The sequence below is a fragment of the Medicago truncatula genome, chromosome 1 (assembly GCF_003473485.1).
Source record: "Medicago truncatula cultivar Jemalong A17 chromosome 1, MtrunA17r5.0-ANR, whole genome shotgun sequence".
Taxonomy (NCBI): Eukaryota; Viridiplantae; Streptophyta; class Magnoliopsida; order Fabales; family Fabaceae; genus Medicago; species Medicago truncatula.
Genome location: NC_053042.1, coordinates 31952987 through 32097165, shown reverse-complemented (window position 1 = coordinate 32097165; position 144179 = coordinate 31952987). Strand labels below are relative to the sequence as shown.

General features: G+C 33.7%; 9 protein-coding genes and 2 pseudogenes across 12 annotated transcripts in view; 7 read left to right on the top strand and 4 right to left on the bottom strand.

Moving 5' to 3' along the window:
• LOC11434137 (isocitrate dehydrogenase [NAD] catalytic subunit 5, mitochondrial) overlaps window positions 1-1905 on the top strand; it is a 5649-nt gene extending 3744 nt beyond the window's left edge. The window contains exon 7 of the mRNA XM_003590421.4: window positions 1257-1905. Coding sequence (XP_003590469.1) covers window positions 1257-1448 — 192 coding nt within the window. The 3' untranslated portion in view covers window positions 1449-1905. The remainder of the gene's footprint in view (window positions 1-1256) is intronic.
• A 3014-nt stretch (window positions 1906-4919) lies between these two features.
• Window positions 4920-8171, top strand: LOC11421324 (adenosine kinase 2). The gene is made up of 12 exons (XM_003590419.3): window positions 4920-5135; window positions 5239-5292; window positions 6074-6120; window positions 6227-6258; window positions 6355-6456; window positions 6564-6631; window positions 6800-6876; window positions 6975-7072; window positions 7150-7220; window positions 7300-7366; window positions 7457-7640; window positions 7758-8171. Exons 1-12 carry the CDS (start codon window positions 5053-5055, stop codon window positions 7898-7900), a joined length of 1026 nt encoding a protein of 341 aa, XP_003590467.1. The 5' UTR covers window positions 4920-5052; the 3' UTR covers window positions 7901-8171.
• Window positions 8172-8173: 2 nt separating this feature from the next.
• On the top strand, window positions 8174-13255 carry LOC11433270 (disease resistance protein RPV1-like; annotated as a pseudogene).
• Window positions 13256-45323: 32068 nt separating this feature from the next.
• LOC112419976 (disease resistance-like protein DSC2) lies at window positions 45324-47204 on the top strand. The gene is made up of 2 exons (XM_024778399.2): window positions 45324-46174; window positions 46264-47204. Exons 1-2 carry the CDS (start codon window positions 45806-45808, stop codon window positions 46519-46521), a joined length of 627 nt encoding a protein of 208 aa, XP_024634167.1. The 5' UTR covers window positions 45324-45805; the 3' UTR covers window positions 46522-47204.
• Window positions 47205-47951: 747 nt separating this feature from the next.
• LOC11423116 (disease resistance protein RPV1-like) lies at window positions 47952-52148 on the top strand (annotated as a pseudogene).
• A 4740-nt stretch (window positions 52149-56888) lies between these two features.
• LOC11425052 (indole-3-acetic acid-induced protein ARG7) lies at window positions 56889-57541 on the bottom strand. Its single transcript, XM_003590413.3, has one exon. The coding sequence runs from the start codon at window positions 57536-57538 to the stop codon at window positions 57074-57076; it is 465 nt and encodes a 154-aa protein (XP_003590461.3). The 5' UTR covers window positions 57539-57541; the 3' UTR covers window positions 56889-57073.
• A 12362-nt stretch (window positions 57542-69903) lies between these two features.
• LOC11420792 (uncharacterized) lies at window positions 69904-76220 on the bottom strand. 2 transcript variants are annotated; one of them, XM_013612721.3, is made up of 9 exons: window positions 76068-76220; window positions 74067-74140; window positions 73143-73242; window positions 72632-72684; window positions 72314-72416; window positions 71599-72215; window positions 70674-70898; window positions 70541-70597; window positions 69904-70344 (listed from the first exon to the last, which is right to left on the bottom strand). In XM_013612721.3, the coding sequence occupies exons 2-9, from the start codon at window positions 74115-74117 to the stop codon at window positions 70162-70164; spliced, it is 1389 nt and encodes a 462-aa protein (XP_013468175.1). In that variant the 5' UTR covers window positions 74118-74140; window positions 76068-76220; the 3' UTR covers window positions 69904-70161. The 2 variants fall into 2 exon arrangements, with proteins under 2 accessions (XP_013468175.1, XP_003590460.1); XM_003590412.4 differs by having other exon boundaries at window positions 70674-70901; window positions 76068-76219.
• A 7570-nt stretch (window positions 76221-83790) lies between these two features.
• On the bottom strand, window positions 83791-93210 carry LOC11425051 (putative white-brown complex homolog protein 30). Its single transcript, XM_003590411.3, has 14 exons — window positions 93038-93210; window positions 92322-92395; window positions 91069-91344; window positions 90504-90567; window positions 90280-90426; window positions 90071-90105; window positions 89899-89972; window positions 88570-89462; window positions 87503-87799; window positions 86924-87406; window positions 86069-86217; window positions 84848-85137; window positions 84604-84737; window positions 83791-84237 (listed from the first exon to the last, which is right to left on the bottom strand). Exons 1-14 carry the CDS (start codon window positions 93208-93210, stop codon window positions 84081-84083), a joined length of 3246 nt encoding a protein of 1081 aa, XP_003590459.1. The 3' UTR covers window positions 83791-84080.
• Window positions 93211-98138: 4928 nt separating this feature from the next.
• LOC11430514 (serine/threonine-protein kinase PCRK1) lies at window positions 98139-102651 on the top strand. Of its 3 annotated transcripts, none has more exons than XM_003590410.4 (5): window positions 98139-98314; window positions 99203-99616; window positions 100463-100723; window positions 100890-101012; window positions 101489-102651. In XM_003590410.4, exons 2-5 carry the CDS (start codon window positions 99224-99226, stop codon window positions 101993-101995), a joined length of 1284 nt encoding a protein of 427 aa, XP_003590458.1. In that variant the 5' UTR covers window positions 98139-98314; window positions 99203-99223; the 3' UTR covers window positions 101996-102651. The 3 variants fall into 3 exon arrangements, with proteins under 3 accessions (XP_003590458.1, XP_039683476.1, XP_024634136.1); XM_039827542.1 differs by having other exon boundaries at window positions 98139-98407; window positions 99208-99616; XM_024778368.2 differs by having other exon boundaries at window positions 98140-98407.
• A 5260-nt stretch (window positions 102652-107911) lies between these two features.
• LOC11429553 (OVARIAN TUMOR DOMAIN-containing deubiquitinating enzyme 12) lies at window positions 107912-112980 on the top strand. Its single transcript, XM_013612719.2, has 11 exons — window positions 107912-108164; window positions 108980-109375; window positions 109475-109629; window positions 110619-110692; window positions 110908-110962; window positions 111103-111177; window positions 111279-111352; window positions 111451-111499; window positions 111834-111918; window positions 112243-112299; window positions 112529-112980. The coding sequence occupies exons 2-11, from the start codon at window positions 109045-109047 to the stop codon at window positions 112588-112590; spliced, it is 1017 nt and encodes a 338-aa protein (XP_013468173.2). The 5' UTR covers window positions 107912-108164; window positions 108980-109044; the 3' UTR covers window positions 112591-112980.
• Window positions 112981-133314: 20334 nt separating this feature from the next.
• LOC11430513 (transcription factor TCP11) lies at window positions 133315-134277 on the bottom strand. The gene has a single exon (XM_003590408.4). The coding sequence runs from the start codon at window positions 134172-134174 to the stop codon at window positions 133557-133559; it is 618 nt and encodes a 205-aa protein (XP_003590456.1). The 5' UTR covers window positions 134175-134277; the 3' UTR covers window positions 133315-133556.
• Window positions 134278-144179: the final 9902 nt, after the last annotated feature.

Here is a 144179-nt window from a genome sequence, read left to right as displayed (position 1 = left end):
TACTCAATTATAACGAACAAAATTACAAGAGTTGAAAAAAATGACAAAACCATAGCAGTATTAGTTGGCAATTAGAGACTTACGGTTTTGAATATTAGCTTTGCTATACATTACGAATAAATTAAAATGAAACGAGACATGGAAATGACTGACCATATAGGAAAGATTGTGTAAAAGAGAATACCAATTGAGGGATTTTAAGGTTATCACATATTATTAGCGGAAATTTTGTACATGAATATTTCGTTATATTCAGCTTTTCCCTTTCGATATTGCATATGTGACTAAGGAGTCAACTTTGGTGGATGTGCATCTTTCTCATATATACACTGTTAGATGATATGAAAAATGTCGTTTAGCATCTTCTTTCTCACATATATTCAAGAATACCTTTTTTTTTATAGTATCTTAAATTACCGCTTATAATTATGTTATCATGAATTGTTTTCCTATTTAACTTTGATCAGGGTTCTTGTTTTTGTATAAATAAATGCTGCTTACTCTTGTATCATAACCAGAACTATTCAACCATAATCATAATAGAAAGTTTTATATCTTTCTTTTTTCTCCTCCACTATCTAAAAAAACCATATGAAAGTGGGTATCGTCCGTCTTTCATAACCTAACCTATCGCTTTTCTGTTGTTGAGTTCCCCAAAATCTAGAAGTATAATATAATACTTCTTTTCCTCGTGTCTGTACTGTACGACAAGCCCAACCCATTCTGTCTCTAAAATTTTCTTTATTAATAGTATTTTTAGGTCTAACGCACCGTGAAAATCTCTGTGTGGTTCCTTTCAACCACAACCACAATGTAACATCTTTGTTTTCCACTTTCTTCCACTGTGTTGTCCCTCTTTTCTCATTTAGTCATTTTTTTTCTTTTTTGGGTGCTACCAGACACGTGCCATGTTTCATCTTAAGTTTCCAAAACTTGCAGCCTTGTCTTTCTTCTGCGTATTTAGAATCATTCATTTTCTGGCCAAGTCAGCCTCCATCAGCAGCCGGTGGAAACTCCAATGGTTTTTTCAACTAGACCACCACCATCAGAACTGCGTTCTTTGTTCCACCAGTCCCTTAAAGCTAAGGATAATCAGGATTAATATGTTCCCTTGTGTTTTTTTTTCTGCATCTGTTTTCTCACTTGCACGCAGCAACATCCATGCAACTCTGCACAGATTGGTTCCTTACTTCCTTATCTTGTAGTATCTCTTAAAGTCAATGTTGTTTAACCAATTTTTCTGTGTATTTATGCAGAATTTGGCAAATCCAACAGCTTTGCTGCTGAGCTCTGTCTCAATGTTGCGCCATTTGGATCTCCATGACAAAGCGGATCGGATTCAAAATGCCATTCTTAACACAATTGCTGAAGGGAAGTACCGAACTGCTGATCTTGGTGGCAGTTCAAAGACAACTGAATTTACAAAAGCAATTATTGATCATCTTTGATTTTTTGCTTCGGAGTCGGCAAGAAATTGTTAATTATGATTTTGTTTCAGTCAATTTCTTTTTATTTCCCCAAGTTTTTTGGAGGAGTGGGATTTCCTCAGCTTAATGGGTAAAGCATCTACATATGCGACATTACAACCAAAGGCAAGGAATGGACAAAAATTCAAGTATTTGATGTCCCCTGCTGTCTAATGACAACCCTTGCTAGTCCATTTTAGTATTCATTGTCAATAATATAGCTAAATAAAGCACCTTATGATGTTTAATTCCTTTCTGATCATTACCTTTTTTTAAAAAATTGTGATTATCACCTTTTTTTAATTGTGCAAGTTGTTTGCTTGCTCTAATTTTGCAAAATTCTTATTTGTAATAATAGCAACTTGTTTATGTTCCTGAGAGACGAAGTTGTTGAGTAATTGCCATTAATCCAATCATGTCATGGTTGGGTTTTGTACTACTATATTCGTGTTTGAAATGCTTTCGGTCAATGGATTACTGGCTCTTCAAAGTGGTGAAAAACATTTTTGCCGAAACAAAAATCCAACTCAAATCTCTCTAGTCAATAGTGATAATAGTGGCTACTACTATAGAAAATCTAATTTCGATGCCGTTTTGAGTAGCAGTTGTAGAGCCATCATTAGTGCTTTTGTGAAACTCTTGCAAAATTTAAATTTTTTAGAATAGTTGTTTGATACTGCTATTTAGTTGTCTGATTTGTGTTTGACGAGAAAACTCAAGGATTTTACTAACACTGTATGGGTATAAAGGTGGCATTTACAATGCACAAATTGTTTGATGAATGAATAATAGCCATTGATATATTATTAATTTAAAGGAACGGCCCAGATTTCATGATGGCAACCTTCTCTTAACTTATTGGTGTTAAACATATCACAATAAATTTGATCTCACAAAGAATATTTTATGTACATAATTCCACCCCTACATACCATTGAAAATTCCTATTTTATCCTCTTACCATTTGATTTCATCTGCAGTCTACACTCAATTCTGTTTTTTCATCACCATCTTTTGACAACAACCTCTCATATCCTTTTCCTGTCTTTCTCTTCCAGATCTAGCTTTAATTTAATTTTGAATTTTGAGTTTTAAATTATATTCTTTTTCCTATGCCCTGTTTAAATTTTAACAAAATCAAAATAATTGTTCTACTTCCACACATTCAACAGAAGAGGAGCATTTTGAAGAGAGAGACCACCACTCACTTATGACCCATAAATCTATAGCTTTGAAAGAGGTGGAAGAATAATCTGTCAATGTTGAAGAGAGTGAATAAAGAAAAGATGTGAGTTGTTTGATTTGTTTGTAGAGATGACATTGCAAAAGGACTTATCGGTTCAGATTTGAAAAAGAAATAAATTATTCAACCTTCAAAAGTGGGAAATGGAATAAAATCGAACACATTTATTCATTGATGATGATCTTTTTAGAGTTAATGGACAAAACGATTTTGCTGGTGAAATGAATGCATATCTGAAAATATGAAGAAAATAGAGGCATACAGATTGTTTTTCATATACTCAATGAAATTTGACAAGCTATTTAGCAACATTAATTCTTCTTTCATCTGAATAACTTTTCGTTGTGGAAAAAGAAAGCAGCTCCAGTATAGTATGAACCAAGTGGTTGAAATTTTTTTCTAACTTTTCTCTTGCTCGAAGTTACTATGAAAATATGACTCTTATGTATCAGTTCTAACTTTTAAGTATAGGATAAATGCTGTAACAGCAACGCCTTATATCATCCTTTGCTGTGTTTGTATTTTGATTTATGTGTCAATTAGAAGGCCAAGACCCAAACACACAAGTCCTGGATCATTGGAAACAACCCTTCATGATAAGCTATTTTTTGTTATTTAATTGTTTTTCTCCATATGCCAATATTCAAACAAATTCTAAGATTGCGGGGGTTAAAAGCTATTGTGATTTGTAAGTATTAGCTGAAATTTGTGGATTGTGGTAGGTATTTTTCATTAACTGAGGGTTTGTGGTAGGTGTTGTCACAAGTGCTAATGTAATCAATTTTTCTCCCTTTGAATTTCTTTTTCCCAAATAAAAAATAAACACAAACATGTTATTTTCTTATTTTCGGTATTGTTGGAGTTTAGGCAAGTGTTTAAAATAAATAAACAATTGCATAAAAGAGTGATCGTTGATTTTAGTAAGAGGGTTTGTCGTGGAGCTGTGGTATGCCATACACTCTCCACGTTCTAGCCAATGGACCCTACTGGGTTGGTGGATGGAGGGAGACCAGTGACCATTGGTGAGGGTGGCGGACCCAAAATGACAATAATAATAATAATAAATAATAAAAATTAACAACTGACAAAATATCCTCTTCAAAAAAACAATAGACAAAATAGTATCATTTTAAGAAGAGCTTTTTCTAAAAAAATAATATCCAATGAATTTAATTTACTCTTTTATGATTTACACATAAAAATTCATTGTGTCACATTGTTCTACTTTTGTAAAAGTATTTTGGATTGAATGCCAACATGATCCCTCAATTTTATAGTATGTTATATTGTTTAGAAATGACGACATTATGAGACTAAGTTTTGTATCCTCATCTCGCACTATATGTAAAATATTCATACCTAATATTCTTTGTTGGGGTTGAAATTTTACAATAAAATTCATAAACAGACATCTTAGTTATAAAAAATACTAATAAAATAAAGTTGAAGTTGGGATTAAATTGGATATCTGAAATGAGATATCGATGCATGCAACTATAATTTTTTTTTTGTTGTACAAATGCAACTATAAATATTATTAATTATTAGATATAACTTAAATCCATTAAAAATATTATCTCTGTTAAAGTATATTTTTTAATCCATAATTTCACACCAATCAATGATTGAATTTTGAATCAAATAGTTAAAAGATTGAAACATCTATCCCTTGTCTCGCAACAAATTAGTGTCTATTTTTCATTCCTTCCCTAAAAAATAAACAGTCATAAACTAACTAAATTAACTTCAATTTTTTCTTTCAAAATCTGATTAATAAATAAAGGTTCTTGTTAACTAATGTTTCGGGTATTCTTTAAGCATTCAAAAAGAAAAAATTATTTTATAAAAAAGTTAAATATTTCAATTTTTAATGCATTCATTACATAAATTTTTAAAATATGGTACTTTTTAAGAGTCTTAAAAAATGTTCCAAGGACACTTGTCAACATTTCCCATAAATAAATAATGTGTTTGTAACTTTTTTAAACTTGAAGTTTGATTTGTAAAATAATTTGAAGAATTATTATTTTATTTTTTTGAGGGATTTTGAAGAATTAATTGTGAAGTAGTAGTAGTAAAAAGTTGGAATTATTATGAAAGGAATGAAAATAACTTTACCAACCGACAAAATGCATGCCAAACCAATCAAAAAAATAAAAGCACTTTTATTTAATTATGATCATCATATAATAAAAAGCCATATGTAAGAAGCAGGGTAGATCTAAATCACATTCACTAGTGACTTTATTTAAACCACCTACTTCACTCTCTCATTTCATCATTCATTCACATTCAACATCTCTTCTCTCGCCTCTCTCTGTTTTTTCGCATCCATAATCAGTAATGGCTTTGGAAGGTGTTCTTCTCGGTATGGGTAATCCCCTTCTCGACATCTCTGCTGTCGTCGATGAAGATTTCTTGAAAAAGTACGTTTCTTCTTTCTTACATCTTTTTTGTTTTTGTTGATTTGAATAATAAAAGGTGAAATGAATCAGATCTCATAGTTTTGGTTTTGAATTTGATTTACAGGTTTGATATCCAGTTGAACAATGCCATTCTCGCTGAAGATAAGCACAAATCTATGTAAGATTTCCGACTTTACGTTTTTTTTTTTTTTTTTTTTTTTTTTTCTCATTTCAGATTCATTTTCGGATCAGTATCATATTAACCATTAACGTTTTCTGGTAGAATGTTATGTGGGATAATCTTGAGTTTAACTTATTTATTTTCGAGAAATCATGTTTGAACATGTTTTTGTTTTTTGTGTATTTTGAAATACGCGTAAAATATACAAGATAGAAAGTAGCAGAGTCAAAGATTAATATATTATGTTGTGCTAGAATGCTATTTACGATAATATAATCTCGAGTTTACCTTATTTGTTTTGGTCTCTGTTGTACCGACACTTGTTGCACCAACACTTTGCGTTTTCGGTGTCCGACACTGATCTGACACCAACATGACACTGACACTTGTTATTACATTGAATTATGTCATTTTTCAAAATTTTATTGGTGTCCACGCGTCAGTGTCGTCATGTCTGGTGTCCATGTCCATGCTTCATTTTGGTTGTCTGAGCTGTCAGGTAACATGCTAATTTTATTTGATTTTGTGCTAGAATGTATTTTAGTATAATCTTGAGTTTAACTTATTTACTTTGGTTGTTTGAGTCTTTTGAGAGTTTGGTAAACATCCTAATTAAGGTTTTGATGTGATGTAATAATTGGTTGGAGATTTTTCCATCTCAGTTTTGGAAAGATTTTTAGCTGTTTTTATCGGCTATATTCTTTTTGTTTTAGTAATTAGAAATTTTATGAAAAGATAAGATGTTTTATGAGTTCATATGATCCTATGATTGTTTCAGGTATGATGAAATGGCTGCTAAATATAATGTGGAGTACATTGCTGGAGGTAATTACACTAGATCTGAATTGTTGTGTTTTAATTTATAGATTATTGTGTTTCCGGGAAGGAAAGTAACATTTTTTTTTTATGTTTATGATTTTTCTTTTTTCAGGAGCTACTCAGAATTCAATCAGGGTTGCTCAGGTATGTGCAGTGTGTAATTTCTTTTATATTAGTTGGAGCTGAATCTTGAGTAGCTGTTGTAAAAATAGCTTATCATTTTGATTTTGCTTCTTACAGTGGATGCTTCAAGTTCCCGGGGCCACTAGTTACATTGGTTGCATCGGAAAGGACAAGTTTGGTGAGGAGATGACCAAGAACTCTAAACAAGCTGGTGTTAATGTAAGTTTAATCTTGTAATTTTGTCTTCTTGTTTCTTTTTCGATCTGCGACACTGTACCAGACCATTGAATCCAGTTCTGAAATTAACTTATTCATTTAACAACTAGGTTCACTATTATGAAGATGAGAATACACCTACAGGAACTTGTGCTGTTTGTGTGGTTGGTGGTGAAAGGTAAGAGGATCAAGCTTTCCTTGACTTTTTTCTTATTCGAAGTATTAATGGGAAAAAATAATAAAATTTTGCAATGTCTTAAAATAGTGTACATCTTCAGCTTAATATATATATTTTTATTGCAAAATCGTTGTTTTAAGCCTTCTTTTCGATTGCATCTGATTGTAGGTCACTTATTGCCAACTTATCAGCTGCAAATTGCTACAAGGTCGACCATTTGAAGCAACCCGAAAATTGGGCATTAGGTACCTTGTTGATCTGTTCAGTATCTATTTTTATCTCCATTAAATGTGAATCATCAAGATGACTAACATTTGGTATTGTGCATTTTTTATATAAATAGTTGAGAAGGCCAAATATTTCTATATTGCTGGCTTTTTCCTTACTGTATCCCCTGAATCCATTCAATTAGTTGCCGAGCATGCAGCAGCAAATAACAAGGTTAGATATGATTAAAACTCTGCCTTCCCTTTCTACTGGAAGTATTTGATACTCAAGTATTTTACTCCCTTGTGAAGGTCTTCATGATGAACCTTTCTGCACCATTTATCTGCGAGTTCTTCAAGGATCCACAGGAGAAAGCTCTGCCGTAAGAATCCTAAACTGTTAAATTGAAATAAATTATTTTTTTCTTATTGATCTTTAAGGATTTGCATTCTGGGATTCAGGTATATGGACTATGTTTTTGGAAATGAGACTGAAGCAAGAACATTTTCCAAAGTTCATGGCTGGGAGGTAAATCGTTACTTTGCAGATCTGTACCCTTGCGGTTTTGCTTTTACATTTCATTTAGTAACTCATCTTGGTTCTTTTCCTGTTGACCAGACTGAAAATGTCGAGGAGATAGCTTTAAAGATATCCCAGTTGCCAAAGGCATCAGAGGCACGCAAAAGGATTACTGTTATCACACAGGGTGCTGATCCCGTATGTGTTGCTCAAGATGGGAAAGTGACATTGTACCCTGTTATACTATTACCTAAAGAGAAATTAGTTGATACCAATGGAGCAGGTATTGCCCTTTTGCTTTTTGTAGTTGTGCTGATGAGTAGAAAAAAATCCCATTCAAGGTCAATTTGTAATTGATGTTACGTGCTAGTCGTAATATTCTTTTCTTCTGTTTTTGTAGGAGATGCCTTTGTTGGAGGATTTCTTTCACAATTGGTTCAGGAGAAGCCTATTGAAGAATGTGTTAGAGCTGGGTGTTATGCAGCAAATGTTATCATCCAAAGGTCTGGCTGCACTTACCCAGAGAAGCCTGATTTTCATTAAGTGATTCTCCCGATTTGATTACTATTATGAAATTTTGATTATTGAGAACGATTTTAGTCGCATTTCAATAGTTGCACTCTAACTGGTTTGGGATTTTTTTTTAAATCCCTGACTAGGGAGAAGGAGTGAGAAAGTTGCTGAGGGAGACAAAATTCAAATAAGTTTATGTATTTGAAGTCCTATTATCTGGGCATCATATCTTATTTTTGCTGTTTGTTATCACATGTCTTTTTCCTATTTTGGTTAAATGTAGCTAATGTTGCTATGAAAATAGCTATTGTTGCTTTACATGTTTGTCATTTTAATTTCTTTTGGTATCTTTTTTGTTTACATGTTATGACACGTTTGTTTGTGGATATAGTATTTAATACTGTATTCGCAGTTCATAATCGTGCTTACCCACTAAACATATAAATGAGGTTTAAATGAGATTGGTATTGATTGTTTAGTTTATCAATACAATTGTGATTAAACCTCCCCAACCAAAAAAAAAAAAAAGAAACAGAAATTTCCATCTATCAAAACAATGATATGAGATATAAATTGATATTTCACACTTCTTCTAAACACGTTGGTATACAATATGCGATGGAGCAGATACTAGAGTTTTATTTTTTGGTCTAATAATAATAATTGTGGCTGTTTAAGAATGAAGATTACAACAGAATGATATCTAAATATTCTGGGCTGAAACACCACCTACATGATTGAGGCCATAATATTCCAACATAATTCAATTATTTTTCATTTCTTTCAAGAGGAGACATTTTTATAGTACTTAGCCTTTCACTCCAATTATAAGACATAATATGAAGAGGTAATCAAATAGAGGTACTCATGGCTTCGATAGAGCTTCTGTCTGTAAAGCCATCCCCTATTTTATCCTACTGTCCCAGATTTTCTTTTAAGTTCTTTGATTGATAATATGAAGTGAAACATTAGCTTCTTTAACAAAAATTAATAACATTTTCTTATAAGCACTTTGCAAAGTTTGCATATGATATGATAGTGGTGGGAGGAACCAACCTCACTGGCTCCCTACTATTATTATTTATAATTTATGCATCCCTTATTAGTCACTTGTCAACATCTTTGGGACGTAATTAAGGAGCTGATTGAGAGTATAAGACCAATTAGATTTCAAAGCCATTTTAGATGAGCATGGAAGGGGGTATTAAGGAACTGTTCATTCCGAGGAATGAAAGGTGACTCCACTTTTTTTTACCCATTGGCAGACTCTGTAGAAGTTAAAAATTTGGATTGATTTTGAGACAGTCGTTTGATTTAAAGATTAAAATAACACCAGTTTAGTTTGGATTGCTCCACTGAAAATTTGACCCAGTTATTCCGCATTCAGAGTCACGGACTGTATTCTCTGAGGGGTTGATGGAAAATTCTGTTCACTTATTCTGCATTGCAATTATGCTTCTGATATCTGGCTGGCGGTGTTCCAATGGCTAGGTGTTGTCCTTATAACCCCCAATATAACCAGGTCCGGCAGTTGTAAAAGATTAAGGAGAGGTCTGAAGTTGATTTGGAAGGCAAGAAACGACCGTCTATTTAATAGTCGTGTGCTGTTGGCGATATAAGTAGTTGACGAAATAAAAGTGTTGGTGTGGTGTTGGTACTTAGGAAGGATGACAAAAACCCCGTGTCTCTTCTCTTGTACGAGTGGTCTTGGAATCCTGTTAATTGTTTTGCTCAATGATTGCAGAGATTTAGGGCGTCAGCTAGCAGAGGCGTTAATAGCCTATGTAGCAGGTAATTGGGTGTCTGTAGGGCTACTTCTGTCTCAGTTCATTTTTTATCTGGGAATGCCATTCTGTTTCGTGTGAGTGCCCTGTTCTGTTTTGGTAGCAGGATGTTTTTTTGAGTTGGGCGTGTACTTGCTTTTGGGCAATTTGCTATCAGCTATGCTCCAGTTTGTGTGGGCTGTAATCAGGGCACTGTTGTTCTTTACTTTCATTGTAAATTATTTTGCTTTGATACCTCAATCTCCTGGTGCAGTTTTCCTGTATTTTTTGGCACCATTCCGGATACTTCTTGTGTTTGGATTTGGGGTATATCAATATGTCTAAAAAAATATACATCAGTAACTCCCTTTTACTGAATGCTTGGATTTAGGAGAATCTTAACCCATCCATAATGAGGTATGAGATTGGCTATTATTGCAGCTTTAATTCAGTTGGCATAACTGAGTACAACCTTGGTATTGCATCTGTTATTTTGCAGATGTACCCTACAAAATATGGATAGTGGAAATTATGGGTGGTTATGCTTTATTCATGGTTGAAAACAGTAGTAAAACCTTTAGGTATGGAACTGTACCTAAATTTAGTCCTTTTGGAAAACTCTCCATTACAACATGGATAAACAATTCTTTCACAAACATAACAGGTTATATGTTTCTTAATTGGGAAAGCATTGAGTAAGCTCAACAACTGGGAAAGAACAGGTACTTGAAATAATTGAACTTAGATGTCTTAATGCAGAAAATACTGATATTGAATTCTTTACAATATTTTTGGTAAAGTTATTTTCACTCTGTCAAAAAGCTTTAGATTAGAAGTCCATATATTACTGTGATGACATACCTTGGTATTAAAAGAGTAAGTTTAACGTGAATATATCAGAGTTTTTGATGCATTGGTTATTAAGTTGTTTGATTTATGAGGTCTAAAATTCTAAATATCAGAGTTAGTAAAAATTAACAATGATAAACATGACTGAATTAGTAACAAAAGGGGTATTCTTCAAACAAACAAAAAAAAGTAACAAAAGGGGTATAATTATTGGAGATACAAAGATGAAAGATGATATCAAATGCGGTATGTAATGTATGTTTTGAAATGTGTGATAGATAAAAGCGAAATAAATATGATGTTACGTCCCCGGTCCTATTTATAAGAAAATTTTTTTAAAAAATTATTTGGTTCTATTTATAATAAAATGTCACAACTTTAAAGGTATAGTTATTGCTTAAAAGATTTTTTTACCCCTCATTAAGTCTTTATCTTTTTAATATTGGTAGATGTATTTAATGTTTCACAATTTTTTATAAGGGTATATTTGTAAAAATATTCAAAAAATTACAATAATTGATGATTGTATTGGTTTTAATGTTTCTTGGTTTTTCTTATAATAAGGACCGGAGGGAGGAGTATATATTTTGAAGTTGAAATAAAACCATTGATAAAGAAAGTATATTAAACTTCATTATTATTCTGTTTTAAATTTGCTATTCATGTCTTATTTGGAATGAAATATAAATTTGTTATGTTAAGGTAACAACCTACAGTGAAGACTTTGAAGATGAGAAGGAAGTTTCCCATATTGGTCCACACGGAAGATGAGAAGGAAGTTTCAGTCTTGGTAGTAAAAGTGTAGACTTGGTAGCCAAAACTTCAGAAAATAAATGGAACAGATAATATTGCATATCTATGCTAACCTACTCTTGTTTTAACTTATTCATACCCAAACTCTTTTCTCATCCAATTTCTGTCAATTCTCATGGCTATACGATCGCATTCCTCTTCCTCTTCAATTTCCTATGGATTCACATACCAAGTGTTCCTCAGTTTTAGGGGCAGTGACACTCGTGACGGTTTCACTGGCCATCTCTATAAGGCCCTTGACGACAAGGGAATTCACACATTCATTGATGATTGTGATCTTGAGAGAGGAGAAGAAATCACACCGTCATTCATCAAGGCCATTGAAAAATCTTGAATTTTTATTCCTGTGTTATCTATCAACTATGCCTCTTCTTCATTTTGTTTGGACGAACTTGTCCACATCATTCACTGCTACAAGACAAAGGGTCGCCTAGTTTTGCCTGTTTTCTTGGCGTGGATCCTACTGATGTGCGACATCATACAGGGAGTTATGGCAAAGATCTTACTAAGCATGGTGAGAGGTTCCAAAATAACAAGAAAAACATGGAGCGATTGCACCAATGGAAGATAGCTCTAACCCAAGCTGCTAACTTGTCCGGCTACCATTATAGTCCAGGGTACCTTACAATACTTAAATCTTGTTTTTCCTCTTTATATTTTTAATTTATATTCCCCAATAACCTCATCTTAAAGCTTAAATAGAAAATATTTTATTTATTTATGTTTTTAAACAAGTATAAGATATTTATATGTCAAAATAGTTAGAGTTGTATGATGTATTTGTGATCCTGATATTGGTGTATGCACTAACTTACCTTAATGGAGATTAACATATATGAATACAAGTTTATTCAGGAGATAATCAAAGGCACCTCCGACAGGATCAATCGTGTTTTTTTACATGTTGCAAAATATCCTGTTGGATTACAATCTCAAGTACAACAAGTGAAATTGCTTCTCGATAAGGGATATGATGATGAGGTCCACATGGTAGGACTTTATGATACTGGAGGCTTGGGTAAATCAACACTTGCAAAAGCAATTTATAATTTCATTGCTGATCAATTTGAAGGTTTATGTTTTCTAGAAGATGTGAGAGAGAATTCAACTCCATCCAACTTGAAACATCTCCAGGAAGAGCTCTTTTTGAAACAGTTAGATCGGACATTAAGTTAGGAGGTGTTAGTGAGGGAATTACAATCATAAAACAAAGGCTACATAGAAATAAAATTCTTTTGATTCTTGATGATGTCGACAAACTGGAGCAGCTGGAGGCTTTGGCTGGAGGACTCGATTGGTTCGGTCGTGGAAGCAGGGTCATCATTACCACTCGAGACAAACACTTACTAACCTGTCATGGGATAGAAAGTATGCATTCGGTAGAAGGGTTGTATGGGACGGAAGCGCTTGAATTGTTGACGTGGATGGCTTTTAAAAATAACAAAGTTCCTTCAAGTTATGAAGATGTTTTAAATCGTGCAGTTTCATATGCTTCAGGCCTTCCCTTAGTTATAGATGTTAAACTCGGAGAAATGAGGGATATTAAACTCAGAGAGACTAAGGGCCTGTTTGAATCAATTCCCGTTTTCAGTTCTCAAATTTTCATTTATAAATTAGTTTTTAAAAACTATTTTTGAAGAAGAAAATAAAAGAAAAAATGTTTGGCAATCAAATTAGCAAAAACTGTTTTCAGGATTAATGTTATTACGGAAATGCCATTAATGAAAAGAGCTAGTTCTCAGTGTTTTTAGTTTGCAAAGGAAAATCAAACCAAAAAAGAAAAACACCTAAAATCAGTTTCTGTTTTTTAGTTTTGAAAACTGATTTTTTCAAAATTGTTTCCGAAACTGTTATTTCAAAAGTGTTTAATCAAACAAGTTTTTAGTTCTTTAATTTTTAAAAACAACAAAACAGTTTTTAAAAACTAAATCAAACAGGCCCTAAGAAATGAGGGTCAAAACTGTATCCCCCTTCATTCTGATTTCTCATATAAATACAATGTATTTACAAGTTGCCAAGTTGACTTTCAACCCACTAAATTAGCTAAACTGACGTGTATATATTTACAACTAATTATGCTAATTGAAAGGATGATTATTTGACTATTACAAATAAATGTGCAATCTTATAGAATTTGATTTGCCATTAATTCCATTGACATCCCCCCTCAAATTGATGTTGGTAAATCTACAAGCATCAATTTGCCAAGTAGAAAATTGTGCCGCTGACGTGTCAAACTTTTAGTGAAAATGTCAGTTGTTTGAACAGATGTTGAGACATGTGGTAGATTGATGATTCTTCGATCATAGGCTTCTCGAATAGAGTGACAATCAACCTCGATGTGTTTCGTCCGTTCATGGTAAACTGGATTTGCTGCAATCTAAATGGCACTGGTGTTGTCAGCATGCAGCGGAGTCGGTTGATCTTGAGAGAATCCAAGCTCTGTTAGAAGTCCACGCAACCATATTATTTCAGAACAAGCAGCAGACATTGCGCGGTATTCTGCTTCAGTGGATGACTTTGAGACTGAATCTTGTTTCTTACATTTCCATGAAATAGGAGCATTTCCTAGGAACATACACCAACCAGTAGTAGATTTTCTTGTGTCTGGACAGCCAGCCCAATCGGCATTACTATATGCTTGGAGTTTGATTGATGAACCAACAGGAAAAAATAAACCACGCTTTAGGCTGCCAAGGAGGTATCTAATGATTCGTTGCACTGCTGAAAGATGAAAATGTCGTGGAGCTTGCATGAACTTACTAACTGTGTGTACAACAAAAGAAATATCTGGGCGAGTGATAGTTACATAGATGAGACTTCCAACCAGTTTGCGATATTGAGTGGGATCATCAAGGTGGTCACCTTCATCTCTTCTATATTTAACATTAACTTCCATGGGAGTGTCTACAGGGGTTGCATTTGTGAGTCCAGCTAGCTGGACCAAGTCTTGAATATACTTTTGTTGATTTAGAAAAACACCTTCATGATGATAATGCACCTCTAAACCCAAGAAATAAGTGAGACGGCCCAACTCTTTCATATGAAAAGTTGAATGCAACAAGTTTTTGATCCTAGAAATAGCATCTTGATCAGAACTAGTCACAACAATGTCATCCACATAAACAAGAAGCACCACCATGCCTTTAGGAGTTCTTTGTAGGAAAAGAGATGGATCATACCGACTTTGACTGAATTCAAAACCAAGTAGTGTCGATCGAAACTTTTCAAACCATACTCTTGGTGCCTGTTTCAATCCATACAAAGATCGTTTTAGTTTGCAAACAGTATTAGGTGAAGGTGTAGGCATACCATTAGGAAGTTTGATGTAAACTTCCTCCTGAAGGTCACCGTGGAGGAATGCGTTTTTGACATCCATTTGATGTAACGGCCAAGCTTGTGACGCAGCAATAGCAAGAATAGTGCGCACGGTTGTCATCTTGGCAACCGGAGCAAACGTCTCATCATAGTCTAGTCCATATTCTTGCTTATTTCCAAGCACAACTAAACGAGCCTTGTAACGATCTATAGATCCATCCGAGCGCAGCTTTATAGAGAACACAAACTTACTGCCTAAAGGTTTAACAGATGAGGGACATGGTGTTATCGCGATTTTCGGGTGTCAAGTCATAAATTAGGCTTGAACCTTTCGACCGTTGATATCTCTCTTTTTTCTTGGGAAGGGTAAAAGGAGAAAAACCCTTAAAAAGTTTCTAGATTCGGGGGTCGTTTTCGCTACGGGAAGGTGTTAGGCACCCGGAGCGATTATGGTATTCCATAAGAACCGCTCTCCTAAGTTCATTTCTACGCTTCAGTTTTATTGCTTATTTGTAAAAAAGGGAAGGTGTGATTAGTCAAGAATGGGGGGTGAGAAGAAGTAGAATTTGATTTTTATTTCGGCTTGGATGAGTTTTGACTCATTGCCTACGTACCCTTTTAAGGGATCAAAACCGTTCGTAGTTCTTGCTAAAAAAGACTTATTGTTTTTTTTGTTTTAATTGTTTGATTTTAAATTTTGAAAATGATTTTGAAGAAAAGGATTGAGAGGCTTCATGAGCATTAGAGTATGAAAAAGTGGGGGTTTGTTTAGTGATTTTGCAAAAAAGTCTAAATGATTAGATTTATTTGAGAATTTTATTAAGAAAATAAAAGGTGAAAAGTTGTTGGAGTTTTGACTCCATTTTTATGAAAAATATTTGAAGCGAGTTTGTTTGCATATTTTTTGGAAAAAAGTTGGATTTTCTCTAAGTGTTTAAACCTAAGCATTCATCTAACCATGCAATCCTAGCCATACATCTACACATGCAATCCTAGGCATACATCTAGGGTGAGTGTGTGCGTGCCGGTGCACCATAGTGTCCATAGTCCATATTACAAAAATTGCCTAAATACATTCTATGGCCTCTTTGCCAAGCTACAAACCAATGATAACAAATTACATCACCGAATGAATTAAAATTTGCAAAAATAAATGCTAAGCTAAAGAAAGTGGAGGAGATAGTGAAATGCTATGAGTGAAGTCACATAAGGAACAAAATGTTAGTGAAACAAGGAAAAATATAATGGAAATGATGAAAAATGCACCAAATGAATATGCAATAAAAAGGGGTAAAAACATGAGAATTTATCAATCACAATATGTAAAAATGCATCAAGAACATATATGGAATTTTAATGAGCAAAAATTAAAGAACGAAGTAAAGGAAATAAATGCAAAAATAAGCAAATAAATTCTAATACTTAGAGGAAAAATTAAAATGATAGGGAAATATTTTTAGAAAATTTTTTAGAAGCATAAAACACCAAGAAAGTGTAAAAAAGGTATTTAAAACGCAATTAAAAAGCAGTTAAAAAAAAACTCAGCAGGATTTAATCTGGACCGTTGGATGAATCCAGAGGTCCAGATCTAGCCCTCAAGATCACATCACAGCCACTTGATCAAAGATCAAAGGGTCCAGAAAAAGGCACAAAAGATAGTGTAAAATGCAGGAAGCACAGTGACCGTTAGATCAAAGATCTAACGGTTCAAACAGAAGATATACCATATTTCACACAAAAAGTCATGCACAGGATTCAAAATCAAACACACAGCAGCCATCAGATCTTGGAACAATCCAGATCTGATGGTTCACAGAGCGAGGGAACACAACAAGAGCACGCACGCGCGCGCGTGGGATCGGAGGGAGTATAAAAAGGATTTTCTTCACAAAAAAAATCACAAAACCTTTTCTTCTTCTCTCTCTAAGTTAAACTTAGAGAGAGAAGCTCTCCCTTCTCTCTAAAACACGGCGGCCGGAGCTGATGGTGGTGGTGATTCCGGCGCGGCGGCCGGCCGGTTTCCGGCGGCGGCGCCACCGCGCCGGAAAATTCAAACTACTTTTTTTTTTCAAAATTTTTACATCAAAAGTTCCGTCACCACCTCCTCTACACAAATCCGGTGCTAGTTTTAAAAAGGGGTGAGAGATTCGTCGTAGATCTACACTTGAACTTTCCGAATTTTTTCACTCTTTTTGTAAAAAAGCTTACGGATCTAGATATCCTTTTCGCTCTAGAGTCCGAATCCGGCCTCAAAATTTCAAAAATCCGAACGTACAAGCTTAGATCTACAAATCTTGATTCGTAACAAACTTTTCACATGTGTATATGCGCGAAAACGAGGGAAAAAAGTGTTACCGTCGTCGTGAAACGGAGGAAAAATCCGAGCCTCCTCTTCTCTCCGCCGCGCGCGCGCGTTATGCTCCGGTGGTGCCGCTTTTGCTCGAAAATCCGGTACGGATTTGGTGTTGGTGTGATGATTCGCGGTGGTTTTGAATGATTCCGGTTCGGATTTGTTGATTTTGTGATGATTTGAGTTGGTTTTGAGTGAATCCGGTTCGGATTTGTTGATTTTGTGAAGATTTGTTCTTGGTGTTCTTGGAGAATTTTTGGTGATTTTCTGTTTTGGATCTAACTGATTTTGGAGAGAGAAAGAAATTTCTGTTTTTGTGATGTGACTGATTCTTTTTTTTCTTTGGATCTGACACATCTATTTATAGCCTGCCATGTGTATTTGTGGGCCAATGAGAAAATGCCATCTGGACTGAGACTGAAGTGTGCGAAAATTCTGGACAAAAATGCCCCTGGGACCTTTTCTGCAAAAAAAATAATAAAAAAGGACTGGAAAATGAAAGTAAGGACTGAAATGAAATTAAAAACTGTTTGGACAAAAAATGCAATTTTGGGACCTAAATTGAGGGACCAAAATGCAATTAAAAATAAAATTGAATAAAAAACGTAATTTGACCAAACGTAAAGCGAAACAAAAAATAAAATTGACAAAACGGACTAAAACAAATCAATGGCTTAAATGAGGTACTTCAAAGTAACCTCTCTATGCCGAAATTTTGTGTGAAATGACCAAAATGCCCCTAGGGCTAAAAATGACCTAAACATATTCAAATTGACTTGACACTGACTCAGATGCAAGTTTGAAATGAATTTAACAAGGTTTACTGATGAAATGTTAAAAATCAATCTGAAAAGACTCAGAGACAGTCACAAGGATGAAAATGGGTCCCACTGCAGGAAATGACCAAAATACCCTTCTGTACGACTTTTTGCAAATTTTGAAATAAACTGTAGAAAAAGCAATGTAATGATTCAGAGACACTTTTGAATGACTTACAAGACAAGTAAAGACATTTCGAAAGGTTTTATGCAAGAAAAACATAGGTAAAATTGTGATTGAAAATACTGCGAGGCAGAGACAATTTGAACTGTGCAGTTGAAATTTGATAATTGACAAAGTTTGAAATGAAATTGGGCCCAGTATTTTTAGGTCCAAAAACAGGGTATAACAGCTGCCCCTATTTAAGTTTCTTTGTCTGGAGAGTCAAGAGACGGAGTCTTTGGCTTGACAGGACGAAGATACTTAAATATTAGCATTTGCACTGTGTTTGGACGTAAAAATACGCCTACCCATTTTCAAATAATATGCATGCCATGCATCATTTGGATTATGAATGCAAGACCTCATGGGGATTGGAATTAACAAAATATGTCGTATCCATTGCGGGATTGGTAGACATTGACAAAGATAGTGAATAGCAGAGTAACGGGAAACTAGAAACAAGTTGGACAGGTACAAGCTGTTCTTGGATTCAAACTAGCCACTTGACCGGGGATGAAACAAACAGACAACTGCGAGTTGTTCTTATGGATTCGAACTGGTCACTTCACAGGGGATAGAGGTTACTGGACAAACATGAGTTGTTCTTATGGATTCAAACTGGTAACTCACTTGGGGATATTGGAAAGTGCGAGCTGTTCTTATGGATTCGAACTGGTGACCCGACTGGGAAAAAGAGAAAATTGGCAAGTACGAGTTGTTCTTACGGATTCGAACTGGTGACTCGACTGGAAAAAGAGAAAATTGACAAGTACGAGTTGTTCTTATGGATTCGAACTGGTGACTCGACTGAAAACATGTAAAATTGGCAGGTACGAGTTGTTCTTAAGGATTCGAACTGGTTACTCGACTGAAAGCAAGGCAAATAGACAGGTGCGAGCTTGTTCTTGGATGCGAACTGGTTACTCCACCGGAGACAAATACAAAATAGACAGGCGCAAGCTGCTCTTGGATCGAGCTAGCCACTTGAGCGAACAGAAACAGATAGACGGGTACAAGCTGTTCTTGGACTTGAACTAGCCACTTGACCCAAAATCATAGACACATAGACAGGTACGAGCTGTTCTTGGATTCGAACTGGTAACTCGACCGGGGTCATGGAAAAGTAGATAGGTACGAGTTGTTCTTGGATTCGAACTGGTCACTCGACCGAAAGCAAAGGCAAATAAACAGGTGTGAGCTTGTTCTTGGATGCGAACTGGTTACTCCACCGGACAGAAACAGATAGACAGGTACAAGCTGCTCTTGGATTGAGCTAGCCACTTGACCAAACGGAAACATATTGACTGGGGATTGGTTTTTTTTTGACAAAATATAGATTGAGATTGACTTGACGTCGATTTGAATTGAAAGGCAGAAATTGACCGATATTATTGGCTCACAAGGTTTTGACAGAGAACCTGACATGAGTATCGAATTGAGACTGATGTTGACATTGGAAATGCAATATGCACGGATGATATAACAGTTTCATTAAATGCATGGGCACGTAATATGCATGATTATGCATGTATGAATGCTTGTAATGCATGACTGTTGGCATTTTGTAGGCACGACTTCACGGGGAAGACAAGACATCAGAGTATTGGGCACGTAGTGGCTCGTGCTATATTACACATTCTTGGAAATCCTCTTTGGAGATGACGTCGTTGGGAGACGTTTCGGGACCTAGGCTGAGGGCCGGTAGCTATGCAACTTGCTGGGGATAGAATCTTGGGAGACTCTACTGGAAATAATGCCGGATGTACCGTGGATGTCGCATCTGTGGTCAATGCTTTTTGCATGTTATTTTCTCAACTTTCATCATTCATTTTTTGCATCCCATTTTTGCCTGGATCGCCCTTTCGGGTTTTCGACCCACCGGGGAAATAAATTCTTTTCAATGCCCCATTTTTGCCTGAACTGCCCTTTCGGGTTGTCAATCCAGCGGGGTGCTCATTTTTGCCTAAGCCGCCCTTTCGGGTTTTCAACTTAGCGAGCCTATTCAATTTCATGCATTTTCATTTTGTTTTTTCATTCTTGCCATTGACCACAGACTATCCTGGAGGAGAACCTGCTTGTAACATATATTGAAATAGACATCAACATACTCTCGCTCATGCATGTTTCATTTGAATGTACCCTGTTGCTCAGGTTTGCTTTTCAAAATAGACAAAAAGTTTTCAATTTTCAAAAAAAATGTTTGTTTCAAGCATTGTCATTATCAAAATAGAAGGAAAATGTTTTGTATATAGCTTTGAAAGTAGAAGAAAATAGAGTTTTAAACAAAAGCACAGGCTCAATTTGATGTATAAGAGGGGTGGTCAGCCGAAGGCGTGACTCCACGGATTTACAAAGCTTGGAAAATGGTAATTTTATTGGTTGGTGGTACATTGAACACAGTGATCATGACATTTCCTAGAAACTTTGAATTCGCAAGCATTCGCTTTTGATGAAGATGGTCATTAACAGCTGCAGATGCCCCAAGGGGGACGGTGGTTGGCCAGATATAGTTACTTGTCTTTTGTTTCATTTTTGCATGAACCGCCCTTCCGGGTTTTCGGCTCATCGAGACGCTCATTCTTGCCTGAGTTGTGTACAATCTCAGCGAGCTTTTCATATATTTTTTTGTCCCTTATTTTTGCCTGGACCGCCCTTTCGGGTTTTCGATCCACCGGGAAGCGCATTTTTGCCTGGGCCGCCCTTTCGGGTTTTCGACCTACCACGCTGTTCTTTTCATATTTCTAGGCAAAGTATTTCTTGACTATATCGGCATTCACTGGATTTGGAAGTTCTACACCATCCATGTGTGTAAGGATTAAAGCACCACCGGAGAAGGCCTTCTTGACAACATAAGGACCTTCATAGTTAGGCGTCCACTTGCCCCTTGGGTCGGGTTGCTGGCTTATCCTCCTTTTCAATACAAGTTCCCCTACCTTGAATTCTCGAGGATGGACTTTCTTGTCAAAGGCAGTCTTCATTCTTGCTTGATTATGACTGTCCACGAGCCATGACATCCATACGTTTTTCCTCAATCAAATTCAACTGATCATACCGGCTTTGGCACCATTCAGCCTCGGATAACTTTGCTTCCATGATCACACGGAGAGATGGGATCTCCACTTCCAAAGGAAGAACTGCTTCCATACCATATACAAGAGAGAAAGGGGTTGCCCCGGTTGAACTGCGCACAGTAGTACGGTAGCCATGCAGAGCATAGGGTAACATCTCATGCCAGTCCTTGTAAGTGGTTACCATCTTCTGGACAATTCTCTTGATATTCTTGTTGGCGGCCTCAACTGCACCATTCATCTGAGGTCTATAGGGAGAAGAGTTATGATGCTCAATTTTGAATTCTTCACAAAGAGCTTGCACCACATTATTATTCAGGTTGGTACCATTGTCGGTAATAATCTTGCTGGGAACACCATATCGACAGATGATGTTGTTCTTGATGAACTTAGCTACCACTTGCTTGGTCACATTAGTATAAGGTGCTGCTTCAACCCACTTGGTGAAGTAGTCAATTGCCACTAAAATGAAACGATGACCATTTGAAGCCTTCGGTTCAATTCTTCCAATCATGTCGATGCCCCACATTGAGAACGGCCATGGGGATGAAATAACATTGAGGGCGTGCGGAGGCACATGAATCTTATCAGCATAGATTTGACATTTGTGGCACTTTCTGGCGTGCTGGTAGCAATCATGCTCCATGGCCATCCAGTAGTAACCTGCTCGTAACAACTTCCTTGACATAGTATGCCCTGTAGCATGGGTCCCAAAGGTACCGTCATGTACATCATGCATTAACTGCTCTGCTTCGTGTTCATCAACACATCTTAACAATACCATGTCATAGTTTCTCTTGTACAGAATATCTCCATCTAACAGGAATCTACTGGCCAATCTTCTCAGGGTCTTCTTGTCTTGTTTGGAAGCACCCGGCGGATACTCACGGCTTAGCAAGAACTGTTTGATGTCATAGTACCAGGGTTTATAGTCAACCACATTTTCACCAGCCTGATCGATCACATCCCCAATAGCAAACACATGCGAAGGTCTATCAAGGCGTTGCACTTTGATTATTGGCACATCATTCCAATGGTTTACCCGAAACATGGAGGATAGAGTAGCAAGAGCATCAGCCATTTGGTTCTCATCACGAGGAATATGGTGCAGCTCAACCTTTGTAAAATATGTCAGAAGACGTCTCGCATAATCCCGATAAGGAATCAACTTAGCATGGTGGGTCTCCCATTCCCCCTTTATCTGATTAATGACGAGCGCAGAATCTCCACAGATGTCGAGGTGTTTGATTCTCATGTCAATTGCTTCCTCGATCCCAAAGATACATGCTTCGTATTCAGCCATGTTGTTTGTACATTCGAACAGAATTCTGGCGGTAAAAGGAATGTGATGCCCTTGCGGGGATACAATGACTGCCCCAATTCCTTTACCATAAGCATTGACAGCACCATCAAAGACTAAACCCCACTTGCTATTGGGATCTGGGCCTTCATTAATCAACGGTTCTTCGCAGTCTTTGGATTTTAAATACATGATCTCTTCATCGGGGAAGTCGAATTCAATTGGTTGGTAATCATCAAGAGGTTGGTAAGCAAGGTGATCGGCAAGAATGCTACCTTTGATTGCCTTTTGAGTTTTGAACACAATATCGTATTCAGACAAAAGCATCTGCCAGCGTGCAATCTTCCCAGTAACAACAGCTTTCTCAAAGATATACTTTATCGGATCCATTCTGGATATCAACCAAGTTGTATGATTCACCAAATAATGACGCAGGCGTTTGGCAGCCCAAGCTAGAGCACAACAAGTCTTCTCAAGCATTGTATACCGAGTTTCACAATCGGTGAACTTCTTGCTCAGATAGTAGATAGCATGTTCTTTCTTTCCAGTCTCATCTTGTTGACCAAGCACGCATCCCACAGATTCATCAAACACTGACAAATACAAAATCAAAGGCCTTCCTTCCACGGGAGGGACAAGGATAGGTGGTTCCAGCAGGTAATTCTTGATGCTATCAAAAGCTTCCTGGCATTCATCGTTCCATACAATAGGCTGATTCTTGCTCAAGCAGTCGAGTGATCTCATATGGTATATCATCATCCTCTTCATCTTCGGCTTCATACACAGGGAATTCAAAATTTGAAGGAACCGTAGGATTACTGTGTTCAACGGGTTTATTATGGTTCAAACTGCATAGAATGGTTGAATGATTTTAGAAAATGGTTTTTTATGCAGATTTTTTTGAAATTAATAAGAAAATACAGATGTTTTGGTTTTTTTCTGGCATTACCATTATTTCCCAAAAAAAAAAAAAAAAGCACTAAAAAAAAAAAAAAAGTCGTGAAAGAAACGACAATTTTTATTAATAACGGCGATGCCGAAACAAACACGCCCTTCCAGAAATATCACTTTCGCTTCGGGCAGAGCGAGAGGATGGTTATTTTGAAAAACAAAACACTTAAGCAACAAGACACATTATTCGGAAACATGCATGATTGAATGAATGTTGATGGCATCACAATTTCTCGCAATGCCTCCTGGTATAACAAACATAGGCCTAGGACTACATCCAGTCGTCTCTTCAGTAATTGCATTGATAAACTCAGCACTGTAGAAGATTCATGTGGCATTGTACTTGTAAGGAATAGCCTTTGTAGAAGTATAAGGTACTGGTCCGGGCAGCCTTATCACTAGAGGCTCAACATTCTCTTTTGAAGGCACGCTCTTGACGGGCGGATCATGAAAGACTGGCACAATCACACAGACGTCGCTGACAGTCAAATGATTGTTGTTCATCAAGCTCTGGATGTCATTTTGAACAACGCAGCAACCCAAAGGATTACAGAATCATTCTTGGCAATTGGCATGATCATGGTCAAACAGAGAGGCTTGGCATAACTTGATGTGTAGTGGCACCAGAGGAGTTGTAACATTACGGACGTCAAGTCCGGGAGCTTCCTCATATATCTCAATCATGTTCACAGCAGCGTGATTTGGAAGAGGGTTGTCGAGGACATGAGGGACGTTGTTCTCAAAAGTCAACTTTCCTTGGTTAATGAGCTTCTTCACAATGTATTTCAAAGCATAGCATCCTTCGACATCATGACCCAGAGCACCTTGATGGAAATCACATTTGAGGTCAGACCGGAGCCTGGGAGGTAACAGATCAGGTGGAGGCTTCCCCTGTCTGATTGTGCAGTGCCCTCTGAGAAGTAGAGTCGGGAGCAACTCAGCATATAGCATTGGTATCAGAGGAAAGGTAGGTCTAGCTTGTTGCTGCTGTCGTTGTTGGTGAACCGGTGGATGATTGTTCCTGGGCGGCTAGCAGAGCAGTCATGGTATCATTGGCCTTAGCCAATTCTTCCCTCAGAGAAGCTAATTCGGTACGGAGCTGAGCATTTTCCTCTTCCATGGCTGCCGAATTCTTCTTTCTGTAGAGTCTAGTCCGGTGTATTCTGTCAGGTTCGTAGACTTTCCGAGCACGAGCCACCTTTCAAACTGCGGCAGAAGAACCAGGAGGCAGTGAGCACTTGGAAACCTCTTGTGGCTTGATGAATGATGCACATGATGCATGATATGTACAAATGCAAATGCAAAAGTTGTTTTTGGACATCGAAGGATTTTTAGACAAATTAGGAGTTTTGTAAACAATATCTAAACAAGCAAATTCATACCTGTAATGTTTACAAAGTTTTTAATTTGTCCAATCCTTCGATGAATGCATGAGAAAAAAAATTATGCATGAATGCATGTATGCATGATTGTTTTTTTTTTTTTCAATTACAGAGAAAACATGGAGGGTTGAGATTAAAAGTCGAGGAGCCACGGGCGGACACGGTGCCCGGTAAACTAAAGTTTAGGATAATAGTAACCAAGGTTCTAATCAAGTTCCCAAACTGCAACCTCTCTTACGTATATCATGGTAGCACGGGACAACGTCCGTTCCATGTTTATTCGCAAGAAGGTCTAGTTTGAGTGTAGTATCGCGTGACGACTAAAACTCGAGACAACACTCGGTTTAGCCACCGCACTACGTCCTAAAAAGGCCAGGGATGGGTTTGGTAACTACGGTCCATAGCATCGTCGAACAATTGAAAGCAAAGTGCCTAAGCATGACAACATACGCCGACAATATTACTTCCAAAATGCCTCAGCTATGTGAGATTGATCGCATAACCCAATACACGAGGCAACCCTCGGATCGAATTGTCGATTATATCTCTACCTATTCATAAGTTCACTCAGCCCGGGTATAGGACTTTTGATATTCTCACCCCACACGTCAAATGAAAATAAACAAGTATTCACATATGTAAGCAATAAAACAAAGCGTAAATATAAACTAAGGAAAACTAGGCGTGACCCGCTAAAAGTGTCCCCAGTGAAGTCGCCATTTCTGTTATCGCGATTTTCGGGTGTCAAGTCATAAATTAGGCTTGAACCTTTCGACCGTTGATATCTCTCTTTTTTCTTGGGAAGGGTAAAAGGAGAAAAACCCTTAAAAAGTTTCTAGATTCGGGGGTCGTTTTCGCTACGGGAAGGTGTTAGGCACCCGGAGCGATTATGGTATTCCATAAGAACCGCTCTCCTAAGTTCATTTCTACGCTTCAGTTTTATTGCTTATTTGTAAAAAAGGGAAGGTGTGATTAGTCAAGAATGGGGGGTGAGAAGAAGTAGAATTTGATTTTTATTTCGGCTTGGATGAGTTTTGACTCATTGCCTACGTACCCTTTTAAGGGATCAAAACCGTTCGTAGTTCTTGCTAAAAAAGACTTATTGTTTTTTTTGTTTTAATTGTTTGATTTTAAATTTTGAAAATGATTTTGAAGAAAAGGATTGAGAGGCTTCATGAGCATTAGAGTATGAAAAAGTGGGGGTTTGTTTAGTGATTTTGCAAAAAAGTCTAAATGATTAGATTTATTTGAGAATTTTATTAAGAAAATAAAAGGTGAAAAGTTGTTGGAGTTTTGACTCCATTTTTATGAAAAATATTTGAAGCGAGTTTGTTTGCATATTTTTTGGAAAAAAGTTGGATTTTCTCTAAGTGTTTAAACCTAAGCATTCATTTAACCATGCAATCCTAGCCATACATCTACACATGCAATCCTAGGCATACATCTAGGGTGAGTGTGTGCGTGCCGGTGCACCATAGTGTCCATAGTCCATATTACAAAAATTGCCTAAATACATTCTATGGCCTCTTTGCCAAGCTACAAACCAATGATAACAAATTACATCACCGAATGAATTAAAATTTGCAAAAATAAATGCTAAGCTAAAGAAAGTGGAGGAGATAGTGAAATGCTATGAGTGAAGTCACATAAGGAACAAAATGTTAGTGAAACAAGGAAAAATATAATGGAAATGATGAAAAATGCACCAAATGAATATGCAATAAAAAGGGGTAAAAACATGAGAATTTATCAATCACAATATGTAAAAATGCATCAAGAACATATATGGAATTTTAATGAGCAAAAATTAAAGAACGAAGTAAAGGAAATAAATGCAAAAATAAGCAAATAAATTCTAATACTTAGAGGAAAAATTAAAATGATAGGGAAATATTTTTAGAAAATTTTTTAGAAGCATAAAACACCAAGAAAGTGTAAAAAAGGTATTTAAAACGCAATTAAAAAGCAGTTAAAAAAAAACTCAGCAGGATTTAATCTGGACCGTTGGATGAATCCAGAGGTCCAGATCTAGCCCTCAAGATCACATCACAGCCACTTGATCAAAGATCAAAGGGTCCAGAAAAAGGCACAAAAGATAGTGTAAAATGCAGGAAGCACAGTGACCGTTAGATCAAAGATCTAACGGTTCAAACAGAAGATATACCATATTTCACACAAAAAGTCATGCACAGGATTCAAAATCAAACACACAGCAGCCATCAGATCTTGGAACAATCCAGATCTGATGGTTCACAGAGCGAGGGAACACAACAAGAGCACGCACGCGCGCGCGTGGGATCGGAGGGAGTATAAAAAGGATTTTCTTCACAAAAAAATCACAAAACCTTTTCTTCTTCTCTCTCTAAGTTAAACTTAGAGAGAGAAGCTCTCCCTTCTCTCTAAAACACGGCGGCCGGAGCTGATGGTGGTGGTGATTCCGGCGCGGCGGCCGGCCGGTTTCCGGCGGCGGCGCCACCGCGCCGGAAAATTCAAACTACTTTTTTTTTTTCAAAATTTTTACATCAAAAGTTCCGTCACCACCTCCTCTACACAAATCCGGTGCTAGTTTTAAAAAGGGGTGAGAGATTCGTCGTAGATCTACACTTGAACTTTCGGAATTTTTTCACTCTTTTTGTAAAAAAGCTTACGGATCTAGATATCCTTTTCGCTCTAGAGTCCGAATCCGGCCTCAAAATTTCAAAAATCCGAACGTACAAGCTTAGATCTACAAATCTTGATTCGTAACAAACTTTTCACATGTGTATATGCGCGAAAACGAGGGAAAAAAGTGTTACCGTCGTTGTGAAACGGAGGAAAAATCCGAGCCTCCTCTTCTCTCCGCCCCGCGCGCGCGTTATGCTCCGGTGGTGCCGCTTTTGCTCGAAAATCTGGTACGGATTTGGTGTTGGTGTGATGATTCGCGGTGGTTTTGAATGATTCCGGTTCGGATTTGTTGATTTTGTGATGATTTGAGTTGGTTTTGAGTGAATCCGGTTCGGATTTGTTGATTTTGTGAAGATTTGTTCTTGGTGTTCTTGGAGAATTTTTGGTGATTTTCTGTTTTGGATCTAACTGATTTTGGAGAGAGAAAGAAATTTCTGTTTTTGTGATGTGACTGATTCTTTTTTTTCTTTGGATCTGACACATCTATTTATAGCCTGCCATGTGTATTTGTGGGCCAATGAGAAAATGCCATCTGGACTGAGACTGAAGTGTGCGAAAATTCTGGACAAAAATGCCCCTGGGACCTTTTCTGCAAAAAAAATAATAAAAAAGGACTGGAAAATGAAAGTAAGGACTGAAATGAAATTAAAAACTGTTTGGACAAAAAATGCAATTTTGGGACCTCAATTGAGGGACCAAAATGCAATTAAAAATAAAATTGAATAAAAAACGTAATTTGACCAAACGTAAAGCGAAACAAAAAATAAAATTGACAAAACGGACTAAAACGAATCAATGGCTTAAATGAGGTACTTCAAAGTAACCTCTCTATGCCGAAATTTTGTGTGAAATGACCAAAATGCCCCTAGGGCTAAAAATGACCTAAACATATTCAAATTGACTTGACACTGACTCAGATGCAAGTTTGAAATGAATTTAACAAGGTTTACTGATGAAATGTTAAAAATCAATCTGAAAAGACTCAGAGACAGTCACAAGGATGAAAATGGGTCCCACTGCAGGAAATGACCAAAATACCCTTCTGTACGACTTTTTGCAAATTTTGAAATAAACTGTAGAAAAAGCAATGTAATGATTCATAGACACTTTTGAATGACTTACAAGACAAGTAAAGACATTTCGAAAGGTTTTATGCAAGAAAAACATAGGTAAAATTGTGATTGAAAATACTGCGAGGCAGTGACAATTTGAACTGTGCAGTTGAAATTTGATAATTGACAAAGTTTGAAATGAAATTGGGCCCAGTATTTTTAGGTCCAAAAACAGGGTATAACACATGGCACTATATCCCATGTTTGATTTTCTTCTAAGGCAAGAAGTTCAGATTCTATAGCTTTCTGCCAGCATTCATTCTCCATGGCCTGTTTATAAGATGAAGGTATAGGAATAGAAGATAATGTTGTTTTCATGCAATTGATATACCTTTCTGGGGGTTTACTTTCACGTGAGCTGCGTCGTAGAGGAGCTGGTTCTGGTTCTTCTACTGGACCAGCAACCAAGGAATTATCTTGAGGGGGCCCATGAGTGGCAGTACTACGTCTTTTGTAGGTCAAGAGCGGTTTAGAAAGTTGTTGCCTTGAATGAGAGTCAGAAAACAATGGCAAAATAGAAACTGGAGAAGAGACAAGGTCATGATGTGATGCAAAAAAATATTTATTTTCTTGGAATATGACATTTCTAGATACCCGAATCCTACGAAGGTTAGGATCATAACATAGAAAACCCTTTTGATGAGGAGAATATCCAAGAAAAGCACATTCAACAGATTGTGCAGTGAGTTTGGTGCGTTCTTGTGGAGGAAGATGGACATAACACACACAACCGAAGACACGTAGAGTGGAGTAATTTGGTGGGTGACCATATAACCGAGTGAAAGGGGACTCATTACCTATTGACGGAGATGGCATTTTGTTTATAATATGGACAACAGTGGAAAGAGCTTCACACCAAAATCGTGAAGGCACATGAGACTCTAACAAAAGGGTGAGAACAACATCAAGCAAATGACAGTTTTTTCTTTCTGCTACCCCATTTTGTTGTGGAGTTGAGGGGCATGACCTTTGAGATATAATGCCATTAGATTGCAAAAATTCCTGAAATGAGTGTGACATGTACTCCCCCCATTGTCAGAGTGAAATATTTTGATTTTTGATGAAAATTGGGTCTGGACATAAGCATGAAAAAATTTGAATGTAGAAAAGACTTCATCTTTTGATCGCAGAAAATAGACCCATGTGAAACGACTATAATCATCAATAAAAGTTACAAAATATTTGTAATGAGCATGAGATATAATTGGTGTCACACCCCAAACATCACTATGGATTATATCAAAAGGTTGTGTTACATTAGACTGATGTGTTGGAAATGGCAAAATTTTACTTTTACCAAGCTTACAAGGAATGCAATCAAAATGAACAGAATTAAGTGATGGGGTGTGTTTATTTCCAAGAAAATTAGATTTTAGCAACCCATGAAGTACATTTGCGTTTGGATGTCAAAGACGCTTATGCCACACTTAGTAATCAACAATAGCAGAATTACAAGAAATTAAAGGCAAAGAAAGACTTTGAGGCAATGAAAACTGGATTGGGAAAAGACGTCCAACTTTAGGCCCCTTCGCGATTATCTTCCCTGATTGTTGATCCTGCACAAGACAACCAGATTGTGAGAATTGTACTTGACAATCATTCTCGACTAATTGACCAACCGAAATGAGATTACTAGTGAGACCAGGAGAGACAAAAACATTTGTTAGAGATGAAGAAATATCACCGGTGGCTGTGATAGGTAATTGATTTCCATCAGCAGTATGTATCTTGAGATTTCCAAAATATTTTTTGATATTAGAAAGAAATTGGGCATTGCTGGTCATGTGGTTGGAAGCCCCCGAATCAACTTCTGCAGGTATTTTTGTTATAATAATGTATATCACTCTTAGACCTGAAACCACTATGATCCCTAGATGTGGACTCAAGTGCTTTGTTGCCATTCTAACGTTGTCTGTAAAAGGATAATCATAACGTTGGTTGATGGGTACTTGATGAATCATGCTAAGGGGCATGAGTGTCCTAGATGAGATTCGTCCCTCCTCATAAACAAGAGATATATCCTTAGGCCTCTTGATGAAATATGACTATAAAACTGCATGGCCATGCCGAACTAAGTCAATAAGAGATAAGAAACCCTAGCTCTCTGAGACTTCCGATTCCTTGGCTAGCACCGAGTTTTGGAGGAGCACTGTTCGTGTGGACTTGCTAGAGGCTTTGCTGCTTGCTTTGCTGTGATCGTGATTCCGGTTTCCAGATTCCAGCTTTCAGTTTCAGTTTCACACTTCGAGGTAACAATCAAATCACTGATTTATGTGTAATTCGTAATGATCCAAGGAAAGAAAATCGAAATTTTTTGCGCTGCTTATTCTGTAATGTAAATCGATTTTCCTTCAGTGGTATCAAAGCCAATTACGAAACCTTGAATCGGATTGCTTTGTTACTGCTTTATGTTTTAATTTGATTAAACATATTGAACGAACTTAAATAATAAAGAAAATTAAAATTGGCATCGTATCATATTATGTTTTCTGTGCATGGCTTTTCGATTTGATTCAATGTTTCAGAAACCGTTTCTGGTGAAACATCGACGTTTCGATTATACATAACGACAGAAACATGATTGATCGATCATAAAACGCAGTTAATAATAATATCAATCACGTGTATGTGCATGGCTTTTCGATCTGTTTTGATGTTTCAGAAACCGTTTCTGGTGAAACATCAAACCTTTCGATCATACATATCGACAGAAGCATGATCGGTAAATTCTGTATAACAACGGTATATATGATATACTGGATTTGATCATAGTTTAAATAAGTCAGATGATATTTTTCATGTTAATTGATCTGATGTATGGAGCTTCGTAACCGATTCTGTGTACTCTGGTGAAGCATCCTAGACTCGATCATGATACGTGAATAAACAATCAGAGTACTTGTTTAATAAGATCAGATTGTGGTAACAAAATTAGGGTTTGCCGAAACGATTAGGGTAATCAGAAAAGTGTCAAATGTTGATGCGAAATGCGGAACCCCCGGCTAATCTGCATAGGGTGATCATATGTCGAATTTTAATTTAATTTATTTAATTATAAGGAATAATTAATAATAATAAAAGTGTGTCTGTTATTATTATCATATGAATGATTATGGCCTTAGTCCTTTTATTTTATTTCTTATGGATATTAAAATACGGCCTGCGTGTCGTGCCTTTCTCTTATATCTCTATTGTACATTCTCTTCTCATCCACTCCCTCGTATGTAAAACGAGTTTTCTTCATATGTAATGTAATAGAATACAAGGAGGTAATAGGGCTCAAGACGTAAGGATAGTCCTGGAAGTCAAGCTTGGAGAAGCAAGGTCGTTTCTAGGATTAGTTTAGATTCTCTCATTGGCTTGAGAGAGTCATAGCGTTAGGATGGCCATAATCATGTCACTTTTATTTTTTGTATAAATGTTATGCATGTTTTGATTGGAGTGCGAATATATATGATATATAAGCCGTGGTGAGGTGAGATCAAATTTAATAAAAATCCTTCAAATTAAAATATTAAGTTTAAAGCTTTCCAAAAGTTTAACACCCTTCAAGACTAATATCGAATATGTGAGTTTTGCCTCCGTGAAGCGCATATTCTATACTAGTAAGTTGCGGTGCGGTAATCCAATTTACCCAAGTGTTATTCTTTTGGGTCAAACTTAACTAAATTAATTTTAATAAGATTAGAATAAATTTAGAAGCTATAATTGGACGACTTCTATATGATAGAATTGAATAAAGAGTTATTCCGCCAATTGATTTGAAAGTTGTATAGGATACAATTGGAAATGTTCCTACCTAAATCGCTGAGTTTTAAGTACAGCCCCCGTTGACTTAAAACAAGGTGAAATAAGGATTTCAATCCACTAGAAAATCTTCCAACGGGATTTTCCGAGTCAAGTGTTTGAAGGTCATTTGATTTGAGTAAAATAGTGGGAGCATATTTAATTAAAGACCAAATTAAATATATATTTTCATGATACTTATTTTGCACATTTTAAATTGTAGATGGCCAATAACGCTTCCACAAACATTTTGCGATCCCTCATTGAAAAAGAAAAATTGACTGAAACAAATTTTTTAGACTGGTTCCGTAACATGAGGATTGTCCTCACCCACGAAAAAAAGCTGTATGTGTTGGATGGACCCATTCCTGAGACACCACCTGCTGGAGCTTCTGCGGCTCTAAGAAATGCTCATGCCAAGCATCTCAATGATTCCGTAGAAGTTTCATGCATCATGCTGGCTACAATGACTCCCGAGCTGCAAAAACAGCATGAAGGGATGACAGCGTTCGATATGATCGGACATCTAAAGACTCTTTATGAAGAGCAAGCCAGGCATGAGAGGTTTGATGTCTCTAAAGCCCTGTTTTCTACCAAGCTGTCAGAGGGAGGTCCTGTAGGACCTCATGTGCTCAAAATGATTGGGTACTCTGAAAACCTAGCTCGTTTGGGATTTGTCCTTGAACAAGAGCTAGTCGTTGATCTTGTTCTGCAATCGTTGCCTGAAAGTTTCAACGGTTTTGTCCAGAACTTTCTAATGAATGGCATGGACAAAACACTTCCACAGCTTGCAACTATGTTGAGAACTGCTGAGAAAAATATGAAGGGAAAAGGAAAGGTTGCTGCCATTTTAATGGTTAATAATGGCAAGTTCAAAAAGCACTGATGACACTAGGTCATATATCACTTTTGTTATAGTTTTTATGTAATTTTGGTTGAGTTCGGGTGATTTTGCATGAGATAGAAGCTTCAAATGACACATTTGATGTTGGCAAACAAATAAGAAATCGTGCTCCGATTTACAGCATCGTGCTCCGATTTTACAGCAAATTTGAGACATTTTGTCTCGTAAAAAATCGTGCTCCGATGGAACCAAATCGGGCTACGATTTGGCAGACGCTCCAGCCAGGATATGACTTTAATGAAGCCATCGTGCTCCGATTTACAGCATCGGAGTACGATTTTGGCGTATCTGAGAATTTTCCTATAAAAGGGAAGTTGTTTTCTGAGCCAAGGGTTGGAAAATTTGGAGAAAGAAACTGACTTTTGGAGCTGGAGATCTGGAGAGAAGGTGTGAGACCATCGAAACTCATATTCGGTTACCAATTTCATGTAATGAATCCTTCTTTTACATTAGTTATTTGTGCTTTAGTCATGAGTAGCTAGATCCTTTGTGATTAGGTCAAGAGATGATTTTGTTCTAGCTCATGTTTATGTAACCTGCAACTCTTAATCTTTATGAATGTCATTCTAGTTTATTCAGTATAAATTGTTCTTAAAGCTTTTATGATTCTGACCCAATATAATTGATTTTAGAGTATATATGACTACTGACACTAGCGTTTAACTCTGACATATTTATACTGTTCAATCTAACGAACAATCTAGGGATGGGGCGTTGTTAGGTTGTGATACTTGAATTAACGGACTTAAAACCTTTGATGACTATAGGTTCACCTAAGGGATTAGGGAATTATAATCAGAAAAGAGGGCTTAGGATCAAGGGATTGACCTAAGCTATTTTGTTAATTTGTCGTAAACTTTATAGCGTTCGTAAACGTAAGAAACAGGTTGCTAATGAGCGATGAGCAGATGAATCGAATGACCTAGTCATCACTCCATATTATTTCTTAAACCAATTTTTCCTTAACCATTTTATTTTAACTTGCAAATTAAACCAATTGCCTCAGTGCAACCCCCCATTTTACAAACATCCTTAATAATAACGTTACTACCGAGTAGAAGTTGAAACAGTCCCTGTGGAAACGAATCTTATAAATTTTATTACTTCGATATAAGTTAGTACACTTGCTAATTATCTATCAAGTTTTTGGCGCCGCTGCCGGGGACTGTTGAATCATTTCAGCTTGGAAATTTCGTTATTGTTTAGGATTTCTGTCATTTAATTTATTTGTCTATATTTTAAAAAAATTGAAAAAAAATATATTATTTATGCTCTTCATGTTTATCTCATTGTACTTTGCTGCTAAAAAGTTTATCCAAGTTTTGCAGCTATGATAAACAGGTTAGTAGACAGGTTACACCTTTATGACACAGAGGAGATTGTTACGTTGGAGTATGAAAATTATCTGCTTTCTTGGAAGATAAAACAATGGGACAATCAAATCTCAAGATTAAATGCGAGATGTGATCTTCACGAGGCGAATCATCAGGGTACAGATTGTGAAGGGCTGAAAGAGCTTATCAACATCGATTACAATACTCAACTTCAAAATATTTTAGATGATTTCTTGATATTAAATCAAGTTCCATTTGAGAAATTTGAAGTTCAGTGTGGTGATCTTGTTCGGGAAGCGAATGAGTGTGAGAAGCAGCTGGTTGAGATGGAGACTGAGTGTCATGTTGTGGTGGAAGAAAATGCACAAGTGAGGAGTGTTCATCTCTATTTGAAGTCTCAACCAACAGGGTTGAAAGAAACCATTCCTTTGCAAAGGTATATCTATTCTTCTTTATGGAGGGATAACTCAAATGTCAAAAGTTTAGCAGTTGGATCATGGGAGCATCTGCTACTTTGTATGAAGTTCATGGAATTCCTACCAAAGAAGAGGAATAAGAAAGATGACATATTCTTTCTTTCATATCTGCCACCCTAACAATGTTTGAGGCGTTAAGCTTAATGACGTAAAAGAAAGCGCTTGATGGGAGGCAACCCATTATATTTTCTAATTTCATTTATTTGGCTGGTATTTCTTTTCAAAAGTAAAATAAAATATGTGTGTGACTGCTGCTAGTGTTATGAATTATGTATTCCCCCATGTTTTGTAATTGCATCTGCACTTGTTTATTATTAATGAATTTGCTTTGTCTTGAGTTTTACCAGTCAGGTAGCATTTTTTTCATCAATGGTGTATCAAAAGTTCAAGGAGGTAGAGCTTGCATGAGGTTCCGTTGGTGAAGTGTACGATAGTGTGAATGTTTAGGTAACCACAACTTCCATAAACCTCAGCTAGTAAGTTCTAAAGCCAAATCTTTGTTTTACAATTTTCACAAATATGAGTGTTCCATGTTGATACTATTTCTGGGACTTGCAAATTTTCTTTATGTCAATTGGTTACATTGCTTACACACTAAGGCAAAGTGCTTGTACCTTGAGCTTTCGAAGCCTACCTGTTACATTGAATATTTCCATTTTTAAGCCAACTTTGAGCCAATAGGTTAGACCCCGTTGTTTCGGTGACAAACCATATTACAAGCCTATAGACCTTAAGATTATTAACCCAAGTTTTGTTGGAGTTAGGCATTGTTATGTGTTTGCAAAAGTCTAAGTTTGGGGTGAGGGATATAGAGAACATGAGTAAATAGATCACATTATCTCAATTGAAAAAAAAAAAAAAAAAATTCAATCAAGTTGATACAAAAAAAAAAAAAAATCAATCAACTCAAAAAAAAAAGTGTGTGTATACAGTTATGAAATGAATTCAGACAAAGACTTGTTAATTGAGTGATCCAGAACTTCTGATGTGTACTCTAGTTCTCAAATTTGAGCAAATCATTCCAGGTTGTGGTATTCCAGTTGCCGAAGTAAGTAGGAAATGCTTAACTCCAATTTGTTATTTTAAGCCTACTTCCCAAATAATCCCACCTGTAACCTTAGCCCCGTTACACCATGAAAGTCCTTAAAAGTGTGTATTGTGATGTAACTTTGATTGATGTTTAGAAGTTTTTCAAGTTTTGGTAATATAGTGATTAATATGTCGACTTGTGTACCCTTTTATCCATGATATTGCGTGAAGTTGTGGAATGGATGTTCTAGCAAGCAAGTTAGCCCACTAACGCTAACAAGAAGATGAACTTTTGATATTACCATTGTTGAGGTAAATGTTATTTTTCTGTTAATTTTCATTTTAAAGTAAGTTCCTTGAGGACAAGTAACGATGCAAGTTTGGGGTTGTGATGACACTAGGTCATATATCACTTTTGTTATAGTTTTTATGTAATTTTGGTTGAGTTCGGGTGATTTTGCATGAGATAGAAGCTTCAAATGACACATTTGATGTTGGCAAACAAATAAGAAATCGTGCTCCGATTTACAGCATCGTACTCCGATTTTACAGCAAATTTGAGACATTTTGTCCCGTAAAAAATCGTGCTCCGATGGAACCAAATCGGGCTACGATTTGGCAGACGCTCCAGCCAGGATATGACTTTAATGAAGCCATCGTGCTCCGATTTACAGCATCGGAGTACGATTTTGGCGTATCTGAGAATTTTCCTATAAAAGGGAAGTTGTTTTCTGAGCCAAGGGTTGGAAAATTTGGAGAAAGAAACTGACTTTTGGAGCTGGAGATCTGGAGAGAAGGTGTGAGACCATCGAAACTCATATTCGGTTACCAATTTCATGTAATGAATCCTTCTTTTACATTAGTTATTTGTGCTTTAGTCATGAGTAGCTAGATCCTTTGTGATTAGGTCAAGAGATGATTTTGTTCTAGCTCATGTTTATGTAACCTGCAACTCTTAATCTTTATGAATGCCATTCTAGTTTATTCAGTATAAATTGTTCTTAAAGCTTTTATGATTCTGACCCAATATAATTGATTTTAGAGTATATATGACTACTGACACTAGCGTTTAACTCTGACATATTTATACTGTTCAATCTAACGGACAATCTAGGGATGGAGCGTTGTTAGGTTGTGATACTTGAATTAACGGACTTAAAACCTTTGATGACTATAGGTTCACCTAAGGGATTAGGGAATTATAATCAGAAAAGAGGGCTTAGGATCAAGGGATTGACCTAAGCTATTTTGTTAATTTGTCGTAAACTTTATAGCGTTCGTAAACGTAAGAAACAGGTTGCTAATGAGCGATGAGCAGATGAATCGAATGACCTAGTCATCACTCCATATTATTTCTTAAACCAATTTTTCCTTAACCATTTTATTTTAACTTGCAAATTAAACCAATTGCCTCAGTGCAACCCCCCATTTTACAAACATCCTTAATAATAACGTTACTACCGAGTAGAAGTTGAAACAGTCCCTGTGGAAACGAATCTTATAAATTTTATTACTTCGATATAAGTTAGTACACTTGCTAATTATCTATCAACACCATAAGAAGCCTAATAAGTCTAAGGGAAATGGCAAAGGCAAAGCTGTTGCCAAGCCATCAACCAAAGCTTTGAAGCCTACTGGAGGCGTGGGTAAGGATGGCAAGTGCTTCTACTTCAACAACACTGGGCATTGGAAGCGAAACTGTCCAAAGTATCTGGAAGATAAGAAGAATGGAAATGTTCCTACTACTTCTGCAGGTATTTTTTTTATAGAAATTAATATGTCTACTTCTACATCATGGGTATTAGATACTGGATGTGGTTCTCATATTTGTACTGATGTGCAGGGTCTGAGAAAGAGTAGAGCATTGGCAAAAGGCGAGGTCGATCTTAGAGTTGGCAATGGAGCAAAAGTTGCTGCTTTAGCTGTTGGAACTTATGTATTGACCTTACCTAGTGGTCTTTTACTTAATTTAGAAAACTGCTATTATGTACCTGCCGTTAGCAGGAATATTATTTCAATTTCTTGTTTGGACAAGGCTGGATTTTATTTTACAATAAAGAACAAATGTTGTTCCGTTTATTTGGATAATATTCTTTATGCTAACGCAAATTTGAGTAATGGACTTTATGTCTTAGATCTCGATATGCCTATCTATAACATTAACGCTAAAAGGTTGAAACCTAATGAGTTGAATCCAACTTACCTTTGGCATTGTCGTTTAGGCCATATAAATGAGAATCGCATTTCCAAACTCCATAAAGATGGACTTTTGGATTCTTTTGATTTTGAATCATATGAAACATGTCGATCTTGTTTATTGGGAAAAATGACAAAAGCTTCATTTACCGGTCAAGGTGAAAGGGCTAGTGATCTTTTAGGTCTCATACATACTGATGTGTGTGGACCCCTAAACATAACTGCTAGAGGAGGCTTTCACTACTTCATTAGGTTCACTGATGACTTTAGTAGATTTGGATATGTGTATCTAATGAAACATAAATCTGAATCATTTACTTTATTCAAGTAATTTCAAAATGAAGTAGAAAACCAACTAGGCAAGAAAATCAAAATGCTTCGATCTGATCGAGGTGGAGAGTATTTGAGCTTAGAGTTTGACAATCATCTAAAAGAATGTGGGATATTGTCCCAACTCACACCTCCTGGAACACCACAATGGAACGGTGTTTCTGAAAGGAGAAATCGAACCTTGTTAGACATGGTCCGATCTATGATGAGTCATGCTGAACTTCCAAACTCCTTATGGGGATACACCTTATTAACTGCAGCTTACACACTTAACCGAGTTCCATCTAAAGCGGTAGAAAAGACACCATATGAGATATGGAATGGTCGAACACCCAATGTGGGACATTTTAAGATTTGGGGTTGTGAAGCTTATATAAAACGACTTATGTCTACTAAGCTTGAACAAAAATCTGATAAATGTTTCTTTGTGGGATATCCTAAAGAAACTAGGGGATACTACTTTTACAAACCATCTGAAGGCACAATTGTTGTTGCCAGAAATGGAGTCTTCCTTGAGAAGGATTTTGTCTCCAAAAGAATCAGTGGGAGCAAAGTAGATCTTGAAGAAATTCAAGACCCACAGAGTAATGAAATACCGATAGAGGAACAGGGACAGGATACACAAACTCTTATGACAGAAAATCCTATTCCAATAACACAAGAACCACGTAGGTCTAGCAGGATACGTCAAGAACCCGAGAGATATAGGTATCTCATATCACAGGAGGGTGATGTATTGCTCATGGACCAAGATGAGCCTGTGACTTACACGGAGGCCATTACTGGCCTCGAATCTGAGAAGTGGCTTGAAGCCATGAAATCTGAAATGGATTCCATGTACACAAATCAAGTTTGGAACTTGATTGAAGCACCTGAAGGAATTAATCCTATAGGATGCAAGTGGGTTTTCAAAAATAAAATTGACATGGATGGAAAGGTTAGTACCTACAAAGCGCGACTGGTTGCTAAAGGATTCAAACAAATTCATGGTGTAGACTATGATGAAACCTTTTCACCAGTTGCAATGATTAAATCCATTCGGATCTTACTTGCTATCGCAGCATACCATGATTATGAAATTTGGCAAATGGATGTCAAAACTGCTTTCCTTAATGGAAATCTTCTTGAGGATGTGTGCATGACACAACCTGAAGGATTTGGCGATCCTAAAGCAACCAAAAGGGTGTGCAAATTGCAGCGATCAATCTATGGATTGAAGCAAGCTTCTAGAAGTTGGAATCTTCGCTTTGATGAAACTGTACAACAGTATGGATTCATTAAAAATGAAGATGAGCCTTGTGTTTACAAGAAGGTTAGTGGGAGCATAGTTTCATTTCTGATTTTATATGTGGATGACATATTATTAATCGGAAATGACATCCCTACATTACAAGAAATCAAAACTTGGTTAGGGAAATGCTTTTCTATGAAAGACTTAGGTGAAGCCTCCTATATATTAGGAATCAGGATCTATAGAGATAGATCACAAAGATTGCTTGGCTTAAGTCAGGGTACATATATAGACAAAGTCCTGAGACGTTTCAATATGCATGATTCCAAGAAAGGATTCATCCCTATGTCGTCAGGAATAAATCTATCAAAGACTCAATCCCCTTCGACTAATGAAGAAAGGGATCGAACGCGTGATATTCCATATGCTTCAGCAATTGGTTCTATCATGTATGCTATGATATGTACTCGACCAGATGTCTCGTATGCTTTAAGTGCTACGAGCAGATACCAGTCTAATCATGGCAACGATCATTGGATTGCTGTCAAGAATATCCTTAAGTACTTGAGAAGAACTAAGGATACCTTCTTGATCTATGGAGGTCAAGAAGAGCTCTCTGTAATTGGTTACACTGATGCTAGTTTTCAGATCGATCATGATGATTTTAAATCGCAATCTGGATATGTGTTTTGCTTAAATGGCGGTGCTGTGAGCTGGAAAAGTTCAAAGCAAGAAACAGTCGCTGATTCTACAACCGAAGCCGAGTATATTGCTGCATCCAATGCCGCAAAGGAAGCTGTTTGGATTAAGAAATTCATTTCTGATCTTGGAATAGTTCCAAGTATTGTGGATCCCATTGAATTACTATGTGATAACAATGGAGCAATCGCACAAGCCAAAGAACCTAGATCTCACCAGAAATCCAAACACATACAAAGGCATTATCATCTTATTCGAGAGATTATCGAAAGAGGAGATGTTAAAATATGCAAAGTACCAAAATTAGACAATGTTGCTGATCCACTTACTAAAGCTCTTGCCCAGCAGAAGCATGATGGTCATACTAGATCTATGGGTATTAGGTTTATGCCTAATTGGCTCTAGTGCTAGTGGGAGATTGTTGGTGTAAGCCCTAGAGGCCAATAGTTTATGTTAAACCTATCTTATGTATCATGACTTTTATTATTGAATAATATATGGCACTCTTTATTATATTTAGATAATGTTAATAAAGTCCTTAGAATAGATAGTTCGTGTAATAATATATTAAGTGTGACTTAATCATGAGATTACATTATCTTTAAGAACGCTATTATTAAATGTATCTGTAGTCAAAGCTTTAATATGAATAAAGGATAATAATAAAGCGTCGAGACAATTATGTATGTAGACTGATGACCGCATCTCATGGGTCATAGATATGAGATATCAAGTCTATACATAGATATAAATATTAGGAGTAATATTTATATTGGATTGATCCACCGTGAGAATACTACATAGTAAGTTATGAAATTGTCATAAGATATTCTCACAATGATAATAATGTATATCGCTCTTAGACCTGAAACCACTATGATCCCTAAATGTGGACTCAAGTGCTTTGTTGCCATTCTAACGTTGTCTGTAAAAGGATAATCATAACGTTGGTTGATGGGTACTTGATGAATCATGCTAAGGGGCATGAGTGTCCTAGATGGGATTTGTCCCTCCTCATAAACAGGAGATATATCTTTAGGCCTCTTGATGAAATATGACTGTAAAACTGCATGGCCATGCCGAACGAAGTCAATATGAGATATTGAACTTATTCGTTATTCAGTATATTTCGGAATCAAGAAATATAATTATTGATCTATACAAGGGTGACAATACCTATGCCTTGAGATCAATAAAAGGTATCGAGACAAAGGAGTAATTATACACATGAATATTATCATGAAAGGTTTCGTCAGATCACTTGACATTCTTGTCACTTGGGTAGCAATGATGTGTTGCTAGATACCGCTCATTGTTTATAATATTAAATATCAGATTTAATATTATTGCCAACGTGACCAGAACCTATAGGGTCACACACAAAGAACAGTCAAAAGAGAAATATATAAGTACGACTTATATAACGGGTGTATTTAGTAAATAAAGCTAATTAGTTAGCAAAATTACTAAACTCGTTGTTGGGCTTAGTGAAGTCCAATAGTGGCTTCTGACTTGCATAGCACACAAGGAGTTCTATAAATAGAACCCTAGTGCTGAAGTTTGACGTTGCGCGCTTTGAAGAAACCCTAGCTCTCTGAGACTTCCGATTCCTTGGCTAGCACCGAGTTTTGGAGGAGCACTGTTCGTGTGGACTTGCTAGAGGCTTTGCTGCTTGCTGCTTGCTTTGCTGTGATCGTGATTTCGGTTTCCAGATTCCAGCTTTCAATTTCAGTTTCACACTTCGAGGTAACAATCGAATCACTGATTCATGTGTAATTCGTAATGATCCAAGGAAAGAAAATCGAAATTTTTTCCGCTGCTTATTCTGTAATGTAAATCGATTTTCCTTCAAGTACCAGGAGGAAGAGGATTTACCTGAGATTCCTAGAGTAGAGAAGGCATAAATGATCATTTGTTGAACCATTTCAGGGGTGACTGTTGAACTACTAGGAGCATTCTGCTGAACTGGTGCTGGATTGATCGAGTTGCTAGGAATAGATGAATCAACCGAGGTTGTAAAGGCTGTATCATTTCTCCTTGGTGGCCTTATTGGACATTCCTTGAGAATATGTTTGTCTTGTTTGCAGTAATTGCAGACTTTGTTTGGACAGTTTGAAGCATAATGTCCCAATTTCTTGCAACAGAAACATTGAACAGCACTCATGTCATGACTTCTTGTCTTTCCTCGTGCCACATAAGCCACTGGAACAGAAGACACTTTTTGATCTTCAATGATGGACTGTGTCAGCAGACGTTGTTCTTCACGTAATAGATCATTGAAACATGCATCCAATGATGGTACAGGGTTTCTATGCATGAGATTGGACGAATACCTTCAAATTCAGATCTCAATTTCATAAGAAATTGATCTCGCTTGGTAGTTTCATGAACAGATTGTACAGAACTTAGACCTTCAGAAGTCAAGTCTGCATAAACTATCTCAGTATATTCAGCCCAAAGATTCATGAATTGAGAGTAAAATTCAGAGATGGAGAGACTATCCTGTTTAAACAAAGCTATGTCGTGTTCAAGCTGGAATCTTCGAGCGGCGTTGTTCTGATTGTAGACTTTCTTCAAGTAATTCCACATTGTGGCTGCTGTTTTGTAAGGTCAGAGATTCAGGACAATGTTTGGATCAACAGAGCCTAGGATCCAGGACATGACTTGAGCATCTTTGACTACCCATTTGGCATGTGCAACCTTATCTTTCTCTTTGTCAGGAAATGGGGTGCTGCCATCAACATGACCCCACAAATCTTTTCCTGTGACAAATATCTCGAAATGGAATGGCCAAGTTAAGTAGTTTTTGCCATTAAGGCGAACCACCAAGATTTCATGTTTTTCGGTAGACATGTGACTATGGAAATAGGTATCGAACAAGAGGTTAATCTGGACTGGGAAACGAATAACTGAGACACATAAGTGAAAAGAATAAAAAACAGACTAGGTTCTTGGTTTGTAACCTAGGCTGATACCATGTTAAACTCAGAGAAATGAGGGATATTAAACTCAGAGAGACTAAGAAATGAGGGATATTAAACTCAGAGAGACTAAGAAATGAGGGTCAAAATTGTATCCCCCTTCATTCTGATTTCTCATATAAATACAATGTATTTGCAAGTTGCCAAGTTGACTTTCAACCCACTAAATTAGCTAAACTGACGTGTATATATTTACAGCTAATTATGCTAATTGAAAGGATGATTATTTGACTATTACAAATAAATGTGCAATCTTATAGAATTTGATTTGCCATTAATTCCATTGACAATAGAAATAGTGGGTTCAAACTTATTTGGAAAGAGCATAGAAGAATGGAAGTGTACATTAGATGGATATGAAAAGATTCCTAATAAAAAGATCCATGAGATATTTAAAGTAAGTTACGATGCTTTGGAGGAAGAGGAGCAAAGTGTCTTTCTGGATATAGCTTGTTGCTTCAAGGGGTATAGATTGACAATGGTCGAAGAGATACTTCATGCTCATAATGGCCATTGCATAAAACATCATGTTGGAGTGTTGGTCGAAAAATCTCTCATAGAGATTAAGACTCGATACTTTCATGTCGTTGATGTGACATTACATGACTTGATAGAAGACACAGGTAAAGAAATCGTCCATAAAGAATCGTGTAAGGAACCTGGAGAACGCAGTAGGTTATGGTGTCACAATGATATAGTTCATGTCTACAGAAAAACACGGTAAGATTGATATCTATGAACAATTTGTTATTTTTGCTTTAACAATGACTTGGCTCTTTTTGGACTTATATATGACCATCTCGTTCTAGTTTTTTTCCACTTAATTAGATGTATATTTCTCTGTATATCATTTGTATTGTGGTTTATTCTTTTTCCTTTTTTGTTAAAAGGGAACTGGAAAAATTGAAATGATATGTCTTAATTGTCACTCAATGGAACCCGTAATAGACTGGAATCGAATGGCCTTCAAGAAGATGTCAAATCTTAAAACACTTGGGGTGTTTGTTTCATGGATACAAAACATATTCCCAGGAATTCTTGGATGGGAATTAAGATTCCAGTGTTTGTTACGGTGGAACGAACAATTATTCCCAGGAAATAATTATGCCCGGGAAAGATTTTTCCCCACATTGTCTGGCTTTCTATTCCCAGCAAATAGAGATGGGAAACTTATATTCCCAGGTAATATAAGCAATTATGTGTAAAAGTACTGGCTTGCCCCACTACTTACACACGATTACAATTAATTATTTCCCTATCGTCTTGTTTTTTCCCAAGTAATATTTCCAGTAAATATAATTGTTGTCCCCTTCTCTATCATGTTGTTTTTTCCTCTAAAATCTATCATATAATTTTTTTTCTTACAATATTGGCAATACCTGCATTCTAGATTGCTACAACTTATTGTCATTGTTTCTTATAATAAAATAATGATTGGATTTCATAGATTATATATTGTATAATAATTTCACACATGCAGTATAACAAAAGCTCTATTTCTGCATTATTCCAATCTTTAGCCTATTTCACGATTCATAAAATCACAAATAATAATGATAATGATATACTCATGGATTATCTTACTGGACCGAATGAAACAAAATCAAGTTACATCATATGGGTATTTTGGGAATTGTAAATTTTTAAAATAAAAGATTCCTGGGAACTAAAAATACTATCCAAACACTTTTTGTTTAAAAATATTCCTTCGAAAGTTATGCCCGGAAAAGTCATTCCTAGGATTAAATTTTGATACCATGAAACAAACGCCTCCTTATTATAAAAAGTGGTCAATTCTACAAAAGTCCCAAGTATCTTCCAAGTACTTTGAGAGTATTGATATGGGGAAGACATCTTTCGAAGCCTCTATCATCTAGTTTTTTGAACAAGGCAAGTGAAATAAGTTCATTTTCCAATTGTGTATATTTTTGAATTCACCATTAGATTATAGTGTTCTATTTTTATTTTTTTGTTTCTTCTTTGTGTTTATGCAGAAGTTCGAGAATACGAAAGTCTTGACATTGAACTTCTGTAAATATTTAACCAATATACCCAATGTCTCACATCTTCCAAATTTAGAAAAGTTCTCATTTGAAAATTGTGATAATTTAATTACAATTCACAATTCACAATTCTATTGGGTACCTAAATAAACTTGAAGTCTTAAATGCAAAGGGTTGCAGGAAGCTCAAGAATTTTCCCCCCTTACGGTTGACTTCTCTTAAGGAATTGGAACTCAGGGAATGTGAGAGTCTCAAAAAATTTCCAGAATTATTAGGCAAGTTGACAAATATACAAGAGATTAGGTTGAGTGAAACTTCCATAAGAGAATTACCATTTTCATTTCAAAATCTAAGTGAACTTCGTAACTTAACATTATACGAGGGTGGAATACTCAGATTTTCGAGTAACATTTTAATGATGCCTAACTTGTCAAAGATTTATGCTACAGATTGTCGTCTGTTATTGCCAAAACATAAGGATATATTGAGTTCCACAGTGGCTTCAAATGTGGAAGATCTTATTCTTTCAAATAACAACCTCTCAGATGAATGTGTCCGAGCAGTTCTCACATTGTGCGCTAATGTGAAATATCTATACTTATCAGATAACAATATAAAAGTTATTCCGGAGTGTCTTAATGAATGTCACCATCTTAGTTGCCTTAGATTGGAGGATTGCAAGTCTCTTGAGGAAATTAGAGGGTTTCCACCAAACCTAAAACGGTTTTCTGCAATGCGATGTGAATCATTAACTTCCTCATGTAGAAGAATGCTATTGAGTCAGGTTTGTTGTTTTTTCTTGCACTAATATTTGATATATAGGTTTCGTATGTAATCCATCGCGTAATATTATATTTTATGCCAAACTAACAGAAACTACTTGAGGCTGGATGCATTGAGATTTGTTTGCCAACCGGAACTGAGGGGATTCCTGATTGTTTCGAACACCAAAGCTGGGGACATACTGTTTCTTTCTGGTTTCGTAAAGAAATCCCTTCTATAAGTTCTGTTATTCTCTTCTCTGATCCTAAAGTACCTTTTGTATTTGGGGATGATGATGGTGATACTGAACTAAGAGTCAAGTTGTGCGCAATGGCTATGAATATACTCTTTCATGCAATTGGTGGATGAGTTCTCACTTTTGTGGGCTGCAATTGGATCATACATCTCTTTGATCTGAAACTGGAAAAAATGATTCAATTCTATAACCAGCATTATGAAAATCTCGGGTGTGAACTGGATGAAGCACTTTTAAAAAATGAATGGATTCAAGTAGAGCTTCAGTTGCTCGAGAATGATCCGAATTTCCATTTTTGTGAGGAACATACACAAACTGGAACCGGCGTGTTGAAGAAGAAAAGAAGTTCTGATCGGAGAATGTCAGATTCACCAATCCTTATAGAAAGAGAAAATTAGATGAATATCTATCACAATTCCACACTCTGTTGAAAAAGCAAAGAACAATGGACTTGGAAGTTTCTGAGACAGAACTTGTGCATGAGCAGCAACACCATGCACAAATGGCTTCTATTGTTCCATTGTATTTCTTTCTTTGTTTGCTTGTTTTCTATTTTGTTTTTCATATTGGACCACACGGAAGATAGATGAATAAGAAAGTTTCCCATATTGGACCACACGGAAGATGAGAAGGAAGTTTCCATATTGGACCACACGGAAGATGAGAAGGAAGTTTCCATATTGGTCCACACGGAAGATGAGAAGGAAGTTTCAGTCTTGGTAGTAAAAGTGTAGACTTGGTAGCCAAAACTTCAGAAAATAAATGGAAGAGAGAATATTGCATATCCATGCTAGCCTACTCATGTTAACTAACTAACTAACTAGTTTAAAATGGAAATATCAGAACTTGTTGATATATGCATACTGTCTTTAATTAGATGTTTTAATAGCATAGCTTGCATTTATTTTTATTTTCAGTTCATGTTATTTAACACTGATTAAGTAACAGATGAAAAATTACATGCAGCAGAAGAATAAAAGCAGTTGTAAAATAAAATTTGTAAAAAGTCTTGGAGAGTGTTTTATTGTTTCTAGACACACACTGCATATTTAAACGGTATCTGAGTTTTAAGGAGTATTTCACTCTTCTCGGGTGCTTGTGCTCTCTCCTCAGGACCAACATCCACACTCATGTGCTCTCTGCTCAGGACCAACATCCACACTCAATGTCAATGGCATACAGTGTCAAAATATGGTATCGAAAATCGTGTGTTCAAATAATACAACTAGAAGTCTTATACCGTAACATTAACCAAAACTAGTATTATAAATAAATGTGTTATAAACAAAAAGAATAGTAGTTCCGGTGCTTATTACACTATTCTTTGGTTTTTCGCTTTTTTTTTTGTCAAGTAACCTAGTGGCTAGAAATTTACCTCTTAACGTGAAAATAGTGGGGAATCCTGGGTTTGAACCCTTACATATTGCAATGTCCCTGCCAACTCAACTAGTTTTTTACTTGTTTTTTTATTTATGTAAGTTTTGTCCAAAAGTTGAACAGCAATCAAATTAAAGAAATTAGCAAGATGTGATTGGTCCGCACGGCTATAGGAAGTGCCAAGGTAGTTTCATGGACCATTTTTGTCATAAGTTTTCTCCTTGTTTTAAGGTACATATTAAAGACTCCACAGATCACAATAACTTATTCATACTCACTCTTTTCTCATCCAATTTTTGTCAATTCTCATGGCTATGCAATCACATTCCTCTTCAATTTCCTATGGATTCACATACCAAGTGTTCCTCAGCTTCAGGGGCAGTGACACTCGTGACGGTTTCACTGGCCATCTCTACAAGGCCCTTTATGACAAGGGAATCCACACATTCATTGATGATTGTAATCTTGAGAGAGGAGAAAAAAATCACACCGTCACTTTTAAAGGCCATTGAAGAATCTAGAATTTTTATTCCTGTATTTTCTACCAACTATGCCTCTTCTTCATTTTGTTTGGACGAACTTGTGCACATCATTCACTGCTACAAGACAAAGGGTCGCCTAGTTTTGCCTGTTTTCTTTGGCGTGGATCCTACTGATGTGCGATATCATACAGGGAGTTATGGTGAAGAGCTTGCTAAGCATGGAGAGAGGTTCCAAAATAACAAGAAAAACATGGAGCGATTGCACCAATGGAAGATAGCTCTAACCCAAGCTGCTAACTTGTCCGGCTACCATTATAGTCCAGGGTACCCTACTATACTTAAATCTTGTTTTGCCTCTTGCCTCTTTATATTTTCTTTCTTTAATTTCTATTAACCAATAACCTCATCTTAAAGCTTAAATAGAAAACATTTTTTATTTATTTATGTTTTTAAACAAGTATAAGGTATTTATATGTCAAAATAGTCAGAGTTGTATAATGTATTTATGATTCTGATATTGGTGTGTGCACTAACTTATCTTATTGGAGATTAATAGATATGAATACAAGTTTATTCAGAAGATAATCAAAGACATATCCGACAGGATCAATCGTGTTTTCTTACATGTTGCCAAATATCCTGTTGGATTACAGGACCAAGTACAACAAGTGAATTTGCTTCTCGATAAGGGATATGATGATGAGGTCCACATGGTAGGACTTTATGGTATTGGAGGCTTGGGTAAATCAACACTTGCAAAAGCAATTTATAATTTCATTGCTGATCAATTTGAAGGTTTATGTTTTCTAGAAGATGTGAGAGAGATTTCAACTCCATATAATTTGAAACATCTCCAAGAAAAGCTCCTTTTGAAAACAGTTGGATTGGACATTAAGTTAGGAGGTGTTAGTGAGGGAATTGCAATCATAAAACAAAGGCTATGCAGAAAGAAGATTCTTTTGATTCTTGATGATGTCGACAAACTGGAGCAGCTAGAGGCTTTGGCTGGAGGACTTGATTGGTTCGGTCGTGGAAGCAAAGTCATCATTACCACTCGAGAGAAACACTTACTAACCTGTCATGGGATAGAAAGTACGCATGCGGTAAAAGGGTTGTATGTAACAAAAGCACTTGAATTGTTGAGGTGGATGGCTTTTAAACATAACAAAGTTCCTTCAAGTTATGATGATGTTTTAAACCGGGCAGTTTCATATGCTTCAGGCCTTCCCTTAGTTATAGAAATAGTGGGTTCCAACTTATTTGGAAAGAGCATAGAAGAATGGAAGGGTACATTAGATGGATATGAAAAGATTCCAAATAAAAAGATCCAAGAGATATTTAAACTAAGCTATGATGCTTTGGAGGAAGATGAGCAAAGTGTCTTTCTCGATATAGCTTGCTGCTTCAAAGGGTATAGATTGACAGAGGTTGAAAAGATACTTCATGCTCATTATGGCCATTGCATAAAGCATCATGTTGGAGTGTTGGTTGAAAAATCTCTCATTGAGATTAATACTCAATATGTGACATTACATGACTTGATAGAGGATACGGGTAAAGAAATCGTCCGGAAAGAATCACGTAAAGAGCCTGGAGAACGCAACAGGTTATGGTGTCACAATGATATAGTTCATGTTCTACAGAAAAACACGGTAAGATTGATATCTATGAACAATTTGTTATTTTAGCTTTAATCATGACTTCACTCTTTTTGGACTTATATATGACCATCTCATGCTAGTTTTTTCCACTTAATTACACATATATTTCTCTATATATTATTTGTATTGTGATTTATTCTTCTTTTTTATTTATTTTTTTGTTAAAAGGGAACTGGTAACATTGAAATGATATATTGGAATTATCCCTCTATGGAACCCATAATAGACTGGAATCGAAAAGCCTTCAAGAAGATGTCAAATCTTAAAACACTTATTATAAAAAATGGTCAATTCTCCAAAAGTCCCAAGTATCTTCCAAGTACTTTGAGAGTATTGATATGGGAAGGATATAATGCGAAGTCTCTATCATCTAGTTTTTTGAACAAGGCAAGTGAAATAAGTTCATTTTCAAATTGTGTATATTTATGAATTCACTATTAGATTATTGTGTTTTATTTTGAATATTTTGTTTCTTCTTTGTGTTTATGCAGAAGTTCGAGAATATGAAAGTCTTGACTTTGAACTTTTGTGAATATTTAACCCATATACCCGATGTCTCACATCTTCCAAATTTAGAAAAGTTCTCATTTGCATATTGTGATAATTTAATTACAATTCACAATTCGATTGGGTACCTAAATAAACTTGAAGTCTTAGATGCAGAAGGTTGCAGCAAGCTCGAGAGTTTTCCCCCCTTACAGTTGACCTGTCTTAAGGAATTGAAACTCAGTGAATGTGAGAGTCTCAAGAGTTTTCCAGAATTATTAGGCAAGATGACAAATATAGAAGAGATTTGGTTGCGTGGAACTTCCATAAGAGAATTACCATTTTCATTTCAAAATCTCAGTGAACTTCGTGACTTAGCATTATCCAAGAGTGGAATACTCAGATTTTCAAGTAACATTTTCATGATGCCTACCTTGTCAAAGATTTATGCTAGAGGTTGTCGTCTATTATTGCCAAAACATAAGGATATATTGAGTTCCACAGTGGCTTCAAATGTGGAACATCTTATTCTTGAAAATAACAACCTCTCAGATGAATGTATTCGAGTAGTTCTCACATTGTGTGCTAATGTGACATGTCTACGCTTATCAGAAAAAAATATGAAAATTCTTCCCGAGTGTCTTAGTGAATGTCACCTTCTAAAGGTCCTTAGATTGGATGACTGCAAGTCTCTTGAGGAAATTAGAGGGATTCCACCAAACCTAAAATGGTTTTCTGCAATGCGATGTGAATCATTAACTTCCTCATGTAGAAGAATGCTATTGAGCCAGGTTTGTTGTTTTTTCTTGCACTAGTATTTGATATACAGGTTTCATATATAATCCATCGCGTAATATTATATTTTATGCCAAACTAACAGAAACTACTTGAGGCTGGATGCATTGAGATTTGTTTGCCAACCGGAACTGAGGGGATTCCTGATTGGTTCCAACACCAAAACTGGGAACATACTGTTTCTTTCTGGTTTCGTAAAGAAATCCCTTCTATAAAATCTGTTATTCTCTTCTCTGATCCTAAACTATCTGATGATGATGATGATGATGATGATTCTGATGATGATAATGATGATACTGAACTAAGAGTCAAGTTGTGCGTCAATGGCTATGAATATACTCTTTCAGGCGATTGGTGGATGAGTTCTCACTTTAAGCTGCAATCGGATCATACATATCTCTTTGATCTGAAACTGGAAAAAATGATTCAATTCTATAACCAGCATTATGAAAATCTCATGTGTGAACTGGACGAAGCACTTTTAAAATATGAATGGATTCAAGTAGAGCTTCAGTTGATTGAGAAGGGTCCGCATTTCAATTTTTGTGAGGAACATACACAAATGGGAATCGGCATGTTGAAGAAGAAAAGAAGCACGGAGGAGAATGTCAGATTCACCGATCCTTATAGAAAGAGAAAATTAGATTAATATCTCAATACTTCATTATCACAATTCCACACTCTGCTGAAAAAGCAAAGATCAATGAAGTTTCTGAGACAGAATCTGTGCATGAGCAGCAACACCATGCACAAATGGCTTCTTTTGTTCCATTGTATTTCTTTCTTTGTTTGCTTGTTTTCTCTTCTGTTTTTCTGTTTTGGAGAATTCCTTATCTTCTTTTGTTTCTCTAATTTTTTTAACTCCATCTTAGTATTTAAATGTACATCAATTGGATTATACTTTTTTTCTTAATGGATAAATCTACCCTTAGCTCCTCAGTTATTTTAAATTTGAATGCACATCATAATTTAAGGAACTTAAATGCTAATTACAAATTTTTGTCCATACTTTTTCTAAATAAATTTTTACTAGGAAGTATAGTCTTAAGTTAAAATTTTAATATCATGGCACTTAATACATTACAAACTTAATAAAATCAACACATACATGCATAATATACTAAAAAGCACACATTATAAAGTAATAAGAATCAATTATGTTTGTCAAAAAAACAATCAATTATGTTTGAACCATATAAAATAGTAAAAATCAATAAATAGATGTCATATTAAATTTGTCAAAAAAAAAAATGTATTATTTAAAATAATAAAAGTTAACATCAAATCCCACACTAAAAATAAAACAACAAAACATTAAAATTTATATATGTAGTTTAGTTCGGTTTTAAAATAAATAATCTCGAGTTAAATTACATCGACAACTAATAAAAATTCAGATTTTGACAGTTCATATAAACAATTAGAAAATAAACCTAAAGGAGTGAGATTATTCTCATTAGATGTTCGAATCAAACATTGTCTTTATAGACAAATGTTAGTTATTAGTTTTTTGGTTACATGAGAAAAGGAAGAGACAAAAAAACAAGGAAAACATAACCTACCTAAAAGGTTACACCAAAGATCCTTTAATTATCCGCAAGAATAGCCGATGAAAGATAAGAGATAGGTTATTATGTAACAACCATAAGTTCTACGCCATTTGCTCTAAACTTAGATACAATATCTCCAAATTTTTATTTTATTTTTAAGGAAGAATATCTCCACATTTGTTCTCTTCATGAAGAATATGATGCAAGAGTAGAGGGGTAAATGTAGCAATAAAGATCAAAATAAACCTCCTCCTTAAACTCTTCACTGTCTCAACCCTTAATCATCTGCCACTTTTGGAACCAGTGTCAAAAAAAATTCACACGGTCTTTTATACATCTAGGTTATTGCATTTGATGTTATTATGTTAAGGAAACATGTACATCTAGGTTTTGCTACTACGCTAGATTTTTATTTTTTTTTCAAGTGTATTTTGGGGTGTATTTTTTCACACGTATTTAGACAATATTTACAAGGATATAAATTTCCAAAATGTTTTAGTGTAGAAATAAAATTTAGGGTTAAATAAGTTTTTGATCCTTATAAAGCCCCGTTTGTATTAAGCTTATTTTGAGCTTATGAAAAATAGTTTATGAAAATAAATAAGCTTTTATATTAATTCAGAAGTTTTCTTACTAACGAAAATTTTATCTTTATAAGTTATTTTTTCATAAACTACCTTAAGAAGCTCATGAATAATAAATAAAAGCTAATTTATTTGCATAAGCTGATTTGCATAAATTCAAAATAAGCTGAATCTAAAAGGGGCCCTAAATGTCTTAAATTTTGCTTTTAGTCTCTCTAAAAAATTCAGCAAGTTTTGATCCCTCAATTATTTTTTTCTTCACAACTTTTGGTCTCTAATTCAGTAATAAAAAAATAACTTATGTATATTCTTAAAAATTTTGAATTATTTTTTACAGTCATATTTACTACATTCTATGAATGTCTTTTGCAAAAGTTTAAATATTTTTAGTAAGGGATAAAATAAATATGAATCTTTAAGTTTTTAGTGCTTAATAAATCATATTTAATTCATACTTCGTTAAAAAAAATGGAAAAATTGTTATAAATATTTTATACATCTATGTAAAAATTCATTCAAAAATTTGAAGGATACACATGAATTTACTTAAATGTAGAGACTATAAGTTGTCATAGAAAATTTTAGGGGAGCAAAACTTGCTTAAAATTTTTAGAGGAGTTAAAAACAAAATTTGAGATATTTATAAAGGTCAAAATTTTATTAAGTGTCAATAGTTTTTGAAAATTGTTGTTTTCACTTCAGATTTTGCTTGAAACACATAGAAATTATACATTTAACCCCAACGATAGCTAACCACCATTCAATTTTCAATTTTCTTCATTTTCTTTGTTTTTGAATAGCAGTTAGCTACCGTTATATTAAATGTGTGATTTTCATATATTTTCAAGTAAAATATGAAGTGGGAACAACAACTTTCATAGTTTTTTTTCCTTAAATTCCCATGGATTGTATATTGGGCTATACATGGGCCAGGTTAAACCCAACCCGAGTATAGCCCAAATATTCTTTCAAGTTGGGTATGAGGTTGAGAAAAACTTACTTTATACACCTATTAGTTGCTAGAAATGCTAATTTTTCAATTTATGCTATTTATCTATTATCACCATCAGTTTAACTTTTCCATCACATGACATTTCCTATTCGCAATTTATTTTTCGGGAAACTATAAAAATCTTTTCCAATTCATCTATGAAACTCATCTATGATTTCTGAAAAATAAAATTGGTCCGGTATGCAATTTTTTTTTTTTAGTTCTATCTTTTACTCCCTCCGTCCCAAATTGTAAGACGTTTTTGTCATTTCACACGTATTAAGAAATGTAATTAATATTGCGTGGGGAAAAGAAATTATGAGTTGTTTTACAAAATTATCCCTAATAAATGGTATGGAAAAGATAAATGAAATAATTGAAAGAAGAGAGAGTAATTAATAGTTAAGGATATAATAGGAAAAGTAACATAAATATTTCATTGGTATTGTAAAGCGACATATAATTTGGAACAAATTTTTTTCCAAAACGACATACAATTTAGGACGGAGGGAGTACTTTCATTTAAAAAAATATTGAAAGAAGGAATAAAAGAAAAACAAATTAACAAACTATTGAAATCTTTCAATTATATTACAAACTGTGAAGTTGCTGGAAGATATTTTTTTGACAATAAATTGTTGGAAGATATGTTACTTGATCGCTCAAATGATGTAGACAACTTAAGGATTTTAATGAATCGTCAAGAAAAAACATACATATATATGTATTTCATGTTTTCAAGGATTTTGGTGCTAACTAAAAGAAACCGCTTAGCAAAAAAAAAACATATTTTTTTCCTAAAATATAAGTAAAAAAGACAAACTTTTATCTTTTCAAGATTTCTTTTGTTTATTCACATAAAATTAAATGCAAATTACATTCAATTTTCTCTCTCTTTCATTTTTTCCATAATCAATAGCCAATGAAAATTGTTTTTACATCTTCCCATAAAATTCATTTTAAAAAAAACACAAAAAACTATACTCCACATTCTTATTTCTTAGTTTTCTTAATAAATGTGACTTTTTTTTTTCTTCTTATAATCTAGGACGGAGGGAGTATACCGTTGGATTGCACCAGTTTTGACTAAATTCCTTATCCGATTAAATCAATTTTTACTGGTTTATGTTAGGTCAGAAGCATAAAATCTTTGGTCGGACCGAAATAACTTAATTGGGTAATGACAAGTAGGTTTGTTCGAGTCATAAGATGTAAAATATTTTTAAAATTCAAAATATATATGCATGTAATTAAGTGACATTTTATTTATCGAAAAATTCAACATTTACGATAAATAAGTCTGGATCAACACATAATAATCTTACGCTATATTAACTAAAAAATAATTCTGGGTCAATAAATTTTTTGTAAAATTAATTCAAAAATTAAATTAAACAAATGGATGAGAAGCACTTATCCAACAACCAAATAAAAGTTCACAATTTTCTTTCAACATACTGGGTTCACAAAATTTAAACTTTAAATCCATTACCTGAACCAATCACTTTATGGTGTGTTTGTTTAAGATTTTTTTAGAAAAATATCTAATTTTTTATAAAAAAAAATAAATAAATCGCTTTTGTTATTTTTAAGTGTTTGTTTAGGATTTTTAGAAAAATCATTTTATCAAAAAACCTATTTTGACTCTAAAATTAAAAGTTGTTAGTATTAGCTTTTTTCAAAAGCAATAAGGTAACACATGAATAAGTTAAAAAAAATAAAATTAAAAATTACTTTTTTCAGTTGTTAACGAACACAAATAACTTTAAATTTTTATTTTAAATCTCTAAAAAAATCTTTAGATTTTTCCAACGCATAATATATTTTCTTTTAAAAGCTAAAACAAACACACTCTAATCCGAATTAATTGCTTTGAGTTGGTTGAGTCATCAAGTTCATTAGATTGACATGTATGTATTAGGAAAAATCCAAGTTCTACATTAGATGGATAAGACTCTTGATAAGAGTTTATAAAGAGTAGCCATTTCTCACCTTATGAATCTATTTTGTAAGGATGAGTTAAATCTCAAATTTCAACATAGTATTAGAGCTTGTCAAATTCAAGGGTCGTCTATCTATCCACGTGTCAAGCCCAAAAAAAATGTTGGACGTGAGGGGGTGTGGCCCTATCTATCCACGCGCCAAGCCCAAAAAGAATGTTGAACGTGAAAGATGTGTATTAAAAAAAACTCAAGTCATTCTTGATAAGAATTTATAAAGAGAATCACCCAGTTTTATAAAAATGAGTTTTTTTTTTTTTTTAAGGAAAAAATGAGTTAAATGTATCTATAAAAATTACTTGAAAGGATTGTCTTATGTGGGTCACTACCGGAAGAAAACAAATCCACATTTCGAATGTGGCATACCAATTACTAGTCATTAATTCCCTCAAAAAAAAAAAAAATTACTAGTCATAAATGCACTAGCAATTGGGTAGTGCAAGTTTAGTTACTTCGGAAAACTAGCTTATTTTTGCTCAATCTAGATACAAACACTACTAAATCTTTGTACACATAAGACCAACAAAAAGAAATTAATAGAATCATCTCTCTTCTTGAATTGATGATGGATTACATCCCTTACATCTCAATCAATCTACTTACAACATATTTTAATTAATATTACGGCTACATTACATATATATATTATCATCACTCATCGACACAGTTAGCTATAAAAGTTCAATAATTTCAACATCACAAAAAATACTGATTAATGTCTCATCAACAAAGTAATTTGTTAGAGACACAAACACATCCTTTGATTCTGTGGGGAACTAGCACATCGTAGGACACTTAGGAAAAGATGTTCATGACAAGGAATACATAGTTTTGAATCAGCCATGAAATCATACTCTTCTTGAGCTTGATCCAACAAGGCTTTGAAGAGTGGATGATGAAGCAATGCAATTTTGATCACATATCTTTTGTGATTCTCTCCTACATATACAACCATGTGACCTTTTGGTACATCACTTGGTATGGAGCAACTTTCATGCAGAGAAGACCATAAACCTCTTTCACAACAATCTTCACAAGTAGCACAAGTTTTTACTATACTTCCCATTTTCTTGCATTTGTTAACACATCCTTTCAAAAATCTTGACTTCATAGTGCCTAGAGTATAGGATGTAATGAGAGGGAGAGAGAAGTGTAGTGATGAGTACTTGGATGGAAAGTGATAAGGTTTATATAATGGTGGCATGGGGAAGAACCAATTGTGTGGATCAAGCATTAAATGGTTGAATGATTGGTAGCCTATGCTATTGCTAATTATGGGTATCAACATATGTAAACATATTGTAATATTATTCAATTGCGTTAATATTAGGTTGAACCGAGTGGAACTAAAGTGTCATAAAAAATAAAAATAAATCTTGGATTTAAATCATGAAGATGTGGAAAACATGATTCGGAGGATTTTACTAATCGTGATCAATCCCTTATTTGAGCTTAGTTATTGATTAAGCTGATAGATATTTCTCACTTATATTTTTTTATTAAAAAATTAGGTTGAAGGAGACACGTCTCTACCTAAAAACAAAGAGAACTACTAACTTCATTGAATATTCAATTAAATTTATGTGTAACGATATTTACTACGTTTTGTAATCGAATACTTTCCAAATATAACATGGTGGATGGATCATACTATTATGGTTATAAAATAAATATATTATTGTAGTTTTTCGGTTATTTATAGTTGCTGACCTTGTTTGTAAGCTATGTAGTTTTTAGAGCATGGCACTGATGTTTGATACGAAACTGTACGAACATGTAAGGCAATGATTCAAAGATACATAAAATAAAAAATGTATATATAACTGATTTATTAATTAACAATTTGACTCCTAGGAAGTATTACTACTTTGTAAGGGCTCTGTCCTTGTATGCAATATTGTTGAAATTTTGAAGTTCTCAACTTTGAAGACCCCACAACTTTAGGGAGAAAAAGATAAGATATGAAAGAGGGATGGGATAAGTTTCTTGGGCAAAGTGCAAAACCCACTTATTTCAAATATAACATGGAGGATGGATCAAATACATATCATATAATTAAGCACTTTCTTCATATTTTAGAGAAGAGAAGGTTGCAGATATACTCTTCTTTTTTCTTCTTTTGAGTCGTAATTGTTGACTTATTTTGTATTGTTAAGTGTTTTAATCGTAGGTGAGACAATTAACATAGTGCTAGAAAGTGGATGATGATGCATATGTGAACCTAATTCTTAGGTATACAATCCAGTTTGCAAATTGCAGTTATGATTATTTATCCAAAGTAGACCTAAAGAAAATGTTTTGACGTCAAATTTGTGTTATGAGGTATTGTATGTTTTGGACTTTATGCGAACCCTTATGACTTGGTTATATGTAGAAAATGTCTTGTTGAGTTAAGGAGTGTTGATGTTATTTATATATTACATCTAGCCTCTATTCAAGTAATGTAAAACATTCTAGTATACGAGAACAATTATATTGCAAACTTTAACATTGTAGTGGAATATACACAAATGATGACAAATCACAAACTCGACCAAATTGCAATTGTTGTGTTATTCTAAGCTTTCAGATACCTCTAAAACATTTATATTGTTGTCGCAATTAGAATTGCAGACCGCAATTTAGAATCATTTATGTGGTATTTTTTGTTAATGGATTTGATTTGAAGTCAGCAAAGGAAGTGGAGATGAAGTTACATCACATAGTTATTAATAATTTGATATCGTTTTTGGATAGTTGTGGGGATGAAATAATTAGTTTTATCTGCCACCTTTTATATATGCCGTTATCCTTGTCAATTTTATTAGCTTTTTCTAAGCACTTATTGAGATTTGAATTTAATAGTCCCTTTTGGATTGGTGTTAGCACACTACTTTAAGTTAAAACATATGTTTTCTAAAGAAGGGCTGAATAGGGTACAATTCGTACAAAATGTTACATGTAAAGTCTCTTTTGGTATTTTCTATATCCTTGCTTTATTTAGCTTGCAGGAAATGGGCTATGCCTTGCAAAAGGGTTAAGGGATGGAAGAAAATACTATTGGTTTCGGAGTGGAGAATAGAAGTCACAGTTCTTTACTTACCACTCTAAACTTTGACCACACTATCTTTGAATATTGATTCCCTCCCTATGTTTTCTCTTAATGGATCTATGGAAGTTTTAACCATAATACGTTGTATTTAATTGACTTACATTCAACATGGTCACATAAATATTTGTCAATGTCACAATTGGGATTGCACACTGTCAAAAATTTAACAGTGGTGTAGTTAACACATTGATAGTCATTGAATCGAGATTAGCCGATTATATTTCAAATTCGGTAATTTTAGAGTTAATAAAAAAACAAAATGTGTATGTTATATGCACTGTCCGTTCTTAATTCATCGGACAACCATGTGTTGATTGTGTGAATACATGGAATTGTGATTAAAGACAATCCAAATTCTTAAATATTACATACACAACATTATAAACAAGAAGAAACCACATAGACAAATGTTTAGTATAATTGAGGTATTCAACCACAATCACACCTACAACATTAAGTCTTTGGAGGTCTTTGCAACCGCAATCCAGCATTGCGGTTAGAGGTGGGTAAAAAAAATCAAAAAACTGAACTGAACCGAACAAAAAAAAAACTAAACAGTTATTAACAATTCTAAAACTGAACTAAAACAGTTCGGTTCGGTTCAAAACAGTTCAGTTCGATTCAGTTGGGTAACTAAAATTCGATTTCGTTTAGTTATATATTGTTTTTTCAATGGTGCCTATAATAACAGTTCAGTTTGGAACAATTCGGCTCAGTCCAAAATACAAACAATTCGGTTCGGTTCGGTTTTCATCCCGAACCGAATCATATCCACCCCTAATTGTGGTTGCATCATTCACATTTGTCTATAACATTAAGGAGGACAAGGCAACCGTAACTTAAAACACTGATTTTGTACCCTTGTTATAGATAAGTATTTTTTTTGTATAACTAAGAAATTAAAATGTGAGATCAAAATTAACTTGATTCTATTTGAAGGATTGAGCATTTATATTGAAATAGATAAGTGAAGACAATGTTTGAGGTTGTGCTTGCTAGTCTGGTCATCTTATAAGAGACAGCACATTGGTTCATCTCCCTTTGAGACAAATGTAGATTGTGCTTAGTTGGTTTGAAGTTGAAAGGTTCAGTTTTGCGCGTTCAGTTTTACACATGCATATGAATGATTGTAACACTTACATTCCAGAAAAGATGAGACACGTGAATCTAAAAAGCACCTCAATGGATCTTATGAAAATTACTTACTATATGTACTTGCAAATTGCAATGCCATTTATTTCATGTTATATAACAAAAGTACATTACAACCAATGTACTTCCACATTCTATCCTCATGTTGCCATTTTTATCAAATCAAAAGAATCTAGTCTTCTAGTCATTGTCACGATTCATAGGCAGAGGGACAAGTCTAAATAGTTGAAATGGATTGAACCTTATTTTTTATAATTAAATACGTGGAAGTATATGTCTACACAAAAAATATATGATGGGTGTGGCTCAAGTTGTTAAGGAGTTTGTAGGGGAGGATCAATGTTTGATATGTGCATAACTAGACATAGGCAACGGGGCGGTCGGGTCGGGTTTTAGCATACCCACCCCCGTTTCACTGTACTCATCCCCGCCCCCGCCTCCAAACTCGTCGGGAATACAAAAATCACACCCAAACCTGCCCCCAGCGGGGACGGGTTTCCCAGCCCCGCCCCAACCCCCACCCGCAAAGCTATAGTAAAAAAAAAACATTCTTTAAATATATACTTGCTATATAAGAAGGGTATAAGAGTAATATGATTATCAAATATAAAGGTGAAAAAGTAATTTAAAATAAACGGGGCGGGGGCGGGTTTGACCATCCCCCGGCCCCGTACTAAAGAAACGGGTTTTCCCACACCCAGATAAATCGGTTTTTCCCTGTTAAATACAGGGCGGAGACAACCGGGTCTGGGCGAAGGCGGGTTCAAATATCATGCCTATGCATAACACATTTTTAGGGAGGAGTGAATAGCTTTAAGATGTAACTTACGCATCCAAATAGAGGTTAGTTTTAAAGCCAATCCAAATGATCGAAGCTCATGAAATACTCTATTAGAGTGCCAAAAATCTTAATTACAATGATTTTCTACCCAAATAAATCCAATTCAATCCATCCATTATGTCACCTCTAATCGTATAATCTATGTTTGAATGTTTATGTAAAACTTTTTTAATGTTGAGTGCATATATATAGTAATTTTTCATAAAGTTTCCAAAGTTACCAATTTCATTCATATTTTGTCCAAATTTTGAGGGGACACAATCACATTCTAAGTAGTGCTTCACGGACTAAATTTTTCATTATAAATTATAAAAAGTAAAATATGAGAATGATGCAAAATGGGGCATGTTATAGCCTTACAGATAAGGTACATGATAGATGAGTGTGTGAGTGAGGAATCAAGCAAAGGCATGCTGCACATGAGGTTTGGGCCATGAGACTCACGGGTGGGTGTAGATATTATGTCTCAATTACTCTTTAGAAGAGGCAGAACCAAAGGAAAATGGTTGGTGATACTTCAAGAAATTATTCATATCATTTTTTAACAAGGAAATTATTCATATCATGAATCATAGTTCAACTTATTCATCTGGTTCAATTATGAGTGAAGTAGATAACAAATAAATAGTAAGAACTGGTTCAATATAATCTAGGTCAAACCCTAGGACAAATTCTCTGATTTTGTTTCTTTATAGGTAAATGTTAACAATTAGCCGGTGGTTACGTTAGTTTCCGATGATTGAACTTGTACCTCCTCCTTCGAACTCATTCAAAGTATCTGATTATCAATCCAACCGGTCTGTTCCGATTTATAAAACATTACTTCTTTTTTTATTATTAAGAAACATAGGAGAAGTTATTTGATTTAATTTTTTTAGGGTTTATACAAATTTATTATGTTAGTTTCTGATGATTGAACTCATGACCTCCTCCTTCGAACTCCTTCAAAATATCTAATTACTGACCCAACTGATTGAATCAACCGTTCCGAATTTTTAAAACAACAATCCATTTTTTATTATCAAGAAACAATAATTCATATAATTTTTATTTATTCATTAGTAACTGAATGAATTATTTGATTAGACAGAACTATTCCACGTGCATTTCTGTGTTCTATTGAGCTGTCAATGAGTATTACATTATCATTTTTGTTCCCACTTCTCCCTAACGGTCCCATATTTCATCCCTCAATTAACATCTCTCCATGCTTCCTTCAGGGAAGCAGATTCTCTCGATTCTTTCTTCTTTCAGAAATCAGTTATGCTTAGAATACCGTTCTAATAAGCTTAAATTATAGTTTTGCGTCAGTTGAGATGTGAAAACTCAAAACCTTCTGAATCCAAATCTACTAGGACAGTGTTGATTTTTTTGTTACAACCCACAAAATTCAAATGCATTTTGAGTAGCCACAAAAATTGACGTGTAACATTCACTATTTTATAGTGCATGTACTAATGATGAAATCTAGTGGTGGATTCGACGATGGACTGAGCCAGAAATTTAGCTTAGGAGGGTCGAGTTTAAGAGTATAACTTAGTAAAGAAAAAACAAATTTTTATATGCATAATATATTCAATAAATTTAAGAAATCATATGATATATATAAAATTATAAAAAAATATATATATAAAAAAAAAAGTATGAAAGATGAGTTCTTTAAAGCTTGCTTTAGTTCGACTAAGACTATATAAGATTTTGGCTGAATTGCATTTTCTTCATTTTCTTCTGAAATTTTTATGGGATTCTTGTTGTTGAAGGTTGATGGATATGATATGAAGATGAAGAAAACCTAACGTTTTTGAATTAAAACTAACGGAAATGATCAAAATGTGTAATAGAGAGAAGTTAAGGGACCAAAATAAATCGAATTTTAATTAAGGGATCAAAATAAATTGAATTTTAATTAAGGAACCAAAGCAATACTACCTAAATAGTTAAGGGACCAAAAATGCAATTTAGCCTAAGATTTTTGAGTATTATAGAAAGAAAACATGAAACAACAAAATGCAAAGGTAAGATGATGAATTCAAGGTAGAATCACAAGCACGGAATAGTTGGTATGAGAGTGCATAAATAACGAGTCCAACATACCTCCATTTACCATGCCTCCATATACTCATTTCCAATACATAGATAAGTGACATGTGGCAAAAGAAATCAAAGGGTTGAGATTTTAAGAGTTAAAAATGTGTGTCATTTTTCTCCCTGCTGCAAGACCGTTCCTTTTTCTTCCTCTAATCATCCTCTTTGTTTCCTCTTCCATCGCCGGCGCCACCACCCTCTCTGGTGCCACCGTTCTTCGTCGTTATCATACTCTAAATCGTGATTCACAAATCAAGGGCAATATATTCTCTACCAAATGATTCATCTGAAAATGCAGATTAAAAATTCACTATTTAATCTACCCACAAAAACATTTGGGTAGAGAATATATTGTTAGAATAATCATAAAATTGAAGCTAATTAAATCGTGATTCTTAAATCTAGTGGAATTATTCTACAAATATGTTTTTCCAGAGTCCAACTTCATAAAATTGAAGCTTCAAATGAATCAGCTTTAACAAATATATTGGTAGAATAATCATTTGGGTAGATTAAATTCACCCAAATACGTATTTTCATGCTTAATTTTGGGCCAACCTTCAGGCTAGTACACTTGAAGCAATTTTTACAGGACAATTTTATGATTATTAATTTTCAAACAAAAATAAAAAAGGATTTCAAAATCAGCAGAAGAACTCATTATGTTCTTGATGTTTTTCCAAATTTCAAATAAACATAAGCTATGGAGAGAGGAAGAGGAAAAGGGATAGTAGCCATGGAGATGATGAGAGGAAGAAACTAGATGGTTGTTTTATTGTACAACGATGAAGATGATGAGAGTAATAAGATGAATTGGTCACCATTTTAACATTTTAATCTTTAACTCTTGGATTCTTTTTGCCACATGTCATTTATCTATATATCGGAGAGGAGTAAATGATGAAATGGTAAATGGAGGTAAGTTAGACTCATAAATAACACTTCATGCAATAAGTAAAAAACAATTGAGCGAAATTGTAACAAGGAATCATAAATTAATATTCGTTAAAGATTAATATTCTTTTGTAAATTGCAAACAAAACTTTACTTTATTTTTCATTGTTATGCATCTAAATAAAAGTTAGTGTAATCAAGCTTAGAAACTTGAGTGTTCAAGTCTAAATAAATTGAGTGAAAAAAGTTCAATATACAATATCATATAGAGTTCACAGAAAATAAATATAATTGATAGATATTTTAGCAAGTGTACTAAATACTATCGAAGTAGTAAAAATATCGTTCCCACGAGGACTGTGTTAATCTCAATTTAGCAATAAGGTTAATATTTAGGATGTGTAAATTATTTTAGTGTCTGAGGCAGTAGTTTTGGTTTGCATAAAATTAAATAAACAGAATATAAAGATAGTTTTGGAAAGAATAAGAGAGAGATGAGATCAGATCTTTCGAATCATCTATGTTCCCCTAATTGGTATACTGCACCTATTCTTATGAATGATTTTCTAGTTCCACGATAGTTAACAAAACAGTCCTAATCAATCCCTTGAGTTAGGACCCTCTTCTCAAACTACAGCCCCTAATTCCTTAGGTGGTCTAATAATCTTTGAAGGTTTTAAGAACATTAACCTAATATCACTAACAAACGATTATCCATTCCTATACTAACCCTATTTATTAGAACAATTCAATTCTGTCTAAGTAGAAAGCTATGGTCAGTAGTCATTCATTCTCATTAAATCATGTTTATATTTGATCAGGATATAAAAACATTAAGAACAATTGAATTAAATAAAAACTAGATTGTCATTCACAATAAATAGAGTTTCACAGCAACATGGTTCAATTAGGGTTACAAAGAATCATCTCAGACCTAATCTCTAAGAGATTTAGCTACTCATAATTGAGTTTACAAATAGCATAATCAATAGTGGAATCAAAACATACACGAACCGCTAGAAGGTTGAAGAAATCGCCCTCCTAGCCGTCTTTAGGTCTCAAAATCGCACTTTGCTCTCTCCAAATCGTAACCCTTGTCTTTGGAATAGACTTCAGCTTAAATAGGCATAGAATTTCGCCTAAAATCGTGACACGATTCTCCTTGAATCACAAATCACTGAATTAGGGTTTCCTCAGATCGTGCCACGATTATGCCATCGTGACACGATTTCTTCAATGTCGAAGCATGATTTTGATCTTCTAAAATCGTGTCACGTTTTTACCAAATCGTGACATGATTCTCTTCTTTGTATTTTCTTCAATTTTCTACTCTTTTGCTGCATAAGTTGACTTGTGAACTCCAATTTGTGATCAAACTACATATAAAAAGACTCTAAAAATAGCGAATGACGGACTGTCATCAATAATGATAAAAAAATATAATAGCATATTAATATGAAAACAAAATTATAAAAATCTTCGGAGATTGTGGTCTATGTTGGTCCCCTTCTAGCTCCATCCATGTGACCATGGTTGGGATGATCAAAGAAAATATCTTAGAAACTAAGTCTTATTATTGATAACTTGAGAAGATATAGATTGTGCATTAAATATGAAAGATAAATATAAGGTGTACAAAGAATATTCGACATGAGGAATGTTAGGAACACTCTCTTTTAAGTACTTTCTCTAATACTCACTTTTTTATTGGATGAAATCATTCTAGGATCTACACTTTGAAATGGAACCCACATAAAATGGTGGAACATGCATTGATTTCACCCAATAAAAAAGTGAGTGCTAGAGAAAGTGCTCAAAAGATAATGTTGATAGATTCCTCTTCGACATAAATCATTGATCATTATGCACGGTTAAACAGCATGTGTTGTCATAGCACACTTTTGTGTTATCCAAATTTTTGAATTAAAGTTACGTAGTATTTTTTTAGAGTGCTGCAATGCATTTACATTGTGTTTTCTCATTCGACAATACTTTATATTCTTTTAAGAGATAATGTGAAAGGGTTAATTATTTAACCATTATGACAACGGTTGCATAGGTACGGGTACGATACGGATACAAAAATACACTAATTTAAAAAAGAAAAATGTTAGCAACGTAACATTCTATTTTTAACCACAATCTAACACATTCTCTTATTAGATGAAACGTGTGTAAAATCCGTACTTTAGAAATATGTCTTGCTTAAAGTGGTAACACTCATGAGTTTCATCCAATGAGAGTAATTAGGGTGAGTGTTGAAAAAAATATGTTGCTAGCTCTATTCTTTAAAAAATAGTAAGGTAGATTAAGGTAAATAAAAAAACATAAGTTTTGTCGTATAACATATTAAAGAGTTAAGTTATTCAATTTACAACAAAAATACCACAATAACATATTAAAAACTATCCCTAAAAAAAACATATTAAAAACTAAAAACTTGTGTTTGATTACAACAACTAAGAAACTCAAATACATATAATATTATATCAATCTATGATAAAGCAACAAATTTTACTTGACAAAAAAAAATAATAAATTTCACTCGCAACAAAATAATGAGAGAGAAAAAAAATTTCAAAGAGTATCGAACATGCCCTGGTACCGGTGTGTACTTAATAAACTACTTCATTGTTTTTTCTTTGTCTCAAATATCCTTCGTGCGTAATTTACAAAAATTAATCTCTCAAATCTTGTGAAATTAAAATAAATGGAGTTTTAACATTGATGTATGTTCAAATCTGAATTTGAACTCAGAGATATTTCTTGTTTTACAAGTATCCAAAATTCAACATAATTGAAAAGGTCATGCGGTAGTAGCAGTAAAATGTTGGCAAAATACATTATTTAGTCATTTATGTTATTTACGAATGGAAAATGTTAACAAGAATATTTAAGATATTGTTTAAGCATCTAAAATTAATAACATTTATATTAAAATTTGTCTAATTATGATTTTTACATATACTATTTAACTTATATTTTCAAGACAAAATTTACATTTATAGATTCCTTAAACAATACTTTTAAGTATTTGTCTCTAAGTATTTGTCTTTGTCTCATAGATCTTTAAGTCACATTACGTGTACAGTGCCACCACCATTCTTAAATTAAATCCATAAGTTTTCGTTATGTTAGTGATGTGGCATAAGGTTGATCATTTATCCTACATGTGGTTGTTTTACGTGAAATTGGTTGTGAGATTGTGACTGCAACTAGTACAATAGATGATTTTTTTGTTGACTTCCACTATGCTGGCAAATTTGGGGACGAAAAATAGCACCTATGTTGAAAATATCTTAAAATGGAAGTGTGACACTGACGGATGACCAACCTCGTTCTCCAACCAATGTCAATGACAAGGCATATACTTGTGTATTTTTGTAATGGAACATGTTAAAAAAAAGTAGTAATTGTATAAATGTATGTAACTTAAAAGGATCTCTCAAGATCAAAAATAAGAAAATTGTTGTTCACACTTCTAACAAGGCTGAAACAAACCAGAAAAAAGACGTAAATGTTCATCGGTAGCTAACTGCCGATGAAGTTATATTGGTAAATTACTAGTGTTTCCTAGTACTGAGTGAAGTGTGAACAACATTCTTCCAAAAACAACCTAAAAATACCCATTTGAAGTTGGTTTAACATCTTTGAATGTGCTTCTTTCAAGATTTTATATTTATCTTTGTTGATGTTAATTTCGATGGCCAAGTTCATACCTTTAAATAAGACCCTTCATAAGTGGACAGTGGAATTAGACTTTTCAGATTAATTATAGATCGAGTTTTTAAAATAAAATTAAAAAAAAAACTGCAAGATGTATTTTTTAAAATGTTTGATTTAGTGCTTGAAAAAAGATAAAGTGTCTGGATTAGAAAAACTATTGTTAATGCTGAAAAAAATTAAATAAAATGGGATTAAACGTGTAATTGTTCATGAAAATGATATTGTTCGTTAAGGAATTAGCTTAATAGAAGATTTTAGTATGGTATTTAAAAGCTTAGATCATTATTCTCAATGAGGATTTAAAATTATATTGCAAACATCTTGAAACATATTTACAACATTTTACCTCTTATAATCTTTCCCCTAAAGAAACTTATTATTTTGCTGGTCAATTTCTATTTAAAAACTAAAAGTCGATAGAGAATAATACTAAATATTTTAGTTTTATTGACTTCTTTCAAGCTATTTATTTTTTTGTTACAAACTTCTTTCAAGCTATTTAATCGACTCTAAACATTTTCTTTTGTAGCTGTGAACCATAATTTATGTTTTACAATTAGAGATGAAAGGCATTTATGTGTCCATTTATAACACTCATATTAGAGATGAATTACTCGATGTTTTGAATACGTAATTTCAAACCATTGCTCCTGAATGATAAAACCAACATCGTTTTTTGAGAATAGTTCCTCACGATTTTATGACATGTTAAAATAGTTCCTCTACGCATATTCAACAACTCATTTTTTAGAATAGTTCCTCTCATGTTAAACAAGAGACCACCGTACTAAAAGTAAAGTTTCAGAAACAGTATTTCAATAATTAGTCTCTAATTGTTGAAAAAACAGAGTTAAAAGTGATTTATTTAAGCAAAAAGGTTTTCATCCAATAAACTGAGACTCCAAGCTAGGGATTTTTTTTTAGATGGAATGGGGTGCAGCATGGGAGATTCAACACCCTCACTCCAAGGAAGAGATTGAAGCTAAGAGTTCAATAACTTTTCGCAACCAAGTTTTGGAACCTAGACTTTTAGCTAAACCAACAAGCCTACGAGCAACCTTGTCTTCACACCTTCGAACAAAGACTATACTTGCTGCTTAAGGAAGTTTCTTTACCGACCTCCAAAATTCACTTCGGAAGTATAGTTTCGAAGAAAAAAAACACAATTTTGTTTAACCTCAAAAGTATACCTTCAAATACAAGTGTAGTTTTTCAGAAATATGGTGTGGAAATTGAAACTCTAGCGTAAACTAGGAAACATGTCCAAGCAATCAGAAACATGATCAACATCTGCAAGCATTAACCTTCCTAGAACACGCTTTACAGACACCTTGAAATCAGACTCAATGATTACACTATCAAACTGTTGATCAACTGTACAATGGTGCCATCATCTTATTATAAGGGAAACATTGATCTACTCCGGTCTTGAAGCAGCAAAACAAACAGCACGTGTGGTAGTGAACCACCAATCCTGAACCGGAGGGGCAAGTGCCAAAACAGCCAGCATCATCGTTAATTATGATGCAAGCGCTATTGCCCAAGTTGAATTCCTCAATGAAGGTGGTTTTAAGAGATATTTTGATACTTTTGAGAATCTGGAGGCTTAGTTGCCAAACTTAAGGGATAGATACTGCTACTCCCTTCAGCTAAAATGTAGCAACATGAAGCTCATAGCATTGTTTTGGGAAGAACTTCTACTTCCCAAATCACTTCGGTTATACGCAGTATATTTGAAGGGGTATTTCAAGAACATAAAAATATATAGCCCACTAACACATAAGTACAGCATCATAAATAGGTTAATTCCACCAAGAAAATCACAATACTGAAGGGGTTAGGCATTAAAGATTGCAAACTTCTGCAGGCTAACCAATGATTCCTCAAGTTCACAATTTGAAATTTCTATGCCTCTGTAGATTTACAAGCAGAAATTACTTGATGAAAGAAGAAAATTGTGCAAATGTGATACCAAAATTTCAACAAGATTCTTTTGACTATGGATTCACTGGACTGTTTTACACATGGAGTTTTGCTTCTAAGTACACTTCTTCCTACGTAAATTTCTTTTGCCAAGACTACTAGATGGACCATAGCTTTCACTGGTGAATCTCTTTTTGTTTCGTCGCTTTGGGTATGGGTGAATTTGAGCCAATTCCAGCACTCGGCTAGCCACACTAAAAGGTAAGATCCGCGGGGCAGTCTCATCATTTTGCTCATCCTACAATCACCAAATGATTGTTTACATTAACTTATCCTCAAAATAAATTTGATGCGAAATGGCATATTTACGGACAATAGCTCAGTGAAGTACACCATGTCACATTAAGTAATTAGTACTCCAACTGAAGTTCCTATGATTCGTGAAGTTTTGATTAACAGATTAAAGTTTCAGAAAAGGAAAATAGAAAGCTAACCTCTTTATTGCTGAATTTCTGTGCAGTACAGGCTCTTAAAAGGTTACGCCACTTGTCCTGCATAAATCATATTTAGAAAACACAAATTTGGAAGAAAGGTGACAAATGAAATGTGTGAAGTTCAGTACAGTACCCTGACATCAGTGGGAGTTCGGTAGCCTTCAGAAGAAAACAAAAACTTCTGTATATCAGTCCATCGACCAACTCCATATTGAGATATGCCGTCAATCAACTTTGTCACTTCAGAGACTGTCCACATCCTTTGATTCTTTCTTCGATCTTTTGATCTGCCTCTTTTTGGTGTCAAATGTTCATCCTCAGACTCTTCCGATGAAAAAGGCTCATAGTCATACTCGAGCTTCTATAAAACAACAATTTGTTTTATCAAACAATGGAGAATAATTTAGATTTGCAGACCACTAGACATGAATATTAGGTCCTTACATTGATATGCAGTTATCATATCTAAATTTATAATTCACAACATAAGAACAACTTAATCATGTATAAAACACACATGTATCTGTTTCAAATTGTCCAATTACAAAATCAGTTGTAGACCTTCAGAATTGCAGAATTTATACTTGAATATCATGCTTTAATTATAAAAAAAAATGTATTGCCACAATGAAGATGATAAAAGATACTGCAACAGAAAAACATGTACAATGAAGCCAAGCCCCCGTTCAAGCAGAGAGAGGAGGGAAGCATAACGAAGGAAATTCATGGCAAACATAAAAATTAAAACATACTTCACACATCAATTCATTAGGAGTCATTCAACTAGATTTACAGGTAATACAAGTTGACAAAGAAAATGTATAGATAGATTGCATAATCGTCAAATATTGTTGTCACACAGAAGTATCCGAAACCAGAACATAGAAAACGTAAAACTAAAACATTCACAATTATACAGATACTCTCCATCTGACTACAAAGGGGGGCTTTTTTTTTTTAATGGCAATACAAAAGGGAAGCTATTCAGAAAAGAAAAGAAAAAATCTTAATTTACTAAAGGAAATATACAGATAGACACCCCAAAAAGAAAATAGTACCTCTTTCTTTGGATGCTTCTTGCAGCGTTGCAACTCAGAAAGTGTCACATCACTATTCCCACTACTAGACTCGTCGCTTGGAATATCTTTCAATTCTTTAGTTTTTGTATGGAACTCATTGCTTAATGACACAGTCCGCCGTTTACGTTTTACACCAGTAGTTGATACTTTTTCTTTTGACTTCAAATTTGAAGATTCTTCAATATACCTCTGAGTAGGCTTTCGGAATCTCTTCTCTCTAGGTGGAGCAGATTGACATTGTTCAACAGTAACATTTTCCTTCTTACAAGACAATATACTACCAGCTAAAGGATAACCATTATTCAACTCATGCAGATGCTGTATATCAAGTGAAATGTTGTACATGCAATCTACATTTGATGGTTGACTTGGATTGTTCCTGAAGACACCATGTGTATCATGGATGACTGTCTCATCCAGAGATTTAATTTCGGATTTAGATTGTGTACTATTGGGTGCTTTTGTTGATTCTGATATCCCACCAACAGTGCTACTGCCACTAAATCCTGGAGAATGACTTTCTGAATTTGAATTTTCCAAAGGCGAGTCTTCATAAGCACCATGTTCTAGTATCTCAACCTTTGCCAAATCAAAATCTGTTGATTGGGAAAATAAATTACAATGTGAAAAACAGAAACTAATCATTTTTTCCTATGAAAGCATCATAGTAAAATATAGCATTATGATAGCCTACCCAAGAAATACCCTCCACATGCATTGGAGAAAACATCAGTTCCTTCAAGATCATTGATGTCAACATCATCCAGGAATCCATCTCCAAGGAATCCATCAAGGACCTAACAGTATATATTTTATCAAAGATATATTCTCAACCACACAAAAGGACACAGCAATTTAAACGGATTCAGGGATATATCATGCAATTGACATTAGATTAGGCACAAGGATAGACTCCAGCCACAAGTAATAAATTTAATGCAGATTTAACTGAAAAATACAGGAACTACTAGTTTCAATATCACCCCCACAGTAACCGAGTTTAGACAAGTACCTCTAGTTCCAAATCATCTTTGTCATTCAAAGCGGTATGAGAAGTTAAAGTGCCTGATTAACGTAAGCACACTAGTGTGAGATATAACATACATGCAAACAGGAAATAACTGCCAAAGCATGAAAGCAAATATTATATAATAAAATACCAACACATCTTTATCCACCTTAAATATATTAAGTTATCTAACCAAACATTATATTTTAAAGGTAAAGAAAATGTTTGATTTCTTTGAAGATGCAACATTAGTTCTGAACTCCTAGCTATCTCCATCAACAATACTCAGGCTCTCATAAATCTTGCTTTCTCCATTTTTCACCTCAGCATTTTATTTCACTTATTCCATTTTTCATCAACAAGATACAGGCAAAATAAAATAAATTAACACAAATGGTCAAACTAAACTTCATTTACTAATAAATACACTTGAGTGACAAAATCAAAAAGAACAACTTTTAGGCATTTGAGAGTTCAGAATTATCAATACTTATTCTCATTAAATACAATATACCATCCAATGAAACATGATCATTTCTAGGTTCTTCAAGCAAATGCTCAACTTCCATTTCATCATCTTGAAGGGAGGGCACATATGATTCATCAAGCTGAACCTAGGAAAATTTGAAAGAAATCTCATAAATATTATGCTTTAACCGATACCATATGGGCACTTGCAGTTTATTTAAATAGTAAAGGATATACAATGACATAAATCTACACAAGTGTGCACGCATTAACAACTTTAAAATACTTTTGTCAAAATATGAAGCTTGTGATGATCTAGTATATTGAAGATCAAGGCCAAACACTTAAATATGTTACGGCATCAAATCATCCATGTAATCAATCCCACCTAGTGGAAAAGGCTTGGTAGTAGTTGTTGTGGAGATTTATTTCCAAGTTCCTAATCAGCTCTTTTACATCATATATATGGATCCTAGAATATAATGGAGATATTTAAATTGAATAAAATTCCCTACATGACTAATATACCGTACATATCTCAACAATCTCCCATTAGACACATTTTCCAACAATCAGCTCTGACAAACTGAGTAAGTTCTCACAGAATATAACAATGGTCATAATCTTTAGCCTAAACTAGCATATTAATGTTTAGCATATTAATGTTTTACAATAATGAAATTTCTATAGCATACTCAAGCATGTAAAAATTGGAACAGTCATCGAAACACAGGGACCACTGTGATGAATTATTTCCATCCATGAAATGAATTACAATAGTTGCAACTTGCAAATCCCTCTTAATTCCAAAATAGTTGATATTTTTCATAATCAGATACAGTTATGAGATAGATACTCATATATGAACAGACATACTTGCTTAAATGTGGCAAATTATGGATGAATGGGACATAATATGATAGATTATTTGATAAATGAGCTTAGAGGTGTGACAATAAAAAATCCTTACTCTTTGGCATTTCATATTGGAACACTTGCGCAAATATTCTTCCCGATCCATCGCATATTCTCTTGAATATTATCCTGCAATTTTAATGTGCATTAGTTTACTCTTTTTTCTTGTGCATACCCACACATAAAATAAATGTTTATGAAGACAAGAAGAGAAGCATGCTATATCATTAACATATATGTGTGCATAACTAAAATTGCAAAATCTCACTCATGTGTGAAAGATATACACATTACACGGGTATCCAAATTGTAGGACGGAAACTTGGAAATAATAAGCAGTCACAGTAAAACTGTTTGTGCAAACTTGGATGAAAAGCAAAAAAAAATGAAAAATTATTTTATGCAATCATACAAGAGTATTTGGAAGAATGTAACTTCTGACTAGCTAATCTGTATATCTCTGAGACAATAATGTGTGTATACTAATATCAAATTTTTGTATTTTTTTATTGCCAAGCATGCCTAAGGTAAGACCTGATTACATGGGATTAAACGTCATTCCCTAGTCCCTACTAATCCAAGAATAGCCTTTTCTATACTGAGGACCCGCCTCTGTAACTACATTTCAACCATACTAGATCATGAGGACCGCTGCTCATGCATGATGATGATTGATGCACCACCATTCCATCTACACAAACAAATCTAATGATCCTATGAGTGGCATCAAAGCATTCATCCAATTCACCTTAAGCCCCCTAGCTTATTTGAGCATCGATACATCTTGCAGGGACCCCAACTGTTCTCAATCACTCCCAGCCTCTATTGCCAGCGCAGGACATCTTCAACATTAATCATTGGAAGTGAGGTCATACATATATTTTGGAATCTCGGCTCAGATCAGTATTCCTACTGCAAATCTAGTCCATAAGCAATACCATAAAATGATTTTTCGAACCAAGAACCCATTATATTAGATGTTAGAACCAAAATAAAAGCTCGTCTAATTGCTTCTATAATACTCAATTTTCATATCTCTGATTGATTACCTGCGTGTTTTTTGTCAATGTTTCCTATTCACACGCATAAAACTCAATGGAAACCAAACACATTTTTTCCTCTGCATTGTCCAAATGCAGAGTTAATGCTACGAAAAAAGATGAAAAAAGAGAGAAATGAGAACTATTGGACGACATACAGAGCCAGCCCATCATTTTGCACATCCTTGACAGAAAAACCCTAAGGCCGAACAGCATACGTTGGCCACAAAAAAGTACAATTGACATGTTTATTATTCCTTCGGGACTCAATAAATATTCCTTCCTTCCTCGACACAAATATTGTTAGTATCATTTGTGTCCTCAAAACTGCAATGCTACGGTTAAAGTTATCAAATGGTAAATTAATCACCAAAATTGAAGACCGTCAATCAATTTAGTCGATGTCATCTCAAAAGAAGTTAGAAACATTGACGTGGCACATTGATTAGGGCACAATAAGGTAAAACATGTTACCAGAAATTCGTCTAACAGTCTAATTAATCTCTATTTTGCAATCCAGATTCATCGGAACTAATTAAACCGATCGACAAAATAGACTGTTTTTACTTTTAGGGACTACATTTCATCAATTTGACATACCAAATATACAACTTGAAAAACCTAAATGAAATTAACTTTATTTTTTTTATTTTTTTTTGCTTCAAACACAACACACTCAATCACACTAACAATAACTAACGATCAAAATCATCTCTGGTTGTATTAAATCACATCAATAATTACAAACATAATCCAGATTAAAACTAAAACACAACCGACATTAAAAAAAAAAAAAAAAAAATTGGCAGCATTATGCGAAGAGGAACTTAATAAACAAGTAAAAAAAGCATCGAAACATGGATTAAAACAAAAACAGTGAAATAGGTTGTTACAGTGTGGTACTAAGAAAGTGCATGCAGAGTGATTACGATAACAGAAACGAAGAACGATGATAAGAAAAAACGTAAAAGAAATGGATCGATGTGAAAAGAAAAAAGTGAAGATCGAGATCTAACCAGAAAGAAGAGAAGGCGAAGAGAAACTAGGTTTTCACCACAGGCCACAGTGAGTGCCGAAATGAAAATGAAGAGAGAGAAATGAATAATGTTCGAAACCGAAAACAAATAGGTTAAAACCGCCAAAAGGCGACACGAAACGGACTCGTTAATTAACACGCGCTTTATTTATTTATTTCATGGAAAACTAAATTAAAATGTGATTTTAATCGTTTTTTTTTTCATTGTTAATGCAGTAAAAATAATGTTAATTATTGTTGTTGTTATCGGGATTGTGCGCGATTCGAGTCCGCAGAGAAAGGACACGCGTACGCCGCTCACTGGTTTTGTTTTTGGTAGTCACCATCTTACACGCGACGATGACTATATAGTCTTAACGCTGTCAAACGCTCATCCCCACTTGCCTCAACGACGTCGTTACGTTGCGTTTTTCTCGTGTCATCATCATATACACTGTGTTCACTCCACTATCAAGTCACAAGTAGCTTTTCACGAACTTTTTTAAGTGAAATTAAGCAACTAATAAAAGCTTAGCTTCGAATCTCGGACATCTTATTTTTTTTATATTTAAAATATGAGTTTCAACCACCACACTGTTTGATTAAAAAAATGATAAAGGTTAGACCAAAAACAAGTAAAGTAACGTTTTTTTAATAAATTGATGAAATAAAAAGAGTCATTACAAACTCACAGTCACACGCATGAGCTAAGATTCGAATCCCGTCACAACATTCCGCTAAACAATTTCGGCAACTTTGTTAGTTGGGTCGGGCTTTTCTTTTGTCCTAATAGTAGAGTAAGGGTTTTATTTAGATCTTTGAACATTGTCATGTAACATATTTGGGATTTCAATGTGTCGTTGATCTTTTTGTACAGTTTAAACATATCATTGATTTTCTTGTTCTTCTGAAATGACAAAAAAAAATGTTGTCTAGTTTAAACGTGTCATGGATCATTTAGTTTGTAACCTTCAAAGAAACCATTTGCGAAAATAGAAAGTGAATAAGGTAAGGTAATAGAAGATCGGAAGATGAAAATTGGGGGGAGGAGAATAGGGGTAGAACGTGAATCTCCCCCGCTTCTAAAATGAGAAAACATGAAGATGGATCTCTTGTCAAAAGTTTGGAGAAGAGTGGTCTGATGTAGAGATTATTGCGATTTTTTGTTTCTTTCTCATCAACAAAAAAACATGTTATAGTTGTAATGTTGCTTCGAATAGTGTACAAAGTTGTTAATTGAAGAAGAAGAAAAACATTAGAAAGTGTAATATTGTCAGGAAAGTAACCCATGGGGAATGGATTTTTGAATTTTTGATATTATAAATTATAAATATCAATATAACTAAGTAAATATAAATATATTATTTAATTTAATTTTTTTTTAAACAAGCAAAAATGGTATATATATATATGTATATATATAAACCACATAAAGCAACTCCTCTAGCACAAGATGTGCCAAAAGAATTACCTAATGAATAAAGTAGCAGTTACACAACCAACAAACAAACCATTAAGTGATGCTCAAGCATTGAAACGGACATGAACACCACATATCTATGCCAAACTTAAAGGCAACTTTTTTGGATTTCATCCAGGCTAAAGACAAATATTTCACTTTATCTAGCAACCTAGGCATAGGAGGAGTTACAACATTATTGGAAAGCCTATTATTGCGCTCATTCCATAAGATCCACACGCACAATAGCCAAATAAGCTGAAGGAATGACCGCTTTGCTTTGCCACCACCTGCTAGATGCACGAATTGAAGAAAGTGATCGGTTATAACATTAGTGTCGACACCTATAATGCCCAACCAATGATGCACTAGGGGCCAAAACAATGAATAAATATTACAAGATAAAAACAAATGTTGTGTTGTTTCCACTAAGCCGCAATCAGCGGCGCACAAAGAAGCTTCTGAAGAAATAACCTGTCTATAGACCAGGTTGGACTTAGTTGGCAATCTGTCACGAAGCAACCTCTAGGCAAAGATAGAAACCTTCAACGGCACCTGATTATGCCAAATCAAAGATGATGCATGACGCAATAGGAGTATCCTTTGTAGTTAGCAGATGATAGGAACCACGAACTGAGTACCCTTCAGAAGGGTCCAGTAACCAAACCCACCTATCTGAAACATTAGCATACAAATAAACATCAAGCAATAAATTCCTACACTCCTCTAACTCCTCTTCCTCCCACCCCCACAGTCTCCTCCTCCACTTCCATGCCTCCCCCCTGCTCAAAACCAAAAGAAAACAAATTCGCCACTGTAATGAATTTGTTCTCGGAAAGAGCAAACAGCCGAGGATACCTCACTCACAAAGTAGGCGACCCTAACCACTTATCAAACCAAAACAGAGTATCGGAACCATCCCCCAACTTCTTCGACACAGACTCCCCAAACTAGCCTCCACCAACAACACCGCCCCCATCCCTAATCCTCGCCACCTCCCTCCACCAAGAAGAATAACTCCGGCCCCAACCTCCAACCTCCCACCTACTTCGCCATAACGGGCGACTAAAACTCGATACCACAAATCACTACTATCAACAAGCATACTCCAACACCACTTTCCTAACAAAGCCTGATTAAACTCCTTCAACTGTCTCACCCCCAAACCTCCAAACTCCTTATGGAGGCACACATTATGCCACCCTATCCAAGATATTTTCCTATTATCCTCACTCCTACCCCAAAAAAAAATTATTAAACAAAGATTCAAGGGAAGAGATTATACCTTATGAATATACATAGATGTCATATTTCTCCTTGAAACTTCGGTACAGACTAATAAAATTGAAGAAGTTCGAAATAAATTGGGTTTTCAACCAACTTTTGCGCGGTTGATAGAATTGGTCAAAGCGGTAGATTGGCAATTCTTTGGCATCACACTATCTCATATTGTACCATCAATTACTCTACAAACTTCATCAACTGAAAGGTTGTTGTATCATATGGTTCTCACTTGTGGTTTACCAATTTTATGGCTTCTCGAAAAATGAAGAGCTTCTTAGGATCTTCTTAATTCTTATAGATTTATATTTTGACACTTTTGACTCGTGGTGCATTGCAGGAGATTTTAATGACTTACTATCTCAAAACGAAAGGGGGGTGGGGGGGTGCAATCCAACATTACAACCTTATCATTTTGTTCATATAAAATTATGAATTCACCTGGATTAAAAGTCATCATGCTCTAGAACTAGTTGAAGAAAAACTAGATCACAGCCTCACCACTTAATATTGGCTCAATATTTTTCCGAACTATAAGTTGTTGAATGTGGTGGTTGATCGGTCAAACCACTCCTCACTTACATTGAGATTTTATCAATCAAAATTTGTCCATAATGCTCGAGTGTTCGAGTTTGAAAAATAAGATTCTCGAGGAACCCGAATCATAAGGTGTCAAAAGTATGTGCGACAATTAAATGTCTGAACATCTAATCATAGAATTATAATGTTGTTATGAAGATTGTGACAAATATGGTAAGAGAATCAAAACTCGCTTCAAAGTGTGTGCGCGCACACACACATGTGTATTTGTCTCTGTGAAATGGAAAGAAACATGGGCTACCAAATTGAGGCCGCGAGGGAGAGGTTCTAAATAACTCAAAAAAAGTGTTGGGTTACTAAACCAAGAAGATGGCGCTAACTCAAAATTCAAAGTAGTTGTTGCAAAGAAGCAGATTACATTGGGTAGGCGACAATGATATTAACTCAAAATTCTTCCATGTTGTCGCATCAACAGGGAGGAAAATAAATCACGTTTAGATTTTGGTCAATGATGAGGGTGTAACAGTGAACGGCCCTCATGTCAATGATACTAATATATAATGGCTCAACTTGAGAGTTAGGGCCTCATGTCAATGATACTAATATTGTGCTCATCTAAAAAACAAAATTACCACCACTATGTAGTATCTTATTCAAAGTATTGGCCTTATAATCTTCCTCCATAGGTACATTTCTTTGAAACAATATGATTTCTTACTTTCTTTTCTCTAAATTTTACCATGCACAATATTGTGACCATTCTCACTCACACTCACTTCTCTCATTCATTCATGTGCTTCCTTCCATCACTAGTACCATTTATTTTTCTTCTCCCTTTTTGAGTTCCATTTAACTCTTGTTATTCTCACATACAAAAATTATTTTCATGTGATATGCTCCGTGTGTGCGCGCACCTGTGCATGCATGCATGCGTGACATGAAAAAAAAAAAAAAATTGAACAATAAAGGCATACTTAAAAAAGAAGTAAATCATATAAATGCATTGTGCCAGAATCGTCACCTACAACGTGCTATTTACTTGCAGTTGCAATTTTTTTTTTATAATGACCCCCCCCCCCCCCCGGCTAAGATTTTTTATTAGTGTGTAACTCAATTTTTTTTATTAATAATGAAGGATTCCGTTAATCAATATAAAAAAGGGCCACTTGTTAAGTAGTCCAAAAAACAAGTTTTATTTTGAGAATTGTATGTTCAACAACTTGAAACTTTAGAAATTGATTTTTTCCACATAAAATTTATCATTTATCTCCTTTTTTTATTTCTTAACTAATATTGGTAGGATACTTGTTAATATGGCCCAAAAATGGCAAAAACTCAAATTTAATTAATGAGTTTTCTTTTTCAATGACATATGAAAAAAATTAGGCCTATTATAATTTCAATTTTGGCTCAAGCTTGATATAAATTAAATAATCAATATTTTTTTTGGCAAACTAGAGTAATCAATTAGAGTTATATTTTCAATTGCACACAAGCTTATGAAATGCTTTCATGATTATCAAATTCTAATGAGACAATAAGCAATCGACACATTTGACTTGACCGAGTCTCTTAATAATGTAAATATGTGTAAAATGAAGGCAAATTCTATGGTACATCCAATAAATTTGGGTTATCGGTACACCAATTCATTAAATTAATAATAAATTAATTGTTTTTTTGAAGAAAAATAATTATTTTCTATCATTGACAACTATAATAATTAAATTTTATTTACCAAAAGCTTCGACGAAATAAAATTTAATTTTTACTACTCATAACAATGAATATTGATTATTTTTTATAACAAAATATAAATTTTTTAATATGATCCTTATAAACAATGATATGACGTTTTCTAAAATATAAATATTGACAAATAACTTTTTATTTCATAAAAATAATCGTTAATTTATAAGTTTTGTGAAACAAAAATACCGATACACTAAAATTTTTGAGTGTACCGTAGAAGTTCCCATGAATGATTTCATAAATCAATATACACGTGTGTATATTATGCACAAACCTTCTATTATGATTTTTTGATGACATATAGCTTGTCTTGTATAACTTCAAACTTGAAATGTGAACTTCACAATGAAAGATAAATAGTATATATATATATATATATGTGGGGTATTTTAGCAAGTTATAACTAAAAAGTTAATAAATACACTTTAAGGTGTATGTTACTATAACACACCTTCTAAAAAAAACAAGTGGATGTGTTCTAGCAAATCCTATAGGCACCCACTTATTTTTAAGAAGGAGTATTTTAGTAAATGAATAACTAAAAAGTGGTTAAATACACCCTAAGGTGTAGCTTTGCTAAAACACTCCCACATAAAAATTAGTGGGTGTGTTCTAGCAAACTCATATATATATATATATATAATGTTAAAAAAATATACATATACATAATATATTATGTACAAATCAATCTATTATAATAATTTAATTTCATTTAGAAAATCTTACATTAGTCGCAAACTTCAATTATATACACACACACGCGTGTTTATAAATTATTAAGAAATGTATGATATCGTGTCAAAAAAAAGAAATGTATGATATTTGGATTTAATTTCATTTAACTCTTATAACTCTTCTATGATATTCATTTGGAGTGGTTATTGCCAATGTTATTGTCTCAATCAAGGGAAGTGTGAATTACATTATACTGATAGAAGCGTTACTTGTACAATTGTGGAACTTCACCATGATTGAGAGTAAATATTTGTAAAAAAGAACGTTTACATAGATTTTATAAAGAGTGTTTACACGTTCTTTTTATTGATGATGAAAAGTGGAATCTCACCATGATTGAGAGTTTATTGATACCACCAAATTCGTCCCTGCGATCTTAAAGTGTGTTTTTTTTTTTTTTTTTTTTTTTTTTATATTGATACCACCAAATTCAGCAACTTAATATGATAATTTGAAGGAATTGTTATTGTTTTGTATTACTATATAAATAATAAATTAGGGAAAATGAAATATACTCATATACGGGCTGACCTGATAGGCTTGATATTTTTTTTTTTTGTTTTTTTTATAAGCTTAAGCCTAACTCATTTAAATTAATAGGTTTTTTAAAAAGCTCATGTTTGAACTTTTTATTAAACGAGTTAGGTCGGGCCGAGCTTTCAGCAGGTCGGGCCATAGGCCCCTGACGAGCAGTCTGTCCTATTCCCACCCCTAATGAACCTAGAGAGAAGGTGGAGTTTCTCTCACTAAAAAACTAGGGTCGACCTTGAAAATGGAGTTGAAGAGATAAATTTTTTGGATTTTAGGTTAGAGTTGACTCAGCCTCCATTTGACTCATATCCATGACAAGTCTCTCAGCAACTTCTTATTGAGTTTGAAGTGAACAATTTTTGATTTTTTTTTTTTGGGATTGATTGATACCGTTGATGATGAAGATGAAGAAAAGTAAAATAAATTAGGTGTTTGTGGTTGACTATTAGATTCAACACATAACTACAAGATCCAATGGTTTCTTTTTTGAAAGAAAAAAATGGTTAAAATTAAAAAATTAATGAGGTATTTGGCGGACCACCGACAATGTAGATCTACCTTAAATGTTAGGGGTTATAAATAGATGGAGATGACCGAATTGATTGACGAGAGCATAATCGAGAGCAAAACGGCAGAAATATTAGTTATGAGACCAAATAAACCTAAAAAATTAGTTAAAAGAGTAATGTTTGTTTTAAAATTAGACCAAATGAACCTAGAAAATTAGTTAAATGTGACCAAATGAACCTAGACATAGAGAGAATAATGTGTGGTATTTATAAGACCAAAACGAACCTAGAAAATTAGTTAAGAGATGATCATAGTGAATGATTTTTTAGCTTTAAAAATACCATTCACTTGTAATTTAAAATAAGTTAAATGTGATGAGCTTAACTTTTTGGTTGTTGCTAATAATGAAAGGAATCATTACATATGATGATATATTTAATAAATACCATGAAGGATACTTTAAGCAATGTATGTTATTCTTTTATTTTGTAAGATACGAATTCAATAAAATTAAATGAACTTAACTACTCCTCCGTTTAATTGTTGTATTTGAGTTGTATGTGGTTCTTAAGAAAATTATTTGTTGGTTGTTTTTATTTTTGATAGAGTAGTTAGTTGGGTTGATTTTAATGGTAAAATTAATATTATTTACTTGAGTATCTTTATTAATCGTAGTTAAGAAGAATGAAATCAATAAACAAAGATATATTAGTGGCAAAGAAATAAACGTATTTCGGTATTTGTATTCTAAAGTCAATCAATTTTTTTCTTTGATATCAAAATCAATCATTTTGAATCAAAGAAAAAATGCAAAAGTGATAATTATTATGAGAGAGTAACATAATTAAGTTCGTTTGTAAAGAAGTCCAGAGTGAGTATATAATATATGAATAACAGAGTTAATGGAATGATTTAAATGAAGTGCTCTATAATGTATCCTTTGCTGCTATACATTTTTTACAAACTAACTCTTGTTTGTTCAGGTGAACTATAGGGTAAGAACATAGCAAATTTTACTTACACAGAGATAGGCATTAGTATTAGGAAGAAAAAAAGTTCTTAACCTAAAAACAACCTATAATTACAAGTAACAGCTAATCCCAAATACTGAATCTAGCATCATGTATTCTGGTGGAAAATTGGAAACTATCCCTAGCTGATAACACACATGTGAATGACATCTTCAACATTCATATCCTACCTAAATCACTTCTTTTGGGTGATCATGAGACAGATGAAGGCCACAATACGAGCAACTATACCGTAAAAAATGAGGACAGCTAGACAAATAGGCCAATCATTGACATTATAACCGCTATTCATCAGTGAACTACAACGAGTTATCAGCCATACGCCGGTGTACCTGAAGAAAAAAATATTAGATTGAAATAGTATTATATAGCTAGATTAGTAAAATGCAATTATATCCTAACATGAGCAATGTATTTTCAAGTTTATATTTACATTTTATAACAGTTGTAAGATATTGTCTTTTCCTAAGTTGGGTATATTATTACCCAAAAATATGTTAAGCAAGGTCCAAAAGTAGTAGTGAGGGGTTGAGGGCAATGCATGAATTATACATATCAACAGAAAAAGCATTGATGCTATGATCCCACACCTGAACTTGGTTTTTCACATCTAATCATGATTCATGAGGTTTCATTAATTTAGTAACCTTGTCATTGGTTAAACTGAGGGGAATAAGAAGTCACTAATTAAAACATACCTTTCAGCATTTGCAATAATAAAGGCCTCCAAAGCCCATTTTGGGTAACACATTTTAATTAGGATCTTCATAAAGGTAGTATCTCTTGTTTGGTTTGCAATGAGAGTCATAACAACAGGGAGAAGCACTGACCACTACAAGTGTTGAAAAAACAATACACAAGAAGAAAAGAAAAACGACGTAAGTGCAGTTATTATCAGTAATTATGTGTAAGAAAATGTGTATAAACTGATACGATCCATACCAGCTGAGCAGGAGCAGGCTCAAAATAAATTGCTAATGCGTATGCCATGCCAGTCACACAGTATACAAGGCATACCAAAACCGCATAATTACTTTCGAAGCTTGACCTTGGATTGCTAAAAAAGTAGAACATGGATAAATAAATGAGAGGTTTGACGATTGTACTGAAAAGATCAATTGTATCTTTGGCCAAAAAATGAGCTAGACTGCTGATCCCTGATGCACTCTCCCTCCAGTATTGTAATTTATCCATAGAAAATGATCTCAGAGCTGCAATCTTGCAAAGTAGAGCTGCATATATGTAATATTTATGAGGGAAGAAATGTACAGAATGCTTTTCAGCAATACAAAAATCAATCAATTGTTTTTCTTCTTTCTAACAAGTATTTTAGAATTTTGATTGGCTCTAACTCAACTCCATAAAACCGTTTTTTTTTAACTCGGTATCCGGCCTAAGGAAATAAGATGGATCCAAATATGGTTTATGATAGAACATTATGGCGTAATTTGATCCATGTAGCCGACCCCACTTAGTGGGATAAGACTTGGTTGTTGTTGTTGTTGGTATCCGGCCCAAGGACCGACTAATCCGGGGGACCAATCCCACCATCTCCATAAAACTGATTTATAAGGAGGGATGTCTCTGATAAGTATCTAACCACTTGGGAAACCCTTCCTGAAAAGCTATCTATCAAGGAGGAAGAACCAAGTCACTTAATGCTCCACTGAACATCCCATACTACCCATAAAGCACCGACAGTTACACAAACACCGGACACGATACTAACAATGACACACACACACACACACTAGTAACAATTTAAGAAAATAAAAGTGACTGAATGTGAATCACATGAGTTAGCATCTTGTCGGTGTTGGACACTGTCGCATATCAGAGACACCTTCGATCTAAAGTGTCGGTGCTACAGAGCATACCACTCTGTGGGACCTGGGCACCCCTTAATAGTTAATACCCAAGTCCCTACCATAATTTTGAAAATCGACTTGTAAGGTGAGGGATGTCTTCACCTTATAAACGTTTTTCTCTGGCCATATCATTTTTTTGACGGGAAACTATGACAAAAGTTGAATAATGTAAAAACCACATAACCTTTTACAAGAATCTAAAATTAGATGTTCAATTAACCAAAGACACAAAAGAGTGGTTCAGTTTTAGTTGCTCAATAAGGAGACTAATTCAACAGGGAGCTTTCAAACTTACATACAGCAATGACAGTATATGTATATCCAAGAGATCCAAATGTTTCATCGTTTACTTTAGTAAGAGTTCCCAGGATAGCACCAGCAACTAATAAAAGGAGATAGTCAACTGCTTGTGCTTTTGCTTCTCGCAGCTGCTGCTTACCAACCCTGAAAGGAACGGACCAAGTTGATAAATAATCAATGTCCTTCACACAGTAAATCATTCGTGCCAAGTTAAAATACAAACAACTCAATTTGTTCAAAAAAGGCTATGAAGTTTAACAATCATTAATCAACTATCCAAAAATTTGAGCCATTGAGATGAAGATACATAAGATTTTTTACAGTATATTTCTAAAATGGCCTCATGCAAAAGTAAATTAGGCCTGAAACATGGACACTGACTGTATAGGTCTACCTACCTGAATTGGAATCCAATTTGTTATTAAGAATTGAACTCTATAGACCGCTTGGTCATAAAGGCTCTTATACCATATTTAAGACCAAAATATTCTAACAACCATCTCATGAAATAACAATCCAAAAAGCTTAAGCTATAAAAATGATTTTATATCATATTTAACACGGACAAAGACTAGACTAACTTAAATCTCATGTTTCATGATGAAAACTCTACACTATATCTTTTACTTGTTTATATGAGATGAAATACATAAGTGATACTTCAGATTTATTTCTCATCAAAACTCAGCTTTCTTTAAATGACAATAACAGTAATTAGTAGTTGTTAGTAATTATTTCTTATAGGAACCAAAAGCTGAGAAGCCTGGTTACTAGAAACTAGAAATCGAGCCTCGATAATTAATTGGCTGCAAGGGCAATTGTATCAATATTAAATCATAGAATTTCATACCGCCCAAGGTAGTATCTATACTGCCGACCTACACCAGGAGTTATTCGGCCAGATAAGTCCTTAGTCGATAAGAAGGTTGCCTCTATACGATCTTTATGCAACTGCACATTACTTTTCATATCCTCCCAAAACTCATCGGCAAATGATTGATCAGCAGCATCATCAGCACCCTTTATTTCATGATTTACAGTTGAGGAAGACGAAGCAGAAATTTCATTAGCATAATGAAGCATATCTGGTGGTACTGGGTAACCATTATGAATCATCCATCTGACAGGTAGTTGTTGATAAGTCACACCTTCATTTGGTTTCACTAAACCTTCCAGAATGTCAATAAAATGGTCTGGAGGATTCACGCGATCAGGAACAGGGATACCAATGCCGGCAAAGTATTCTTCTACTTTTTTTACAGGTCCGTGATATGCAGTAAGGCCACCTTTTGCTAGAAATATTATATCATCAAACATTCTGAACAAAGTATAGCTGTATCACAACAAAATAAAAAGTCAGATTTTAACTTTATGTTAGAATGTTTGAAGAACATTTTTATTCTATGCTTAATTACTCTGGTGACATTACCTTGGTTGATGAAGTACCATGCAAACATTTACCCCTTCAGCAGCTTCACGACGAAGTGCTTTCAGCAGTAAAGAGGAAGATGCACTGTCCAGACCAGTTGTAGGCTCATCTAAGATTAACAATGAAGGCTCCATAACCATCTCCAACCCTACATTTACACGTTTTCGTTGTCCACCAGATATGCCTCGCCTCTCTACTGTCCCAACAAGGGAATCTCTTATTGCCTGGAGTCCCAAGGTTTCAATTACTCTTTCAACAATCAGAACCTTATCTGGTTTTGGCATGTCATCAGATAGTCTCCAGTAATAAGAAGCAGACATTTAAATGAAATAAAAATTAGAAAAGGGTAAAAACTCAATAGAATCAACAGAAAAATACAAAGACTTCGTTAAAATACATGGATTAGTTTTGAGATTTATTTTTGCTTCATGATTAATTTCTTGTTTAATTGGAATTAGTAGAATTGTATTAGTTTGGTATTCAATAGTCCAGTCTCTTCAAAAACATATATAACATATTTGCTTTGTGAAATTACTAGACCATACTTAGACTAAGCTATCTCAGTACCCCAAAACTAATGGATTTTATCAACGTCTTCCGTATGAAACTAATGAGAGGGTTGTTGTGAAAAATTAAGGTTCCAAGATAATATAGGACATTTTTCTTAAGACAAGATTCCAAATCCTAAATAAATAGGAAAACAAATCATGATAATAACTAAGTAATATGGAAACACTATCTTAAGAGATACTCTAAAATAAGAAACTAATCATATGAGATAATTCAAGATAATATAGGACATTTTTCTTATATTTAACAGATACCAAACATAGTTGTACATGAAAATATTGATACAAACAAATAAAGAGAAGCAAGTAACAGAAGCACATGGAAAGAAGCAACTTTTTTATTGAGTGAATAAAAAAGTGTAGGGGAGAGTGATCTCCAACGAGGGTTTCCCCTTATACAAAGGATTACTCCTTTCATGAACATTAAAACAAATTACATGCATTTTAAGCATTGAAAATAAAAATGTACAAATTGAGTTCTGCATGGAAAGTGGGTACCTGCATCTTGCACTGAAACGAAGATTTTCCTCCACCGTCAAGTTCCCATGCACAATATCATCTTGTGGCACATATCCAACAATTTTCTGATAACAGTGAATGGATTCAGGTCTTCCATTGACAAAAATTGAGCCTGTCATAGTGCATCCTCTTATTTTCCCTGCCAGGGCAGAAAGAAATGTAGTTTTGCCAGCTCCCGAGGGACCCATCACAGCTGAAACTCGACCGGGCATGATTTTACCTGTCACACACCTCAGTATATGTTTTCTTTTCCCTTTCAAAGTAAGGGTTACATCTTTGAAAGCTACCTCGATCTCAGGCCTCGATTTAATATCCTCCTCAACTTCAGAAGCCATTGAAATCACTCCTGAGAAGGTCAAGTTATTGTTTTTCTCTTGTTGAGCTTTCTCCTTCTCAATCTGACCATAAGCATATCTTAAAATTTGACTTTGCGTATGTAAATTTTTTCCCTTTGGCATTTGCTTTTTAATATTTTTGTCCCCAATCTTTAGATTGAATCCTTCATTACTATTAGGGTCGTCAAAGGAATCCAACATTTTAGTAAGGTTGCTAGGTTCCTTTGTTTGGCCTTTTATAGCTGCAGATGCCAGTGCTGGAGGAGGTGGCAAACCTGAATTGCTCATAGCAGGATTAGCTTGCTCCCCTTGCTTTACTGATTTTTTGCGAGAAAAAGTGCGTGATAGCTGGTGCGTTAATCCCAACTTATGCTTTTTAGCAGCATCTTTTGCCAACTTCCACCTTTCTCGAGCTTGTACAGTTTCTCTCACCTGTCTTGCTGCAGCTTCTCTTGATTTAGCTTTCCTTCTTTCTCGTGTAGCTAGAACTTGATCAGAACAGTTATAAATGAAGATCAGGACAGTACTCAATCCAACCTACAAAGGGAAATTAATGATGCTAAATATTATAAACTAGAAATAGAGAGAAGAAATGCTTGGCAAAAATTTCAAAGTATTTCACGCCCTTTCATAACATATGCATATATAAGAAAAGCAAGTAAACTTTGGGTCATTTTTCTGCCGATCTCCTACTATGTTTTTTCATACTACGGGAAAAGACACCAGAGTTTGGACAAAGATGAGAAAGGAACAAAAGAATTAATAATCTGTTTGTAAGACAAAGCATAAAATCTATGTATCAAGAATAATCGTTCAAAAACCAAATTGCAATAAAAAGCCCGATATAGCGTAAAATGAAAAAGTAAAGTTGGATGGAAGTTTTCCATATTGCCTAAAGAATGAAGAAAAACTAAAGAGAAAAAGAACCAAAGCAAGCATGATTTCATCCAATGCCATGTCGTATTCTACTTACAATAAGCAGAGCACCATAAGCATGCATATTTTGGGTTGTTGTGTTTGGATTACATTGGCTGAAACTGGAGCATACTGCAAAAAATGAACAATACAACCTAAGCTTCTGAATAATAACCTCCAGAGTGTATAAATGAGACTTACTATATACGTAACAACAAAAAAAGACTTACGATTCTGATGAGTAGAACCCATCCTGCAGTAATATCTGAAATTGGAAAGGCATAATGAGTAAGAATGTTGAGCAATCAGAATGAGTTTGGTTGTGATAGACATGAAAAGTAGCATTGCGTAATAATGGAGTTTTGGAGAACATTATCTGGTGACAAGAATTTTAGACAATTTAGACTGTAGCAAAAGGAGGAATGAGACAAATCAATACCCACGATCGCAAGAAACTTTACGTGTTGTAGTTGGGCAGTATGATCCAGGAGAACAGAAAATATCACTATTGTTCAGCACACCAGTCCAAATATCAGCACTACCACAATCATGATCTGTTTCTCCCGAAGGTATCTGGTAACTATATCTGCAATTTCATTTTTACGTTTTAGGGATGAAACTTGGACAACAATGGATATAAATTAACATGAAGATGGAGCTTACGGTTCACATAGTCCAGTCTGTTTGTTCAGTTTTGCAAGTGGACAATAAGAACCTAGGGGGCAAGCTTCATTCAGAGGAAAATGAGAAAGGTTAAAAATGTAATGCTTGAGCAGCGAATTCTCATCCACAAAAGATAATTTAGATATTAAATGAAATAAAAGTTACTTTCTGTAGAATATGGAATTTAACATGATGACTAACAAAAGAAAAACAGAAGGGAAAAAATGCAAGTCTGTTTATGCAATATATAGACAAACAACCAGCTTGATTAACAAGGTATATGTTTATCTTGATATATGCAATTATCTCAGGCATTCACATCTCATATTTAGGACAGAATGAAGGATCTATGCCTATTTTCTAAGGTTGTTACATGTATATTATGTGCTGAAGCTTGAATAAAAAGATAATTAATTGATCAGAAGACCGAAATAATGGAAGAGATCACATATGGAAGGAGTATATGATAGTGCATGCATCAACAATAACAAAACCCAATAATTAGCATAAACTCAACCATAATTCCTAATTAAAAGTAATATTTCAAGAGGTATCATATACTTACGTATCATACAAGTCAATCCTTGAGGACAGAAAAAACCCTCGCAACAAGGTTTACAGTTTTTGGTTCTCTTTGGAATTTCCTTTATGTCCTTTTTTAGATCAATATCCTTGCCTGCACTACAAGCCCATCCAGGTTCACAACCGGAAACCCATGAGGTCAAATTGCAATTCTTGTTAGGTTTTACATAATTTTCAGATGATGCTCCTCCCTGTGCCACGAAACCATGGAAGTAGTACCTTATTTCAGCTGCAGTACATATTCGATCCCGGAAATCTCCTATCGATCAAATCACATAGTATTTAGGAACTGGCATAAAATGAATCACAGAAATTTGCGTCAAGCTGAACATTATACAAGATATATAAGAACAATGCAAGACTCAACTATTCCATAGATTTCCTCAGCCAACAAGTTTTCAATGCCTCAATTACCCTAAAAGTGCAACTTTGGCACCATACAGAGAGTAAAAAAAAAAAAAAAAATACTATCAAGAAAATCTGCTAAAGTTGAGTGGTTCAATGACATAATTTCATGCAACACATATCTATGAGAATTCTGGCTTCTTTGTATCATAAGGAGAACGGTAAATGCGAAAAACAACCAATATATTAAATTCTATACACTATTGAGCTGTAATCCCAATGGAGAAACGTCCAATTTTTTCACTTACCTATCATATTCCAAGGTCCAAAGACAGCCTACTAGCATGTAAATTCTACACACTATTGTTTATCTATCAATAGTCATTATCTTTGTGCAAAAGATACTAATACTGTATTTGAATTTTGGCTACTGTTCTTGTAAAAAAATGTTTAATTTCAAAATAAGATATGGAGGACTAATGGGTTTTAATGCGAGGGGGTGCTATACATACAATTATCTATGAGCTTTTGCCTAACAACAACTTAGAATTTTCTGTAAGTTTGAGTTTAACTTTGTGAAATACTAAGGTTATGTTTGATTCCACTTCTAGAGGAGCCAAAATTGACTCTGGTAGTGTAGAATTGATTCTGACATATTTGGTTGTTTTCGAGTAGAATTGATTTTGTCTTCGTAATTGATTCTACTTGAAGCTAGAATTTGTAGCTTTTGATTCTATAATTAATTTTTACACACAAATTTCAAGTTCAGCTCACTTTTACATGAATATATCCAAACACAAATAATTTACATTCAATTCACTCTTAGTCATAATCAATTCTTGTCAGTGCAAAACCAAACATATGCTAAAATATCAATATGAAAGCTCGTACCTTTTTTCTTAACACAAGAATCAACGAAATCCAACTTTCCTGTAAAATCAAAAGCTTCCTCCCAATCTTTTTTCCTGAAAGATAGTAAAAAAGTATGATCAACAAAAAAAATGGACACTTCAAAATCATTGTTGCATACTACATATGTCATAAACGTTGTGATATTGTGTCTACAATAAGTGATACTAAGTTATGTAGCACCGACACTTTAAATTGTTGACATGTTTGCACACCGACACGACAATGACACACGTAGTTACATTCATCCACTTCCGCTATTGTGAGTATCAATGTCATGTCTGGTGTTTGTGTTTGTACTTGATAGATGCTAACATGCATTCAAAGGTGCACATGTTAAGCTTAGGCCCGGTCTGGTAAACTAGCATATGCATGAGACTTATCATATAAGTGCGTATGTATAAGTTATTATCATAATCTATCCTAAAGAGCTTATGAAAATAAGCTGAAAAAATATGGATATGTGATAAGTTGTTTTCATAAACTAACTCATTTGGATTGACACAATGGTTTTTGTTGGGACCTTGAAATGCTCCCCTCAAGGTTCGATTATCCCCCCAATCTATGTGGGCTAAGTTCATAACTTTGTTTTTAAATGGGTCCCGCAGGTGGACGGTGGGATTGGACACCTATTAATATGTCCTTAGTCCGGATGAGTTTTTTAAAAAAATTATTTAAATAAGTGAATGTAGACATACGGATCCTTAATGCAGAAACTTAAACTGGATTTAATATCCTGATTCAAAAAAACAGCGATACTCTTAAGTTCCTTGTAGATTTCATCGGTGAAAAAGGAAGGGGCGGAATGAATCTTTGGCAACAGAGATAAAGAGAGTAAAAAGAGAACAATGCAGGAAACACAGTTCCTCATTTTTCATAATTTTTGGATTAATCGTTTGAAGAAGAAAAGCATGCCATGAAGATGATGAAAAATTGGTGAGAAAGGTTTGTGGAAAATGTGGAAGGAGGAGGAATGGCTTGGTTGGTTTTTGGATGAAGAAATGGCGGAGAGAAATGGTTGCCTAGATTCATGGATTTGCATTCTTTCTTTTTCTTTGCTTGCTTGCTTCTCAACCTTCGAGCTATGTAAGTTACTGATGGTTTCAAGGGACACTTGGCCTGCGTTTCAAAACAAAAACGCATATATTTTTTTTTTTGGCAAAATTACTCTAAAATCCTTTTTTTTTTTCTTACAAAAACAAACAACGATATTCATTTGTTCACATTGATGATAAAATATATTGATATAGTACAAATTCAAAGTGACCAAAATGAAAAGGATAATATACGAATAAACGCACAACATTCATGTTAATAATAGCAAAAAACAACAAAGTCCTCAGAATACTCATGTATTTGAATCTGCAACGTTGACAACACAAAAGTCATTGATTGAATATGCACTTGATCACAACTAATCTTTTGACATGAATCAAATAAACATTGCGCTAAGACAAGGAAATAGAAAAACACACCACATAAAGACGGAAAATTAAAACAAACAAAATAAAGCAAACAAAAGAAGACGAAAAATATGTGGAAATTATTTATTAAACTGAAATATAAAGAAAAATAATTTGGACGGTTGATTTCAAATCAAAATTGATCATAAATCACATCTCTTTAGTAGATCAAGAAGAAAAAAAGTGGTGACAATTAGAGGATTAGGAAGGAGAATAGATTTTTTATTTTTTTATTTACTTGTTATACTTGAATCCTTTATTTTATTTTATTTTATTTTCCAGTCCTTTATTTTGTAAAAACATGCATAATAAACCCCTTTTCTCAAAAAAAATATCTTAAAAAAAATATCTTAAAATGTTTGTCAATAAAAATAAAATACCTAGAATATTGATGAACACATTCATCATTTTCGTCACCATCTTTATATCTTCACTTAAACAAAAAATATAATAAAATACATGCTCACTTCCATCTTTCTCTAAACTCAAAACCCTTAAATTCTCAATAAATCCTAAAAAAAAAAAAAAGGGTAAAATTAGCTCAACCTCTTAATAATGAATGGGGAGCTTTGACCCAACGGTTATTGTTATTGTTAAATTAGTCTCTTAGAAGTGAAAAGTAATTGACGACCAAGAACCTTCCATGACAGAAGTTTTGTATCTCAAGATTGTCCTTTTCCATGTCTATATGCACAATCACGATCAATCTAAGTCATCTTAACAAGTAAAGAACAACAAAGAGATGTTAAAACTACATAGGTGGCCCTATGAAACATAATAATCAAATGTGAAAAGAGACAAGACTGAGGTTTTTTGACAACAAAAGAAACATTAAATCGACAAAAGAAGATCTTAGGCCCAAATTTTTTAAGGTTTATTGAGAATTGGGGTCGGTTTTTGAATTTAGAAGAAGATGTAGGTTAACCTAGCATTGAGATTCGTGCTATTTGAAAGTTTGTTAGTTTTCGTCCTTATATCAAATGTTTAATCTAAAATATGATAAGAAATATTTCAAATAAAGTTTTTAAGAAGATTTTCTTACAATCTTATAGATGTTGATCTTTTTCCATCATCTGATCACATACAACATCATCTAAAACATATTTCATCATCAATTTTTTAGTTTAGAAATATGATGAAAGAACTAAAGTTGTCGGATTTTAAAATAAGAGGATCAAATCTAGAAAATGGTGAACATAGACGAACCGAAATTACAATTAAGTCATTTTTTCCTTATATACAATTTTAATTTTGCAATATTTCTTATATACAATTTTAATTTTGCAACTTTAGTTTAAGTAATTCTCGTGAGCTTAACTAAGTTGGTTGGTAGGTACATTGCATAATATATGCAAGGGTTCCGGTTTGAACCCAGGACATGTCACTTATTCACCTTAAACAAGTGATTTTGTTTTGTGCAATAAATAAATAAATAAGAGGGCTGTCTAGGATTAGAACCTCAACCCAAACATGTATTATGTGATGCCCCTACCAACTAAGTTAAGCTCACGAAGATAAATGTAAAATATTTGAATTATATCAACTATTATATCTTTTTTCATTTATGAGGTTTTTTAGGACACTGCTGGATTAACTTGATACCTAGTATCAACTTGTTCACGTATGTAAACATAAATTACAATAGATGAGTTATTCAGTGGAGCTGCTTATGAGGAGCACCAAGAATACTCTAAAATGACTAAGGTGAAGATACAATGTTTAGGCTAGAATGAATGGACCCCCTTTTTATGCCTTTCTAAGTGTCTTCTTTTATATGCATCACTTCCTTGACCTAATGGGCCTCTCTGTGAATGTTCAGGCCCATTAACCCTCTGAGATTCACATAGCTCGTCCGTACAGGTACTATATCGCGTGAAGCTGATCACTTTTCCTTTGCATTGCTCGTCCCTACAAGGCGCGTGGATTTAGGGTATGCAACTTACATCATTTATCCATGCAAAACATGTGACACGTTATGAGATACCTCCAAGAGGAGGACCATTCTGTTACTTGGACAATAGCTTGAGAACGAGCTAGTCACATGAAGGTCGAGCTCATGTGACCTGAATGATCAAGTCGAGTTAAGCATGTTGAAGGTGAAGCTCAAGTGACATGAACAATCAAGCCGATCTAGGCATGCTGCACGGTGGAATTGAGCTTGACATGTTGAATTGTAGAGCTGAACTAGGCATGACCTGAATGGTCAAGATGAGCTAGTCATACCGAAGGATGAAGCTGAGCTAGGCATGACTGAATGGTCAAGCTGAGTTAGGAATGACCTAAATGGTCAAGCTGAGCTAGACATGCTAAAGGATGAAGCTCGTGTGACCTGAACGGTTAAGCTGAACTAGACATATTGAATAGTCAATATACAGTAGAGTCCAAGTGGTATGGTTCTCCATACCAGTCCACAAGTGATATACCAACTCGAGCCCTTCCCTCTAGATAAAAAGTTAACTACTGCATTAACTCATTTTTTTTAAGACACTGATGCATTAACTTGGTACATAGTATGCGTCACAAAGTAATTTATTACGGAACTTGGTGTGAAGGTGTGATTTTTGGAATGTTGGTATCGGTTTCTATCATCATTGACTTGAGATTCCTTCAAAAACAAAATAATAAAATAAAAATCATTGCAACCATTTTGTAGAATTAAGTAGATATCAAGCAACTCTCATCTGCAACTTTTTTGTTTAATTTCAACATGTGCAGAACTTATCAAAGGATCAACAACTTTATATGATCATGTCAACGATCCTATTGGTGTTGCCAATGCCATGTTTAGAAATGGATGTGTTTTGGTGGTATTCTAGTGGTTTAATATTCTGGTTTACGTTGACGGTTTTTTTGTTGTTGTAAGTATCTGTTTTGGGGGAAGGATATATAAGGGGACCATGGTTGTCATATACTTGTAACTTTATTTAATAACAAAAATTGTTTGGCCTTTTTCAAAATAAATTAAATGTCAAAATTTTCCACTATCTAATTGGTCAATGGATTTGGAGGTAAAGGCCGCGAAAGTTCATATTACTTTTCTTCCCTTTGATACAAAGTACTCATTTCCCTTCCAAGCTTCCTCCTACTTTCCATTTTCCTATTATATCCACTTGTCTTTAATAGTAAGATCCACTTAATAGACAAATAATAAAAATAAATATAAATGCACAAAGTTTAATTTTTACTTCTATGTTTTTGCATTTTTGTTGAATTAACATGGATTATGTTAATATTACATTTGAGTATATGGATTGACATCTGAGGATCGGATCGTTTAACCTGTATGTGACACATATGAGCTTTGAACTAATTATTTTCTTATTCATGGTGCATTTAAATCTAGGTATATGTAATTGAACTTTCTAGTTAGTGGATTACGCGGTTTAAATATGAAGAATCACGATTGTGTGTGATCCATGTCACTTGCATTTTTAAACATTAACTACACTTTGTTCACTATAATTAGATAATTACAATCAGATTCTTATAACACCGTATTTTTAGTTTTCTTAATTTAAAAAGTGATTTTATTTATTTATTAATTTATTTGTTATGGTTCGCGGATCAGCCTATTCAGTTGTAAATCAATGCGAAACATACTCATATCAATATATCACAATTAATTATTTTTTACGGATAGGACAACTCAAATCTTTTAACATGCAAGTTTATTTAAATCAGACTAAATTAGACGAAACAGTCCACTACCATTTCTAGTTAATATAAATATTTTTAAACTTTTATCAATAAAATGATTGCACTTCGTGAAAACCTAATTTTCAAATGAAAGTTATTTATTATCGAACTTTATTTGCTATTAGGTCGAACTTTAAATTATCCTATTCTTTCTTTAAAAAAATAACACAAACAAAAACTTTACTCAAATGTGGTGGCAATGTCGGTTGCAAACTTCCAATAAAAGTTTCAAACAATTTTACATTACCTAAACCTCACTTCAATCATTTTCATAGAAATAGAATAGAACAAAAAAGAAAACAACTACTACACCAGTAACATCGTAGTGTCAAATGTCAATAAAAAATAAAAAAGACATAATGTTATTGTGCCACCTAGATGATGTTGGCACTTAAGAACACAAGAACGACAAAATCATAAAACTGGCTGTGTCTGTTTTATTCGACTCGGTCTTTCCAAAATCCAAAGACACTTTCATACTACACCACCCACTTTCCATTTTCTTTTAGAACAATAATAACCGTATTTTAAAGAATGTGTCGCAAATTCTAATTCAACTGATAAAAATATCAAAATTATTAGATCAGATGTATTGATCAGAGTTTCAACTCCGACTTTTAATGGTTATTGTTATTTCGTTTCGTTATAAAATAATATCTTAAGAGAATATGAAATAAATATTTCATTTTCTTCCCTGATTTGGTAGTTGAGCTGACTTGCTCTTGCCGTGTGCTCTCTTCCTGTGTAACGTGGAGTCAGTCTTTCTCCTTTTTCAGGAAATGCCTTCAGACTTCAGTTAAAGCTGAGTCTTCTCTTGTAAGATAAATTCTTATACTTCATCAACAACAACAAAATAAGAGAATTTTTCATTTTTTTGAGCTCAAATAAGTTCAACTATTTTAACTACAGGTAACTTTATTTTATTAACAAACAAGTTTATGAAAGCAATTGATCCCAAAAGGGAAAATATAATGATGTTTTTTCTTTCTTTCTGAATTTAGAGGTACATGCTATTTTAAGTCTTGTTTCCTAAAACATGCCAATTTTGTGATGATTGTTTTTATGAGTTTAAAAATGGATAATTGCTAGATTTAGAGTATGTTTGGTTTTGTCAATGATGTTGTCAAATTTGCATAAGTATGATAGATTTTAGATTTCATCAGGTTAATGAATGTTCTGTTTTGGGGTTATCTTAAATTAGGGTAAAGAGGTTCTTGATCTATTGAAAAACCATTTGAAGTTATTTTTGATTATACAAAAACACCTGCAACAACCAAGCCTTATTGCAATTTTATTATATTTGAAGTTTGATTATATGGTTACTCAATACAAATTGGTTTTTACTCTTTGAATTAGGCCATGTTTGGATAAGTAGCTTAATTAAGCGCTTATATCATAAACACTTACCACCACATAAGTGTATTTGTATAAGCTATTTCTATAACCAAAGATAAAAGAAAATCAAACTGTTTTCATAAGCTATTTTAGAGAGCTTATTGAAATAAGCTGAAAACAACTTATGAACATTTCAATTGTGTGATTATGCTTGTAGATAACCTCAAATACACCAACCCAAGCAGGTCCTGAGTCTAGTGTTTGGGAAAGTCTTGGTCATCTACGAGTCTACGATCATCAATTTAGATGCCATGTTGATTTTCGATGACTTTATGATTCTTAATTTTATTTCAATTGTATGAAATGCAGTGCAGTTGGAGTGAGATTGCAATGAATTGTTTTCCATTCAACATCTACTACGGAGAAAAGAAGGGTGATGCTAAAGGCTTGCAAATGCAATCACTCTCGGGTCTATCAAACAACTCTACTTATGGCGGGAGCGACGTGAGAAGAACTGGTTCTGAATTGAATTCTCTGGATGCTTCCGACAACAGCTCCGACTCCCTTAGGAGGAATGCATTTCCCAATTTATCCCAAAGACCCAGCAACCTGAGAGTATTTACTGTATCAGAACTGAAATCAGCCACCAAAAATTTTGGTCGCTCTGTTATGCTTGGTGAGGGTGGATTCGGTTGTGTCTACAAGGGTTTGATCAAGAGTGTAGATGATCCTGCTAAAAAAATTGAAATTGCAGTTAAACAACTTGGTAAAAGAGGAATTCAGGCAAGGTTTTGCTCTTTATATTTCGTACTGAAAGTTATACGTGTTTATTTGCTTCTGCATTGTTAATAGGCATTAGGTATCTTATTAAAGTATAATATTGAGTATTGACAAAATGGTCTCACGCGGTGTCTAGTTATACGACTCTATTGTGTTTAAGAATCATAAAGGAAGCTATAATAAGCATGTTATAAAGCTTAAGTGCAGGTACTTTCGAGAGAGCCAAAAGTGACTTTGAAGACTTAAAAACTGATTCTAATTTCTAACTTGAAGTTAGGATTTTTAGCTTTTATCTCAAATTATAATTTTCACACTCAAATTTGTCGTTCAATTCACTTCTACGTGAATGTATTTCAGCATAAATCATTTTACCTTAAACACACTTAAGTTTTAATTAAAATCTATTTTCATGACCGTAGAACCAAACACATACTAATCGAAGTGTAACACGGGTTACTTCAAGTTGAGACTTTACCACACTTCAATTTTATATTTTAATTTGCAAACCTTACTCAACCTTCGAAAGACTTTTGTAAAATATGATGGCACAATTGCTACATCAGATAGGAATAACCTTTGAGGACTTTTTCTACTGCATTTCACTCTGTGTGACTGTGTTACTTAGGGTTAATTTAGAATGACTTATTTGAGCTTATCTACTAATATAAGAACTTGTGAGGCTGTTTGAGTTAACTTGTGAAAACAACTTATGACGTGTCCATAAGCCTTTTTTCGCTAATTTTCACAAGCTCTTTAATGATAGGCGGTTATGTAAGCACTTGTGCTATAAGTGCTTAATTAAATTGTTTATCCAAACTAGACTTTAATTTCTTTCCTTTTGGCTTATAGGGGCATAAGGAATGGGTGACTGAAGTGAATGTTCTTGGTATTGTTGAGCATCCCAATCTTGTGAAACTAGTTGGCTATTGTGCTGATGATGATGAAAGAGGAATCCAGCGGCTTTTGGTATATGAATATATGCCCAACAGAAGCTTGGAACACCATTTATCCCCGCGATCAGAAACTCCTCTTCCATGGAGTAGGAGACTGAAAATAGCCCAAGATGCTGCTCGCGGCTTAACATACCTCCACGAGGAAATGGATTTTCAGGTATACGCATAACTTTCCGATTCAAGGATATAAAGGCTGTGTAGAAACTCACCCCCTAAAGGAAGCTAGGAGAAGCTGAATTGAACTTTTTAAAAGTAATTTGTTTGTATATAAAAAGCTGTGCAGCTTGATATTGCTGTACTAATTGTTTGTGGGGGGTATTTAGATAATTTTCAGAGATTTCAAATCTTCAAATATCCTTCTGGACGAGCAGTGGAATGCAAAGCTGTCTGACTTTGGATTAGCAAGATTGGGACCGTCTGATGGGTTAACTCATGTCTCAACAGCGGTAAGGCCATTTTTTTTCATCTCTGATTTCATATATTAATTCACTATTTACATATATGAAGATGTGATAAGCAAGAGAGTAATTTGGTATGAGAATAGGAACCTGAATCTAAGGGTATGTTTGAATGGAGGATTTTGGAAGGGAAAACTTATTTTTCTAAGAATATGATCATTTATCATGTTATTGTTATTCTTTCAACTTTTTAACATATCAAATATATACACAAATATAGACTTAGCCCTTCAAAAAGAATTCATTTACCGTGCCATAAAAGAATACTCAAACAATGTTTCTCTATTTTGTTTCACTGCTGTTATTTTAACATGTCTTATTTAATGGTTAAATTACACTTCTATAGGCAAAGCATACATCATAGTACACCCCTAATACAGTTATCAATCATTTATAGCATCTAGTGAATCAAGTATCAACACACAATTAATGTTCATATGGCTGGTGTATAATGTATTCATCAGGTTGTAGGAACAATGGGGTATGCGGCTCCTGAATATATTCAAACAGGACGTCTCACTTCAAAGATTGATGTATGGAGCTATGGTGTCTTCCTTTATGAACTCATTACCGGCAGGCGTCCTTTAGATCGAAATCGCCCAAAGGGTGAGCAGCAGCTGTTGGAATGGATAAGACCATACCTTTCAGATGTGAAGAAGTTTCAAATAATTTTGGATCCAAGACTTGAGAGGAAACACCTCTTAAAGTCAGCCCAAAAACTTGCTATAGTAGCTAACAGATGCTTGGTTAGAAACCCAAAGAATCGCCCTAAGATGAGTGAAGTATTAGAAATGGTTGATCGGATTGTGGAGTCTTCGGTGAGTACTAATCAACAACCACCCTTGAATAGTGTAGCCTCAGCCGATGATTCTCAGGACACTGAAATAAATAACAAGAAGAGAATCATGGATCCAAAACCAGATTGTAATTGGTTTAGGTTGTGGAGACCAAAACTTTTAAGAACATGCTGATTATTGCAGATTTAAATGGATCAAAGCTATGAAAATTGCATGCAGAGTTTCTTTATGACAAGAATTATCCATCTATAATTACTATCTTTGTAGTACAAACACTTCGTATTGAAGACGTGTCCGGAGTCTGACACTTGTTGGTGTCTGACACTGACATGACGCTGACACATGTGGGGTTACATTCAATCACTTCCATTTTCTCAAATTCTTGCTGGTATTGACGTGTCTGATATTTATGTATGTGTAGATTACCATCCTTGGACATCACAAAGAGCTCATGTTAATGCTATGAAGCCATAAAAAATGTCTGACCTCTTCATCTCCCCTAACAGTGTATAGAAATTGCGTGTGGTTCTCGCAGATGCGTGCTTCCAGCTTGTCAAGCTATTTAATGAAAAATTTAAGGTATGCAATATTCAAGTAGTTGAGGAACAAATTGTGAATATCAAGGTAGCGGTTGGATTTCTGCGATATGCTAGCTAAGTTGATGAGCTTAATGCATCTGGTTGAGTTGTAAATTCTAAATTATTCTATTTACACACATTGCAATTTCAGTCATTACATATAGAGATCCCTAATATTTTGCGAGGTCTTGCATCAAATGTACAAAGATTATCGTGTTTTTAATCAATATATCAAATTTTGTTGATTTTCTATTCATGTTTAGATACATTGAGAACTGGTTAATGAGGAATAAACCTTGTATTGGAGGCAAAACTTTTTTATTCAGCATTTAGTATCTATACTAGTTGTATACAAGACAGTTTTTTGCGCATGCTTGACCATGTTAAGGGCATGTTTGGATTGATTTATTTAAGTTTATCCACTGGGATTCGCACTTGCGAAATTATTTGTGAGAGCTTACGAGAACTGCCACAATAAGTCACATTTTCAAACCAGCAGTTATGTATGCTGGCAACTGGCCATAAATTTTCTAAAATATCATATTTCAGATAATATTATATGAAAGAAAAAAACTGTAAAACTCCACTAACTCAAATTGTCTGTATATTAATCCAACTTGTCAATATTACACAGCTCCCTTGACAATGTGCACATATAACAATAGTCACTTTTGGCATATATGTGTATAATTGTTTTTCAAGATACGTAGGAGACATTAACTCTGACGTTAAGAGCACACACATTTATTTTAATTGCATGAACGGGTGCTTTTTTCTTTTGAATGATTTGAGAGGTTGAAAATATGATAGGATTTTATAATGGAGATGAAGAAAAAGACATTAATATTTGACTATATTGGACATGATAAGGTTAGATCATATATACACTACATTCATAGCACCATGTAATAGAAATGATATAGTAGTATAGTACCATTTTTTTTTTTTAATAAATAGTAGTATAGTACCATATATATGCACTATATACAGTGGTAACATAAATTAATTAAGCTCTGTGTAGAGCATATAGAAAAACATCTGTTGGAATTGATGATGTATATATCAGTTAGCTCAGTTAAATTGGATCTTGTGACTCATTAATTAGAATTAGAAAAAATCTTAAGGTTAACATTAATTCAAATGCTTCTCAAATCACTCCTAAATCCAAATAAGTTGAACTATATAGAGTTCAATTTCAACTCATTTAATTAAAAAAAAATTAATTTTTAACTCATTTGGCTCATGAAACAAGTTCAAAAACTTAATTGTCGAATCGGGTTTCAAACCATGTTCAATTTAGCTCAATTCATCAACAACCCTAATCATATTCAACCAAAATTTCACACAAATAAATAAATAGTATAACAGAGAGAAAAATTTGTTGGTAAACAAAAAAAATCCGTAATAACAAAATAAGAGAGAAAATGGATCGGCCATCACTTGTATTGTTTCTCTTTCTGGTTCATCAATATTCTTCATCAACAACATTGTGAGTTACATTATTCATTCATGAAGTGTTCTATTGCCTCTCCTTTCGCTTCATCTTTGCTCAATTGTGATCTCATCACAATTGAACTTAGCTTATTAGGCTTAGGTTTTTTGTTTGGACAATTATTATTAGACTTAATTTTATTCTTTGAAATGAGTATGAATTCATGAGAAGAAATTGTTCTTTGTCAAATTAAATAGATGTTTTTCTAGGTTAGATACCGATTAAACCTTATTTGAACTTTATATCCCAAAAATTATGACCAAATACGATAAAATAAATATATACTTTTTTTTTTGAATAATAAAATAAATATATATGAACTTAGCTTATTGAACTTTTCTTTCAAAAAATGCCCTCAATTTTCAATACATGTAACAGATAGATAAAAATAAATTTAAATATTAAAAAAAATATAACAAACACGATATGATTACATATATGTCTGATTTTTTTCCTTTATCATTTAAAAAATATAACAAACTAGATTAGTATGTTTATAGATACCTTTTTATTATCTCAATTATACCCCTTAAACAACTTTTTATATAATAGAGATTGTTGTTGGTGTCACTAAAAAAAGTATCCAAATTATTTTTTTGTTATATTTTTGGTGTCATTGAAATAAGTAATCATGATTACTTTGGTTTGTTATAACTTGAAAGCAACAAACATTTATTTTTAGTTTTAATCAAAATCAAAATTTTATAAAAAAAAACACTGCTCGTAATTTCCAAACTTTATCGTAATAAAAAGACGTGCCCGTCTTTTCGCCGATATCTATAATAACAATATGTAAAGAGATACCTCTTTTTGAACTGAATTTTTTATTTCGAATTTGCCATTAATTTAAACTATTTTACCATTATTATAATATTATTCATGTTATTAATTGAAAAAATTAAACCCCATTAAAATACAACAACACTATTACAATAGGAATTTAAATTATTAATTAAAAAAGAGTTAAATCTCATTAAAATATGAACAACAAACAATATATAACGCTATCAAAAGAGCTCATTTTAATCTTATTTATAAAAATTATTTGATATACCCAAGGCCAATTTGATATCTCTATACATAATAGGAATGGTTAAATAATTTTTTCATCATATAAAATGATCAAATTTTGTTTTTCATCCCCTTAAAAAAAAGTGACATTTTTCTGCACGCACAATTTTAGTACATGTTGGTTTTAAAAATTGTCTAATTACCCTTAAACTTTAATTTATTTTTTTTTACAAAAATTTAGAATCTTTTTAACATTGAGATAAAATAAACTAAATATTAATTTTTTTAAATTTTAAAAATTCAAGATAAAAATAATGAAAGTTACAACCTAAAAATTAAATTGAGTTAATCATTTGAAAATACACATTGACTTAAGAACATAACTTATTTTCTTATTTTGAAGACAAAAAACAAAATTTCATAATTTTTTTTTTGGCAATTTTTTTTTATAATTTTATATAATTCAAATAAAAACCTTTCCTATCCAATCAGAAAAACTAAAATCTAAGATCTCAATCAACTGATGTCACTATCAGCTAAAAATCTAAAGTCATAACACCAAATCTATACGTCTCATGCACTCTTACAACTTGCATGACTCATAATATATCTCTTTTTTTGTGGCATGCATGATTCATGATCATTATAATAAGTGTATTTAAGTGACTGTATATATATATATATTAAAAGACTATTATTATTTGGTTGGGTGAATCTGAATCATGTGTCTTTTTCTATATCGGAAACAATTTAATTAACAACAAACTCTTTCCACAAATATTCAAAGTGTGATTTTATTAACATGTTCTAGGATCCAACCACCACGTTAATTAAGTGCTAATTAACTAACTGGTATGGTTTACTTAAGGAAATATTATAAATCAAACTGGTACTCTTGATTTGAGTAATTTATGTGCATGAGAAACTGTTTAAAAAAGTTTATTCTCTCGATTTCAACCTTCACAGTCACATGTGATATCAAGAGTTAACTTATTCACTGACTAATGACAGAAAACGAATATTGTACCCGTTAGTGCAGGCCGCATAATGATATAAAGATTCTCTTTCAAGTAAAAAACATTTTAAATAAACTGTGCAGTGACCTGAAAAATATTACTAACAACATAGTACTATACCCAAATTCATCGTCAAAACTGGAAATACATTTCCCAAAAAATGGTCCATAAATTGACAAATACATTTATTAGGTTTGGCATCAGAGACTATAACCAAATTAATTGAATATGTGCGACATTTTATATGGATCCCACATCAATATTATCGTAAGATAGATTATCTTTTCTATAAAATTTTGATCTCTTCAAGATTAGTCGGTCCACACACAGTGACAAATTTGTTTTTGATATGATTTACATTTCACAAATAAATTAATGCTTAGTAAGTCCTTATTAATCTAAAATCAATTTGTATGCAATTTTTCATGTCTTTTAATGTACCATGTGGCGTAACATTTTAACTTATTTTATAAATTTAAAGATATATGTATTACTAGACATTTTATTCAACTTATTGAAAGGTTATGAGTTCTTTTAAAAATGCATTGGTAAATTTTTTGAGAGAAATATTTGTCATCCTCTATAATCCTACCAAACTCAATACTTAATCTCCACACAAAATATCCTATTCACACTCAAAGAGGTTTGTTTTGGATAAGCCAAATGCAATTTGTCTATTTATGTATTCCTCTTAAATTGCTCAAAAAGAAAAAAGAAAGCACTCCTCTTAATGTCGATTTCGTGTATTTTAAAATTAAGTTAATAAAAAAAAAAAAAAAAAAAAAAAAAAAAAAAGAGGAGTTTGAGTGCCACAAAAAAAGAAGAGGAGTTTTAGACAAAACTGCACCAATCACGGACGTTGCATTTCATGCCTTCTTTCCTCCGCAACCAATCACAACCGTCAAATTACGTAAGCTTCCTTCCCATCACAAAATAAACCACGTGTTTAATATATAATTGAAAACGTAAACGATGAATTTACGAATAAATTTATAATATTTAAATTATATATATATATATTTTTTCTATTTGTTAGGATTTGAATCAATGGATATATTGTTTTTAAATCATTAGCTGAAATCAATTGAATCATCTAATACCATCCTAATTAGGTTGACCTTGAGAGTGTGATTCTTCTTAAGATCTCAAGTTTGATTTTCTCCAATGTCAATTTATGTGGGTTAATTTAAGATTGATGCTAGTCACACAAAAAAAAAAAAAACAAGTTACACATAAATTTATTTAAAATTTTACAATAATACCAAACTTGCCCTCTTCATGTAAATTTTTAAAAACCCATCTTTTATGATCATTCTGAACCCTTACCCCCTTTCATCCATAAATCACCATAGATGTGCAACCAATATCTGAATCAACATCTTTGTTATTGATCTGTACTATATTCATAAAGGTTAGTGAATTTCATGAATTTCATTTTCGATGAGTTTCTATTTGTTTATTGTTTGTTTTGATATGAGATATGCCTGTCAATTTGATTTTAAGTGAGATGTTAGTGTAAATTAAGTTTACGTGTATGTATATAAAAGAGGTTAGTGTAGTTTACGTATGTAGGTTAATGTAAATTCAAGTTTACATATGTTCAATTTAGGTTAGTGTAAATTCAGTTTACTTACATTCAATATAGGTTAATGTAAATTAAGTTTACTTATGTTCAATTTAAGTTAATGTAAATTTAGTTTACATATGTATATAAGAGGTTAGTGTAAATTCAGTTTACTTACGTTCAATCTAGGTTAATGTAAATTAAGTTTACTTATGTTCAATTTAGGTTAATGTAAATTAAGTTAATTTGAAATTTTAATTTTAATTAAAGGGTATATTAGTCATTCTGAAGTGTAACTTGTTTTTTTTTTCTTTCTATGTTTTAATTTAATCTCTTGAAAAGAAAAAAAAAAATCCCAAATAATATTATACATGGTCAAAATATATAGAAATAATACAATAAAATTAAAGTAATTTATAAAATGGCCCTATTAAAATTGAATCATACATATGGGTAGGCAATTAATTTAATTGATGAGTGTTGATGTGATGTGAGGAATTTTTGGGTTAAAGAAATCCAATAGAAAACTGCCGCCCAATACAATACCTCAAAACAATCGCAAAAACTGTATATAAACGCGTCAGACTGCTTTTTTTTCCTTCTTATTTTCTTTCTCATCACAAATATTCAATGCTTCATTTCACGCTTCCCATGTTTAAGCCCTGATTTCATCTTCTTTAAGGTTCTTCTTCTTCTTCTTTTTTTTAATGTTTATTGTATTGGATCATTTGATTTTGTTAATTGTATTCCATGTTTGTTTGATTCAGTTTTTTTTTTGGATCATATTTGGGTTGAAGTGATATTTTTTTTTTTGTTGAATTGGTATGACTTTGTTTTGTAAATTATAAATTGGGTTGATTTGGGTTTCAATTATGGTTCATCTTGTTGGTAGATAGATTCATAGATATGGATATGGATTAGTTTGTGCATGTTGTCTTTTTCATAACATAGATATTATCAGGACTGAAGTTAGTTGATGATAATTAAGGATTATTGTTGTCAATCGCCCATCGCGGAAAATTGTATTTTGTTCAAATTCAGCTGCACCATAGTGGTATAGCTGCAATTCGACAATATTTTATACCAAATAACATATCGCAAAACAACAGTGATTTCATCAAATTCCCCTATGCTATAGTGCTTTAGAGTCGCTATTGATCCAGGTAATAACTGGGCTGGAGATGTTGATTGTGATTTTTCTTTTGGTCATTGATGGAAGTTTTGGTAGGAAGACTTGTTTGAAGTTAGAAATACGCCGCAAACAGTTCTGATGTCAATTTTAGTGAATTATACAGGACGAACAAATACTGTTATTTGCCGTCTCTTTTTTGAGATTTCTATTCTTTGATTAATTTCTGTCCTCACTGATACTCTCTAATTTGACACGCAATATTTGGTTTGATGTATTTCATGTTGTCATATGTTCATGATTTTGTATATCATTGTCTTAATTACAGCCAAAGCTCCAATCTCTAAATGCACAACTTACTTTTGCAGGCGTGGAATCATTTCAAAGAAGACTTTTGGATTCACTGTCAATTTGTCATTGTTAATAATCAAAGATGGCTTTACATGAACATTCAGATGTTGTTCAGTGGGGTATGAATCTTTTTGATGTTGATCCTCGTTATAGTCCTGGATACTATGGTGACATAACTCAACATGATACTGGTGATGTCTACAATGAACACTACTTTCACAGCCATTATGATACATCTGAAAGTAACCAAGTAGAGAATGACGAGATTATTGCGCGAACTCTTCAAGAAGAGTTTTCACAGCTAGAGATTGCTGAACATTCAAGTTATTCACAGGCAGATCAAGAACACTTCCATACTTCTGAGTCTTCATATGATTGGCATAACACACCGATGATGAACTATTGTTCAGGAGGTATCTGGAAATGTGTAAAGCTTCTGAGTTCTTTTGTGTAGTTTAAATTTATCTTTTTGCATAAATTTGGTTAATGCAATCAGAATTTTACATGTGCAGGTCATGATTATGCACATGAAGGAGTTTGTGACACAGAAACTTCTAGTTCATGTTGTAGTCCTAGTGAAGTAGAGGGAGTCTCATCGGAGCTTCTTGACAATTATCCATTTGATGATGACATTGGGAGGCGATTGAATGAGATAACTCCCATTCCTGTAAGTTTAGCTTCTTGGTTTATCTATTGAATCAATAAATATGTACTCGGCTCCTTTTGATTTCTATTTTGTACCAAAAAACTTTTTCACTATGTTCTATTTTTGTTAAGATATAGTGTTGATAATCTTCATTCGAAACTACATTTTCAGCTAATTACATTATTTAATACTTTATAGTAAATCATTAATTTTTTTGTGAATTGTAACTGAATTTTCAAAGCATTTATTCCTGTGGCAAACCAATCTTCATACACACCAATGAAAGAATGCAGCTTCTTGTTTGAATCTTCCACTCTGATAGAGAGTGGTCATTTTAGGAGGGGGTGGAGTGGAAATATAGAAGATACTAAGTGCATGTTTGATATCAGATTCTGTTTTCATCACAAGAATTTCATGTTGTTTTCATTCTATTTCTTGTTTTCAAATATTTGCACAAAAAAAGCGAAAATTGAAAATGCTATTTTCACTTTTTCCTGTGCAAATCATTGAAAACGAGAAAAATGCTGAAGACAAGGTGGCATTTGTTATCAAAAAGAAAACAAAGTTTTTTTTTTCTTTTTCAAATCAAAGAAACCGTAACATTCTTTTATTTTCGTCATTCTTGCACAACGGCTTCTCCAAACACTCAGTTTTAGTATTTCTATGTGTTGTTATATGTTTTTTATGGTGGTTCATTTCTTTCAGTTGGTTAGACCATTAGTTAGTTTGTTAGAAAGGATTAGAAAGAGATATAGATAAGGGAAAATCAGATTAGGAGGATTTATTCAGTACATTTTATAGTTTGTAAATGAAAAAAGAGATCCATCATAAAGTGGAAACCCTTGGGGAAGAGACCTCTGACATTTCTCCTACGTACTACTCTCAATCAATTATTTCAATAAAATCACCTTTTTTTGTCTTTCTATCAATTTGTCTGATATTACAAAATTCATTTCTCTTGTTAAGTTGTATGATCTGCTTAAAAATTTCTATTTTATCCTCTTGTGTAGCACATTCCAAAAATCAATGGAGAAATTCCTTCTATTGATGAAGCAACATCAGATCATGAAAGGCTTCTGGAGAGGTATTAGTCATAAGCATATTGCTCCTTGGTTTAAAGCTACTTAAAATGCTTCCATGATGTATGTGTGTGCACGCACACCCCCATATTATTTAATTTTGGTTCATTCATTGTTTATAAAATTTAGGTTGGTTTAAAGAATTATTTATTTTGTCTAAATTTTCTTTTAAAGACTTGTACTCAATATGCCAAATTAAGCCACTATATTGTTAAAACAGATTACAGTTATATGACTTCGTGGAGCATAAAGTACAAGGTGATGGTAATTGTCAGGTTTGTTGCTTTCAACATCTACTTTTCCAAATTTTTGTTCCTCCACATGTGTAAAGTAAATTTAATCAATTTCATTTCAGATCATATAAGCTTCTATTATTCATTAATTAATAACTATTCTATCTTTTATTTCTCATCAGTTCCGTGCATTATCTGATCAGTTGTATAACACACCTGATCACCACAAGTTTGTGAGACGAAAAGTTGTGAACCAGGTTTGTTGTCTAGCGGGTTATGTCTGAATTTTGATATCTGTGCTGCTTCTTTTTGAACATTATTATCATTGGTTCTGATAATGAAATGTCTTTTTAAACAGCTGAAGTCTCATCCAGATATATATGAAGGATATGTTCCCATGGAATATAATGAATATTTGGATAAGATGTCTAGGTAATATTTTACACTCTTTTCTCATCTATCTACCTATATAAAATATTTCTTACGAGCTAGCCAATAACAGCTTTTTCTTTCATTTTGAATGAAACTAGGAGTGGTGAATGGGGTGATCATGTCACACTTCAAGCCGCGGCAGATTCGGTATGAGTTTTGCGACTTTTACTACTTCTATAAAACTTTTTCTCATGATGTTCCATTATTATTCTATTCATTGTAACACTTCTTTAAAACTTCAATCTCTCTTTAGCAAAACTTTTGTCTAGGTAAGGTTCGTTGCATGGTTTAATGAAGTCTGTTCAATATGTTTCTCCTTTCAATTGTGCCTGAATTATATTATCCTTCTCTAATTTCTGCTGGATTCTTCAAATGATGCAATTGTCAAGTTTGTTATAATATTTGAATTTAGCAATGTAGTATTACGATGTGCCTTTTTACTTGTGACTAATACCAATTATTTTTTTCTTCTCTTCTCCAGTATGGTGTGAGGATATTTGTGATGACTTCTTTTAAGGACACTTGTTGCATTGAAATTCTTCCTAGTTTTGAGAAACCAAAAGGAGGTAAGATTTTCTTAGTAGTAAGGCCTGAAGTGAGGATTTATCATATCTTCAAATTGTTTCTTGAAATCTGAACCGTGAACACAATTGGACATTTTTTATAAATAATAATCGATATGGAAACTGTAGGTTCAGTATCTGCTTCTATTTCATGGATTTCCTTAATTAGGAATCTAGAAACCAATATGGAAATGATTTTTCAATTATCGATATTTTGTATAATAGATTTGTTTGAGTTTTTGGATCATTCATGACTTTTCTATAGTTAGGACTTTTCCTTTATTGTACATCACATAATTATTTGCATAATATGCGTTTTTATTGCAGTGATTTTCATAAGTTTTTGGGCAGAGGTGCATTACAACTCCATCTATCCTCAAGGAGGTATGGTATTTTTACAAAAATTTCATACTTGATTTAAATTTCATACTTGAATCAGTTTTAAACAAGCTTAGCAAAGCAAAGGTTTAAATTATTTGGTTTGAATTTAACACGATTAACAGATCAAGACATCAAATTTCCCTATGTTTGGCCAAATTAAAACTGATTATCTATAACATGAGAAATATAGTGTATAATTTGGTTGACCATGTATGTATTACTGTTGATCCAGATATAACTTCAAGTGAGTCAAGAAAGAAGAAAAGATGGTGGAGCTTTGAGAGCAAGCATTAAGTATGGTTGGCTTAGAGAACACCAATTTTCATTCTGCTCATGGCCTAAACTTTTGGTGCCCCTGCATTTTGGACCATTGGATTCTATATCCAAATTCATCCAAGAGTCAGCCCTCATACAATAAGAATTCTATATCCAAAATTTGACCATGAGTCATTTGATTTTTCTTTTTATTAAATATAAATCTGGGTATGCTTTCCCAGCTGCTAAATCCCAGATCATTTTGGATGTTTTCTGAGAGAAGTCAGTTTATATACATAAAGGGTTAAAGTGTATCAGGTAATCTACATTATTTTAGTGTGCAAGGATATTTTTTTCTTTCATAGATTTAAATATGTTGTAATGATTTTTTTTTTAAACATGTATAAAACAAAGTAGTATTCCAATCAATGCAATGCTGTTTCACATGAAAATCTTTCAATGTTACCAATCACAATAATGAATACCAACTGTAACACAAAATGAGGAGAGAGAAAGAAGAGAGAGAGGGTGTGAGGGATTCTCGAGAGAGGGGGAAAAGGACATCTAAGGGTCACAAATATGAGGGCGGTGGTCAGCGGCCAGAGTCTTCCCGGCATGGCGGCAACCATGTGGATAGAGTATCAACATCTTATTCCCAGAGGAGGTTTCCAACACAGATTCAACATCGGAGGGAGGAGGTGGTGCAGAAGAAGGTGGAAGCTGGGTTGTCTTACAGTGGAGTGGTGTTGGGGGAGAGGCGGCCGGAGAAGGTAGGAGGAGAGAGTCCTGTTTTGCCAGTTTTGGAAATCCTTCCGGCGGAGGATCTCTTGTCAGAGTTAGAATCTTGCTTCGTCGGCCGGTTATTTCAACACTTGGAGGTGGAAGCTTTGCAAACTTGTTTATTCATTGAAGGATGGAGAGGAATCAAGGTGGTGCCATTGGGTGAAAAACTGGTGCTGCTGAAGGGTAACAATATGCAGGATATTGTCAAGGCAAGGGAGGAGAAGCAAGCTTGGTGGAGTGCAACATTTTCAGAAGTGGTACCTTGGTCCCCTAACCTGGTGGCTACGATTAGAAGGGTGTGGATCCAACTTAGAGGTATTCCCCTACATATCTAGAATGAAAATTTCTTCAAGAAATTGGGGGCTCTCTTTGGTGTTTTCATTGACTTTGATGAGGATACAGTGAGCAGGAAAAGACTAGATGTTGCTAACATTCTCATTTCCCCTAGTAAGATGGGGAGAATTGATGAGTGGGTTAAAGTTATGGTCATGGGGGCGGTGTTCCAGGTTTGGGTGGTGGAGGGGGGTGACTGTTTTTGATGAAGGGGAGGAAAGTATGGAGGAGGAGTTAGACCTCAAGGTGGACTTTGAAAAGGCCTATGATTCCGTTGATTGGGTTTTTTTGGAGTATATGATGAGAAGGGTGGGCTTATGTGATAAATGGGTGAGGTGGATGAAGGCTTTGTGTGTTTGGGGGAAATATGTCGATCCTAGTTAATGGGTCTCCCACGGAGGAGATTAGTGTCCAAAGGGGTTTGAAACAAGGAGATCCGTTAGCACCTTTTTTGTTTCTTCTTGTGGCGGAAGGAATTAGTGGTTTGATGAAGAATGCGGTGAATCGTAATTTGTTCCAAGGTTTTGATGTCAAGAGAGGAGGAACGCGTGTCTCTCATCTTCAATATGCCGATGATACTCTTTGTATAGGGATGCCGACGGTTGACAATCTTTGGACTCTTAAAGCTTTATTGCAAGGTTTTGAAATGGCTTCCGGATTGAAAGTTAACTTCCATAAGAGCTCTTTGATAGGTATCAATGTTCCTAGGGACTTCATGGAGGCGGCGTGTAGATTCTTGAATTGTAGAGAGGAGTCTATTCCGTTTATTTACTTGGGACTACCGGTGGGAGCTAATCCTAAAAAGGTAGCCACTTGGGAGCCTATGTTGGATAAGCTTAGAAACCGGCTTAATTCATGAGGAAGCAAATATGTGAGCCTTGGAGGGAGAATTGTTCTTCTAAATTCCGTCTTGAATTCTATTCCTATCTTCTTTTTGTCCTTTTTTAGGATTCCGGCAAAGGTGTTGAGAATGGTAATCCGTATCCAAAGAGAGTTTCTTTGGGGAGGGGTCGGAGGAGCTTGGAAGATTTGTTGGGTTAGTTGGAAGAAGGTTTGTCAACCTAGAAGTATGGGGGGTTTAGGGGTGAGAGATGTTAATTTGGTGAACATTAGTCTTTTGGCTAAGTGGAAGTGGCGTTTTATCCAAGCGGACCTCCCTCTTTGGAAAGTGGTGTTGAGAGAAAAATATGGAGATGAAATTTGGAGAGAGGTGTTGGTGGAAGGAGTTGATGGCTTTGGAGAGAGGTGTTGGTGGTAAGTGGTTTACCGATAGGGTGGTGAAGAAGATTTCAAACGGAAGAGGGACGAGTTTTTGGAAAGATAGGTGGATAGGTGATAAACCGTTAGCGTTAGCCTTTCCTCGGATTTATTCTATCTCTTCCCAAAAAGAGGCCACTGTAGGGGATTTGTGGAATGGGGCGGAAGGTTGGATTCTTAATTGGAGGAGAACCCCGTTCCTTTGGGAGAGTTATCTAATCGCTAATCTGTTGTTAATTGTTAATCGGATTACCTTGGGGGAGGAGGAGGACTAGTGGTGGTGGTTGCCGGAAGAGGGTGGTCGGTTTTCTGTTTGCTCGGCGTATAAAGTGCTTGTGGGTGCAGCACTGTTGTTGGAGGGAGTGCATGAGTCGGAGAATGGGATTTTTGCAAATCTTTGGAAGAGTCCGGCTCCGTCAAAAGCGGTGGCCTTCTCTTGGATGGCGTGATCCTTGACCGAATTCCTACTAGATCCAATCTTGTTGCTCGTAATGTGTTACCTCCCGGGGAGCCTCGAGGCTGTGCATTTTGTGAGCATGGGGATGAAACCGCATCGCATCTTTTCTTACATTGTGAAGTGGTTTCGTTGATTTGGCGAAAGATCATGGATTGGTTAGGCATTAATTTTATTAATCGTCACAATTTGTTTTCTCATTTTGCTTGTTGGAGTGATGTTACAGCCCCCAGGCGCTTTATGAAACCGTTTTGTTTGATTTGGCACACTTCAATTTGGAGGGAACGGAATTCGAGGATTTTTAAGAATCAAACCAAGACTTTTGACGTATTGGTCGATGATGTTAAGGCGTTGTCTTGGTGTTGGGCGTTGAGTAGGTTAAGGATCGCATCTTGTCTCTTTTACGAGTGGTGTTGGAATCCAAGGGAATGTTTAAAAAGAAAAAGATGATGGGTGGTCTGCTGTTTTTTGGAACGGGCAGCTTGACTCAGGTTTTGTTTTTTATAGCAGGCAGGGATGACAGTTTGGATTTGTTCCTTTTAGTTCTGCTGTCTATTTTTGTTCCTTTTGTGTAGGAGTTTTTTAGGCTCTTCAGGTGGTGTGTTGGTTAGTCTCTAGCGCCTGTTAGGAGTTTTTCTTCTACTGCCAGTTTGTTATGGCCTCTCTGTAATTTTGGACTTATGCACTTCTTGTGCAAGGTTTTATATATAATATGCTGTTTCAAAAAAAAAAAATCACAACAATGAATTATGAAAAAGTTTTGATGTTGGTCAATTCTCAGCTTCCAATTTCTCCTTATAGTAAGGTCTCATGGCAGCGCAATATTTGTGATAAGATGCTTCATTAGACACATGAAGAACTCAAAATTGGTTGGTAAGAAGACCAATGTGCATAGAGAGCCGCAAGAAGTGTTATAAAGATTTTCTTGCAATTTTGCCTTCCAACTCCAATTCTCGTATGTTGCATGTGTTGAAGTTGATCCTTGAACAAGTCAAAGATGTGTGTTTTCAGCTGAATATATTGACCAGAATTTAAGGCACTCAAAATGTTGTAATCAAGCAAGATTTGCTCCTCAAAATGTGTTAAAAGATATTAAAATTTTTATTGAAAAGAACTCTTAACTTTCAAAAGGTAGAATATACAATTTCCAAATTTAAGTTTTCTATTTCTTAATTCCTTAGTTTACTAACAACTATAAGTAAATTCCTTTAATGATCTACCCATAGAGATAGAGATGTTCATGGGTTTGGTCGACCAACACCACCCATCTAACCCAACCTGACACAACCAACAAAAGTCAGGTTGGTTTGGGTTTCAATTATGGTTCATCTTGATTTTGTTACAGTTGAACTGAGAGATGCAACAACACTGTGTCTTACACAAACAAGTTATGGGGAATAATATGCTATAGCGCTACCATAACCGCTTCATGACAACATTTTGTACTCAATAGCGTATCACAGAACAATATCGATTTGATCATATTCCTCTACATTGCCTATAACGCTATAGAGACGTTATTAAACAAGACCGGAAGGATCCATGTGATATTACTGGGCTGGAGAAGTTGTTTGTCATTTTCATTTTGATCATTGATGGAAGTTTTGGTGGGACAACTATGGATAGATGTAGGTGTTTGATCTTAAAAATCATTAATGAAGTATATGTTTCATGATTGTTGCTGCTTTTGTTTGTTTAACTCTGCAATCATTCTTACAAAGTTAAATTTTGTATATATTTCTTTTTGTAGTCATTAATTAGTTGAGATCCTGTCAAATTTTATGAACATTTATGAAAACGACTGATATACAACGGGTTTGGTCAGTTGTACCGGAACAGATAGTTATTCTCTACTAGTTAAACTTTAATATGCATGAATATCTTATATTTCAATGGATTTGCTCAAACACATGTTTTTTAATGAAAGTTTAGTGACATTCAAAAAGGAAGATAATGTATATGGTAGATTTTTAACTAGCAAAATCACAAATAGATCTGATGCCATTTTTAGTGAATTATATAAGATGGACAAGCTACATTTCCAATTCTATATATTATTTATAACTGATGCCATTGTTGTTTCGTTCGGAATTTGAACTATGGATTTTCAAAGCATTTATTCCTATGGCTAACCAGTCTTCATACACAGCAGCACACAGTGATGAAGGAAAGCAACTTCTAGATTTGATAACATATTATTGGTTTTATATTTAGCCTAATTCATCCTTACAAAACTATCTTGTAGGGTCCTTAAGAAAAAAAAACTAACATGTAGGGTCATGACCACCCCGACTTACATACTTATGTTTAGGACTTATTTCATCAATGTGAGACTTTTAACCGCCGATAACGATAATTTGATAGTAAATGTTCAGACGGATCTTGTATAACTCAAAAAACTAGTTTCTAATTTCAACTTCATAAAATTGCTTTTATCTATCTTTCATAAGTTGGTATAAGTTGCATTCCATGCACTCAAAATATTAGAATTTTCCCAAATAACTTCTAATATAATTTTTTCGAATAGCTTCCTTTAGTTTCACGATATTCGAATTTGAGTTTAGTCTAACTCATTTCTTACAAAACCATCTTGTAAGGTGAGCAATGACTTTATCTCTATCATACGTTGGATTTTGTGTTTGCCATTGCAAACAAACTCAAATATTCTTTTATTTTCAACTTATATATTTAAATAAATTGCAATTGTTTGGCTTTGTGGAGCATACGGTACAAGGTGATGGTAATTGTCAGGTTTGTTGCTTTCAACATTCAGTTTTTCATTTTTTTTTCTCCCCTCCACATGTGCAGAATAGAGCTTTAATAGTTTCATTTCATTTCATATCATAAATTTCTAAATTCATCAATTAATAATTCTTTTTTCTTTATTCTTTATCTCAAAGTTGTATAAAAGACATGATCACCACGAGTTTGTGAGACGAAAAATTGTGAACCAGGCTGATTTCTAGCTAGTTATATTCAATATTCTTTTACGAATTTTGATATCTGCACTGCTTATTTTTTAGCATTATTCTTGAATTTCGATGAATGAATTTACTTTTTAAACAACAAGTCTCATCAAGATATTTATGAAAAATATGTTCTCATTGAATATAATGAATATTGGGAGAAGATGTCCAAGTAATAAGTTGCACCTAGACATCCATCTGTATTAAACATTTCTTATGAGCTAACTGATCAAACTTTTTCTTTCTTTCATTTCGAATGAAATGGAAGTGGTGAATGAGATGATCATGTCACTCTTCAAGCAAATGCGCAAACTAGTATGAGTTTTGCAACTTTTACAACTATACTCCTTGTTTGAATATGTTCGTTATTATTCTTAAGGTTTTTAATCGGTGGATTGAACTCTTCGGATTAGTTGATTTTTAGATCAGATACTGAGTTAAAAAAAGATTAAGATTAATTAAGTAAATATGATCAAAAGATTGAATTAATTAAGTAGATGTTATCTAAATTTGTTGTATGTGTCATCATCGATTAATTTTCAACGTCCATGGTTTACACCGTTCATAGTTCATATTGTTGTTTTATATTCTATTCCTATTGACATGGCAGACAATACCGCTCTAAATACCTACATGAGCTTTTATTAATTTTGAGATGCCAAAAGAAGGTAAGATTTGTCCCCGTGAGCTTAGCTCAGTTGACATATATGCAAGGGTTGGGGTTCGGATCCCGAACACCCCACTTATTCACCTTTAAAAAAAGGTAAGATTTTGCATATTTCACCTCACTATTTGTTGAATCTTCTTGAACCTTTAATACAATTTGACATCATTTTCTAATGCTTTAACGTAAAAAAGGTTGATGGAGAGAGAAAAGATAAAGAAATATGTAACTCATTTTGTATAATACATTATGATTGAATACAAGTATTTACATTCTTTGCCACACCAACTGAATTAGTTAAAGAAAGATTTATAAGAAAGTTTATATTATGATGGTCACTGATCTTGAAATGCAATGTGATACAACCAAGCTTTTGTTGATGACTTTTTCACGCATCGATGTGTTTAGTTCTTGATTGAAAGCCATTGTGAGTTAAGGAAACTGTTAGAGAGAACTTGAGGACTTTGGTTGTTACTCCGAGTTTTTTTAAAAAAGATTGAAGCCGTATAATTTATGCAGAAACTCTGCATAAGCTTATGAACTTTTTAGAATAGAGTGAAGGAAATAATTCCATTACAAGTGAACCTCATCTATTGAGCCCCATTTTTTTAACACTAATGTTACGTGAACAATCCATTTCAACAAACCACACCGTATGTCTATACGGTTTATTGAGTTTTTTAAATTTTTGTATGCATCTTAGATGTATCCGTACAAAAATGTTAATATAACATTATGAAATGATAGGTTGTCATATATGGATGTCTATTTTGGGTTGTACATATAACATACCTCTTTTTTTAATGATATGTGTAATATATGTATAAATATATCTAATGATTTCAATAATAATAATAATTTATGTTTATGTATACAGTATACCTATGTATAAAAGGATGCACCATTTTGAGTTAACTCTTTTCTTCAATTTGTACCCTTCATTTACAATTTTATATATTTTTTATAATATTATTTAAATTATTAATTAAAAATATGGTTAAATCCATTAAAATATGATCTACTCCACATCAATAAGAACAACATTGAACACTATGAAAAAAAAAATAATCTTATTTATCAAACAAATATGTGATCATAGTATATGCCATAATTGATATATCTTTGGTTAAATATATCTTTTGGTTCTTTATGTTTGACAAAAATATCGGGTTAGTCGTTTTTTAAATTTCAAATGGGTCATTTTAAGTTTTTTTAAGTTTCAAATAGGCATCTTTAAAAGGATAACGATGCATTACATTACAACTTAAAATGACTTATTTAAAACTTAAAGGACTAACCTGGTATTTTTGTCAAACTTAAAGAACCAAAAGAGGTATTTGATTTATATGTTTTTATATACAATAGTTTTATTTGATAAATGTGTCTGTCTATCTACTTGCGTATCTACCATAAGTTTACACAATTGATTTTTTTATTTTTTTATTTTACGCCTATGTAAAGTGTTAATAGAAAGGAAAAGACGAGTACTCATGAGCTTAGTTCAGTTGGTATAAACAATGCATAAAAGTATGAACCCCAGCCACCATAAAAATAAAAATAAAGGAAAAGAGGAAACTAACTAATAGATGAAGATAAATCAGAGACTAAAGAAATAATTAATGTTTATAATGTTTTACATCTAAGCTAAAGTCGTAACTGATGAAATTTATAGTTTCTACAGGAAAAAATGGAACATGACAAAATTTTCTAGGATATATAAATGTAATAAATGACATAATTTAGCATCATTTTATATTTCTAACATATATATATATATATATATATATATATATATATATATATAGACACACACAATGTATACATGAGATGAGATGCATAACTCCAAAAATCGTATTTAATACATGAAGCATAGAGGAGAATAACTTTCTCTAAAAAATAAGTTGGTAATGTCATGTATGTAGTTAGTTGATTGGTGGTGTCTTTGGTAATTCCTGGACTCCAACAATCATATTTATTAGATGATAATTAGAGAAAATCAATTGTGTGTGATTTGATAAATTTATGTTATTTAATACATGATAATTAGACAAAATCAATTGTGTATGATTTATGTAATTATAAAAAAAAAAAAATGAATTTGAACCTTCTTTAAAAAAAAAATAAAAAATTGAACCTATATTATTTATTGCTTGCCATGAATTACTCTAAAAATCATATTTAATACATAACGAACTATGAATATGGATAATGGTTTCTTCTAAGAAATGTATACTTGTGGTGTCCTGCATATAGTTGGTTGGTGGTTTCTTCAAAGACATGTGTGACTCCATCATTCATATTTAACACATGAGAATAAGATCCTTAAACAACTCAATTGTGTATGATAAAATATTCAAAGTTTGATTTTTTTAACTTAATAAATATTAATTGTGTTTATATCTTTTGTTTAATTAAAATTTTTAATACTTTATTTTCTAAATTAAAAATAAAATTCTGAAGTTTAGATTAAACTCAAAATTAAAATCTCGATAAGGAATATTCAAGTTTGATCTCGAATTTGAACAATATTTAACAAATTTTATTTACCTCTCGATTAAATATAGGATTACCATAACTTTTTTTTAAGAATTTGAGGGATAAGATCAAACCTTAAATTTTTTTATCAAATTTTCAAAATTTAAAATATGAGCATCATAATCTACAAAAGAAATTTAAAATCAAATATAAATGTTGTTTAGAAAAAATATAGTGATTAAATAGTTTTTTTTTTAAGGGAAATAAATAGTTTTGTTTTGATTTCTAAAATAAAATACAAAGAATTTTGATTAGAAATATATTATAAATGATTTTGCAACAAATAATGCATAGAGAAAACAATTCTAATTAATATGATTACGAGGACATCATTCTTTTAGTTTGTCCAAGGCACAGAAAAATCTTAGGTGTATTGATAACATTACGACCTTTCTTGTTTTTTTTTTTTTTTTTTTTTTTTTTTTTGTAGAGGAGACCTTTCTTGTGTTGTTCATCATACAGGAAATATAATCTCTCTTTTATTTTCTTTTGATTGGATGGATGGATTTGGGTCAATATTTGACCATAAATCACATTTCTTTTTTCCTTTTATCTACATATATTTTTTTTAACAAGTCAAAATAAAATTATATAACTAAAACAGAGCAGTCCCAAAAGCACAAGGTGTACCTTAGAGACTACTGCAGAAATCAAGAGTTACAACGATTACAAACAGAGGATATATAATCTAAATACGTGATTTTTACATATATCTAGATTTATCATCTTCATGATTTCGTACTCTTGTGCGACATTGTTTGATTTCTCGTAGTGTTGCGGTGTATGTGTGGTTCATATTAAAAGACAAGTTTCAGTCAATTACAAATTCAATCAATTATTTAGGCGTCAAGTCGCATATCCGAAGACATGATTATTCTGATCACTTTGATTTTATCATATTATTTGTAGGCATTTTATTGTTGTATGATCTTTACTTGGATGTTATGAGTTTATTTGCAAATTCATCACTTACATTTTTAACAATGTAGAATATATGAATGTTTTTTATGTACCTTGTCAATTTGATTGAATGAATATTATTTGATTTTTTTGTAAAGAAAAAAAGTTTCCTTGTGTTTAGCCAAATTATGGCTATATTTTTTTAGCAAAAATTATGACTATTTTTGTATAAAATGAAAATCATTATTAAGTCCTATTTTTCTCTCTCCATTTTTGACATTGAATCTCGACTAATTTGAATCTAGTCCATTAGAAAAATTAAATAGAAATAATCATTTTGTGTTCTCGTGAGCTTAATTCAGTTGGTATGGACAATGCATAATAATATGTAAGGTCGAGGGTTCGAACTCCGCCGCCAAAAAAAAAAAAAAGAAAGAAGATATATAAGTAAAACTTTTCCTGACCAAAAAAAAAAAAAAGAAATAATCACTTTGTGACTTGAACCAACAACAATTGGTACCAACACACTATTTGCTCACTTTTTTCTATTATTGAATAAATCAGAAAGCACAAGCAACGTATAGAAAACTTCATTATAGCCAAAAGATCAAAACATTCTATTTGAAAATCAACATAGGCAACATGAAATTTACTTAGTAATTGATAATGTGTTGAAAGGATTCCTTTCAAATGAGATATGATTTTGTTGAAAACTTCTAGCAAACTTTTATCACAGAGCCAATTGGAACTATTTTCCATTTCATTTTCATTGGCATTTATATGTTTGGAATTTTGAGGTTCATTTATTTATTTATTTTCATACAATAATGATAGTTAATTAGCGGTTAATTGCACATGAATAGAAGGTAAGCATGCAACAAATTGTATCGTTAGACCTTTTTAATAACAAAAACAATCCTCGTAAACATAACATTTATGGATCTAAATGGACCTAAGAGACACGACATTGTTTTGTATCATGTGTTGTTATTGTGATCCATATATACCTTCAAGTGACTCAAGAGAGAAGAAAACGTGGTGGAGCTTTGAGACCAAGCATTAATATTGTGGCTGACCAGGAGAGCACCAATTTTCATTGCCTAAACTTTTGGATTCTATGTCCAAATCCATCCAAGAGTCAACCAACAATGAATAAGGATTCTACTACCTCCGTCCCTAATTACAGGACCCTTTTGAAAAAATAACGGGAATTAAGATAGTGCATATTTGTATTAAATATGTTTGTAATTACTATTGTTTTTATAATTTTATCCTTTAAGAGAGATGGTTGGTTTATGTTTTCAACATGTTATTTATTGCTGATTGGAGAAAAAGATGTATAATAAATAGGGACATGTATGTAAAGAAATAATTAATGTAGTTGAAAATAGCAAAGAGGTCTTATAAAAAGGGACAAAAAAAAATTTCAAAAGAATCTTATAATTAAGGACGGAGGTAGTATATCCAAATTTATCTCATTTCTTTGCTGATAAAGGAAATGGTGCTTCCATGAGTATTTTTATTTTCCTTTTTATTAAAAATTTGTATAAACTTTGGGTATGCTGACCCAACTCCTACATCCCAGTGGCATTTTTTATGTTTTCTGATAGAACATAGATTTATACATAAATGCGTAAAGTTTACTTGACAAACAACTCTTGTTCAAACTTTTTTTTTTTGGAACCGAAGGATTAACACCATAAAAATTACATTTACATATTTTATTGTGCAAGGATTTTATTTCTTTCTTTCATAGATTTACACATGTTTTAATGAAATATTGTATTATTACTTTTTTTTAGCATGTATAAAGCATAATAGTACTCCAACCAATGCAACTAGTGTATTTATTCGGCGTTGTCCGGATTAGACATATTCAAGAAGATAAAAAAATTATATATATAATATCTGCAAATAAAATTTAGGCTTAATTGGATATTTGATTCCCTAAATAATTATGAGTTTACATTTTGGTCCCATAAATTGTAAAACTCACATTTTGGTCCCCTTGATTTTGCTCCGTTAGTCAAATTGATTCATCCGTTAATTTTTTAATGTTTAAAATTTTTGATATGATATTAGCTGTTTGATTGCATGTCCATTATACCTATAGTGAGCCGTCGGCACCTAATTTTTCCAGCACTATCATCTTCTCCCTCACTCTTGTTCATCATCAAATATTCATACATTCATCACAATTCACAACAACCCAGAAAAAAGAAGAATTTAAACCCAAAAAATTAATAAAACTTGGAAACAACCAAACATACAAAGAAAATTATTTCTTTAGTTCTTCCTCTCTCTTTCTCATTGTCGCCGGTTCTTTTTTCAAGCAACTCATGGAGAATAAACATTCAAAATTTCTTTTTGATTTTCATCAACAAGAGCTCTAGTTTTTTTTTCATTTGAAACTGAATTTGTAACCAAATAATTAAAAGCATTAACACTTAACACTTCAACTACGATAGCATTTTCATCTTCATTCTATAACCTATTTCCTCCTAAACCCACTTCAATCTTCATCTTCTAAACAAAACCCAGATACCAAAATCCAAAAAAATCTTAACTTTACACAAAAATCAACAAAACCCACAACTTCAAATTAATCACTTCACAATAATAATACCCTCAATCTCAGATCTTAAAAAAAAAAAAATCAATTTTGAGTTCCACAAATTCTCAGAAACTATGAAACCAGAAACAAGATTCATGAAGAAACAAAAGACATTGATTGAGTATGAGTTCATGAATGTGGGTGAGTGTTTGTTATTTTGTTTTATGATTACTGTGAAAAAATTGCGGAATATGGGTTCATGAATTTTCTCCATTGAAGAAATTGCAGAACTTTCTATTTGATGATTACTTTGAAATTGATGTGGGTGGTGGAAGGTGGTTCGCAGGCGGTGGTGGTGATGAAGGATGGGTTTTGTTCAACAATGGAGGATTTTGTTTTGTTGAAGGTTTGAGAGAAAGAAAAGAAAGAAAGAAGTTCACGTGAAGAGAGAGAGAGAGAAAGAAGGGAAACTGAAATCAACTTGGGCACCAATTAGATGTTGGTGATACACACTAAGATATAATAAACCTGCATTACCCAACTGTTCCCTTTTAAAATAAAAAAGATCAAACGGTTAAAGTTAAGAAAATCAATAGGATCTATGGTGGAACACTCTTAAGATTGGTCCACTTAAGACATTTGAGGTTAAAGTTAACATCCAAGGACCTTTTTGACTAACGGAGCAAAATCAAGGGGACCAAAATGTGGATTTTACAATTTATGGGACCAAAATGTAAACACATAATTATTTAAGGGACCAAATGTCTAATTAAGCCTAAAATTTATCACGAATTGGAATATGATGAATATCTTAATAAATACACACAAATATAATCAAATATACCATATTATAAATACTCATAAATTTATAGATGCAAATACAGATAAAATTAATTGAATTTAGTAAAAATATTAACACATATATAATAAAATTAACTTTAAGGAATTTGTGTTATTTCTGTTGAGATATTTCTGTTACATAAAATATCAGAAATTCAATGAAAAAGTTAAGTAAAATATTGGCTTAAATGCTCTTTTGGTCCCTTAAGTATTTAATTGGTATCGCTTTGGTCCCTTAACTAAAAACAAGATTGTTTGAGTACTTTAAGTTTTTTTTTAGTATCGTTTTGGTCGCTTCTGTTAGGTTTCCGTTAGGTTTAATAAAAAAATGTTAAGTGTGGACACATGTCACCTTGTCATTGGCTCTAAGAATTTTTTTTACAAAAAAAAAAAATATATAAAAAACGTTAATAATATTATTTTTACAAAAAAATATATTTTAAGTTTACTGTTTGGAATGAGATGTCACAACCTTTATTCCTATCTTGTTACAGATCATGGTCTTCTCAATATCAGGCACATTACGGCTATATGACACTTCCGATTTTTCCAAGCTTACCGTTTTACCTGAAGCTTTTTGGTAATTGTGGAGAGCACGGTTAATGGATTTTGCTTCCTTTGGATTGGCTCAGGCAAAGAATAGGTTGTCGTCCGCAAAAAGGAGATGGGTAATTTTTGGAGCGCCCCTTGCTACTTGGATTCCATGGAGATTGTTATTTTGAGCCTCTTTGTGCACTAAACCAGATAAGATATTAGCACATAAGATGAAAATGTAGGGGGAAAGAGGGTCCCCTTGCCGAATTCCCCTTTCCGGAACAATACTTTGGCTTGGAAGACCATTGATGAGGAATTGGTATGAAACTATGGTTATACATCCCATGATAGTCTTTGTAATGCTTTGCGGAAAACCTGATGCCCAAAGGACCTCTTGTATGAACTCCCACTCCGTTTTGTCGTAAGCCTTCCCCATATCTAACTTTAAGGCCATCATACCCTTCTTCCCTTTTGTCTTTTTCTTTAACCAGTGGAAACATTCCATAGCAATCAGAGCATTATCTGTTATCAACCGACCTCGAACAAACGCGCTTTGCTCCCCATCAATCACATCCGGAAGGATAGGCTTCACTCTGTTTGCAATGGTCTTCGTCACAATTTTCATTATGACGTTACAGAGACTAATGGGACGGAACTGTTTTGGGGATGTCGGACTTTTGCACTTTGGAATGGGAGCTACAAACGTTTTGTTTATGCTTTCGGGAGATCTGTCATCGTTCAGAATACTGAGAACCATTTTGCAGACATCTTGTCCTACAATATGCCAGTACTTCTGATAAAAAAGAGCCGGTAAACGATTGGGACCTGGAGCTTTCAGAGGGTGCATTTGATCAATAGCCTCTTTCACCTCAACATGACAGAACCTACGCCCACACCAATCAGCTTGTTTAGGGGACAATTTCTTTTGAATATCCTCGCAGGTTTGAGCGATACCTGAAGGATTTGATGTGGCAAATAATTGAGCATAGTAATCAACTATGACTCTTACAATATTCTCTTGGTTGTGCCACCACCTTCCATCATCCCCTCTAATCTTCTTTATTTCATTTGTTTTCCGCCTCTGTCCAACTTTACCATGGAAAAACTTGGTATTCTTATCCCCGTCTTTTAGCCAAGTAGCTCTACTTCTTTGTCTCCATAGGGTTTCTTCCTTCTTTAGAAGTTCAACATACTCTCTTTCAAGATCTTTGTAAGCCTGGATGGAACTTGGAGCTTCATCCCATAGGTTGTCATTTTTCAATTTGTTCTCGGTTGCAATGATCTCTTTTTTGATGACATTTGTTCTGAGCTCTTTAAACTCCTCATTTAGGTACTTCATAGCTGCAAGCTTCTCTTCACAACTTCCCCCTGTTTTGGTCCAGTTCTGTTGAATTAATCTGTCACATTTATCATCTCTAGACCAGACCTCTTCGAAACAGAAAATGTGCCTTTTCTTTTTCCTCTCATTAGCTGAAAATGCTTCTAGACAAACTGCTAAGGTTAAATGGTCTGACCTGAACCTTGCCAAATGATTAACTTTGATAGGAGAGAATTTGTTGATAAAATCCTCCAAAGCCATAGCTCTATCTAAACGACCCTGTATGTTTTCTGAGCCAAACCTTCCATTAGACCAAGTAAACGGGTAGCCATTAAAACCCAAATCAAGCAACCCACATTCTTCTATACTATCTCTGCCAACCTGCATTTGTGTGAAGCTCCTGGGGTTACCACCGCGCCTTTCAGCCAAAGAGATAGTATCATTTATGTCCCCCATACATATCCATCTTTCACGAGCAGAATGCGAGAGATTTTTTAATAACTCCCATGTATCCTTTTTTCTATTATCTTCTGGAAAGCCATACATACCAGTCAAAGTCCACGTTCCCTCCTCTTCTTGGTCTCTGACCTCCCCTTGAATATGATTAAGAGAATAAGAATTAATTGTAAACTCCATATTATCATCCCACCATATATCAATACCACCTGCTCTCTCTCGGCCTTGCCCTCTACAACTGACAGCCAAACCTGAACTAAAACCACATCGAAACTGAAGTGACTGAATCTCCTCCTCATAAAGCTTAGTCTCCATCAGGAAGAGAACCTGGGGATTTTCAAGATTTTTGAGCCTTAACAAGGCCCGAACTGCTCGAGGGTTTCCCAACCCCCGACAGTTCCAACTCAAGATTTTCATTATGAAGGCTGGTGTTTGTCATCCAACACCCCCTCTGGTAAAGTTTGATCAACATTCATGTTGTCTTTTAGCTTCTTGTTTCCACTCCTAATTATGTCATGAGGTGATCCTTCTACTATCATAACATCAACTAATTGTCGCTTCCCCATATTCAAAATATCTCCACGGTGTTCTTTTTTTGACTTCACTTTCCTGTCTTTAACTCTGGACCAGCTCCCTTTTGCTTTGCCTTTTGATTTCTCTTTTGTGACTTTTTTGTTGCAAATTGGTGTTAAGTCACAAGATTCTAGAGACTCAGCAACTTTCTCAATCTCTTTGTTGGTTATGGCTGGGATTAAATTACTTTCCTTTATAGTATGCACATCTGCAGTTGTTTCTTCTGTTGGCTTTTCAACCTCTGCTTCGTCCACTTATTCACCCACTGATTCAACTTTGTTAGAGCTAGTTCCCGTAAACAGGCTTTTAGAACATGAACTTGATCCACTCTCTCTTTTTGGTTCAAAAGAATTTCTCAGAAGGGGGGAGGCCCTCAGCCACGGGCCAAAAAGGAGGTCTTTCTTTTCTATTTCTTCGAAGTCTTCCCCATCATGTCCTTCTGTATCATCACAACCACTCAACTGATGTCCTATTCTCCCACACATAAAGCAAAATGTGGGTAGCCTTTCATATTTGAAGAAGACCATTAAATCTTTACCATTGTACCTAATAATTGTTCCCCTTTTCAGCGGCTTTGTGAGATTAATGGTGACTTTAGTTCTCAAAAAACGACCCAGACGGTGGCTTTCTTTAACATCAGCTTCAACAAATTGACCCATCACATTACCGAGCTTTTTTGCCATGGATTCGAATCTTAACTTAAGGGGTAAATCATAAATCCTTGCCCAAAATGACATTGAATTCATTTCTATTTCAGAAGGTTGTTCAGTACCTGTAACCCTCTTCAATACCAGAATATTTCTATCAAAGCTCCAAGGTCCATTTTTTATCACATTTTCCAGATCACGTTTATTACAAAACCGGAAAAGGTAAAGATTCTTACCAAGTTCTTGTGTTTCAACTGGATTTTTGAGCCTCCAGAATTCCACAATCGTTTGCTTAAAAGCTCTAACATTGTAAGCATTATCAGTCCAAAGCTTCCCTAGCAGAGATCTGCCATATACCTCCTCTTCAATTGGTTCTTCATCTTCCTCTATGACACCCACTATATCATCTGTTGGCATCTCTACATCCTTCCATCTTGCCATCTTGCTGTGAGCTGAACTGTACCCACTAGAAAGGAAAAAATTGGACCACCTGGATGTGTAGGGATCTACACGGAGAGACAAGGAAATAGATCCGAATTGAGGATGGAAATTCAGGAGGTGTTGGAGCGGCCGCTACTTTCCTACAGGAACCCTAAGAGAGCGGAGAGAGAGTTTACTAATGGATGGTTCAGTTTTTCATTGTTCACCGTACACATCTCTTAGCCTCATATGAATATCATTCATTTTTCTAACGAGAAAGTATATTAAAGATAAGTGCAGAGGGGGTGCCAAGCTCAAATATAACTGGAAAATGGGACCAACAAAAAGGGCGATTAAAAGAATCCACCTCTAAGGGCATACGAAGAGAAACAAATTCATGGTCGAACAAAATAGAGACCAAAAATTCAACCTCATCAAATATAAAGTAGATTGAAATGTAAATTTTTAAAAATAAGTACTCACTTCGGTCTTATTATTAAAAAATTAGGTTAACGAAAGTTGATATATCTGACTCAAAATTCAGATCAGATACATCAATTCTTGTTGATTAAAATTTTTCTTATGAGGATCGAGAGAGTAATTAGATAGTCCATTTATATTTTTACACTTCTTCCTATTTTGATGTGGATGAGCTTTGATTGCATCAGTTTTGTATCAATTGCGTTAATTAAGTGAAGTCATCTGAATAAGATGGTAATGGGACAAGACCAGCCTCAATACAAGCAATATCATATACCAACTCTTGGTACTGTTCTTCAACTTCAGTTCGAGATCCTCTAGATATCATGCATGGCCACGGGATAATACTTGGGTGACATTGTGGTTGGTGACATTGGTGACATTACCAACCACAATGTTACAAGTGTACAAAACAAAAAAGAAAATCTTGTTAAAGAAAAAGAAGAAAGCCACTTGTGACATTATGGTTGGCCAATTCACCAACCACAATGTCACCCAAGTGCTACCCCTCTCAAAAGGCTTTATCTTCAAAACATGTCCACAGTTTTGGAGTGTTCTTGTTATTCTCTTGTTCTGAAGGTTGAGGCATTCATTATTTTTAGAATAAATTATACTCTCGTTCCCTCTAAGATGTTTGAATTACACTACCCTCTCCTCTTATGTTAAAATATACAATTCCCTTCCCTCTTACTCAAAAGATATTAGAAAACTTTTCACCCTCTCCCCTAAGAGAAGCTTGAATTACATTCTCCTCCCCTCTTATATTAAAATCTACACTTTACTCCCTCAATATTTTTTATTTCTAATAATCTAGCAAAAATAATAATAATCTAACATACTTCGATAAAAATTGTATTACGGGTCTATTTTAATATAATAAAAAATTGAATACGTATTTTTCGCTATTTTTTATTCACAATTTCATTAACATGTAGTTTTAAACCCTATTATAAAATATGAAACAACCCAAAATAAAATTAAAATATGTAAAAAAATTACTAAAGACAATAAAATAGGGTTATTTAAAAGTTAATTTTATACTCTAAATTATAAAATCAATAGCAAAATATATAAATTTAATTATCATTGACATTCATATTATAAAGAAATGAATTATTTTTTCTTAAATGGTGGTTCAAAATTAAAATATATCATAAAAATATTTATTTATGTTAAATAGATTAAAGTGTAGATCATATTTAATTATTAAGGGATGTGGTTGTTGTTCAAGCATCTTATAAGGGAGGGAAATATAAATTTTACTTTACAAGGAAGGAGAGTGTATATTTTAACATAAAAGACGAAGGGAGTATAATTCAAGCATCTTTGAGGGGAGAAGAGTGTAATTTACCCTTATTTTTACTATTGCTTTCAAAGGGCAATTCATATCTTCGACATTGATCATACTACAGATATACATTTCATTTTCCAACTCTAGAGGTAAAATTGTTCTCTCGCCGCTAAAAGTTGACACCAAAAAATGTGATGAATTTGTCATTTTATGCGCCACATAACTATTTGTCATATTCTATATAAAACCTTTTATAAAAAAGTTTATTGGTTCAATTGGTTAAGTAGCGGTAAGCTTATGGTTATGGGTGAGGATCACGACTTGATCCGTATAAAATACACTATTGAAGAGGAATGGATAGTCTTAAGCAATAAGCCAATAACGTAAGCAGATATTAGTCTCATTGTAAATCTAAATAATCTAAGCTAAAGAGAATACATTGGGAATTCGATAGGTGATAAACATCTTAATTACAATAAATTTCTAACAAAACAATATGAATTCTTCTTTAAAAATATTGTTTCTCTAGCAATCTACCCATAAAAACCAAAGATGTTAATGAGTTATATCGGTCAACACACCACCAATTTGACCCACAAAAATCAAGTGGGTTTGTATACCAATCTCATCGATTCTTTGATGTGTAATCAAACACAAATTACCTAATAACAAATCAATTTGGTTTGTATACCAAGTTCATCAATTCTATGCTGTGTAATCTAACATAAACATAACGTAACAAAAAACCTAGTATTATACTAAGGTCTGTTTGGATTAACTTATTCGAGTTTATCTACCATTATAAGTTTTATAAGACTGTTTAGAAAAACTTCTAAAAACAACTTACGACAATTTTCAAAAACTTTTTTAAGTTCTCTAATATGGCTTTTAAAAAGAACTTTTAGCATATACGAAAAGCAACTTAACTTTATTTTACCCTTTGCTATAGAAATAACTTATGTGAGCTTATAAATATATGTTTATCACGATAAATACTTGGGATTCTAGTCACTTTCTCCTCTCTTATGGTGCATCACATAAATAAAAGGCACATAGATGCCTTTACTACTTTCAGTGTTGCATTGTCTATCTTTCACTATTGCGTTTCTTTCCCTACTCTAGTCACTAGTTTGGATGTTGCCATTGCGGCCTCACCCCATTGTTATTGTGGCCACTCATATATCCATTTGCTGATTTGGTTGTTATTTTCTCCATTATCTTGCTGTCATATACTGCACCGATGAAATCTTTGTGAAATCAGGGCACATTAGTTTGATGATAATTCCAGTTGAATGAACCGATCCACCATTGCTAGTTTGCTACACCATTTATTGTTTTATTTTTTATTTTTTAGAGGATTGCTACACCATTCCTAGCTCCTACATCTATCGTAATTTCGTACGTCACGCATAAGGTGTCAAATAAACTAAATTGGTGAGAGTGATAGTTTAAGGACTAGATTAAATAAATGTTTATGCATAAGATTTCACTCAAGAATGGATATTGGTTTAGCATTCTCAATTTTCTCTTTCGGTCACACTTTTCTGCTGCAGCCAGGATCCAATCACTAATCACCTTACTCAAAAGCCTTATCTTTTTTTTTTTTTTTTATCAAAAACAAAAATCTAATCTAATCACAGTTTCAAAAACAACATTTTAAAAACACTTCAATTAATCACGTCTGCCAAAAGGTAACGTCTCATAACTCAATTGTTTTTAGGCAGAATCATTTATCTTACCAATCATCATAGAACTTAATTCATTAATCGATCAATGCTGGGTGGGTCCAAATCAAAGTACAAATATATAATCATCATACTAATTTCATATTAAGGTTTCTAATCATCATTTACATTAATCTCTTCCGCACTAGTCTTTCCATCAGATAACAAATCACAAAAAACTAATATTATTGTAAAGAAAGAGAGAGAAAAAAAATAAAAATAAAGATAAACCCTAAAATATGAATTCTATTCAGCCTTCTTCCTCCGATAACAATGTCATTGTTCGTTAAGACTTTCTTCGTCTTCTTGCTGATTCTCCTCCCCCGTCGTCGTCGGTTGCAAAAGCAGCGTCGTGAACGGCATATGATGATACCTACTCGCCGTGCCGTAATCCATCCCTGCCGGCTGAGACAGGTCAAGACGGCAGCTCGGCGGCTGCATCGGCAACGCCATACCGAAAATCCCTCCACCGCCGGGACCAACAGTCGTCGCAGGCTGAACATGACAAGAAACCGACGGCAACGAGGAAGACGTAAACGGAGAAGATGTGGAAACCGGTCCGGCGGGGACAGTTCCGGTACCTGTAGCGGCGATGATCGACGGCTCAGCATGACGAAGAAGCCACTCGATTGTTTCACCGTCGGAACGGTGACCTAGCTCACGTGTGAGCTGGAAGATTCTAGCGGCGCAGAGTGGCGGCATACGGACACGGCGGCCACGGCCGTTAACTTTGGTGTGACGGTCTTTGGTGGATCGAGAGGCAGGTCTTCGGACGGTGAGTTTGGTGTTGGGATCGGAAGAGGTGGTGGCGACGGTGGTTGTTACGGCGGTGGAAGGTTTGGTTTCTGATTGGGTTTGAGAGAATGTGTGGATAACTACCTCTGATGAAGACATTGTAGGGTTTGATTTGAAGATTGTGAAATTTTAGGGTTTTTGCTTTGTGAAAGTGATGAGAATCGAATCGAAGAGCGTTGTCGTTCTGTAAGAGAAAGAGAAATGGGTTGGATTGATTTTGATGACCCCACATTATATAGAAGAAGGCCCGGTTAGTGGATTACTAGCGTTCATTTCAGGTTAGTGGGCCTCCTCGTTAGCACAATTTTTTTTTTTGTTTAACGTTGACCAGTGAAAAAACGGGCACTCGGATTTTTCCGTTCTGTGCCAACTATTGAAAATTATGAACGAATTTTTTTTTTTTTATGAAATTTTGATTTTGATTAAAACTAAAAAGAATATAAATGTTAGTTACTTTCAAATTATAAAAAATCAAACTAACCATCGTTATCTATTTCAACGACACCGACAATAATACAATATAACAAAAATAATATAATCTAAATTCTTTTTTAATGACACCAACAACAATTTTATTATAGAAAAAGTTGTTTAAGAGGTATAATCAGTTGGAAAATTTTGTTTATTATATATATAAACCATTATTTACACTTAAATAGAAGACAAGCGGACAACAAGCTCCGCCGCTAGACCTTTTTGGATGGAAAAATCAATCCTCATGAGCACAACATTCATGGACTTAGAGGACATGACATTGCTATGCATGACCTTTTGAACTCTATGTAGAAGGTCAACCGCCTCTGGTGCTAGGAAACCGAAAGTGTCAAAAGCAAATGGTATAAAAACCTGTTGATTGTCAGAACACACTTTCTCATGTTTGGCCACTTTGTTTGACGCGGATTTTAGAGCTGCCTATCCTACGGTAAAAGGTCCGACACCTAATCCCACAAGTAGTGAAACCCCAGTCAAGTCTACACAAGCATGTTTTCCACCTACCCATCTGTACACCATAACATCTGCAGGCCTGAGTGTTGATCTTCTATCTAGTGGGTTAGTCAGGAAGTTCACAGACGCCTCCTTCTTCACTGATATTCTCGCACGTCTAAATATATCAAAAGGTACATCCCTAACAAAGTCATGTATGTACTTAAATCCGGGAAACTCATTACAATGAACGACATGCTCCCTAAAAGTATTCAGTCACACATTACGGCAAACAGGGCACACCACATCATTAGGAAATAATGGAATCATAAGGCGATATCTAAGGATAGTATGATACTCCACTGGTGACATATGTTGACCTAACCAATCAATCGGGATAGCTAGAAGAAAATCTTGAGCATGTTCTGCTTGCAAACATCCAAAAATTGCCTTCTGTCTCGTGGTCATGTCAAACTTAATTTCCATATCCTGACATTTTTACTAAAAAGAGCACTCGCAAAAACATGTTGTGCTTTAGGAGGGATGGTGTCATTGCTAGTAAAACTGCTAACATCAAAATCTAGAATCGTACCACGAAGACCATCCAAAGCATTATCAAAATCCAAGTCCATGCCACATAACCCACTGTCTCTCAAAATTTGATCTTGTATGACCCAAGACTGTGCCTTAGAAGCCACAAAAGTGTACGAGGAAGCCTATAATGTTTAGTACAAACTCAACCCTCCAAACCTAATAGGTAAAGATGCCAACATCCATTGAAGGTCCCCAAAGAAAGGACCTCCACCAACCACAATGTCCTCAACCGCTTCACGCAACTTTTTATCAAACACCATAGCCACCTCCTCCATGTGAATCGGTTGGCACGTCCTTAAGCCAAAGAAAAGATTGGCAATACCCATGCACGATCGAAGTAGAAGAAGCTAACTCTGAGGATTCCGTAACTGAGGAAGAAGATGTATTAATTAGCAGCCCTGTAAGCTCTCTTCATGGCTAACCCCTCAATAAAACCTTTATCTCGTCTAAAAGCCCCTCCGAGCAATTTCACCCATCGTAACTGAGGGTATAATTGGAATGATGAAAAAGTAAGTATAAATATAGTCATCTAGTTTGTTACACTTTTTAAATGATAAAGGAAGACAAGTCCTTTGTGAGCTTAACTCAGTTGGTAAGGACAATGCATAATATATGCAAGGTCTGAGGTTTGAACCCCGGAGGACCGGACATCACCAAAAAAAAAAAAGGAAAAAAAACAAAAAAATATATTTTTTCATATCGTGTTTGTTATTTGTTTTAATATTTAAAAGTTACATGTGTTATTTGTATTGAAAATTGAGGGTATGTTTGAAAAGAAAAAGTCAACCCAAAAGTGCTGAAAGGATATTTTTCTTTGTATATATAGTATAAATGTCAATTTAATTTAATGAAAAAAATTAATTTATTTAACGATTTTATTTTTTACTCTTTGATGCAATGAATTTTGTTTGTACTATTTTAAAATATTTTATTTTTCTTTAATGAAGGTTGACTCAATTGATAAGAAGATAACTTATGTGAACGGTTGTGAGGGCAACTTTCGTTGGTGTATTCAATTGAGATTTCATGGGATTATAAAAGAATTTTTAAAAATAAAAAGGTCTTGAGATATTCAATTAAAACTTTTATAAAATATAAATAAATCTTATGGTGTTCAATCAAAACAATCAAAGCTTTATTGCAGGGAACGAAATTTGGTGGTATTCAAATGAGACTTCGACTAACTTGTAAAATGTCTATACAGATTTTAATGAATTCTTTTAAGGAGTGAATTTTGTGAAACTTTTTAATTAAAAATACACATAACGTACTCATTCAACAATCTCACAAATATTCTTGAGACTTTTTGAGACTTCCATAATTCTTATTTTGTTCTTATCTCATACCACACTCATCCCCTTTTCTTGTTGTTATTATTGATAAACCCTCACTGTATTATTCCTTGTTCAGTACACCATACATTTGAAACTTTTCCTTGTTGCTTCTCATTGTCGAATGTTTTTCTTATACACGTTACATGCTTTTTAGTTATACATCCGTAAATATTACAGATTTTTAAGTTAGACTCCCTCCGATTACTATTATAAGCAAAAATCAACTTTTTAGATTCATTTATTAAATGATGTATTTAGTTTATATTATTGACCAAATACAACATTTAATGAATGAATCTAAAAAGTTAATTTTTGCTTATAATACTGTGATCGGAGGGAGTATGTTTCTTTTAAGTCAATTTTTTCTTCTAATTTATCGTTTTTGTTTTTTTAGGAGATTGTTTTGTTGTTGTCAGTACACCTTACACTCTGTGCAAAGTTTTGTTATTATTTATTAGTAACGAGTTATTATTATAATTATTATTGGTCAATTCTATATTATAAGTTCATAATTTTTTTCATTCACTCTTGTCATTTTGATTTTTTCTTAAGAATCCATGATTCCATGTGATCCTCTCAAATCTTTTTTTTTTTGAGGGAATATGATCCTCTCAAATCTTAAAAATTCCATAAACTCTATTGAAATTTTTGCAAATATGTGTTATAAATCCATTAAAATCTTGTGTTTAAAATCCTGATTGTAAAAAGTCATTTAAAAAAAGTCTTTTAAAATCCTATAAAATCAATATAATTTCACAAAGTCTTTTAAAATCTGTAGAATTTTGTTTGCCAAAATAATCTTTTTAAAATCTCAATTCAATACACCCCCTAAATATTCTTTTGTGGATGTTACTTAAGCACATTTGTTAATGTTCGTTCGGCATGGAGGCATGTTCGAATTTTTTTTTTAAATTTTTTGAATGAAGATATGTTCTCACTATGTTAAACCTTTGAAATTCAATTAAACTAAACTTAACATATGAAATGAATATCTTCTATTGATAAAGACTAATTTTTGTTGAATTAAATGAATTTATTTAAAGAAGTAAAACCTTGAATTCTAGGATTTTATTTTGACCGATTTTTTTAAATTTTAAAAAAGTTAAATGAATTTCAAGTCAAGAAAGCAGAACTCATACATTGTATGTAATTTTCATTTTATTCAATATAATTTAAGTTAGGGGAAGTCCATAAAGACTCTGTGAATATTATTAATATTATAAAAAAGTATTTAAACTAATGACTATTATTATTCAAACTAATTTTATTAAAAGAATATAAAAAGATTGAAATTCTCAAAATGCTAAGTACCATCTAAAAAAAGTGTTTTCACATGTTTTTTTTACTTGTTTTTTTTTTTTTTTTAGCAAAGGCAAAATTAATGCATTTCATTCAAGAACAAAGAGTACAAATTTGAAGGTACACTATAAAAAAGATGGGGGCTAGGATGAGATAAAGAAGCTCTAGCTATACTATGAGCAACCCTATTAACTTGCCTCCTAATATACGACACTTTAAAGTCGGTATTTGTAAACAAGAGACCTCTGCATTGAGAAATAATGTCTCAAACTTCATTGAGGTGAGTGGAGGTAGTGTGAATGGCATCAGCAAGGGTTATACAATCTGTTTCAAAACGGACCGTTTGAAATTTTTACTTGTTATATATATATATATTTTTTTTTTATTTTGTTGATAGAGGTCTAACGTATCAATTTGGATACACTTTTCTATTAAAACCATTTAGAATTTTTTTCTTTTAAAAAAAATTACGAAAACTCTTCCATTATTGGAGAAGGTGGGGGCCTGTTTGGGAATACATGGCATTGGGGTGGGGCTATCTAAAATTTGGTGAGTCAACTGACGAGCTGACATGTTGACCACTCTTGGAAATTGTGGTGTAAAAATTTTCGAAGTTTAAAATTACTAGCACTTGTACTCTTCTTTTTTTTCCAGTGTTGCTGACAAATTTAAAATTAGTCTTCTCTCAATAAAAGTAGAGATTGGTGGTTTTAATCGTTTCATATGACTAAGAAAGATAAATTAAAGAATTTAAAAAGAAAAATTAAGAAATAATTAAATATATAATAAGAAAAATATCATCATTATTGCTTTATTTGTATCGTAAAATGTCTTTTTCAAAACGATTTATACTTCATGAAGTACTCCCTCCGTCCCTTAATAAATGACCTATTTGTAAAAAATATTTGTCCCACAATACTTGACCTTCTCAGATTTCTAAGCAAAATTTGACAGATTTATCCCTTATAAATACTTTTTGTGGTCCCCATGTTAAAGTTTGTAGTGGAACAAAGAAAGTAATCATTACTTAAAAGTGAAAAAGTTTCAAAATAATGACAAGGGCAACTCAGTAAAAAATATCACTCTCTTTCTTTTATCTTTACACTTTTCTTAATTTGTGTGAAATGGTCAAATAAGTCACTTATTAAGGGACGAAGGGAGTATAATTTAGAATGGAGAGATAATAATTTTACCGAATTATCATCATTAAGTATTATTTGAGCAAAGAAATGTTGAATGACTTCTTTAATTCTTTATTTGCTTATTTCTCATTGGTCGACTTGAAGTTTGTGATAATTCGTTTGAATCGTTTCTTTACTCATGTTTGCTAAGTTGGTTTGCAAAACAATTGGAAAAAAAAAAAGAGGAATTTCAGAAGCTGCAATTCTTGTTTATGGTTTGGAAAGATTCTCTTTGTCCATCCATTATTTTGCGACCTGGTTTAACTTTTGGGTCCAGTTCTTGATTTCTGACCCAACTGTTTGGTCTAGTGCAATGATGTTTTGTTTGTCGGTGGTAGTTTGATCAAGGTTGATTATTTAGAATTTTAGATGTTCGTTTGTAAGTTTTGGTTTACATTGGTTTTTCAAGTTTGATTTCATTCAGTTTTGATTGGTTTAGTTTGATATTGATTGTTTGATTTCCTTTGGTTTAAATTGGTTTTGGTAGAGCTATTTCAACCGTTTGTGTCTTTGTGAAACACTTTGTTAAGGTGTTTTTTTTCTGGGTTATTTGATGAATCTAGATACTACTCATAATTTGTTTATGAAGCATCACATTATGTTTTTTTTTGTTTTGTTTGGTGAATCAAGATAATGCTTATAATGTGTACGTGAAGCACCATGCTATGATGTTTCTTTTAAATAATTTAGTGAGCTAAGATAGTGCTCATAAATGGTGGCGTTTAACCTGCACAAGGCATAAAATTGTGCATGATACATAAGATATGCAAAAAGCTGCTGAAAACGAATGTCCACCGTTGATATATTATTATTAAATACAAACGGTCCAGATCTTGTGACTTGTTACCTACATGTGACTTTGTGTTTTGTCTTTATCTCCAATAAAAGTGACCCCACCATTTTAATAGATAGCAATATTTAATTTTTCTGGTTTTAAGGGAAGTATTGGACTTTCATTTGTATTGTTAGCCCATAATGTAGTAGTATTGAGCCCAATTTTGTTTAAATCATTTTAATTGAAATCTCAAAGAATATAAATTTTGTTAGTTAAAAATCTGAAGAATTAATGAAATGATCAATGTAATTAAACGAATTTATTTTTTAGTTGAGTGATAAGCAAACATTTTGTATCATAAAAAAAACGATCGATTTTTTTATACAAAATGTATATGATGTGATTAATGCACGATAAATTACCATTAAAATCTGTTTTGAAGAAAATGTTTTTTTTTTTTTTTTCAAAAATAAAATGATATTCATTCATTCAATTGAGAGATTACATCATTCAACACCGCTAAAAACGTAAAGGATGAATCTGCACAAACTCACAACATCAAAGTTAATAACATATAACGGCATAATGCCTACAAAAATTTATGATAAAATTAAAGTGACCGGAATATTCATGGCCTCCGGATCTGCAATGTTGACGCCCAAATCTTTGATTGAATAATCGATCTTTCAATATGAATCAAATGAACACCGTACGAAGACGGGAAATCAAACAACGCCGCACAAGACGACGAACAACAAACCACCACACTTAGATGATGAAATCACAAAGAAAAAAACCTAGATCTATGTGAAAATCACTTATTTAGATTGAAATAGAGAGAAAAAGATGAAGATGAGTGATTTCAGGTCAATAATTGACCCAAAACCACCTCTCAATGGTGTGAAAATGCTTGCCATAGACTTTATTAGATCTTCATTTTCAAATTCATCATTTTCTATTTTTCACAATTTTATTCATTTTATTAGGGTTGGACTTTATTTGATCCTCATTTTCAAATTCATCATTTTTCTATTTTTCACAATTTCATTCTTTCTACTTGGGCTGGACTTTATTTGATCTTCCTTTTCAAATTCATCATTTTTCTAAATTCTACAATTTTATTCCTTCTACTAGGGTTGGAGTTTATTTGCTCTTCCTTTTCAAATTCATCATTTTTCTAATTTCCACAATTTTGTTAATTCTATTAGGGTTGAACTTTATTTGATCCTCCTTTTCAAATTCATCATTTTTCAAATTTCCACAATTTTGTTCCTTCTACTAGGGTTGGACTTTATTTTCTCTTCCTTTTCAAATTCATCATTTTTCTAATTTCCACAATTTTGTTAATTCTACTAGGGTTAGACTTTATTTGATCTTCCTTTTCAAATTCATCATTTTTTAAATTTCCACAATTTTGTTCCTTCTACTCGAGTTGGACTTTATTTTCCCTTCCTTTTCAAATTCATCATTTTTCTAATTTCCACAATTTTGTTAATTCTACTAGGGTTAGACTTTATTTGATCTTCCTTTTTAAATTCATCATTTTTCAAATTTCCACAATTTTGTTCCTTCTACTAGTGTTGGACTTTATTTCATCTTTCTTTATAAATTCATCATTTTTCTAATTTCCACAATTTTGTTAATTCTACTAGGGTTGGATTTTATTTGATATTCCTTTTCAAATTCATCATTTTTCTAAATTTCACAATTATTTCCCTTCAATTAGGGTTGCACTTTATTTGATGTTCCTTTTCAAATTATCGTCAAAGTAAGTCATGCAAACAATGCATATTAAAAATATGCGAAATGTATTTTAAAACAAGGGGATTATAATTTTCCACAAAAAAAAAACGAGAATATGATATTTTAAAGGGTAATGTTAACTAGCATCCCAAGATACTGGTTAAGGAATTCAAAAGAGGAAGCATTTAATACATTGATTACACAACTTTAAATGCAAATATTGCTCTTTTTGAGTCATTATTTAAGCATTTAATGCAAATATTACTATATTTGACTTCTTAACCGGTGTTTCGGGATATCATGACTCTATTTTAAAATATAGTTTATCCCCAAGTAGAATAATAATATATAAAATCACCAAAAAAGAAAGAATAATAAATCGCAAATATATTCCCTAAAAAAAGAAAAAATTGCAAATATTAAAAATGCATGGTGTAGTGGTGTTATTCAGCGTCCAACTTATGCCCATGTAACCAAAAAAATACCAATATGATCATAATAATATTTGATATTTATTGGGCATTGAAAAAATTAATTATTTTGGAATTCTGGGACCTACACGCGCAAGTTTTTTTGGGCTTTTAATTTACATTGTTTCTTTATTTATGAATTATCATCTTCTTCATCCGACGGATCTGAAACGGGTTTCCCGACCCGTGATACGAATCGATAAGATCTCACATAATACACAATGAAATATAGAGATTATTGCATAGTTTTGATCAGAATTGAAAGGCAAGATGAAAGCAAATATGAATTTGATGACCACGACTTTCGGCCGCCATTATCCAACAACCTATGTCACCCTAGTTGTTCAGGTTGAAAGAAACGTGAAACAAGAAAGAATGAATCTGCCGAAGAGTTGTTTTTTTCTATCGTTTCTGTGCTCTGAGTCAACTCGCCCGAGTCACACAAACCATCTCTTTTAATCTTTTCTCAGTATCACCGTCAAAGATGGAAGAAACAACTTTTACTAATATAAATTAAAATTAAACAGAAATTACAAATCTGAAATGATAGCAAATTAATTTAATTTAATTGGAATTCCGGTGCTAATTGAATTATGGTTTTTTTTTTCTTCCTATGTTTAGATTATTATTAGCAGTATTGTTTCATTCAACTATGGAGGTGCATCCAACAAAAGCAATAAAACCAATATTTGATATTAAACTAATGTTTCATTTTTTTATTACATTTATCACAGCAGGTTTTAGACTGACAGCTGTCCACAAAGAATGAACTTGTGCATGGTGCACAAATCTTATATTTGTGCATTCTAAATGCCACCCTCATAAATAGTTCTTACTTTATTTGTGAAGAGTTCTTATTGAAGTCGAATTTAATTTTTTTGGTTTCTTCTCCTTTTATTGACTCTTGTGTTCGACTATGATTTAGTTTGATATTATTTCCTCGTTTCGGTTGTTGTGGATTCTTTGGTTGTTGCCACTTCTTTGGTTGCTCCTCTCCATTAGTTATGACGTCAGTTGGTTTTGTTTATCATCAAATTAATTTTGTAACAAGCTTAAAACTCAACATGAGGGATATTATTTTGAGTTTATATTATTGAGTGTATTTTTTCTTTCTTCAGGGAATGGCATAACAAGAAGAAACATGTACTCAAATAGTTGGAAAAAAGTTGAGAATTTGACTCTCTCTCATAGAATTTGAGTGTCTCTATTAAAGAGTGTTCTAAAAAGTTTTATCACGAGGTGTTTAGATTCGACTCTTTTGATTCATCTAACACATAACAATAGAAAGAGGATTATCTGCATATGTATATTGTAGTTTTTTTTTTAATTTTTTTTTTATGGTAATCGGGTTTCAAATATCGGACCTTGCATATATTATGCATTGTTTTTACTAACCGAGCTAAACTCACGAGGACATATTATAGGTTGTTTAGTGATACAATGTTAGGGGAGAATATTGTTCAAAATCACCAAATTCAGATTTGAAGGCAAATTCAAGTGTTCTGATTGCAAGTATGACATATCCAAATGTTAATGTAACTTGGAAATTTGAAAGTAAACATTGCTTGTAACTTGAAGGTATTGAAGCATAAAAATGTTAGAGAAACTACTAATAGAATGTACCGACGAGGAGGACACGACAACTTTTATATATTTAGAAGGCTTAAATATGAAAATAGTCCCTGCAAATATCTGACATTTTGGTTTTAGTCCCTGTAAAAATATTTTTTTAGTTTTAGTCCCTGCAAATATAAAAATTTTGGTTTTGGTCCTTGGTATTTTGT

Coding starts and splice junctions, on each gene's coding strand:
- LOC112419976 (XM_024778399.2), top strand. CDS start 45,806: ATGATGCCTAACTTGTCAAAGATTTATGCTACAGATTGTCGTCTGTTA. Junction 46,175..46,263: donor GAAGAATGCTATTGAGTCAG/GTTTGTTGTTTT, acceptor CCAAACTAACAG/AAACTACTTGAGGCTGGATG.
- LOC11430514 (XM_003590410.4), top strand. CDS start 99,224: ATGAATTGTTTTCCATTCAACATCTACTACGGAGAAAAGAAGGGTGAT. Junction 99,617..100,462: donor TTGGTAAAAGAGGAATTCAG/GCAAGGTTTTGC, acceptor TTTGGCTTATAG/GGGCATAAGGAATGGGTGAC. Junction 101,013..101,488: donor TAACTCATGTCTCAACAGCG/GTAAGGCCATTT, acceptor TGTATTCATCAG/GTTGTAGGAACAATGGGGTA.
- LOC11425051 (XM_003590411.3), bottom strand. CDS start 93,210: ATGAGGAACTGTGTTTCCTGCATTGTTCTCTTTTTACTCTCTTTATCT. Junction 92,396..93,037: donor AGTTTCTGCATTAAGGATCC/GTATGTCTACAT, acceptor ACTATCTTTCAG/GAAAAAAGATTGGGAGGAAG. Junction 90,568..91,068: donor AGGATTGACTTGTATGATAC/GTAAGTATATGA, acceptor CTCTGAATGAAG/CTTGCCCCCTAGGTTCTTAT.
- LOC11429553 (XM_013612719.2), top strand. CDS start 109,045: ATGGCTTTACATGAACATTCAGATGTTGTTCAGTGGGGTATGAATCTT. Junction 109,376..109,474: donor GATGAACTATTGTTCAGGAG/GTATCTGGAAAT, acceptor TTACATGTGCAG/GTCATGATTATGCACATGAA. Junction 111,919..112,242: donor TTTTGAGAAACCAAAAGGAG/GTAAGATTTTCT, acceptor TTTTTATTGCAG/TGATTTTCATAAGTTTTTGG.
- LOC11421324 (XM_003590419.3), top strand. CDS start 5,053: ATGGCTTTGGAAGGTGTTCTTCTCGGTATGGGTAATCCCCTTCTCGAC. Junction 6,457..6,563: donor CTAAACAAGCTGGTGTTAAT/GTAAGTTTAATC, acceptor TTTAACAACTAG/GTTCACTATTATGAAGATGA. Junction 6,632..6,799: donor TGTGTGGTTGGTGGTGAAAG/GTAAGAGGATCA, acceptor ATCTGATTGTAG/GTCACTTATTGCCAACTTAT.
- LOC11425052 (XM_003590413.3), bottom strand. CDS start 57,538: ATGCCACCATTATATAAACCTTATCACTTTCCATCCAAGTACTCATCA.
- LOC11420792 (XM_003590412.4), bottom strand. CDS start 74,117: ATGGATCGGGAAGAATATTTGCGCAAGTGTTCCAATATGAAATGCCAA. Junction 72,216..72,313: donor ATGTGGAGGGTATTTCTTGG/GTAGGCTATCAT, acceptor CCCAATCAACAG/ATTTTGATTTGGCAAAGGTT. Junction 70,902..71,598: donor AGAAGCATCCAAAGAAAGAG/GTACTATTTTCT, acceptor GTTGTTTTATAG/AAGCTCGAGTATGACTATGA.
- LOC11430513 (XM_003590408.4), bottom strand. CDS start 134,174: ATGTCTTCATCAGAGGTAGTTATCCACACATTCTCTCAAACCCAATCA.